Genomic DNA, 130,675 nt, shown 5'->3' with positions numbered 1-130,675 from the left:
ATCATTGAGAATTCCACCACTATCAATCACATAGGCATAATTGAGCTAGTTAGAGTTCTTTTTACTTGTAAACCCAAACAGTGCAGAATTTTGACAAAATAGAACTTAAGTCTAATTTAAGAGTTTATTATCTAAATTTCTGACAGTGGAGTATAAATATTATGAATTAACATAAAGTCTGCTGTGCAGAGCAATTGATACTTAGTAAAAAAGGAGATTATGATAAAAGTAAAACACAACAGTATAGAATAGTAACCCTATTTCAAATGTAAAAGCATTTTAATACACTTGTTACTATATATAGTAACAAAATTGCCCATGATTTCAACTGATTATGAGTGTCACGTGATTTATTATGAGTTTGCGGCCCAGGGCCGAGAACTAGATATCAGCCCGCAGAACTAATGCACGTGCACAAACTGAAACAATGACGTAAGATTTTACGTCATCAAACAGTTAACTGTAAAAGTGAAAGTAGGTTTTTAGCATGAATCGTTTGATTTTATGATGAGAGCTTTTAAAAAGCGTATTTCGTACAAACACATTTTTTAACTATTGAAATTTAAATAAATAATACGACAAATTCATTCCGAACAAAAAAATAAAGTAATATTTGCTTCTAGATTCTAGTGTACTTTGTACACATAAAAAGTAAACAACTCTGTAGAAGTAACTGAACAGTAGAAGTACAGACAGGAATTTCAACGAAAGAAATATCAAAGAATTTGTTTTAGAATAATGCTACTATTAAAGATCTACCAAGTGTATTAAAGACATTAATACACGTCTTAGTTGTGCCAGAAGGTGATAATCGGCCCTGAAATGAATAATGCCCTTGGGGTCATTATTTATTTTGCGGGCCGATTATCACCTTCCGGCCCTACTCTGCCGTGTATTAATCTCTTAATGATTTGAGAAAGATTGGCCAAATAGCCTGCTAGAATGCCTGTAGATAAAATTGCATCATAAGTATACATGTATGAGATATCCCAATGGGATTGTGACGTAGTATGTTGACCTAGATTGGCAGTAAAAATAGTAAGATAACAGACAGCGACTGTCAAATTATTTTAAGCAACAATATCAATCAAATAGAGGAAAGTATTGATTAACTTGAAATTGCATCAGGTAAAACACAATTTTCTCCATGTCATATACAATATCAATCTGTACCAGCCATATCTCCAGCGTTAACTCAGAAAATAAATAGACCATGGGACATAAACATGATTGACCTTTACCTCTGAAACCTCGTGTGAATGACAAAAAACAAAACATCGCCGAATTTAGGAGAACTCCGAATTTGGGTCACAGTAGGATACATTATTATATTCCATTTCATAATCAATTACTCTCCTCCAATACCATGAAGTCCCAGATAAATTCTCCCATCATATGCACCCTGAGACATAGCCTAAATCAACCACATGTCATATCAGACTTTATGGACTATGCTTTACTTCTTTCTGCTGCCAGAGATGTTATCTATGGGTAGACAGACGTTTCACTATTGAGACGGTTCACACCAAGACGGTTCACACCAAGACGTTTCACTCCCAAATGGGAGTGAAACGTCTTGAAGACGTCTTGAAGACGTCTCACTCCCTTTTTATACCAAAATTATTTTGATACTTATGATATGCTAAAATAGACATAAAATATTGAATTGAACTAAAATAGACCCTTAAATTTAATCAATTAAAAATGGGGATTTCACTTTTTTTCAATGGCTTAAAACTCATTACCTTAAGTTCTATCATTTCAGTTATTTTATCTTCTTTATTGTTGTAATGAAATAAGGTGTTTTTCTATTCTTTGATCCATATGTGCAATTATCACATTATTTCACTTAAGGAAAAAATATTTTTGATTAAAATAACACTTTAATATAACTAATTATTTGATCTTTTGTAAAAATGGACTTAATAGGCAATTTTAATTGAAAGCATAACAATGTCGTGACAACAATTAACTTTGAGTAACGTGTGTTTTTGTTGTTAATTTTAAACATGATGATGGGATAAAAAATGTTAAATTATTTAATGCTTGTATACTATACAGTAGTGCTTTTGCGATATACATTTATGTAAAAAAATTTAATGTCCATTGAAATCAGAAATATCTTTAAATTAAATTAGAAGCATTGGGACTTTTTCATATTTGTCATGTATAATCATTTTTTGTGACTAAAATTCATTTATTTATATAAACAAAACTTATGGAGAAGTTTCTGTGTTTAAATTGGCTGTTGTCAAAAAATAGTTTAATGGTCCAATAAACCACTGATTAGTAAACTGTTGATGCTTAAGTGCAGTGTTTATACAACTGATTTAAACGTGGTGTCAAACTGTAAGTTGATTGTCTCAGTGTTTATACAACTAATTAGGCGATGAGATAACACCAAAATGACTTAAGTTTGTAAAGAACAGAACAGAGAACTGTTCTGTTCTGTTCATAAGTTAGTTTATTGGCTACTGTTTAATAAATTAATGAAGAAAATAATTAAAAAAACATAATATATTTTATACACATGTTTCGCATATCATTGTTTAAGACTTACAAAAAAAAATCAAAGTGATATTGAAGAAATTTGTCTTTCATTTACACCTCTTATCACTCAACCCATAATTAAATGAGTAATCTTCTAATAATTTGTATTAACAATACCATTGAAATCAACAAAATGAAACATTAAATTGAATTTCCTTTTTACAATGTTTGATATTAATGAAATTAAAATTTGTCAACTTTCCTAGTAAACATCTAAAAATTGGGAGTGAAACGTCCATACAATTGACAAAATGGGAGTGAAACGTCTAGGTGTGAACCGTCTTGGGAGTGAAACGTCTCAATAGTGAAACGTCTTGGGAGTGAAACGTCTGACATTCCTATCTATGTCTCTGGATGAACCAATAATAATAAAAATATTGGCAATATTTTGAGCTTTTTGTTTCCAATATATTGCTGCATTTAGACATACATTCAAATCCCAAATAACCCCATCTATAACCCCTCCCTGTAAATTTTCAATTATAAATTTTGGGGAAAAATAAGAATTTCCCCCACAAATGATTTTTACAAAAGAGACATGGTAAAATGTTAGGTTTTAACCCTTTTTATAAAAAAAAAAAATTGAAAAGGGATCTATCAATTATTTTTTTGCCTGACAAAAAACCGATAACCAATTGACCACATAAATTGAATTTTCTGTTTATCGCGAAAACTAACAAATTTTAATTTTCCCAAATATAAAAACAAGGGAAATTTTTAAAGTTAATCGATAAAAAGGATAAAAATCTAAAAATTTTAATTGTCAAAAGGTTTAACTTATAAATATAAAGTTAAAATTTAAAAAAGTTCCCGCAAATTTTCTAGTCTTTTCTTGTTTACGAAAACTGTCAACTTCCTTTTCTGCGCGCGCGCGAGATTTAAAAGGACCTGTTATGGAACGCCGCAACTGGATGATTTTTCCTAGTTCATAAGTGGTAGAATCTATAATAATTTTGAAATTATATTAATCTATTTTGTGCGTTAGCAGGTAGAGAGGCTGTAGAAAGGAATGGAATGGAATGGAATAGATTGAGTAGAGCAGAGCAGAGCAGAGCAGAGCAGAGCAGAGCAGAGCAGAACATAATGGAAAATCTAATATTTATATAGATCTATTAAGTTATTTTAAATAAGTGAATAAGGGAGATAAAGTAAATGAAAACCACGTAACTGGTAAGCAAAAGAGTCCTTTACCTAGCTAGTTTAAAGAAAACAAAAATTCAGATATAATAAAAAAGAGGTCATAAAAATGATATCTCAATATAAACTTTTCTGGTCAGGGACCATCAACCGGACACTTTTTGAACATTTTTCTTTACAGATTTCATAATTTCAAACCTAGAGACCTGAAAATTTGACACAGTACAGCTATGTTCTTCTTCTAACTAACAAACTAGTTTGTTTATTTCTGATTATATTGACACTTAAGTCTAAGGCCTATGAAGGAGGGTATCAAAATTACCTTAATTGTCCACACTACATTACCATGTGTCCGGACGGATTTGTACTTGCCGTGATTTAATTCAGATATAATAAAAAAGAGGTCATAAAAATGATATCTCAATATAAACTTTACTGGTCAGGGACCATCAACCGACACTTTTTGAACATTTTTTTTACAGTTTCATAATTTCAAAACTAGAGACCTGAAAATTTGACACAGTACAGCTATCCTGTTCTTCTTCTAACTAACAAACTAGTTTGTTTATTTCTGATTATATTGACACTTAAGTCTAAGGCATATGAAGGAGGGTATCAAAATTACCTTAATTGTCCACACTACATTACCATGTGTCCGGACGGATTTGTACTTGCCGTGATTTAATTCAGATAAAAGCTTGGGTGTTTTAATTTTTTATTTTTAACATGATGAAAAATATATCATCAGCAAATGAATGAATTTTGGTATATTCTTTTGTTAACTCTGGCAATGATTATAGGTGGTATATGAGGTCAGGGTATTTGCACTCCTGATACCCCAATTTTCAGCGTATGGACAATAAAATATTACCGTTTACGGAATTGAAATAAATTTTAATTAAAACATAGAAAGAAACATGCATGTTGATAATAAAAGACTGATAGATTGAAAACCACTGAACAATAAAAACTAAGTTAAGCTTTTTTCGGTGCCGTCCGGGTTTTTGATGGTTTGCCCGGATTTTGGTGGTCTCCAACCAGTATATGTTCTCAAGTTTCCTATAATTTGTAATGGGCAGATTATTTCAATGCATGTAGGGGATACATTTCGGAACACCGGATAGGTGAAGCCACTAATTATATACGATTAAACAATAGGTCTTTAAGGATCAGGAAGATTTTGGACTTGCGAGAGGCTAAAATTGGCCTTAGGTCGACCAGAATTAAGGCACTTTGAAATCAGTTTTGATGGAAAAAAATCAACGCAAAATATTGATTTTTGGCAATTAAGATGCCCTGATGTCCCTCGGATGCCATGGTAAACAGGAAATTAAGATTGAGCATGCAGTTTACAAAGGATATGGGTCCAGTCAAACTTTGTGCAAGTTTTGATAAAATATTTATGAAAACAGGAGGCCCTTTTTCAATGAAAATAGCCAAATTTTTACCAAAATGCTCGATGCACTAATGGGTAAGATCACTATCCGTGGTTAGATCTAAGTTAAGTTTTCTAGTTTAATGAAGATAAGTTGGTTTAGCATATAATTTTAAGCCTACTGAAATATTTTGTTGACTGAGTAATAATATTTACAGATAATGGGTAACTCTATCAGGTTCTGGCTAACACCCGTACTGTCACTGAAACGGGTAACACTGAAGTCTTTTACCTTATTGATCTCCCCCCAGTTTTACCAAACATATCATTTGCAGAGATTTTGTAAACACCAAGATATACTTAATTTAGAGTTTTATATGCAGTTTATTGCCACAATACATTTTTTATAAGAGTTTTCAATAATATACAAAACACGAGTTAATTCATATAAAATAGTGTAGTGTAATGGGTTTAACAGCATCATCAAATGTGCACACACACACGCACGCACGCGCGGCACCCCTCACCCCCCCCCCCCCCCTACATTCACACACTTTATAAGTTCGTCAGACCGTCGGTGTATCTTTGTACCGCTGCACAGTGACAAAGGACACATCGGTATAAGGGCAAATGGCTCTAGCTGGGCTCCCGAAATCATTGAAGAAGAGAAACTGAGTGATAATACATTGTATCTGCTTGTAATCCGGCCGGGAAAAAAACATGTCCACCAGACGGCACTTGCTTCCTTAACCGGTCCGCTATCTGCTGAGACCGGTTTTCTCTAGACGCCGTCAAGAAGGTTTTACAAGACACGCCGTACAAGGTCATTCGGTAATTGAACTCAAGCCGGAAAGTGCCAAAGATTTTTCGTAGTAAACCGAGGACAAAATAACATTTTCTGGAACAAATTTTCAGCCTTACCTGTTACGACATAGGGCTAAACCAGAAGAAAAAAGTTGCGGATCCTCCTTGATGTTGCTGGGTAGTTTGGGCCGAGATAACCATTAAAGACGTCAATCGGTCACAAAGGGTAACGTCAATCAAGTCTTGTAAGTTATCGTGCTTTATCTAAAAGAGAATTAAAACAATGTTCTTAGTTAAAAGCAAAATCCTTACCGTTACGAACATGTATGCGTATACGCAGCCGACCTGTTCAATTATTCTCGTATAAGAAAGCGCGAGGGGAACTTGGCAACAGACGGCATGTATTAAAAGAAAGACAAGTCCAGCATTTAAAATATAAGGCCGCGTCATTGACAAAACCAACTAATGGGTTTGCCCGGACCAGCATGGATCCAGACCAGCTGCGCAATCAGGTCCATGGCGTGTTCACTATCAGTTTCTCTACTTGTAATTAGGGTTGGTAAGCGAAAAACAAATCATGGGATTCCTGATCAGGGACTGGCGCGGATGCACAGGCTGGTCTGGATCCATGCTGGTCGCAAACCCATTATGTTGGTTTTTCACGACCTTTCCTTGTTGATCTTGTTTATCATATTTGTCATGGCACGGCTCAATTATATATCTTATTTGATGCTATCACGATATAAATTTCAAATTCTTTTTCTTAAATATGTTCCACTAAAACGATCTGTTTAGTTAATAGATACATGTACCAACATAAGGGATACAACAAAGTGCTCACTCTCTATATATGTCATCAAGGTTGCTTCCCTTGACTTGAAATTGGCGTCAGAGCTTGGTATTAGTAACCCCGGACACGAGCAGCTCGGTTTCGGGACTCGGTGCAAAAAATAAGAAGGTACCGCGTGCATGAGTGATGATACACCTAAGTGCATGTATTTGGGTCGAGAAAAAAGACAACCACAAAATAAAAAGAAAAAAAAACACAAAAGAAACAAGCAAAGAAACCAACGAAAAAGTGTCCTTCAGACGGTTCATGTTTCCTTGAGCCGCACAGTGCCAATGCAGTGATTTACTGATCGTTTATTCATATTTAACGACAAATTTTCGAATCTAATTTACTTCTATCAATAATTAACTAGGTATTTTGGGTCTCATAATAGCGTTTCAATCAGGAAGGTAACAAGCTTTACACTTTATCATATGTCGGGGACAAGACTTTAGTATGCACAAGTTTTAAACATTTTGATTTTCAAGTTATCTTCAATCGTACCTGATATTCAATCAGTTTAAAGTATATATTAAGTTACCTTAAGATAAGTCAAATTTATTTATTATTAAAATGATAAATGCTTTTCTTTTTTAATGATTTTCATACATGTATATACTTAATAGAACATCTTCAAGGCGTTTTTCTTTCTTTTGTTTTTCGGAAATATTATTCTACAAATTAAAATATTTTGTTTGTGTCTGTGTTAATCAAAGCACATATTTATTTGTGTCTATGCTAATCAAAGTAGATATTTATTTGTGACTATGTTAATCAAAGCAATTATTTATTTGTGACTGTGTTAATCAAAGCAAATATTTGTTTGTGCTGTGCTAATCAAAGTAAGTATTTATTTGTGACTATGTTAATCAAAGCAATTATTTATTTGTGCTGTGTTAATCAAAGTAAGTATTTATTTGTGACTGTGTTAATCAAAGCAATTATTTATTTGTGACTGTGTTAATCAAAGCAAATATTTATTTGTGACTGTGTTAATCAAAGCAATTATTTATTTGTGACTGTGTTAATCAAAGCAAATATTTATTTGTGACTGAGTTAATCAAAGCAAATATTTGTTTGTGCTGTGTTAATCAAAGTAATTATTTAATTGTGACTGTGCTAATCAAAGCAATTATTTATTTTCCTGTGTTAATCAAAGCTAGTATTTATCTGTGGCTGTATAAATCAAAGCAATTATTTATTTGTGACTGTGTTAATCAAAGCAAGTATTTATCTGTGACTGTGTTAATCAAAGCAAGTATTTATCTGTGACTGTGTTAATCAAAGCAAGTATTTATCTGTGACTGTGTTAATCAAAGCAAGTATTTATCTGTGACTGTATTAATCAAAGCAAGCATTTATCTGCGGCTGTGTTAATCAAATCAAGTATTTACTAGAATGATAAACGTTGTTAGAACACATTTCTTTATGTCGTTCTTATACCCATGACATAACAATGTTATAAGAGTGTATCTGTTTGAAATTCTCAACAGCTAAATGACCAAACGACCTATATAACCAGTTAACTTCTACTACATTATGTATGATTTCCGCGTAAGAAATTCTACATTACGACGGAAGTTTGTGTGTGCGAAAAGCATGCGTGCATGTTACATATTTTGCACTAAAGGTTTGTTGATTCTCAACGGTTGAGTCGTCAATTGAACTTTTTTTGTAAAAATTTGTGAAATATTGAAATCGTACAGAACAAACAATGTAATACAAAGCTGTTTATTAAGAAATAAATATAGTTTTAATAGCAAAAAGACAATAGTCTTAAAATAACAGTATCGAAATAGATGTTCACAAAAACATGTTCACAAAAACAAAAGTCGTTAAATGCTTAGGCTGTCTTTGCAGGTTACTTTTTAGCTTTATATTCCCCCTGATCCCACATTCTACATTTATCAAATTTTTATGACCCTTGGGTAAGTATAATTTCCATTTTCATTCAGAACCATTGAAAGCTCTGAATAATACCCCCTTTCCTTATTAAGGAAGCCATATTTGAGGGGTGCGCTAGGACCAAGTGTTCTGTAAAATCTGAAAATTATTCGGATTTCCGGTTTTTTTGCAAAAATTGGTCCAATAGTTATAGATCATTGAATCTGAAAAAGGAACTCATTTTGCGGGAAATACCCCCATGGTTCTTTTCGTGCAGAATTGAAAAACAAACGGAAAGGTTCTACACCATGGCATTACCTTGCCCCTATAACCAAATGATTGAGGTGATTCCAAACTGATGGCATTGAAATATTGTTATTGAACACGTATGTGTATACAGGTGCAAACCGTGAAATAGAACGGGCAACAGTTCTGGCTGGACAATAGAACACAAAGTCTGTAGTGAGTTCAGTCAATGTTGATCTTGCATCAGACTTCAGCTCTGGTTTGTACATTTTATAAACCTCAGTTGACTGCTTTGGCCTGACACCAAATAGAAGAAGTCGATACTCCAATGCTGACATTGGTTTGCCAAACCCGAGATATATGTACATTTGACCTTCCTCTGATGTGCTACCAAGTATTGCTGGTTTAGGGGCATACGCCCCATTTATGAAAGCTTCCATTACACCTTGTTTGATTATTGTTCCATCAATATGTGGAGTCCATGGCAAAAACTTTCGGAGATAGCTGTCAGAAAACAATGCTTGTTGGAAATATTTGCCCTGTGCAGACGCTATTTGATTTGCAGATTTTGACATAAGGCATGAAACGTTTCCCGCAGTGCAGTTTAAGAGACTTCCGAATTCGTTGCCCTGGGTAATAGCGATATCTAATGGCTTCAGTGGAATAGTAAATGGTGAACTTTCAATTATAACTCGGCTGAACAAAGGTGCAACATTGGGTGACGTCATGTGAATAGCCGTCGACAGAGCCCCTGCACTTTGACCAAACAACGTTATCTAAAATAAAAAGTATATATAAAGTAATATTTATAGTCAGTGCTGGTACAAAGTTTACTGTTTTAGTACTTTGTCTCATTGTTAACATATGTAATATTATGTTCAAATTTATATTCATTTCAGATAGAGACTATATGACAACTTTGTTGTTGTTGTAGATAAAACTTCTATGGATAAATTCAAGAATACATTTCAAACACAAACTAATAGCTGCATAAAACCACTAAGCTTTTTAAACTAAAGGGACAGGGTGTTAACATTAAAAATGTCGAATCCAAACGAAAGAGTTAAAATCTCAGTGAATTTAACCAGTTTTTCAGTAAAAAAAACGACAACAAATAACTTCTAATATTGAAATGAAATAGGCAACTAAAATACCCTGTTATTATCGCCCCCAAACACTCCAATGTTTTCGTGCACCCAATTCAGCGCCTGGATCTGGTCTAATATACCAAAGTTACCATTTATATCATCGCTGCCAACTCCAGTCACTAGAAATCCAAACGCTCCTGTAAATTTTTAAAAACGATTTTACACTTTAAACAAAAAATCAAAGTAATGAGAGTAAGTAATACGTATTTTAAACGGTCATATACTCGTATGCATCTCGTATAAATGAAAAAAGAAGACATTTCGTATTGTTCAATATACCATTTGTATATCAATGTCAAAAAAGCTGAAAATTTTACAAAGCTGTTTTGGAATAAAACGGTACTGCAATGCTATATCCTGGTTCAGCATTATAGGATACAAGATCATAAATGTTATTAAAAATGCATTCACTTATACCGATGTAACGTGTTTAAGATAGAACTGCTCAAATGCTGACTGATTCAGTCAAAAACAACATCACTTAAAAGGGGAAAAGAAATCTTCGAAACTTTTGGGAAAAATAGAAAAGGCTTTAGGGGGATTGTGAAAAAAAAAGGCCAAAGGTTTTCCCAAATTTTTTTTAGACAAATGCAAGGGGTGCAAAGAACGTTTTATTTTATCATTTTAAACTATTTTAAAAAACAAAATTCCCGTCTATAGTTTTTTCGGGAAAAACGATGACCCTCTCCTTTACTGTTAAAGCCTCGGCCCCTTATAAAAATCAGCACCGCCCACCCGAAAACCCCGAAACCCGCCCCCGTAATAAAAACATAAAGGGCCTTTTTTTGGGCCCAAATTTTGGGGGTCTGTGGGGCATAAAATATTCAAATACAAACCCAAACTTCTGACCCCCTAAAAACAGGGGTAAATTTTGGAAAACATTTTTAAACGTTGCAAATAGGGGGACAAAATTTACAACATGTAAGAAATAGGCAGAAAGCTATGAAAACTTCAAAAATTGCTCTTTCCCTATAAAACTTTTGTACATAGATAAACCATGGCGTTGAGTAATAAGAAATCTATATGGATCAATACTTTAGGCAAATTGATGGTTAGTAAAGAATGAAATATTTTCAAATAGAATATTTCATTATAATTTTCATAAAGGAAATAAAAAGTTCACAATTAAACCTATTAATTGCTGCAGTAATTGTTGCGCCACCATGCCAGTTTGCCCGCTCTTGTATCCTCCTTTATATTCGTTTACCTGCTTGGTGCCTTACCGCCTTAGATGGACCTGTGTGCTCTGTGTATTATAGGGGTTGCGTTTTAATGTCTCTCTGCTTCGTTATTTCAAATTCCTTCCATACTTTTGAATAGTCATGATAATAATTTTACTTGTTGTTTTTTTCAGCTTGAATGGCAATTTATTCATTACTGTCTTATTAGGCAATGCGTTCTATGCAACTTTATTACAATTACTTCTAAAGCACTTCGACTTTAAAAACAAACATTTTTACGCTTTTTCCACTAAATTTGCATTAATTAAAAAAAAACCTCGGAAAGACAAATTTTCCAGGATTCTTTTAACGCAGTTTCGGTTTTGGAACACATTTTTTAACCTTGTGCTTTAAAGAGTTTTTTCCCGGGGACGGTGATCTGGGGTGCCTCCATCTACATTTTAGAAATAAGTGGTATGTACAGTTTATTATCTAAATTTATTTATTTATTTATTTATTTATTTATTTATTTATTTATTTATTTATTTATTTATTTAAAGGAACTCCACTGAGGTCCAAATAAGGAAACCAGTTAACTTTTGATTTCTTACAAAGATCAACTGTGGCATTTAAAATAAAAGGATCTGCAAAGAATAACTTAGAAATATACTAAGAAATAAATCGAATGTCGTATGTTTGTGCTATTCTTCGCGCTATTTAAGTAAGAAGCGTTTTAACGCTTTTCTAATTTGGGTCATTTTCACAATTAGAATAATTATTCTGGAAAACTGAACGAGCAAATGATCTGAACTTTTGCACACAAGTTATTAGTCTTGACCTACATCAAATGGAACATTACATTAATCTCTCGAAACATTAATTAAATGACACAAACACATATCATTTTATGTTTAAATGTTTGAATGTAAAGCAAATAAACGTTATACGATACTTATAAAAAAAATCTAATTATACAGAATGGTGACTTTATTCAATGTACAAGAAAGTAAACATATTGGATAAAAATGATTAAATAGATAATATGTTTATTACATGTATTATCAGTCATCATGAATATTTTAAAAGAGCTTATAGGTTTGTATATGAGTACAGTAAAAACTCTGAAAACCGGACCCTCTGAAAACCGGAATCTTCTGAAAACCGTACCTTTATAAAAGTCCCGTATTTTCTCCTTATAAGTTCATTGAAAAAAAATCCTCTGAATACCGGAACCACTGAATTCCGAAAACCGGACAATTTTCTATGGTTTCTAATGCTAAACAGGCATAAAAAATCCTCTGAAAACCGGACAGCAATTTTAAGTGTCAATTAGTTTTAGATTTATCAGAAAGACATAAAACAATTGCATATACAACAAACATTAACAAATGTGCGTATAATTTCTTACTTTGATGTAACAATTCGTCCGTGGTGATTTCAAATTTATAATAAATATATTAATATTCTTTTTCTTTTATCCATCTTACCTTTTAGATGGAGCTGAGTAAGGTATACCAAGAAATGTCTGGGAAGAAAAACTTTTAAATCCACGTATTTGTCCAAATTTTGTTCCGCGGATTACATCATTACTTGTAAATGCATTACTTAATGAAATCGTCGAAATTACAATTATATGTATTAGCACATGAAAGTGTTTAATAGTCACATTCATATTTTTCTAAGATTAAAGAGAATTATATGTATTTAGCAGTGTTACAAGAATGGGAAACTTGAATTAGATATTAGTTAAATTTATCAAGTTTTTCTTGAGGCGTTTTACAACAAGGAAGATACGCCAGCTGACTATGAGCTGTCAATGAAAAACCTGCGTCAAGATGTCAATCATAAACTTATTACTTATTTAGTTGTACATGTATTTACCTTATTTAAACAGCATATAATGTAATGCTAATTCATTTATATCAACTGAGGTAATTGGAAGTTTGATTCATAATTAAAATTTTATTATTTTAGTTCATTAGTTATAAAATGGGGAAATCTAAATTACTAGTATATATTTTTATTTTAAATGATGGTTCAATATCGGGGCAAATTATAACATGGACAATTACATATGAATATTTCACATAATAAACATAGCCAAAATATGCAGTTTTTCTTTAAATCGAACAATTGTATAAAAAGTTCAATATCGGCATTTAATTTTTCAAGGAATGACTTTTGCATATTTTAGATAAGAAAACATTTAATTATTTTCAATATGAAAATAACATGAATATGATAACGAGAAAAATATTAAAACTCTAAAATTTAGATATAGATTTTGTAGCAATAACATCGGATAAGTGTTTTTATCTGTGACGTTTATTGGCAATAAAAAATGTATACATACATCAAACACAACATCAAAGGCAAAGTAGTACCATGAACAAAAATAGTTAAAGCCAATAAATCTCTAATACAAATCGATTTAATGTTATGTTAACATACTGTCTGATCACTGTGAAATTGAATTCTCTTTTATATTTAAAAAGCCAGATAATTTAAATTTTACAAATAATGTAAATAAGAATGAGAATATAAATTATAAATATACATGGTATAATGAGAAAGCCGGAGAATATATAGAGCGGCTGTCTGCACACGATACTAAATCGAAATTTGATGTTTTTATGCAGAATATTGACAATTGTATGTGTAACAATGATATTGATTCTTGTTTAAATGAATTCACCAATATTGTTGATGATGTTGTCACCCCTTTATTTAAATGTAGAACAGAACGTATAGTCTCTGTTAATAGTGTTGACTCAGGCCAGTCTTGGTACTCTGTAGAATGTGACGAGAAACGCAGATTGTTTTATGCGGCCTTAAATTTGTATAGAAATGATCAATCAGACGTAAATAGGCAGAGTATGGTTAAAGCCAGGTCTGAGTATAAATCTTGTTTGAGAAATGCTAGATATAGATATGATAAATATGAAACTGAAAAGCTAGTCAATGCAAAATACACAAATGCAAAACTTTATTGGAAAATGTTAAAAAAAATGTGCTGGTGTTAGTGACACAAATATTTCACTTGATATTTTTGAACAATATTTTAAATCGGTAAATAAATCCCGATGATCGTTTTTTTTAGTCCAGATGAAGATATTTTGCATTTTATAAACAGATATGAAACAGATGAGTTTAATGTTATGTTTAATGAGTTAAACATACCATTTTCGACAGACAGTTTATTGCAAGCTATTAATCAATTAAGTCCAAATAAGGCCGGCGGCCCGGATTTATATATCAATGAATTATTTATGCATGGTAAACATATATTAGTCCCTATCTTGTTGAAGTTATTTAACAGAATATTTGAAATAGGTTATTTTCCAGAAAATTGGTCAGAAGGATTTGTTGTTCCATTACATAAAAAAGGTAGTATTAATGATGAAAACAATTACAGAGGTATAACCCTTTTAAGTACATTAGGTAAACTTTTCACACGTTTGTTAAATAATCGGTTAAAAAACTGGGCAGAAAACTACGGTGTGTATATAGAGGCTCAAGCGGGTTTTAGGTCAAAATTAGGCACGGTTGATAATATTTTTGTTTTACATGGTCTTATTAATCATATTATTAATAGTGGTAAGCAATTATATTGTGCTTTTATAGATTTTAGTAAAGCATTTGATTATGTTAATCGAGATAATCTATGGGCAAAATTGATACAACTTGGAATAAGAGGAAATATTTTAAATATTATTAGATCGATGTACTCGAGTGTTAAATCAAGAGTTAAGTGTTTTAATGAGTTAAGTAATAGTTTTGAATGTGTTTTAGGCGTTAGACAGGGTGAATGTCTTTCACCTTTTCTATTTTCCATGTTTATAAATGATATAGAAGATATGTTTATTAAAAAGGGTCTAGAAGGTATTGATGTTAATATGTTTAAAATGTTTTTGATACTGTATGCTGATGATATTGTTATATTTGCAAATAATAGTTTAGAATTACAAAATGGTTTAGATCTATTACTAGATTACTGTAAGAAATGGAAAATGATAGTTAATACTGCCAAAACCAAAGTAATGGTGTTTAGAAAAGGCGGACGTTTACCCGCAAATGTCACTTTTTATTATAATGGTAATATGGTTGAAATTGTTAGTAAATTTGTTTATCTTGGTATTGTTTTCACTACAGGTGGTTCCTTTTCTGAAGCACAAAATACAATTGCTGGGCAAGCACTAAAGGGCATTTTCAAAATGGATAAATATTTATATAAATTCACAGATATATCTGTAAGGCATAAATTGGATCTTTTCGATAAAATGATATTACCTATTTTAAATTATGGAAGTGAAGTATGGGGTTTTAATCAAGGCAAGGCCGTAGAACGTTTACATATGCAATTTTGCAAAAGACTATTAGGTGTAAAGAAAAACACACAAAACGACTTTATTTATGGTGAATTAGGAAGAATGCCTTTGCAAAATATGAGATATTATAACATTATAAAATTTTGGCTACAGATGAAAACAAATATATTAAGAAGGTGTATTTAATGTTAAAACAAGATATTATTGAAAATCCAAACAGAATAAATTGGTGTTCATTATTGAAAGATTTATTTTGTACTCTTGGTTTTTATGAAGTATGGTTATTTCAGACTGTTGGAGACTCTGAACTGTTTTTATATAATGTGAAACAAAGATTAAAGGATCACTTTTTACGAAACTGGTCTGGTAGACTAAATAACTCAAGTATAGCTCTGTTTGATAAATACATTTTAAACCACAGATTTCAACCATATCTTGATTTGGTAAACGTTAAAAAATTCCGTGTTTGTTTATCACGATTACGCGTATCATCACATAGACTTTTTATTGAAAGTGGCCGATGGACTAGACCTGTTAGCACTCCAGTAAATGAACGGAAATGTACTTTTTGCGATAAATTAGAAGACGAATATCATTTTGTTTTAGAATGTGTTTTATATAATGATTTGAGAAGACAATTTTTACCAGCCTATTATTACAGACGACCAAATATGCAAAAATTTGTTGAATTAATTACTACAGAATGTAAGCGTGTCATAAGAAATTTAAGTACATATGTAGAAAAAGCATTTACATTAAGAACAAACGAACTTTACAGAGTTAACTATTCTTAAACTGATTTTTCAATATGTAATGATGTGAATTTTGTTAGTATGACTCTTATATGCCTTCATTGTTTGTCACTTAGCTTTGAAAAATGTAATCTCATTATGTAAAATTATAGTAAATCCATATGTCAATCAACTTGCTAGTTTCGCTTTTGTGCAAGTTTTGACTGGAAATAGAATAAGAATTCGTATTTATTTTATGTCCGATTGATATTGTACATTTATGTTTTAAAATTTTTGAAATAAAATCCATATTGGTCACCAACTTTCCACTTTCGTTTTCGAGCAAGTTGTGACTAGATATGGAATCATTTTTCTTACTACTACTTACTTTACTGCACTATGCTGTATATGCACATACAAGTGTATTGAATATTAAAATGTTTATTCTGTCTATTATGTTACAAAAAAATGTTGGAGCATATCAATGTTATTAAAAAAACGGGTTGCATGTAGCAGTGCTTATACATATGCGAAAATATATGTGTATACATATGTGTAGATGGTATATATGCAAATTTATGAGCGTTCATGTACTTATATATATATATATATTATATGTGTGTAATGTGTGTATGTATGCATGTTTGAATATGTAATTATTATTATTAAATGTTAAATTGCTGTAGCCATATATAGTATGTAAATGTTGGCCACATGGGTCTATGACCTTCTGGTGTTTTGAAAATAAAATCTTGAATCTTATGTTAAATAATGATAAAAGAAAGAAAAATAACGCTACCAACATTTATGACAACGATGCAACAAGTTCAAACTAGTTATTTTCTATATTGATATTAATTATTTATATTTTGAGGTTTACCGTTTCTAATCAGGATGTTTATTATTTTAAACATGTTAATTTTGTGGTCACAATGTCATGTTAATTTGTTTTGTCCAATGACAGTGTAAAGAGATAAAAGGTCTTTACACAATGCACCAGGAATGCATATATGTATTTATATATTTTTCTTTCTATATATTTGCATTGTACATATTGTAAAAAATTGAAAGGAATAAAATATGTTTAAACTAAACCAGGAATGCATCATTTTATCAATGTATCTTTCTTTTTACAACAAGCTGCATTCTTAATGTTGTCTAACAGTTTTCTCATATCTTTATGAAGTAGTGATGAGTCTATAAAGACTATTGCAGAAAAGATCACTACCAATATCCCAACACCGACATATCCAATGCTTACAGCAGATACACGTTTGTCCTCGGCACTTGTCAGCTTCCGAATTCTTGAAGAAAGATTTGAAACATTTACTGTTAGATTGCGTCTTATTTCGTCTATCCTGTCCTTTGAAATGAAGAATGAATATCAATGAAAGAGAAATTTGCATTTCCTAATCAAGAAAGGACAATTGAAAATCTTCCGAACAGGCACAACTTAGGGCCTGATACAAAGTTTGATAATTTTGTTATTTTTTTACATGCATTTTATCAAATATTTAAATGTTTAATCTTGCGTTTGAAAATAGCAAATCATGACAGGATAAAAAAACTCTAAAATATCGAAATACTTTAATGAATAGCTCTTTAATGAATATTCTAGAACATATTTTACAATCAAGTCAAAGTATAAATACTTAAACCTTTAACTGTTCCTCTGTCAGTGTTATTCCAGAGGCAGTACAATGACAATAACACAACAACGGAGAATTGTTTTCGGTGCTGATGAGGCTTGTCGCAGTTGTCGATTCCGTGGTTGACGACATTGTGTTTGCCGCAGATGTGCTTGTGCTGGTTGTTGTTGTTGGTGTTGTTGTTGTTGTTGTTGTTGTTGAAGATGTAGGAGTACTAGACGTTGGTCCTAATGTTAAAGAATGTATAATTATGTACCATTTATACACAGTTTTTTCTGTAAATGCTCAAGTGCATATTTTCACTTCAATGCAATGTATAAATAAATATCTTTTATTTGTAGTTCATTTGTGTTTGAGAAATTGTATTTCAAATGAAGAAATTGGAACTATTTTCAATTAGTGTGATCACATTTCAATGTGTTTCACAAGTATTTATCACACGATAAAATTAATTATTTTATACAAGTTTATGATCAAAGTGGCTTATCGAATCAAGTTATATGATTTCTCCTTTTTTTGGCTTCGTGAAAATTGTCATACAACCTCTTGAAGAAGAAAAAGAAGAAAACATCAAAATCTAATATGAAACATAAAAACAACAAAACAAATAACTACTAACTACTGAACAGTAAAACAATTTACATTCATTGTCAATTTAAACATATTTGAGCCGCGCCATGACAAAACCAACATAATGGGTTTGCGACCAGCATGGATCCAGACCAGCCTGCGCATCCGCGCAGTCTGATTAGGATCCATGCTGTTCGCTTACAAACCCTATAACAAGTAGAGAAACTGATAGCGAACAGCATGGATGCTGATCAGACTGCGCGGATGCGCAGGCTGGTCTGGATCCATGCTGGTCGCAAACCCATTATGTTGGTTTTGTCATGACGCGGCTTATTTTATCCTCAACGCCCTCACAAAAGTAGTGTCATAAAGTAAATCACAAGTTTAGTTTATAACATTTTTCTCTTCAATAACAACAGCATAACAGCATCAGCAACAACATCAATAACAACAAAACAATAACAACCCCACCACCAACAACAACATTAGCAGCTGCAGTAGCAGCAGCAACAACAACAACAACAATCAACAGCAGCGACAACAAGAACACCCCACAACCCCCCCCCCAGAAAAAAAACAAAAAAAAAAATAACAACAGTAATAATAATAATTATGATGATGTTGATAATTATGATGATGTTGATGATGATGATGATGATAAAAGTAATTATTATTTATAATTATAACGACGATAACACTAATAAAACAATAAATCAATGGCAAAAAAAAGATAACAGAAACGCATCTTTTATAAAGTTTATTAAAAGATAAACGATAGACATTCGATTTTATGAAAAGATTTACACTTAATACACTTCATACCGATAGGCTGTATCGCTGCATTAAATGACTTTATTTCATCGAACCCACAATGTCCAACACACAATTATCAAAATATCGTTTATACCGTAAAACTAATGAAAGCCATTATGTTCTAATTTTAATATCTTTCATATATAAACTCCTTACAGAAACCCCTTAATGATTATGTTACTGTGAGAAATTTATTTGTTTTATTGCTTGATAAGATTCTACTGTGTACACCTTTAACAAATACTACTAAGTGTTATCTTGTGTGTAAAGCATTGATAGATGAGAAAAATGCGATTACAAATATTAACACAATCTTTTAACTTGTCCTTGTTTGTTAAGTTATTAAATCATATTTAAACGAACTAAAAGAATATTTTCTTAACAAATCAAAAAGAAAAAAAAAGAAAAAAAATGTGAAAATGACGTAAGTGCAAAACTTCCATTGATAAAATTTATGAAGAAAACTGTGCAACAATAAAATATTTTTATATATTTTGTTTTTATTTTGCCAAGATTATGCATTTAAAAATGATACACTATTTATTATTCACTTATTGAAGTATCGAACTGTATCAGAAGCATATATTTATAGTTGAGTTAAACGGAGACTCCTTCACAGAATATATTCCTTATTGCTTAATCTTATCTTCCAATAAATTGAAGAAAATGCTTCATGGTGTGAAATGTACCAAAGTATAACATAACAGTTTCATATTCTAAAATTGACCGAATTAACTTCTTACTTTTAAATAAGTTTACTTGCCTTATATATTCATGTTGATAAATTATTTTTCTATATAAATCAAAGAAGCACAGTCTTATATTTCATAAATTTAACTTTTATCAAATAAAATAAATAAAGTGATAAAATATAGCATAAGATATTTGATATACTTAAATGCCAAAATATTGAAGATATAGCTAAAATTGTATTAGTAACATGGTAGAAATAAGGAACTTTATATGCAAAGAGTCACACGAATTGTACACTTTTAAAGTGATATACATTTCTTCACTTTGATATTGTAAGGACCTACCCCCCTAGGGTAGTTACCAAATCCTTATTAATCAGGATACCGGCCACTGTATTAACTAGTAAGTGTATGGCAATACTTCTACCCCATATTACATACACTTACAAGTAGCTGTTGTTTTAAACATCAGACATAGCTTCAACACATCTTAGTCATCTGTGTAGTACATCATAAGAGGTAGGCTCAGATCATAATAGAGACATCATAGTTTCATCAAGGGATCCTTTGTAAGTATCTGGTCATCTTGTCAGGATATTTATATAACCAGGATTTATACAACCTATTACTTAGGATAGAGTGTACAAATATAGGTAAGTCCTACATTGGTAACACAGGAGACTGGTACAAGACATCAGTAACTCGATTAACATGTAAACGTCATTTAATAATGTGACATCATATATAACAAGTGCATCTCAATAAATAAGTATATGATACTAGGATCTATTCTGTGACGTAGATCTATCGATATAAACGAATAAGTATCGGCATTAACAATTCTTCGATGGAATATATACCGGCATTGACAATACTCGACAATAGAGGACCTAGGCTTATGCAATGGGATCTTCTTCGGTTATGAACATTTAGTTACAAATAAATGTAAAGTATGACAGGATGTTGGAAATTTCTAAGACCAATACATCTTTTAGAGTCTGCCATAACGTGATAATTCATATTAGGTTCAGCATCAAATGAATTTGTAATAGACTTCTGTAAGTAAACTGTTGTTGTTTACGATAGTACTGGATAGCTTTAACGACCAGCAAATTAAGGTAAGTTATTATTTATCTAATATATAGTAGATACCTTATAAGTAAGCAAGTAAATGGTTGCAGGATATATATATATAGATATAATCAGACGTAATACGACTTAAGGCTCAAAAAATTTAAGCTTTGTTGCTTTGGTACTTCTCAAGTTTTTTACGGTTGAGAAGAAGATGCCAAATGACGACAGTCACCCCTATTTATAAACTTTTGGGACGCTACAAAGAGTGCTCCAGCCAATGAAAATCCCGGCTCAAGACTAGGTCCAGTGATCAGTCTTTAACAATATTTAACAATATAGCAATAACAATAAAAGTTCTAACAGACATAAGTAGCACATATATGGCTTAATTGAAAAGCCACATAAACATATCTGAAATAACATTTAAAAATACATATTAACAAAAGCCGGTCCAAAATACTCGAGCGTAGTAATATATGCAGACGTTATTCTATTACGCAGATAAAATACAGTTCTCACTTAATAAAATATGATAAAGACAGAAAATCATCCGGCTCAAATCAGGCTTACAATTATTTTTACATAAATAAGAAATCCTGAAAGTTTAAATGTAAACAAATATACATTCATAAAAAGCCAGACCGAAATACAAATAAGTAGTTCCAAAGTTCTGTGTCCGCCATTTTTAAACATGGAAAATGACAGAAGAAAGCGCCGTCTGAATCTTCCAATAATGTCTGTAGATATTCACTTGTGATATATTATAGTAACTGTAAATGTTCCAAATTATTTAGATTATTCATCCGGAAATAAATTAGGGTCATCTGACCATTTTTGTGCGAGAGTTATCTATCCTAATGTGATACTCTTCTTAAAAGGAACTGTAACAATGCTGATATTCAAGTTTTACGTTGTGTTGTTTCGTGGATAAGTCCATTTGTTAAAAAGGTAGCACTATTTGATCATTGTTAATAATTTTAAAGTAAGAACAGTTTCATGATTTATGAATTATATATGCACATGTTGATTCTGTTGAAGTAATAACGTAAAATTGTCATGTCATTTGAAATGTCCAAAATTTTGTAAGGGAGGTATTCCAATTACACGCTCCCCACCGTTAAAGAATTAGATTACTTCCTGTATCTGTTACACATATATTTTAAATTTTAAAGTCCATGATATTGTCCCTAAATGTTGTGATTACTTTTATTAATTATATTACACTTTATTTCCAGGTCCGATGTGTTGAGGTTCAAGATCCTGATTGAATATGGTTTTTACTTGGAGGAAATCTGTAAGTCCTGTTGTGCTGCGAAGACATATTTTGGATCCAAGTTCTAGATGGAGTAGTTTGTCGGTACACAACAGGTTTTTCTGAGGCATTTACCGGACAATGGTGGAGTTTTGTGGGGAGACGAGGCCTAGCTGAAGAATTTCAAATCTCTGGTTCCTGGGAGGGCCAACTGGAAAGCATCCAAATGTATGTATGTCTAGGGCAAGGACCCCAGTGAATAGCCAGTGACAGTGGCAACTGTCGTCCAGAAGAGTTTATTGTTGGGACTTAACGTTCTCAGTCTTTGTGGCAAGTGGTGTAATGGACCTGGAAGTGGAATGTTAGGAATACTTTTGCCAGTCACGCCTTGTGGAGGTAAAGTGATCTCCGATCAAAAGTAAGTTGCTATATCTTCATTTTGAATATGGTTTATTCTCAGATTCAGGTTCGTTGAATAGTTGGAGGTGCTTTCAATTGTGACGTCGGAAGGATAGTTGTGAACTGTCAGTTGAGATACATTCCTGTTTTGATTTTTCTTCTGCTTGATGGTAGAAATAGTGTTGGCAGGAGTGGATGATTTTAAATGGATACACAGTTGAAGGCAAGACACGAAGTCAGGCAGAGATGATAATGATGATGATAATGTAGTGATGAGAGGACAGAGTCTTATTGGCAGTAGCAGATAACATATGTCCAGCATAGTATGGTTGTGATTAGAAAAGTTATGGACGTAGCTGACAGTTAGTTGAAGTTTAGTTATAGAGGAGACCGGAGAAAGAGGTGTTGGTGGCTCTGGTTTATTTCATTAAAAAATCAAGGTCTGGTTCATGTAATGGTGAAAGAAAGGAGGATTGACAATAGGGGAGAGCGAGAATGGGGTTTGATCTCGCTTGCTGGTGGCTATTGGCTTCAACGTGTTCATGATATCTTAACTTGACCAGTTACCATCCAGCAACTGCTTTTTTAATTCTGACATCTGAGATAACTTACAGTTCCCATGTTTTGTATGATGAATGGAGCTTTCCTTTGGATGGCGGCCTGGTTCTGAACACGTTTTCGAACTTTGTAACACTTACAGAGCAGTCGGTGTGCTCGCCTTTTCCCCACACAACACTTTGAAACTTAGAGCCATTTCTCGAACGATTCAGCGTCAAATTGTGGTCTCGTGGGATTCGACCTGTCCACGGTTCAATGATCCTACGTACGAAGCAGAGGGCCGTGCCTGTCCCACATGTTGGCACTTGATAGATTGAATGGAGGGCTTAACGTAGTCTTCTTTGTGTATGCTGGAACTTCAGCAGGTGTCCCATTACGCATGTCCGGTATGCCTTGGCCGTCATGCAAGCAAGAAGCTTACTTTCGGTGAAGTTGCCCATATTCTTTGGCTAGCGATTGTTTGCTGTTGTTGAGACGTAAGTCTTTGTTCATTCTGAACGGTGAAAGACACCAGGCACACATAACCTCCAGAAAATCTGTTGTGGTTTTATTCATGTAGTGAAGTACGGTAGTTTGATCCTTGGTCTCAAAAACCTTTGAACACAGGCCAGCATGTGTGAAACCATACTGAAAAATATAGGTATACAACATCTTGTTAAGTTTTAGGCATGACCATTTTATACATGAGATTCCCTTGCATAAGCCAGCCATTCTCTTGATTACATGTTCTCGATTTATTACGGAGGGATTGAAACGGTACAGAATTTGATACGTCTAGGGTATATTTTGCTTCGAACGCGTTTTATGATTTGACGGAAAAGTTACGATACGCTTACTGTTTAACGTTATGTATATTTCTGTTGCTATAACGAATGATGTTAAGGCTTGTATATATAGTCCAAGATTGATGGTTACCTCATCTACCCACCTATTACAACCGTTGAGGTAAGTTAACAGTCTAACCTGTGCACAAGGCTTAGAAAACCATGTATATACCACTTTATACATAAAGAACACAGAGCCCCCCTTGGGTCTTAATCATATTTCCCAATATATTGAACGGAAGGGCCGAATCCCAAACATCATCCTTCGTACTTCAAACCACTCCTTAGTGATGAACAATAGGTGAGTTTAAACTTTTATTGCAAATGTAATACAAGTTGAAAATAAAGAAACAAAGCTTGCAACGTATTCATTTATTCTTCGGTTAATAGTTCTTGAACACTTCGGTGTTTGAACTCAGTAGGAAGAGACGATCATATGCAACCAATTTTGACATCTTCGGAATGCTGGATCAGGTAAGTAAATCATTCAGCTGCTTCAAACAGTATGACCATACCCATTATTAATTACGTGATTGCACACCTTTTCATTGTTGTATCATGTTAACCACATGGTTTGATTTATTTTCAAGTTTCTGGTTTGCTTTTGAATCATAGTATTTCTTTCATATTTTTGCTTGTTTCTTCAGTTCTTCTCGGGCATTCTGTGGATCGCGAGATTATCTTGCAAGATCCCGCAATTTTTCACGTCTTTTCGTCCTTGTTCTGTTAGGTCTTCAATACGCTTGGACTAGGTTAGGTTTATTTGCGCCTAGAACCTTCATTGGGCGGAAATTTTGTGTGGATGTCTGTAGCCCTGTAAGCCATATTTACGGGTATGGTAACGTCCAAGTTTTCTATTTGATTGAGGTAGCTGAGCATCTTCGTCGATTTGTTCTTCTTTCAACGTTCCGTTGGATTGCGGCCTTACTTGTTGTTTTGTCTTGTGTATGCACGGCCACATTTCTTTTACAGTTACGGAACTCAGTTCTTCGTTGGTCTGTGTGTATCTGCAGGGTGTACAAATCTGCAAAATGAAATTATTGAACAAAAGCATCAGCGTATAGTAGAGGCTCTTGATACAGGAAGAGCTATAGCTTCAGTCCACTTTGTTGAACTCATCACATATAGTTAACATTTATTTTACCCTTTAAAGACATTGATAAAACGGGCCCAGATATATCCATCGATACCTTTTCCATAGGACCACCAATTAAACGGTTGACGAGGGGAGCTTTGTTAGATTTACGATTCGGTTTTACGAGCACTACATATGTCAAACCTATTCACAGTAATTTTTGAATATCAGTTTTCATTTCTGGCCAAAAGAAATCTTTGTTGTATCCTTTTCAGTGTAGGTTTCTGACCTAACATGAGCTGCTGTTGGGATGTCATGATTAAGTCTCACAACTTCGTCTCTGTACTTTTTAGGGAAATAGTCAGCTGAGTTGACCGCTTCTTGGCAGTTTCCATGTTACAGGTATAACATACAGAGTGAATGGACAGTCTGTCCCATTGTGCCCATAATATTTTTGAATGTGGTGATGCTTTCTGATATTTTCGCGCCATGTTGGTTTTGCTTGTTCCTTCTCGATAAGGTTATTAATTATTCTGATGTCTTCATCATTCTTTTGTTCTTCTTTTATTGTTTCTGAATCCCATCCTTCTAACAGTTCGGCCATATGTTTTATTTTTCTGTTTGTGATCTCGTTATCACTCTGACATTGTTATTGGATATTTACTCTGTAATTTGCAATCAAGATTGCATTGTTCAAGCTCTTCTATTCACCAATATCTTCAGGTTTATCTGCATACCTTCGGCACACTTTGCATGGTACTTCTTGATAGGGCATCAGACATTAGTGTGTTTCCTTCCTTTTCGATGAACAAACTGATAAGATCATAACGCCTAGCTCTTGAATCCATCTAGCCATCTGTCCGGTTGGTTTGGGTCTTTAATTCTTCATCCAACTTACAGCTGAGTTGTCTGTTCGCAGCAATACTTTCTGGCCATACAGATAAGTATGAAACTTTTTAAGTGCGACAATAACGGCCAATAATTCTTTTCTTGTCACGCAATATGTTCTTTCGTGAGAGTTTAGGCTTTACTCATGTACGCGATCACTCGCTCCGTACAGTCATAGTCTTGCGAAAGAATAGCACCTGAAGCAAAATCACTAGAGTCTGTGTCTAAAATAAATGGTTGACCTAATTTTGGATAGGCTAGAAACAGGAGAGGTTGTAAGTGCGGTTTTAAGAATGTTAAAAGCATTTTCAGCTTCATCTGACCATTGAAACTTCACAGCTTTTTCGCAAAGTCTGTGTAAAGGTCTGGCAATGGATGCGAATTCATGAACAAAACGTCTGTAATAGGAGAAGACCAGAACTTTGACCTGCTTCTTACTTTTAATGGTCGGACTTCCATCCTTGACACTTTACTTTCGTTCTGTTTCGACACCATTTCGGAACGACGATGACCAACAGGAATTAACACTCTTTTATGAAAAGTAGCATATAGTGGGACATTCGCTTCAAATTGCTTTTTCAGTCTTTGAAACATGTTTCAAGTCTTTTCCACTCTTTTCCCAAACAGTAAATGCCGGGTCAATGTTCGTTCTGTAGCTAGCATTTTACCATGAAGACCCTAGACAGTTCTCCATTAGGACGCTCAATGTGGACGGGGAATTTGCAACCCAGAACGGGCATACGGTGAATATATAAACCCAAGGAGTGGGAAACGCTGTTTTATGAATATCTTCAGGGTTCACTAAAAAAAAAAAAAGCAATCCACTTATTTTAATCATAGTAACCACTTGGACACTGAATGAGAGCCTATTCGTAGCGAGTGGATACTGCATCCTTCACAAAAAGGTATATCCTACATCATTGGGGGGTTCTGTATCACACATCTTGATTGAATCATACCTCTTTGTGACCAACGTATCGGGGAACGTAACGTGTACTATCGAGGCTCCACGTCCCGATACCTTTACTTAATTTTTATTATACTTCTGTTTTCTATATCTCTTTTGGCAGGGATTGCGTCTGTGTTGAGTTTGGTCGTCTGGACCAGTCATTATTTTGTCTAGTATGATTTTATACCTGTATTGATATTTAGCATATGTATGGTATTGTATTTAGTAATTTTAGATCGTTGTCGACTTGCTATCGTTAGATTCAGTTTACGCCTATCAAAAGTTGCTAGAAGTATAGTAGTATTTCAGTATTTCATCTTTCTGTGATGGCATCTATTGGTTTTGTTCTATTGCCATTATAGGTGTTTCTCACTTCTAGTATGATTCGCATACTCCACAGGATAATTCTTTGTGGTATTACTTATGTTCGAGCACGGTTATTTACCAATGAATATATGGTTCTGGTTCTTCAGTTGAGGCTCTAAACTCACCCCACCTTCGACAGTTACTGTAGACTTTCCGAGATATACTAGTGATTAGATGTGTTAATGATTGCGAGTTAAGGCTAATGAACCACTTTTTATTTCAAGTTTTTTGTACTAGTGAGCAGGTATCGTCACTTCACGGTATGTCTGCTATACATCTCGGGCTCAGTTGGCCACCAATCCAACAGATATAGGTGTTTTATCGTGCTATATGATAGTTTCGTATATCTATAATTTTGACGATTACAGGAGAAGTCGTTGACAAGATGCATCTGGATACACAAACAAATGATAGATACATCAAAGTTGCCTTTAACTGAGTTTGTAATTACCATGTCGAATTTCTATACCAATGACGTTTGCACATTGCATTGTTATTATCCGATTGCTAAAGTTGGCTGATTTCAGACTCTATTGAAAATAATTTCTTTGAAAGTGTGTAGAGATGACCATTATCTCTAACATGTGATTTGTTTACAAAATCTGTACAACAAGTATAAAGACCATGTTCCAACTACCAGGATTAAGTATGAAAAACTCTCTTTTCATTTTCTTTATAACCAATTTATAAATGTCATACTGGACAAACTACACGCTAGCGATTTGAGCCAATTAAAACTAGCGGTTTGTAGTTTTCGACTTTGACCCCGCTTTGGAACAGTCCTTCGCTATGTGGTCCATTCCGCTAATAAGAACACCCGTAAATTTTTCGGTCATATCTACCACTTCTTTTTTCTGTCATCGTTTTCAGCTAAGCTTTGCCTTTTCTCAATTTTTGTTTCCATTTTTTCAAAGTCTGTTTAAGATGTTGTGCATTTGACTCATTAGTTCACTTTCAACTAAAGTCTTGTTGTTTGCGGCTACATTTCTTGTTTCGCTGCTTGCTATATTGCGTACAGTTGATCGCTTTCTATCGTCTGGTCCCAATATTGATACGCATCTTTTCTACATCTCCACGGCTTCTTCTATTGTGCTACAAATTTCTATCCATACATCTATACTTTAAGTCTAGACTGATATTTTTATAAAGTTGGTGAAGTGCAAGTGATTCTTTGAGCTTCTGTTCCAAGATCAGGATACGCCCTTCGAGCTAGTAGTCTTAGATCATCACCATAGGATGCTACCGCTTCACCTATGTTACGTTTTCTAGTTTCAAATTTCGTTAAATACCTAGTCTGTTGCCTACTACTTCCAAATCTTTCGGACAATTTTTGCTCCAGTATTGCATAAACTCTTTGCTCCTTTGGACGCAAACCTAAATAAAATGTTCTTGCTGAACCTTTCAGACAAGAAGCTAAAGTAAGTGCCTTCTCTTCATTAGACCAACTACCCAGATCTGCACAATTAGAAAAATGAGAAAAATAACTTTCCCAGTCTTCGGTACCATCATAAATTGTTGGTTTTAATTACAGGAAGATTTGGTTTGTTTCTTTTATTACTTATATTGCTTTGATTATCATTTGTGTCAAGCTCATAATTTTCGGTTAGATTATTTCCTCGGTGTTGTAACGCTCTCTTCTACTATCGCGGTTTACTTTAATTCGTCTACGATGTACCCGTCTTTCGTCAATGTCGTCTTCATCGGAATCAGAATATTGTTCAATATTCTCAGGTTTACGGATATATCTTCGCCTTCCTCGTCTATTGTTCAGTGCCATGGTATTGGTTTTCGTCATCACCAATTTCCTCATTAAAATTGACTCTTCGTCCAGATCTCCTAGTACTGTTTCTGGTTTCATTCGGTTTGTCTTCAGGATTATCTCCCTGCCCAGAGCTGCTATTTACATTATTATCATTCCGCATAGGAGTATTACAACGTTGTTGACTGTCCTTCGGTTCTTCGTCATCTTCGTCAGTGTCAGATGCTGATGGTAAAGTATAATATGCTGTTTGTTCTGCCTCATTTCCACTGTCATCATTATGTGCTGCCTCTATTGTTTCATCACAGCTATTCATTGTATTAAATTGTATTTCAGGATCAGAATCTGCCATGTTTGATCTTAAAAAAATAAAGAATAACATATATACATTAGTTGAGTTGTCCATGACAAGGTCCTTTGCCAAAGACAAAAAAATAATACCACTACATACGCCTTCTATTGTCCAGTTACTGTCTCAGCAAGTGATGTCACAATCATCTGAATATCTAAAAGTTTAAGTAAACGATATAGTTAGTATAATACGTGTCTGGAACCCGCCACTCTATCATCCCAAGATTCTACCATCTGACTAAGCTATGTCTGCCAAGTGTGAATTCGTCTCTGGATACCCTGTAAGAAAAGGATATCCCACTTCTGACACCAAGTTGTAAGGACCTACCCCCCTAGGGTAGTTACCAAATCCTTATTAATCAGGATACCGGCCACTGTATTAACTAGTAAGTGTATGGCAATACTTCTACCCCATATTACATACACTTACAAGTAGCTGTTGTTTTAAACATCAGACATAGCTTCAACACATCTTAGTCATCTGTGTAGTACATCATAAGAGGTAGGCTCAGATCATAATAGAGACATCATAGTTTCATCAAGGGATCCTTTGTAAGTATCTGGTCATCTTGTCAGGATATTTATATAACCAGGATTTATACAACCTATTACTTAGGATAGAGTGTACAAATATAGGTAAGTCCTACATTGGTAACACAGGAGGACTGGTACAAGACATCAGTAACTCGATTAACATGTAAACGTCATTTAATAATGTGACATCATATATAACAAGTGCATCTCAATAAATAAGTATATGATACTAGGATCTATTCTGTGACGTAGATCTATCGATATAAACGAATAAGTATCGGCATTAACAATTCTTCGATGGAATATATACCGGCATTGACAATACTCGACAATAGAGGACCTAGGCTTATGCAATGGGATCTTCTTCGGTTATGAACATTTAGTTACAAATAAATGTAAAGTATGACAGGATGTTGGAAATTTCTAAGACCAATACATCTTTTAGGGTCTGCCATAAACGTGATAATTCATATTAGGTTCAGCATCAAATGAATTTGTAATAGACTTCTGTAAGTAAACTGTTGTTGTTTACGATAGTACTGGATAGCTTAACGACCAGCAAATTAAGGTAAGTTATTATTTATCTAATATATAGTAGATACCTTATAAGTAAGCAAGTAAATGGTTGCAGGATATATATATAGATATATCAGACGTAATACGACTTAAGGCTCAAAGAATTTAAGCTTTGTTGCTTTGGTACTTCTCAAGTTTTTACGGTTGAGAAGAAGATGCCAAATGACGACAGTCACCCCTATTTATAAACTTTTGGGACGCTACAAAGAGTGCTCCAGCCAATGAAAATCCCGGCTCAAGACTAGGTCCAGTGATCAGTCTTTAACAATATTTAACAATATAGCAATAACAATAAAAGTTCTAACAGACATAAGTAGCACATATATGGCTTAATTGAAAAGCCACATAAACATATCTGAAATAACATTTAAAAAATACATATTAACAAAAAGCCGGTCCAAAATACTCGAGCGTAGTAATATATGCAGACGTATTCTATTACGCAGATAAAATACAGTTCTCACTTAATAAAATATGATAAAGACAGAAAATCATCCGGCTCAAATCAGGCTTACAATTATTTTTACATAAATAAGAAATCCTGAAAGTTTAAATGTAAACAAATATACATTCATAAAAAGCCAGACCGAAATACAAATAAGTAGTTCCAAAGTTCTGTGTCCGCCATTTTTAAACATGGAAAATGACAGAAGAAAGCGCCGTCTGAATCTTCCAATAATGTCTGTAGATATTCACTTTGTGATATATTATAGTAACTGTAAATGTTCCAAATTATTAGATATTCATCAGGAAATAAATTAGGGTCATCTGACCATTTTGTGGCGAGAGTTATCTATCCTAATGTGATACTCTTCTTAAAAGAGAACTGTCAACAATGCTGATATTCAAGTTTTTACGTTGTGTTTCGTGGAATAAAGTCCATTTGTTAAAAAGGTAGCACTATTTGATCATTGTTAATACATTTTAAGTAAGAACAGTTCATGATTTATAGAATTATATATGCACATGTTGATTTCTGTTGAAAGTATAACGTAAATTGTCATGTCATTTGAAATGTCCAAAATTTGTAAGGGAGGTATTCCATTACAATATATTGACAAAATAATTAATAATTTAGAAGCCTGACAAGTTATTGATATAAATCAAATAAATCTTGAAAAAAAACCTTTTCACTCTGTAGTGTTAATTTCATGGCAATATTTGAGGAATTTATTTGTTTAAGATATTAATGTAACCAGGAAGTACTTAAACTTATGAAGCTTTGCACAAAAAACAATTTAATAGATTGTGAAATTACGTTTTAATACCATTTACGGATATAACAGCTTATTAATATAACATAAATACATCAGATAAAAATGAAGGTGACAATTCTTTTATGGACATTGTTACTGGGAGAAAGTACAGGTACGATTTTTATCTTATTCCAGCTTTTAAATTAAAATTGATTATTTCCTCAGTCTCTGCATATATAGAAAAAGAAAAGTAAGGCAATTGAAAACAAAATGCTAAAATGAACGTTTACCGTATGACGCAAACAAGTTCGCGAAAATGTTTTGAAATGTTTATTTTTTTTTGTAGGAGAATTGCTGATTTCACTTAATTGGACGAAACTTTATGCAAATGATTCTGCTGATATTTTTGGAGATCATCACATGCTCATTTGTAGTCCTGCTTTTAATTCAAGTTCATTCAAATGGAGCAGGGACACAAGAGAATGTTTATCACAATGCATGAGTATGTCAACAATGTCATCAATATCATCCGACGACGACTTTAACAAGACCGATTCGACTCTCCGTGAGGGACCAACATCACCAGATGCAGACAATTGTCCGCCAATGAAATCATCAGGTGAATGTGACATTATTCAACATGCCACACTTATAGGTCTAGCTGCGGCTACAATATCTGGCTGGATTGTTTCTTTTCTAACTCTTGTATATTTCATATGTTGCAATAGGAGGAGCAGCTCGAAAACAGTGGATGCTGAAAATGGAACTCAATTAGCAAAAAAAGAAGACCAAACTCCTTATATTGATTCTTCGGGATCTTCTTTTCTTTCGGTTGGGGGAATAGAACCCGTATACGATCAGCTGAGCATTCACATATGAGATTAGTTGAGCATCGGTTGGAAGATCGAATATAAGCGAAAGTTTTCCATAGGCATGAACTACAATACAAGGATAGGGGGTTCATACATAAAAAAATGCGTTTTTTGTCATTTATTGGATGTTCTGCTTAAGTTTTGAATGGTTCCAATGATAAATCGGATTGAATATAACTATTATTATCAGTGACATGTGTTTTAAAACATCATTTTTAGAAATGTCTATGCAATATCTTTATTGTTTTTTACAGTTACATTAACGTGTTTCTTTTCAGTTTCAAAAATGACAGACAATTGTCTCAATTCTCATACCTTGAACACATTTACGCTTGCTTTATATACTGACTTTAGATTTTTGTGCGATTTTATGTATTTAGCTTTTTTTTATTACATATATGTTTATCCTTATAAATTATTATTACTGAAATGTTCCACCTAGATTGATAAGCTGTTTAAAGGGAAATAGTTTTTCCTTTCACATGTGAATAAAACAAACAATTGTAAAGACAATGTACAACTTACCAATACAAGCCTAAAATTCAAAGAGTTGCACTGCCTTCTTTCATTAAAGAACAATATACATTTGCCTTTTATCATTATATCGCATTGAGTATTGTCGCTATCATTTTCGTCACAAACAATTCTAAGGCATAAATAGTCGATTAAATGTCAATTGATATTATAAATATTATGAGTGTTGTCTAAATGTCCGTTACAAATACAGTACATTATATATAAATCATTATATTATCTATGTTCTTGTTTTATGTTACATAACAACAAGTCACTTATCATATTTTTACTATAATTCCATTTGAATTATCTATACTTTAGATATGGATCTAAATTTCTAGGCGCGAGTAAATAAGTTGCAGTTGTTATGTATTAGTTAGAATGAATTACGTGTTTTCCAAATATCTAATGTCGTGTCTGTAAAATGTCATCTTGTCTTCTTCAGCTGACAGGTTAACTTGATCTCAGATAAATTTTGTTAAATAAAACAAGAAGCGAATGGCAAACGTACAAATGGAAACATCTGATAGAAAAATAGGAAATATTTGTTGACGAAATCAAAAGAACGTTTGGCGCAATGGACAATTATCCGGTTTTTGCTATTTGTTGACCAAATCAAAAGAACGTTTGGCGCAATGGACAATTATCCAGGAATAAACATACAATTCTACTTCAAGTTTAGTAATGAAATTAATGGCAATAATATAGATGCGTTTACATTAACCTCGAGATGCTTTTACATTTACCACGAGATGCGTTTACATTTACCACGAGATGCTTTTACATTTACCACGAGATGCGTTTACATTTACCACGAGATGCGTTTACATTAACCTCGCGATGCTTTTACATTTACCACGAGATGCTTTTACATTTACCACGAGATGCGTTTACATTTACCACGAGATGTGTTTACATTTACCACGAGATGCGTTTACATTTACCACGAGATGCTTTTACATTTACCACGAGATGCGTTTACATTTACCTCGAGATGCGTTTACATTTACCACGAGATGCTTTTACATTTACCACGAGATGCTTTTACATTTACCACGAGATGCGTTTACATTTACCTCGAGATGCGTTTACATTTACCACGAGATGCGTTTACATTAACCTCGAGATGCTTTTACATTTACCACGAGATGCTTTTACATTTACCACGAGATGCTTTTACATTTACCACGAGATGCGTTTACATTTACCACGAGATGCGTTTACATTTACCACGAGATGCGTTTACATTTACCACGAGATGCGTTTACATTAACCTCGAGATGCTTTTACATTTACCACGAGATGCTTTTACATTTACCTCGAGATGCTTTTACATTTACCTCGAGATGCGTTTACATTTACCACGAGATGCGTTTACATTAACCTCGAGATGCTTTTACATTAACCTCGAGATGCTTTTACATTTACCACGAGATGCGTTTACATTTACCTCGAGATGCGTTTACATTTACCACGAGATGCGTTTACATTAACCTCGAGATGCTTTTACATTTACCACGAGATGCTTTTACATTTACCACGAGATGCGTTTACATTTACCACGAGATGCGTTTACATTTACCACGAGATGCGTTTACATTTACCACGAGATGCGTTTACATTTACCACGAGATGCGTTTACATTAACCTCGAGATGCTTTTACATTTACCACGAGATGCGTTTACATTAACCTCGAGATGCTTTTACATTTACCACGAGATGCTTTTACATTTACCACGAGATGCGTTTACATTTACCTCGAGATGCGTTTTACATTTACCACGAGATGCGTTTACATTAACCTCGAGATGCTTTTACATTTTACCACGAGATGCTTTTACATTTACCACGAGATGCGTTTACATTTACCACGAGATGCGTTTACATTTACCACGAGATGCGTTTACATTTACCACGAGATGCGTTTACATTTACCACGAGATGCGTTTACATTAACCTCGAGATGCTTTTACATTTACCACGAGATGCTTTTACATTTACCACGAGATGCTTTTACATTTACCACGAGATGCGTTTACATTTACCACGAGATGCGTTTACATTTACCACGAGATGCGTTTACATTAACCTCGAGATGCTTTTACATTTACCACGAGATGCTTTTACATTTACCACGAGATGCGTTTACATTTACCACGAGATGCGTTTACATTTACCACGAGATGCGTTTACATTTACCACGCAAAATATTTTAAACGTAGTTAGATCTCTCAATCTGTACAATGCTATAAATGATATAAGGAAAATTTCAAAATATGTACCAACTGACTTGCAAAACAGTGAGGACTAGGGTCCGACGGCGCTGATCTTATTCTGCACTAACAGCATGGGTAGTAGCAATTGCTGCAAGCAGACTAAAATTAATGTTATTTGCAGGAACGTAAAGCAAAAGCGAAGTGACGTCGGGCACAAAATAAGTTTTTCACAAATACATGTAGTCTGATGCTTAACAAAACTATTTATAAAATATAATTGAGTCAAACTTATTATATTTGATATACCACTGGCATGATTCAACAAATGACTTTCTAACGTAACCGCTTATGCTTTTACTCATTAAAATATTTTACAATTTGTAACAGTGAAAAGTGGTATTTAAAAAACCCCAACCTAATATTACTAGTCTGGTGCTTTAGATATATTTATGTTAATACTGATTAGACAAGATGCCCTTAAAATGAGTATATTGTCGAATTGTGCTCTAATATGATTTAGTGGTTCATAAGATAAGAGTGCAAATACTCGTATTTCAAATAACAAAATTTAGTGCCTACCTTTAATCTTTTATAAATGTAAACAATATTATTAGATACCATGTTTTCACTGTCAAGCTTTAGATTGAGACCACTTACGTCACCAATGCGTTTATTTGGTACATCATTTCACGTGCAAAATAAAATTGCAAACAGTTCTTGTGTAAAATTTAGAGAATGAAAAAAAACTCTTTAATTACTGGTCTATCTGAGATAGACTCAACTTCCATACTCTAAGAATTCAATACATATAAAACAATTATATCATAAAATCTAATGAATGGTTTAGCTGTCTAAATATATCTAAAAAAACAACCTGCGCTTACTTATGACAAAGCATATTCGCTTCTAGCTATGTGTCATCAACACGACTAAATCATCCACGATTAATTGATATATTGATTTTTTATTTCAAAGAATTCTCTGTAACATTTGCCTGATGAATTAAATATATATAAGCATATGTACAACACAATATCACGGCGTTGAGACGCCGTGAAATGATTGTACAGTGAAGTCCGGCTCATTGTCCTTTTCTTTCTTTGCCGCATTATAATTTTGTCTGTACCATTCAATTATATTCTAAAAGAAATCATAAAAAATATTTTCTAGACTTTATTTACTATATAAAGCTAGTATTCATCAAATTTAACCTTGCAACATGCAATTTTCACGTACTTGGAATTTAACATAGTCACGTATAATTCAGAATCAATCTCTTCGAAAGAATCGTCACCTGTTTGTGTCTCGAATAAATTAATGTAAAAATATAAAGTAAAATATAAGGACGTTAATACATACCTATTACAGATTTTCCTTTAATGACCAGTGCGGAAGCTTCAATATGTTGAGACGACACTAGAATGAATAACAAGTACTGACAAAATAAAAATATAGCAATGTAAAACATGTTATTTTAGTCTAAATAAAGCAAAAAATGAAATACGTAATGCATTTTCAAACGCTCAACATTTGATTCTACGGAATATAGATAAACGTGTCACATACAAGGTTGAAATAGTAATTATCCTATCCATCTCGACCCCTATCCACTCTCCCAAATACATCAATCCCCAAGATACTTAGTACTCTCTGTAGAGTAATATTCAACTATTAAGAACATTTTATTTTATTTGACTTCTGCATTATGCATTTGACCATAGATTCCATTCTATATGATAACTAAACCGACAGACCAAATGTATCCAAGTCCATGTTTAATTAATTTATATAAGCAATAGTTAATTAAACTTAAGAATCTTCTATTCCCCGCTCTAATGTATTTTTCAATTTAAGAAAGGTCACACAAAGTGAATTTTTCCTAACAAGGTAATCATTTTCAAAATATAAAAAACGAGACAACTTTTGTGTTTGTTTTACTCTGCTTTGGCAGGTTTCAGAACCAGATTACATATTAGGGATGGAATGGGAAATATTTGTTATTTTCAGTTACAAATAAAGTAGCAAACACTTCCCTGAAAGGAGTACATATCACTTTGTTTAATTTAACGAATCAAAGTTTAAAACAAAAAATCACCTTCGGGACCCCAAAGCTGTACACGAACGACTGATGGAACTACAGTGGCAAGTTGTATTACTAAACATCGAAGTGTCAGTATATCAACACTTTCAATTCTGCCATCACCTTTAAACATCTGAAGTATTAAAGTGATTAAAAAATTGTATGTTACTTTATAGCTAAAGAACTGTATTTTACTGGTAAAGAATTCATTTTTGTTGTATTTCGCTGGCACAGAAATGTATTTTGCTGGTAAAAGCATTATATTTTGCTGGTTAAGAATTGTAATTTGCCGGTAAAGAATTGTATTTTGCTGGTTAAGAATTGTATACTAGTATTACTGGAAAATTGCTAAAGAAAGCACACTTCCATATTTACTATATGCGAGCTTTATTGATATGTAAATGTTTACAAAACCACATTTTGTACAATTGATAATAATAACTTAACAATTGAGATACATTGATAGGAGTTTTGTAAAGTCCATTAGAATCATGGAAGAAAAAAATACATTTGAGCAGTCAAAATATTAAAGCTTTAGAATTACCACGGTTTAATTGAGAATGTTATAGCCTGCTTTTTGTATTTTCTGATCGCAAGATCAGTAAATACATAGCTAACATCCACGGTCTAACACAAAATTTCCTAACAGACCTAACAACGCAAAGTAGTTCTTACTCAAAACTGCTTAAAAACCAGCAATTTAAAAGACAGAATAATTTTTAATGTAGGCATTTAACAAATTACAGTGCATTGAAAGTTCAGATTATTCAATAGAAATATGAGGTTACAATCACAAATTTCGCGGATGAATAACATTCAATCAATGAAAATGCTATTTTTAGCTATGTCGATTACTGAATACTCCAGGGCGTAGTATACAAATAAATCTGACTGCCGAGTAGTGGAATATATACATGTCGAGAAGATTTTCGCTAAATTATTTTTATCAGTGTTACGAAATTGATAAGGATTACAAACACGAAATGGAAATTCTCAATTTAGAATTACAATGTATTTGTTTTTATTCAGGCTACATATTACGTATTACTTCACCGTGGTGCAGGGGTATCGCGCTCGTATCGCGCTCGTTTAGGGTGTGAGAGGCCTTAGGTTCAAATCCTAGTTGAGGCAACTTTTTTTTTTGAAGTGTCTTTTATAAGGAAGTAGCCACGATAGTGTGGCTGTCATAAAAAATGATTTTTGATGCAATTCTAGTCATGCAAAATTCCATATGTATCAATCTCAAACTGTTATAGAAAAAAATCTTAACGCAGTCGCTGCGTAAGATGAATTATAGTATATAGAATAAACTTATATAGGAAAATACATACAGATAGTCAGTATGTCAGAAAATACCACAGAGCTTGCAGCCCTTTGATTATTTTTATTGAGCTAAATCAAGTACGGCAGTGGTCAATTCATGCTACCGTAACACCGGAATAATTCAATATTGAATTAATCATTGAATATATCATCTGGTATAATACGAACAAGTAGAAACAACCGAAAATTAGTTCATTTGGCGTGGTTTTAGAAACAATATGTCACTAAATTAAATACAAGTAAATTGTTGAAAAGAAGAACATGTGTATAGATTGTTGTTGTAGTCAACACCTATTACAAACCTTTGTCGTTACAGCATCAAATGATAAATCTTTCATATTTCCACCTTGGTCCGAGCAGTTACTTGTTGAATACTGAACTGAATATTGATCTAGTGGGAAAGCTGTCACCGAAATATTGGATATAAAAGCGGGCGAAACCTGACTGGCAACAGATATTTCAGAAACATCGATCTGCATTAAAAACAACAACAAATAAAAATATGCAGCAAATGATATTTTACAATAAAGCCGAAATTTGTTAAGCAATTCTAGATGTGTATTTTAAAGGAATTGTATTTTTTAACAGGAATAAAATGTGTATTGCATTTGTTGATTATCTTATTTTGTTTCTGGTGCAGATGTTGGTATTGTTGTTATTGATTATGATGATGATGATAATTAATGATTAATGCCATCTGTTCGACCTCCCGCACTGCTTCTTTCATTAAGTCGCAGTTTTAATTTGAAGACAGCTTTTCAGCGTCCTATTAAATCCTCGAATATTTACAATGATAGTTACATGGTGTGCATAAAATATGCATGCGAGAAGAAAAAATGAATTATTGTTTAATTCAAGTCATAATTAGTATCAGTGAGTATGTTGGAAGTTTTCCCAAGCATTAGTGAATGTACTCGCCGTTCTGTATTGGCGTGAAGCGTCTTCAAGTTTATGATAGTCCTTGGTAAGACTGTAAAGCTACCTACTATCATGTTAGTTAGACAGCAATTAAAATCAAATGGTAAGGACATATCGGAAATATCGAAAGATCGGTATGGACAGTTTAACTTTATATAATCATCAATTCAATTTCACGAATTCACAATTACACCTTCATGAATTTAAAGTCATGACTTTACTTTTTCAATTTTATAATATTCACAATTTTAACTTCACGAATTCACAATTTGAACGAAGGACCAGAACATGAGAATATGAAAGAAAATAATTCTGAACCAACTGCTTTTTTGGCAGCTAAATATATTTGATACTAAACGATACAAGGAATATAATATTCAATAAACATTTTATGGTAAAATATCAATACGAAAAAAAGTGTTTGAAGTAAAACCAGAAAAAAATACGTGAATTGTATTTATTGTTTATATGTTACATGGTCTAAAAGAATTGTTGATATTGATTATAAGATCCTTGAAAGTATAAGAGTTGTTTGATACGTTATAATTCTTTGTAGTATTTTTGAATGGTGCAAGATTTAAAATGTCCCTATTGGGTTACATTAATTGATTGATATACATTGTACTTTGTTCTAGTCAAGTCTGAGATTTATTGATTGAGTAATCATTTTATTCAAGACAACATTTTATCATTGAAATATTGCATGATATCAATATTCCATTAAATCACGGTATGTCGGTACAATAGTGATTAAAACTTTGTACAATAAGTTTTGATTTTTAGTTAGGTTATGCACTTGTTTGAATACTTAGAAGACATGTTTACATGACAAACATTGGGAGATGAAAAGAGTATTATTGATTATGAAATGAATTATTCTCGTAACGCAAGGTTGCTACATACCTCCATTGTGGTTAAACCAGTAGTGTATGATTTGTAAAATAGAGAGGTTGTATTGATGTATCCTGGCAAATACCAGCCTGTATCAAGAAAAAAGAACTTAAAAGAATTTCGTCTAAGAAAATGTTAATCTATAATTTTATTATTATTATTGTTGTTGTTTTTGTTGTTGTCCTGTTTCTAAGTAGTCAATATGTTCATTGGATGGAAATATATCTTATGGAAAAAATACAAAACAATCTCAGAAACAATAATGAGAACACTGCTATTCATCTTAGACGTGCCTACGACGTGATCACCTTGGAGAAGTATCCGTTTTAAATAACTGAAACTGAACACAGAAGCTTTAACACTTTTTGCACAAAATGAAAGATAAATACCTTAGTAGTAGGATATCTTTTACATTTATCCTCTTTCACAATTTTAAATGTTTACCTTGTGCGTTCATATGACATTGTCAACAAATGTTAACAATTCAAATAAAATTATTATTTTCAAAATGAAGAAAGTATTACAAGAATATCTACTTCATCATAAAAATTGATATAAATCTACCTTGTACATGGTAAGCACTACCATAATTGTCAGTAAAACCACCACAGTTCTGTTGTGTTGATGTGCATAAAAGGTTACATTTACTGTTGTCATTATTTGGCGGATTAGCCGGATCCACGTCAGAGCAAAAACAGTTTAACTTCACCTTTTTTAATATAAAGTAAGGTAATATTTGCTACCAAATTTGCGTAAAAATTATCACTGTAAATTATAAGTTACACAAGTTGCTGACGGAATAAACTGGAGAATATAGCCTAAATGAGATATTATGACCCGAGGCGCTAGCAGAAGGTATAATTTATGTCAGGAGGGCTATATTTCCCCGTTTATTCCGTCAACAACTTGTATTAAGAATTTATAATAATGGAAATTCTTATTGACAAGTTCTATAAAAAAACAGCTTTCAAAGAACCGCGTTCAAAAGGGCACATTATCAACGACTAAGCTAACGCAGCACAATAAAAAGTAATTAAAGTATGAAGTGATCATTGCTGTGTAACTTTTTACTATTTTTTGAGGTAATGACATTTTATCCAAGAAATATACTATAAAGAACAGAACGCAATAAAATGTTATGTGTTATTAAATTGTGTGCGTGATTCGCTCCATCGCAACATTTACGTCATAGTATACAAAGTGTTTAAGCCAATCAAAATACGAGAAATGTATTTGCATTATTATAATGATCTAGATAAAATTTTGTTGTTGTTTTTTTTTCCATTATTGTATATGTATATAATTGTACCAATTTTATGAAGGAGATTTAACTTTTGTGTTTAAGAACTGTAGTAAGTTTTTTACATTTTAGTTTCTTATATTTATTCTAAAAATGTTTGTATGATTGTTTTAACTCTAAATTTAATTGTTTTATATATGTTTCCATGTAGAATGAGACTTTAATAAGGTTAACTTATCTCATACTTTCTTATCAAAATATCAATGAAACATATCATAATAGATATTCATAAAAATTATTCGTGTATAAGAATACACCTATCTACTCACAGTTATAATTGCAATACTTGCATTGCCAACACACGCAGCAATACAGTCAGTTGGGGTTATGGTGTCATTAGAAAACATCAGATGTACATTGATAAGTGTGTCTTTGTTCCAACATCCGAGATTTCCTGATAAATATATTGCATAAGTATTATCAAAACATTAGTTGAAGAAAAATGATTCTCTTACAAATTTGGTTAAAAGGCGATTTAGTTTATTAAGGCCCATCATTTAATGTCATAGAAAATAGCATATACCAGTAACTATGAATAACTAAGTTTATAAAATTGTGTGTACGGAGCTTAGGTTACAATGTATTCAGTATACTGAACAGACAAAAAATAACAAAAAACAAACGTTTAACATATATTAAGTCTATAAAAATGACCTAACTGCACTAAAACATAAATAATGAATACAATTTCTCGTTACCATCAATAAAGACTGGTAGACCGAAAGGAACGTCTGGTGAACGTGGAACAAACATCTGAGGTAGTGGGCCGAATGACAAGCCAGCATTGGACACAGCGAACCACGATGTATCTGTACTACCCGATGGACCAATACGGAACCTATAGTTCTGATCGCTGCAAAATAATATAGACGTTAATAATTTTTAATTTGAAAGTTGTTATCTAGAATTGCTTATTTATTGTAATTATATAAATGGAAAATTTCGTTTTTAAAGCGATAGGTCTCCAAAACAGTAAAGTCAGTTTCTAAAAAAAGTCGAATATTACGTAAAAACATAATAATCATATAAGAAATGTGCAACTATTCGCAATACAGATGAAACTGAATAGTTTAAGGAAAATCTGACAGAATTTATTATTTCTATCACATAAATTCTACAATTCACTAACGGGATAAGAGACATTTCTGAAAATTTTGACAAGTTATAGGCAAACTCTGTGACGTGCCTTTTATTTATAAGAATAATGTTTATGTTTAAATTAACATTAAGATACACCTGAGATAATGCTGTTTTTCTTTGATAATCAAATTATTTCTCAAATCATCTGCATAACTAATCAATTTCAGGCATTCATTTTTTAACCAAAAATAGATTTGATTTTTTTATGAAATAATATTTTGAAAAAAATGTATTGCCACCCTCTATGTTTTATATTGATCAAATAAAAAGGTTTCGCAGGTAATTGTTATCATATCTAACTTGAGTTGAACTTTAATCTGCAACAATTCAAAGTGGCATTATGCTTAACCAGGTGTAAATGGTGAGTGCACATTTCTTAAAATGTATTAATGATTCATAAAAATTCACCTCATATTGACAGCGAAAAAAATAGTATAATATCACTTAAATGAATAGGAAATAAAGGTATCTTTTACGGATCTAGAACTTCATATAATTAAAACCAATCGAGTATGTTATAATTAATAGTGCCTGAATGTTGTTTCCTGTGAGCCGGATAACAAAGATGTTGAATTTATTATATTTTCGCCAACAAGCCAAGAGGAAAACTGCCATGACTTTCCCGTTACATCAAACTCAGTTTCCCAGAGAATGTCTCCAAACTTGTTTGTTCCTTGAACATACATCTAGAATACATAGAGAATGAAGTAAATTGATAAAATAATTGTTTTGTGTGTGTGTGTTTGAGCGTGCGTTGGTGGGTGCGTGCGTGCGTGTGTGTTCGTGTGTGTGCGCGTGCGTGTGCGCGCGAGTGTGTGTGTGTGTTATTTTATTTCGCACGTCATTCGGAGTTTTAGCATGCCAAACCTTCAAACTTTTAAATATTCCTTAAAAATCATTTCTTCTTTGTATGCAATCAATTAATTTGATGGAAAATGTTACGTTACTTTGTCGCCAACCCTATGCCATAATGAGAGTGATGATTTGTGTGTATTTTCTTACATATAGCAAAATCATATTTATAACGAATTGATAAAAGTCTGCATTTTCAAGATGAACAAGTTTTGAATTTGGACACTCGTCGCCCAAAGTCAATATAAAATATACAATCATATATAAAGATTTATAGAATTTTACTTTTGGTTAAAGTTTTTTTAAGTAGGGGTTATTTCTAGGTTAATGAAGCGAGCATTTGAAATTCCGTTTATCTATAATTACAGAAAATGAACATGAATACGCATAAAACATAAACAATAGATAACGAACTCCCTATAATGACGTTTGTAGCATTTCGAGGCATGTTTTCTGTTGAAAGCTTCCTGATAAAGTCATGTTGCCAAAGAATGACATGCAATAACTAATTAAATACCATGACGATGGCAATAATTACCTAGTGCACTCTTCGGAAATGCTGATATGATATGACAATTATCAATCATACATTTCAAATCAGAATATATCTTCTACAAAAAAGAACAATAAAAAGAACGATAATGTTGCGCTTTGAAGCTTATTTCCGTTGGTTGGAAATTTCGTGATAAAGTCATATTGTAATAACATGACATGTAAAAGCATATTATGTAGTTTCACGATATCAATAATTACATATTTCTAGGACAAGTTTATTTTTTAAACAAGATATGACAACTTAAAGAAGAAAGAACAACCTATATTCTTTAAACAACAACCGTACATCATAAACTAGAAATGAGATTATAATATCAAAACTTAATGGCACATTTCATCAAAAACGTTTTAGCAATTATGAGCTCCATCATGCAAGACATACCAATAATATTCACGAGTTTAGTAAAACATTCAACTACTTTATTAGATATAATAATTCTTAGTGCAAACTTTTCTTTTCAAATTGAAAACCTTGAAATAAATTCGGTAAATACGAGTGTGTGTTGGCTTTTTATTTAATATAAAGAAACAATTGACTTACACTTCTGAAGGACTGATTGGCCCAGTAATCAATAAGAGCACTTCTAAAATTACCATCAAGTATTGCGAATGCAAGATCAACTTCGTGTTTATTTCCCGTCGGATCGTTTACTGCACCCACAGTAGTCCAAAGGTTTTCCATATCTAGCTCACTCTTTGACAGTAAAACCATCAGTGTTGAAAACACTGGGGACATTAATTTTGAAATATAAAAAAGCTTATATCATTGAAAACAAATGTGCAAATAATTTACATGTATGATAAAAATGAAATACATTTGCATTCATGAGCCAGTTATTTGCCTCTAAGAGCAAATGATAACAATATTTCTCACTCAAAAATTCTAGGCAGTAAAACATGTCTCACTTGGTTTTATATCAAAGTATTTTTGCTGCATTTTTGCAACAAGTGTCACTAACATAAATAATCATTACAATTAAAAGGGCTGAAATACGAATGTACTGTTAAATTATTACTTTATTGTTTTTCGAAATTCTTTTAAAATATATACGCCTGTGATTTTTCTGATTAGAACAGTAATTAGTTTCAACAATATGTGTTTAAAAATGCAATCACTAAATGCCAGATGAACAATTGGTATTAAAATGGTAAAAGTAATTAGCAATACAATAAAGACATACATTGAAAGTGTGAAACAAACACCAATTACAATATTCATCCAGAAACATGTGGACAGATCGTACATAGAACTTTTTTCTGAGTAAAGTACAATCGTTATATATTATTGTGTAAAATGAAATTAAAAACAAAATTTTGAATCATTACTGTTTACTATTCAAGTTCTTGTGTCAATTAAACGGATGTTCGATATTGAAATACAATTTATTTTTGTCCATAAATGATATCAAAACGTCTAAATAATTCAACAAAATCCAGTAATCCATAATATTTGAAAGTCATCAAGAGATAGGCAAATCACACAATATAACTTTTTTATTGTTATCATAAGAATTCTTACTGATAACAAACACTATTGAATGAGTGGCATGTGTCATTTTACACCTTTGCACTAGTTAACAAGTTTACCATATTTGGAATATACTCACGTGTTTCATTAATCGTTTTCCATTGAAATCAATTACAAAATATATTATTTATAAATAAGAAGATACCGCACATTTTATGATATCTATATGAAAACTACATACCTACACTAACCGACATTTTGCTTCCTCAATTTAAGTTTAATTTCTAAATGTATCTTATCGTTAAAATATGTTATAATTTGAATTTCAGTTCCTAAAGTGAAATATGTAAACGCTGATAAATAGTTTTTAAATAAACAGATAAAGAATGTTTCTTTGAAAACAATCTATAAAATCTACTACAGAAACGCAATTGAAATATGGCCTTCAATTTAGTAGTTAAAATTGCTTTTCAAAAACAAAACAAGTGTAATGTCAATTTATATGTGAAGATGGTCTTACATTTTAAGTGCATGTTCATTTAAAGTAAACGGTATGGTCAACTAATTTGTGCAAAAGAATATGTCAATCAATCACATAATTTGCAAACATTTAAGTTTTATTACAAGTTATACAATAGTAACATTTATCTTCTGCAAATTGAAAAGTTTATAAGAATATCTGGTCATCATATGTCTGTTAGTTCATCTTCAATGCTGCATTTCTTGCTTGGACGCCCTTTGATGCTTTGCATCAATGCTTTTCTTGTTTTCCTTTGAAATACTTTATATTTATAATGTATATGATGATATTTATATGAAAACTACATACCTACACTGCCTGCCATTTTGTTTCCTCGATTTATTTTTGCAGCTTCTTAATAGTTATTTTATTGTTTGAATGTCATTTCAATAATATTCTCTTAGCCACATTAGTTCCGTGTTCCCAAATTAAAATATATTAACGGTTATAGGTAAACTATTAAAGGATATCGTTCTGAAAACCACCTATAGAATCTACTGAAGGAACGCTGTTACATATCTTAGCAGAAATACCTTCCGGAAAAAAAACAACGAGCCTCATGTCACATTATTCTAACAGGCCCTAACATTTTAAGTACATTTTCATTAAGTGCAATAAACGGTAAAATCAATAAATTCATGCGTAAGAAAATGTCGATCAATCACAAATTCAGTAAACATTCAAGTTTTATTACAAAGCCATAACAATAAAAACATATGTCTTCTACAAATTCAACGAGCTAATATCCGCCCTGAAAAGTGTCCGTCCGTAATCGTGTCTTCGTCGACCTTTTATTACCAGTGCAATACCTGCTTTACAGACGACAACGTGCTTTGCAGACGGAACATATAAATGCATGTATTTTGTGCAACAAATTAGGTTATATCAAAAGGGACGATTGATCTTTACAGCATATGGATAACCTCCGACTCTCAAAGTCAGGAATAGAGATTCGATTCTGGTTTGACATTTAAAAGCATAGAAGATGATTTTCAATTTACCAAAACCTTTTTGGACCCTTTTGAACAGAGTCGATCAAACGAGTCTGCGATTTTCATGTAATTTCGTTGTTTTCTTTACTTTCGAGGGATCAGCCCTTTTCCAGATTCTAATTTGATGTTTCATGGCCGTCCATGAACACGCTGAATATACCTGAGCTTGAAACTTTTCTAATTTTTCGTCGTTTTTAGTGTGTTTTTTAGGGATCCACTTTCTCTATTTCATTGTCACATCAAAAATCAAATCATATAAACCATATCAAGATCTATTTATTGTCGGTATGCATATAAGCATTTCACAAACATAAGCTATGTAAAATGCATGCATGTAAAAATAAATTCATAAAAGAAGCACATAATCTAACATTATAAAAATCTTTGAAAGACATTACAGGTTAAACTAATTGCAATACTACAGTGTCGGGTATATACACTAAAGCTTTATAATAAGATGATATTGACATGATGGAGATAACATTCAATTAACTGTATTATTAGTAAATATATATAAATAAAACTGACTGTTCACATTAAACTCATATAAAAATAAATCAAAAGTTGTGTGGAGTCTGTTGATCTTTTCATAAGTGGCTCAAGGGACTGGGCTCAAGGTTTCACTCCCAGAGGAGGTGTCGGCCCAGTCTCGGCAGCTTATCATTATATTGAGAGCATAAACAAAAAATTAAACTAAATGGGAAAAGGTAGGAAAGCAAACGAAAGAAAGCAAACAAAAAACAAACCTAGAGATAGAACTAAACGTTCCATGTAGTAACTAAGCTTTAAAACTGATCATCATTCACCTTCTGCCTGAGGTGTTGGGGAAGTGAATTCCAAAGTTTTGGTGCATAGGAACGAAATGAGTTCCTGTTCTTAGTCGAGGAATGGTGGCTACATTTTTGTGCCCCCACTTTAGTGGCGGGCATTTAGATTTACCCTTGTCCGTCCGTCCGTCTGTCCGCACAAACATTTTAGGTATATGAGCTAACTAACGGTACACTGGAACAAAAGAGAACAAAGGACTTCATTCCGTAAATAATAGTTAGCTCATAAGGAAACAATAGTTAGCCCACAAGGAAACAAAAGAAAAGAACAATAGAAATAGCTCATAAACCTGAAAAATTGGTACGTCCGTCCGTCCTTCCGTCCGTTCACTTTTGTGTCGCAAGTAACTCAAAAAGCATTTGACCTAGATTCATGAAACTTTACAGGAATGTCGATCAGCATGTGTAGTTGTGCACCTGTGTATTTTCGTCTGGATATTTTTAGTATTTTCAGAGTTATTGCCCTTGACTTAGTAAAATTTTGCAATTTTCAACTTGTATCGCATGTAACTCAAAACGTATTTGACCTACAGTCATTAAACTTTACATGAATGTTGATCAGCATGTGTAGTTGTGCACCTGGGTATTTTCGTCTGGATCATTTTAGTGTTTTCAGAGTTATTGCCCTTGACTTAGTAACATTTTGCAATTTTCAACTTGTGTCGCATGTAACTCAAAAAGTATTGACCTAGAGTCATGAAACTTTACAGGAATGTTGATCAGCATGTGTAGTTGTGCACCTGGGTATTTTTGTCTGGATATTTTTAATATTTTCAGAGTTATATTGCCTTGACTTTGTAAAATTTTGCAATTTTAAACTTGTGTCGCATGTAACTCAAAAAGTATTTGACCTAGAGTCATGAAACTGTACAGGAATGTTGATCAGCATGTTTTGTTGTGCACCTGGGTATTGTCGTCTGGATACTTTTAGTATTTTTAGAGTTATTGCCCTTGACTTAGAAAAATTTTGCAATTTTCAACTTGTGTCGCATGTAACTCAAAAAGTATTTGACCTAGAGTCATGAAACTTTACAGGAATGTTGATAAGCATGTATAGTTGTGCACCTGGGTATTGTCGTCTGGATACTTTTAGTATTTTTAGAGTTATTGCCCTTGACTTAGTAAAGTTTTGCAATTTTCAACTTTTGTCGCATGTAACTCAAAAAGTATTTGACCTAGAGTCATGAAACTTCACAGAAATATTGATCAGCATGTGCAGTTGAGCACCAGGTATTTTCGTCTGGATTTATTCAGTATTTTTAGAGTTATTGCCCTTGACTTAGAATTTTTTTTTGCAATTTTCAACTTGTGCCGCAAGTTTCTCAAAAAAGATTTGATATAGAGTCATTAAACCTTTTTGGCAGGTTGCTCAGCATATTTAGATTTGCACCTGGGGTTTTTGCTTGTGGATTTATCCAGTATTTGTAGAGTTATTTCCCGTGACTTAGTAAAAAGATTGACAGAACAGTGGCGCGGTGGGGGCACCCGTGTCCTATGGACACATTTCTAGTTATACCTAAAATTGAAAAAACGAGTTTTTATATTTTAAAGGGGCAACATTCGAGTATTTGTGGGTGTGACTAATCAGTGATGTAAAACTGTCTGTTATAAACCCTGAACTATAAATAGCATGCAGTGTTAACCTGCAGAGAGAATGTAAACAAAAACAGCTGATTTTACACAGGAAAGGTTTAATGGATGTTTAATATAACTCAAGATTACTTAAAGACATTATCAAGTCATCTTGTCCAGATATTATTTTTGAAGTCAGTTTTTTTTCACTGGAATGCTGTATGTGTCCTTTATCAAGTCAGACAATTATATCAAACTCCAAAAGATGTGCCTTACATGGGGCATTTCTTTTAGGAACAACCTGCTAAAAATGTTCTTGACAGAAATCTAAAATATTTTTAAACTGTTAATGTATAAAAATTGTATGCATATGCAACATTTAGTTTGATTAACATTTGTGAAATGTAATTTTTGACTACAAGATATTTACAACAAAATATAGTGGAAATGAAATATACCTGGAAGTTACTTTTACTGTTTTCATGAAGTTTAAACCATTCAAATAAAAGTTAAAGATCCTGTATGTTTTGTGATTGATTTTGTTACTGTGTGTATCATACACTTGCAAAATATTATATATGTATATAATTATGCAAATAAAACAATTTTCAAACATCCAAGAATATGTAAAATGTGTACTGCAAATATTTGTGCACATTATATTTAATCAATAAGTTACATGCATTCATTTCTTATTGGAAAATTTGACTTGGAATTTATAGAAAATAAATTTCTAATTACCTCCCTTTATTTACGCAAAATGTTAAATTGGGTAATATCTTTATAGATAATGCTTATTTGAACTTACAAGATTGACAAATCTTAATTTGAGCGTCATATTTATGAAATTAAACCATGAAAACAATGTGTTACAGGATCTTTAAATCAGTACTTTGAAATTTAAAAACAAATAATAAATTAATGGATTATTGTAAATTTGTTGGATTTGATAAAGCAAGTCAGTAAAATTTATTGTTTTATTCAGCATTCCAATGTGTCGTCTGCTGAAAATCTCCCTCCCTGAAATATACATCGTCTGCTACAAATCTCTCTCCCTAAACACTGCCATGTGCTTCTGTTTACTACTGAAGGTTCATGACCTGTAATGATCACATGGCTCCTCCCAGGGAAATTCAAATTTCAAATTTGACAGCCAGTATTTTTTTCCAGAAATACACTTAACAAAGTTATATTTTGAATAATTTTGGTCAATCTTTATCAAAAATATCTATGCCTACAAACATGCCAAGTATTGTTTTAATGCATTTGGTAATTAATCTTAAATCTTTGAAAAAGGGTCCCTGAAGTGAAGCATGCATAAAATTAATAAGAAACCTGCCCTAGCGCCATCTGCTGGCTTTTATAGTCCAGTTGGGCCTTTAATTTTTTAGTTTTTATAAGTGCCAGGTGAGAGGGCAGTAATTAAAGTTTGATGAACAGGCTCAATCAAACAGAGCCTGCAACATTTTCAATTTTGTTGTGTTGGACTTTCTTCAGGGATTCTGTTTATCTCGATTATATTTGATAGTATAAATAAGTAATATATGTGTAATTTCCTTAATTTACATAAATTTTTACCTATTCTCTTTAGCACGTTGCGTTGTTTTTATGCTTTTTTTTACAAATGTCAGAAATATGTTTATCAAATTTGAGTTTAAAATCAAAGGTTCAAACAGATTCACCACAAGGTACTACCATTTAAATTGAAACTTATATTTTGATCCCTTGTTTTTACTGATAGCAATGGTCTGGAATTTGTCGGGATTTGCTGTCCGAAATCCATTTTATAAGTGACTGACTGTCACACTATAAATATTTAACAATATTGTCAATATTTGTATCACTGCATGATGTCATCTAAATGATTATAAAGATCACAGTTGTCTACAAAATAAAAAATGTCATTGTTTAATAAAACAGGGCCTAAGATAGAACCTTGAGAAACCCCTTTATAAATATCTCTAAAAGAACTTACATTAAAAACCAAGTTTGTCAAATTGTTTCACATTTGTTAAATAGTTAATAAATTTAGGGCGTGATCAGAGACCCCATAACATTTAAGATTTATGAGAAGGAGGCTATGGGGTAGGTAGGCAGTCAAAGGCGGCTTTTGATAAATCCATTAGAATAGCTGCCACATATTTATTATCACCCATTTATAGATCTTTTCTAGTCTTCAGTAATTTTAAGTAGAGTGCTTTGACAGCCACAACCTTGACTAAAAGCAGATAAGTAAGTATTAAAATGGTCATTGAAAAAAATCCGTAAGCTTAGTATTATTAGACCTTTTGAAGATTTAAGACATAATTGGAAAGATACTAACTGATATAACATTACCCTTATCAAAAGTAATATTTTTCTTTTGGACCGAAACTACGTGAGCTGTTTTAAGACTATCGGGAAAAACTGATAACTGGAAACTCAGATTAACCATACCTGTAATATGTTCCACGACTCAAGGTACACCATATCTTAAAAGTTTAGCAGATATGCCATCTTGACCGTTTACTTTTTAAGATGATGACGTTAATTCATCAGTCTGTTTACTAATGAAGGAGTTATTAACATGTCGAAAATTGAGGTTTTTTAATCAGATTGGAGATTCTTACTTATAGATTTTAGGCTAGGATGATTGTCGTTAATTGGTATCGAGTCAGCACCAATGTCCTTAGCAACATGTACAAAACATCATGAAAATGTCAAACACCTGGCATCATTGATCACTTACTAGAGTAGCATTTTCACATAGAATTGTATCCTTTTTACAATAGTAACTTTATTTGTTAAGAAAGGTTTAGGTTAAAGTTTGGTGCACGATTAAGCGGTGTAAACGCCCCAGCAGTACTTATGCTGCTGACCGTTCCAAGGTGGCACCATCTTTGTTCCTCAGATGTATGTCTTTGTTGTTTCATAGTGTTTTGGTGACAATTTTGTGTGTGTCCCTTGTTGATTTCTCGTCTACGGTTAGAATCTTCCCCTTTGCCCCTAGTTTTATTTCTTTATTAACCCTCCTTCTGCGAATCTTCTATCCCCTTCCCCTGTGCCCTTTGACTGTGTGGGCCTATTATTCAATCATTTATTTGTTTTCTTTCCTCATCAGTTACAAATTATTTATCATTTTATGATTAGCCTGTCCGTGCTCTGCCTTGTGCCTTATTCCCTGCGGTCTGGAGACCGCAGGGTATTGGTACGCGTTTAACTTTTGAGGCATGGAGGAGCACGTGACCTGTTTTCGGTACATGGAGGAGCATGTGATCTGTAAACCGTACATGATTGGTTAATTGACTTTTTCGATAACCTGGCTGAATACCGTTTGCAGGTACGTTACGTATAATCCTCTAGGGAATTAGTCAGAATTACACCTAATTAAGAACAAAAAACTATTACGTGATATTTCTAATTTCTATAATTATGTTACCGTTTAAGGTGGAAAAACTTGAATGATGTGTTTGAAAATTATCTATGTTTCTTTATTATGTCTCCAAAATTTTACAAACAATAAATTGTTTATACTGAAAATCTACAAGATTAAAATATTCGTAGTGACATCTGCCATAATAAATAGAGATATTTTCTGCGTAAACTTGTGTGTTTACTTTATTTTTTTTATTTATTTATTTTGCTCGGAATCATTCATAAAATGGTAGGCCTATTTAATAATTTTCTTAAAAAAGAAATAATTGTTTTACGTTCGACCTTCTCCGGTCATCAACGGTCACCAGTTTCCGAAGACCTTCTCCTATATTGATCTATATTCCTGATACAAACGATTATTTATCCCCCCCCCCCCCCACAAAAAAAAAAAAATGTTGAAATAGTTAAATGAAATATCTTAATATCATTAAAAATGTTCCCCGCAGGAAACCATTTTACTTGTCCTATTTTTGTTTGGGGTTCTCCTTGCTCCTTGGCGCTGCTTTTTGTTGCTGGGTCATGTGGGGGTTGCGTTCATTGAACGCCGCCATTCCATGTTGATCTTTTTTACAATATTTTAACAGAAGGCCAATATGATTAATTTTGACATCCACTCACACATCTTTCTAAAATAATATTTATTATCGATTTTCTTTTAAGGCTTGTAACTTGTTTTCTTTGTTTACAGTATTTTTCCCAGTTTTTAAAAATTTTGTATCTATAACATGTATTTTGTGACATGCGTTTCTTATATATGGATTGTTTTAAGGTTTCATTCATATATAGTTTTGACAGATCCATTGGACGTTTTTTTGCAATTTAAAGGAGCTTGTTTGTGACTTCCATAATTTTTTTGCTAAAGTTTGTGTATGCTACACTTAAGTTTAATAAATGCCTGTAAGTCCTCATTAAACTTTTCCGGGTCAATATTTTTAAAAGACCTTTGGTTAATCTAGTTTGTCTTTTTACTTTCAGCCTCATGTTTAGCTGAAATACAATCAAATTGTGCACATCACTCAGTCCCCAAGTTAAATTACATATTTTTCCAAAAGATGAATGGCTGTTAGTTAGAATTACATCCGGAAGAGACGGTAAACCATTTTTAGTAAAACAAGTGGCATTCTTTATTAGACTAGACAAAACAATATTAATGGTATCGTTTAAAGGAGAACATTTGGTTGGATCAAGTTAATCAAAATTTAGATCTCCTAGCAAGACATAGTCATCATACTAAGAACTAAATTTATCTAGAGTTGTCATACAGTTTTGTTCAAAACTTTCATAGACATTGAGGATGGTTGATACGCCCCCATCAAACACCATTTCTTTTTGTTTAAGATTACCTCTATACATATGATTCTATATCTGTAAATTCTAGATCTGATTTTCTGTCTCCAGCTATGTCTGACCTTAAATACAATGCAGCCCCATCACCGTTGTCAGTTCTCTCCGCACGCCATAAATAATAACAGTTCACCTCCTGTCATTGTGCATCCGGAAAAGAGCTATCTAGTATTGTTTCTGCAATAAATAAGATATCAACAATATCTTAATAAGAATTTCTCTTAAAAAAACTAATGTGTTTCTTTTCCTGTTAATGTTCATAAATACACATGAATTTATTTGGATTTCCAATTTTAATTTTTGTAAGTATATATAGCCGGAATATCGTTGTCTTCATAGTCCGATTGAAATGAAGAGTCTATGCTGATGTTTGGTTCGAAGTATGTGTGTGTTACATTTGCCGCACAGCCAGGGATTTCATCCTTACTAAGTTTGGCGTATTTGCTCTCTGAAATAGTAGCACATTTGATATGCCACCACCAATAGCATGCCTCGCAGGACACTACACGGGTGCTACACGGTGGTTCGAAGCTACAGGCGTGTAGCAGCCGCCACAAGGAAATTTAATGGGTCCCGGATTAAGGGCAATGTTTCCAGAAAGCTGTATAATCAAGAGCTTTAAACAAAAACGAAAGTTAATTTGTATCGATATATTCTTCCTTTTTTGCTGGGTGTGGTAGAATATTTGGTGTAGAACGTTTATTTGAGATTCCTGAAATCCAAGAGAAGATGAATATAAGTTGCTCATCTCCAGTACAGGAACAATCTAAACTATTTTTGTTATAATCGAGTTGTTTTTCAATTAATGAACTAGTATTATAAATTCTGCTGATAAAACCGAACGTAATTGTTCCTTATATGTTTGTATCCTCACGTTGTATCCACAAATTTCATTCTATTTTTAAGCCTTCTTCTTTGTTAATTAATTCATTTTGTTTAGACATGTTTGACACGTCAAGAAAGGTAACGAAAAGCATTTATTTGTGTCTTGTTGAAGCCGTAACATGTCGCTAGATGTTTGATTAACAGAACGGCATTATTGTTGTGTTTAGGGCATTTAAGGTCATTCTATTTAAACTGTTATCTTATTGTGTAGTTCCAGTATTCCTTCTTTAATACCATGTAATCTCCATCAGGATATGTTGCCTGCTGAACTTGTCTTTTGAAATAGAGAAAATAAGAATCCCTAGAGAAAGCCCAACACGGCAAAACTGAAAATGTTGCAGGCTCGGTTTGATTGAGCCTGTTCATGGACGGTACTCCGCAAACTACCGTCCACGCCCCCTAGCACCGGCTTAAGCAGAATTCAACATTTAACATGAATTAGTACAATTTTGAAACATCCGCAGATGTGTTCATATGGCGGATATCATGGAACCTTTAATGTGACACGTAAGTGCCATTCCATAAAAAGCGGCATGGTCCCCAAGTAAAAAAAATGCGTGTGCCCTAAACGAGAAAACAATGGTCGGAACTAAATAAAATGGAATTTTGAAAGGGGATCAGAGGTTATGAAGCCTGCAAGTCTTATCTATGATAAGCAGGGTGGTTCATAATCTCTGTTTCCATTTCAATTTCTATTTTATTTAGTAACATCCTTAGTTTTCTTTTTATCATCTGAACTATACGCCGCTGTTTATGGAATGACACGAACATGTTACATTGGTCACAGCCGAATGAACACAGCTGTAGATGTCTCCGAATTCAAAAAAATCACAATTACCCTGACAGTGTTAAAATGTTGAATACTGCTTAAGTTGGTGATAATGTGCTTGAATGGGGCTCGTACTTACCAGCAGGCTCAATCAAACCTAGTCTGCAACATTTTCAAGTTTTGCCGTTTTTTTCTACTTTTCTAAGAAGGTTGTCATTATGTTTTGTTTTTTTCTGAAATAAAACATAATTTATTTGTGCATTGGTAATTGATTCACTGAATTCCTTCAAGAGAGTTATTTCATTTCTCAAATGAAGGAAGTTTGCTGTATTGTAAATTCGTTGCAAACATTCTTGACAATTTATATGGCTATATATAATCGGTTATTTGCCATATAAACCCATGTTATACAAACAAAGGGTAATATAACCTGTCCAAAATCTTTATAACTAATGATAAACTCTTTCATTTAAAGTAACAAACAGATAGAGATATGTTCAATCAATAAAACATAAAGAGGAAAATTGGCCAACTTCTTTTTACTAAGAACAAAACAAAAACTGATCAATGTTCCAGTTAACTTCTTTCAAGATGGAAAAAATATAGAAAATAAGAATCCCTAAAGATAGCCCAAAGAATCCCTAAAGAAAGCCCAATATAAAAATGTTGCAGACTCGGGTTGATTGAGCCTGTTCATGGACGGTACTGTCAAGTGCAATCTACCGTCCACGCTCCCTAGCACTGGCTTAAACAGAATTAAACACTTTACATGAACTGGTACAATTTGGAATTTAAACACGTAAGTGTCATTCTATGAAAAGCCCCCAAGTAAACAAATGCGTGTGCCCTAAACGAAAAAAAAATGTGTGTAACTAAATAAAATGGATTTTTGAAAGGGAGAGTTTATAAACATAACATAGATTAAATTCTCGTATCTTTAGTTTAAATCTAAATAAGTATTTCACTCCACATAGGTTTATAAAAATTTCAAATTCTAAATTAGATCAAATGATGCACTATAGGAAAATATGTAATAATGTATACAAAAGATAATGAAGAGGTATGCACACCTTCACAATGGCAATCGAATTTTGCGATTCTTGACCTGATTTGGGTCATTTTGTACAATAACTTTTATTACTCGGGAATAATGGAGTGAGCAAATGATCTGAAATCTTGCGTCTAGATCTTCATCAAATGGTACACAATTCTTTAAAAAAATCCATTTTATTTTTTATTTAAATATCATATTCCTTCAAATCTTCCGTTATAACATGCTATTTTACGTTATTATTAACTATGACAGCGATTTACATAAATGAATTTCATGACCATGCTATGTTAGCGATTTGCTCGTTATTCGACCGATCATCGTTGGTGCCGTTTGAAAATATCAAAGACACATGTTGTGTGATTGATTTGAAAATATATTATTTGACGACAATGCGGTTCCGATTCCATTGTATGTGATTTATTTCAATTGGTACAGGGAATATAATTTTCATAACATGTTTTCTTGCATATCAGACTGGCGTTTCCGTGAGTTTTACCCATGCCGAAAATTTCATCTGACATGGGGGGTTCCAGATGAGTCGCGTGCTGTACAATGTCACGGTTAGGATGACGTCATTTGTAATTCATACGCTGTTGTAAGAAAGTAGTTACGGTTGTTATGATATAAATTTTCATTGAAAATAAAGATAAAGAATTGAATTTAAAATACAATGGAATATGGTAGAATATGCAAGAAAAAACATCTGACATATGTTTGCGGTTCGGATCGGAATATCCGTCCCTCGGTCACCCGCCCATGGGCGGTAACTCGGCAAGCCTCGTTACCGCCCAATGGGCGGGCCACCTCGGGACGGATATTCCGATCCGAACCGCAAAATATGACAGATATTATTAGTAAAATCTGTTAAAGAGTTGAATGATTTACTGCAAAACATTTATGGAACTATATAGAAAACTAGTGATACAAACGTCTGGAAAAAGGGTGACCCCTCGAAAACATTAATCACAACAAAATAGCACGACCCCTAGCACCGTATTAAGCGGTAGGCAATTTTCAAAACTTAAAGTGCTCGAATCAATGATCCTGAAGGTCCAAAAATATGTATATGCAGTAACACTAACAAAATGAAATATAATAAACAAGATCAACAAGGAAAGGCGGCGTTCAAAGCGTTTCTGGAGATCAATTCAATGTAGAACGGATTTATATTTATCAATCGATAATTGTTTAAATTTAGCACAAGGACTAAGATTGCGACATTGGGACGTTACAAAACAAACACCGCGTGAAATTCATATAAAATGAATAAATACATTACTAAAACAACGCGTATTCAATTACAATTACCAATCAGAGAATGAATTACGCATGTATGTAGTTAGAATGTAATGTATTGATATTCAAAAATAGGAGATATTGAATAATGCGTCATGTAGTTTCTTTATTAGATAAAATACAAGCTAAGTTACTAAGTTGCAAAACATTAAGTACATGCTGATGATGACTGAAACTAAGTCTTTAATATAAACCTGAAAACCTTTAAAAGAACAATGGATATCAAACCATTATTCTTGCAGACGTTGATGCTTAATCTCTTAAATATAATGAGAAAATTTATGGACAACAAACAAAATGATATAAGTCATTTTATTAATTCATCTTGTACACAGATATACTATACGTAAGACTCTTCTTCATTCTCACTAAAGTATTTAATTTAAAAGTCCTTAACATTTCCCTTGCAATTCATCTTGAAATGAACATGTTATGGCTGTTACAGCATTATTTAGGATTTCAGTTATAATTTGTGATATCGACCTTTAATAAAATATATCTCAACCACGCAATCTATCAGAATATAATGACCTCATTTTCTCTTAGAACCGTTTATGTAGAAAATTACAGAAAATTCGAAGCCATGAAGACAATATGGAAAGCAATAAAAAATTTCCTTTGAAGTATGGAGAGAAACATCCGTCAAGCAGATATTATGTTACAATAGATCAAAATGTCACTGTAAAATTGTAAGACTATACATTAAATATCAAACAATTTACATTTACAGTTGCCATCATTTACATTTTTGTACTTGATATCAAACTACATATTTCTGTAATCGCTCAATCTACGTTAACTACATTCGAGAAATAGATTGTTAAAATATTCTAACTATAACATATGTATTGAACGAATATAAATCTATATTTAATTTTTGCAATAATGTTATCAATAGTTATACACGTAAAATTTTGAAATATGTACTGACTGACAAATGCAAATAATGCAGACTATGGACAGAAGGCATATGCCAGGACATAATAACAAAAAGTACACGCACTAAAAACACAAACAACAACCAAACAAACAAAACAATTATTCTTTGTTTCTACACAGATGATGAATTAGTTGTTATTACATATTTTACGACATAGATGTTCCATGTGCCATTCCATCTCTAGAGTAAAAAGTAAAAGAATGCCTTTTGAATCACGTGCATATGTTCAACAGTCAATTTCTAGACATCGTCGTTGCCTACTTATACTTTCATTGTCATACTAGCGTGTGATTGATAATACAGTATTTTTAATGTCAAACTTGTAACCTCATTCTAAATGTAACCTTATTCTAAATTGTATTGTAATCTCATTCAAAAAGTCAAATTTCTAACTTCATTCCAAATGTCAAACTTGTAACTTCATTCTAAATGTCAAATTTGAAACTTCATTGTAAATGTCAAACTTGTGAATTTATTCTTAATCTCAAATTTGTAACATTATTATAAGTTACTTGTAACCTCATTCTAAGTGTCAAATTTGTAACCTCATTCTAAATGTCAAACTTTAACCTCATTCTAAATGTCAATCTTGTAACCTCATTCTAAATTTCAAACAGCTCAACAATTTCATTCCCGTTGGCTACGAAAGACACCTCTTCGGACTATTTTTATTTTACAATTGTTTCTTAAAACAAACAAACATTGCAAGCTACTGATATGTTTTATATTGAAAATCTACCACTATGCTAATGTTTCTGTTTTATTTTGCAACAAATTCCATTCTTAATGTTGTCCACAAATTTCTTAATGTCTTTGTACAGCAATGATGAGTCTATAAAGACTATTGCAGAAAAGATCACTACCAATATACCAACACCGACATATCCAATGCTTACAGCAGATACACGTTTGTCCTCGGCACTTGTTAGCTTTCGAATTCTTGAAGAAAGATTTGAAACATTCATGGTGAGATTGCGTTTTATTTCGTCTAGTTTGTCCTTTGAAATGCAAAATAAATGCTACAAGTTAAAAGAGTTAAAAGTGACATTATGCCTATCCAAGAGTATCTTTCATGAGTGAACAGGTAAAAGTCAAACCATCTTGATATTTTGCCCTAATTCTGCCTGAACTTTATGTTTTAATTCGCATGAATGATAACTCAAGTGAGCCATGGAAATTTCTATATAATAAATATTTATTTTTGGAAATTACTTATAACGTTCAATTTATTAAGAGTGGGGCAGTCCTTTTATATTTTAGGCAGATTTATATTTCATCCTCCAACATTATCCAATATTTATTGTCGTACGTCAATCACGATTTTATCAGTCATTTTTTTAGAATATACAGTCAATGCAGCTCAACTTGACAATGAAAAAATAACTGAGAAATGTGCAAATTTATCATTTATGAGATACCCCTTCACAGTTTTATGTAAGAATCAGGAAAGCATCAGTTTAACAAAAACATAAGCTTTATATTTATTCCTAACCTACAGTTCCCATTTCAGGTTCTTGTTGTAAATAATATGAGATGCGTATTGTGTTTGAATATTGTACCTTTTGACAGAAATCTTTTTACTAACAAAGCATAATTATATCTACATTCAGACTGTGTTTACCTGTAACTGTTCGTCTGTCAGTGTTAAATCTGAACTGTTACACGGACAATAACAGACCGAATTACTTGTATTCGTTGATGCTGTCGTAGTTGACACAGTTGTTGTTGTCGCTGCTGCTGGTGCTGATGTTGTTGTTGTTGTCGGTGCTGTTGTTGTTAAAGATGTAGTGGAACTAGACGTTGTTACTGATGTAAAAATAAAAACCACTTGATATATTGAGAATTTAAAATGGATAATTGAATTTGAAAAGGGTAAAATGTTCTGTCTCTTGTCATTTGCCAAGATATTAAGAAATACAAGGCAGATGAAATACAAAACGCTCAAAAATTGACCTTAAATAATTACATTTTGGAAAATGTTTTGTATGTGTCATAAAATCATATTATATAATAGTTTTTTTTTGTAGGTTCATACCTCTTTGTGTGTTTGTATATGTACTAATTTCGTTTTGCTACCAGGTTTTGATCGACGAGGATAGGGGAGCAGGATTGGGTGATATTTTCAGAGAATGTCATGTGTGCGACATTGCTTTACACTATATATTTAAGAGATTTGCACAGATATAGTAATACTTGCGTCATTTTCAAACAAACGTTTTCAGTTTAAATATCTGTATAAAACTTGACCTACATAACCGAACATACAAGAAGATAACAAAGCCTACCTGCCTCTGATGTTCCTCTTATCACTAGTGCAGACGCTATTATATGTTCAGATGACACTAAAAAAGTGTAACAATGTTTGACTGATTATTTAAAGGCATGTGACTTGTATAAAAACAATAATATCAAACATTAAAAACATTGAAACATCTAAAATTATATAAACAGTATCATTATATAGTGTAGAATTTCAAGGAATATAAAATAATAAAAGTATATGAAAAAAATGAAACATTTGAAACAAATCAAGCGATAATAGATACTGATAACTACCGAACTGGAAACCGAACTTGCCAGAACTTCTTAATCATAATCAAAATGTATTGCACTATGAAACAAATTCACTCTTTTCAAAGTATTTCTAATGATTAACATATCCTGAGTATTTCACAATTTAAGATACATTTATTAAGTTTGAAGTATTACCGTCTGGACCCCAAAGTTGAACGTGAACAATATTTGGAATTATAGTAACAAATTGAATTTGTAAGCATCGAATCATGAGAATATCAACACTTGTAACGCTTCCGTCGCCCTCAAATATCTGAAATTTAATTATATCTAATATTAAGTTACTTTTGCCTAAAATACCCGTATATACATGTATGTAACAAATTATTGGCATAGTTGAAGTTCTAATTGTGTTTGTCAAGAATATGTTCTATGTTCGATATAAATAAGGTATTATACAACGTGTACAATACTATCTGTACAAATTAAAAATATGTTGTTTTTTGTTTGTTTTTGTTGTTGTTTTTTTTGTTTTTTTGGGAGGGGGGGGCAAAATACACTATAGACAGAGAAATGAATTGCGTTATTTTTTATATCAATCATTCTAAGTTATCACAATTTATACAAAAAAAAATTTATTTCATATTCTTTATTTTAATTTCATTTCAATTATTTTTTCAACATGAATTTCGTAAAAACATTAAAAACATAAGCGAAAGAAAACAAAAATAAAGCAAAAAAGGATAATAGTTAAACAAACTGTTGAAATAAACCATTCTTATCTAATATTTTCATTCAGGAAAACATTTTATATTTGTACAAATAATCAGACAAATATAATTATGTACAAGATCAGTAGACTTTTATAATATCAAGTGTACTTGTACGAAAATATAAAGCATTATTTTTTTATCCCCCGCCGAAAAGGCGGCGGGGGATATAGTAATAGTCTCCGTCCGTCCGTCCTTCCGTACGTCCGTCCTTCCGTCCGACATTTTTGTCCGGAGCATATCTCAAAAAATATTTGAGTTATCAACTTTATAGGTGGATAGACCTCATTGAGGAGGAGTGCAGTGCACAAGAATGATAACTCTACCCTGCATAATTTTTGAGTTATTGCCCTGTGTTATTTTTCAAAATTAATTTTTGTCCAGAGCATAACTCAAAAAAGCCTATGAGATATCAACATGAAACTTCATAGGTGCATAGATCTCACTCAGGAGGTGTGCAGTGCACAAGAATGATAACTCTACCTTTCATAATTTTTGAGTTATTGCCCTTTGTTATTTTTCATACTTAATTTTTCACCTGAGTGGAGCATAACTCAAAAAATGTTTAAGATATCAACATGAAATGTCATAGGTGGATAGATCTTATTGAGGAGGAATGCTGTGCGCAAGAATGATAACTCTTCCCTATACAGTTTTTGAGTTATTGCCCTTTGTTCTTTTTCATGCTATTTTGTCCGGAGCTTATCTCAAAAAGTATTTGAGGTATCAACTTGAAACTTCATAGATGGATGGATCCCATTGAGGAGGAGTGCAGTGCACAAAAATGACAACTCTACCCTGCATATTTTTTGAATAATTGCCCTTTGTTATTTTTCAAAATTAATTTTTGTCCAGAGCATAACTCGAAACGCCTTTGAGATATCAACATGAAACTTTATAGGTGCATAGATCTCACTCAGAAGGTGTGCAATGCACAAGATCGATAACTCTACCTTTTATAATTTTTGAGTTATTGCCCTTTGTTATTTTTCATACTTAATTTTTCACCCGAGTGGAGCATAACTCAAAAGTGTTTGAGATGTCAACATGAAATGTCATAGGTGGATAGATCTCATTGAGGAGGAATGCTGTGCACAAGAATGATACTCTTCTCTATACAATTTTTGAGTTATTGCCCTTTGTTCTTTTTCATACTATTTTGTCCGGAGCATATCTCAAAAAGTATTTGAGGTATCAACTTGAAACTTCATAGCTGGATGGATCTCATTGAGGAGGAATGCAATGCACAAGAACAATAACTCTATCCTGCATAATTGTTTAGTTATTGCCCTTTGTTATTTTTCAAAATTAATTTTGTCCAGAGCATAACTCAAAAGGCCTTTGAGATATCAACATGAAACTTCATAGGTGCATAGGTTTCAAATCTGTAATCACTATAGCCATCAGTTTTCATTACCAAAATACCTCTTAAAATGGAATTATTCTGCTCTACTTCATATACATTCTTCCAATGAGCAAACACATTCGGCGGGGGATGGCCATGTTGACATGGCTCATCTTTAATTTTATGGTTTGCTATTCTTTGAAGACATTTATTGTATCTGCCTGTTTCAGATCTAAGAGGACGAAAGGTAAATCGTATTAAGTCAGAGCCTTTCTTGTATATAATCATAACTGGATTCAAAATTACAATCACTTTCCAGTTTTGGAAGAGCTGAAATACTGTTTAGCAAGATTGGATTAATCGCCCTAATTAGATTAATTCGCATTTATATGAAAACAATCTTGTATCAGTTTATCCTAAATATTCAAATATAGAATTCATTATTTTTGCCCAAAATATAGTAATATTGTAACATTAATCTTTATACAAATGAAATATAGACGAATCATTGTTAGCCAAAAATTACTGATTGCAATCGATCTTCACAAATACCCGACAAAGAAAACTAGCCGATAACTGTTTATTTTTTACTTCTTCTACAGAAAAAGTTCTGTCTAAATATTGAATATTTATATATGTATTATCATTCGATAGCAACACTGATAATAATTGTCTGTTCAGGTAAACTACCATGTGAAAATGTGGGAAAAACAATATCATACTCTATCTAGAAAAAAATAATATTGTATAATGATAACTATTTTACAAAATAAAAGTATTCTAGCCTATTAAGAATAACGCGAATCAGACAAATGATATTTATGAAATGATAAGAAGTTGAAGATACATGAATGATTTAAAAATAAAATGAAAATGAGTTGAAATATTTTCAGGCTCAGGAAACACTTGCTTACATACCTTTGTCGTTACAGCATCAAATGATAAATCTTTCATATTTCCACCTGGGTGCGAGCAGTTACTTGTTGAATACTGAACTGAATATTGATCAAGTGGAATAGCTTTCACCGAGATATTTGATATAAAAGCAGGAGAAATCTGATTGCCTACAGATATTTCAGAAACATCGATCTGCCGTAAAAAATATAAACAAAACGTTACAGTAAAGAGTTTTTGACATTATGTGACAAAGACCTTTTTTTTTAACTAATTATAGTAATGATTCAATACAATGCAAAGTATTAAATCATGCCTTTATACATCGAATACCCTCTTTAAGTATGGAAGGTAAATAATAAGACATATCTATCTAATGATGTAAATAAATTATTGTTAAAGATAGTCAAAAGATAGTCACAGAGTGTAATGTCATGACATGCAAATATCTTGATTGATTGGTCCTTTCTCCGAATAAAAATCGTAATTGGTAATTAAGCTCACACTATTTAGAAATTGAAACAGGCCGTTATAGTGGCATAGTTAGAGAAAACCGATTGTGTAAAATGTGCAACCAAAATGTAATTGAAAATGAATATCATTTAATGTTTTGTTGTAGTAAATATAGAAATCTTAGAATTAAATATCATTGTAATGTATCTTGGCCTAGTAAGAATATTTATAATAGTTATATGTCAACTAAGAACAAGAAAAAAATATGTAATATTGCTAAATACATAAGTTGAGAAACAATACCCTGGAAAATATTACTGTTTCTTAAATGTTTGAAATATTAATTTTTGTAATACTTTATATGATGTTTGTATGCTTTTGTATATATTATACAATATGTCTGTCTTTGCCATATATGTTAATTGTAAATATGGCCAAAGACATTTTACATGTCGATAGCCAATAAATTTTGAAACCTTTGGTAATTTTTGGCGATACGGTCTTTGATAAGTGTTGAGCTGAGCTATCGTGCTGCACGATTTAATTCTGTTAAAATTTGGCCGACTAGTGCATTTTTATGTTGTTATAATGTGTTGTAAAGTCAAAATTCATTTACCACCACTAGATTAAAAGATGTTTAAGTGTTGGATATAATATGCAATAAGGTTTTGATTTTTATCAGCTGAAGTAAACCAACGAATGTTTAGAATCCGACTTAATTGATTTCATACCTTGGTATAATTGTTATAATACCTCTATGAAAAGACAGCAGTTGTTTAATGTGCAACACATGTTGCTTCACACTTGAATTCATTGTTTGCTTTTCAATGGCGCACTTCTTTACACAATTATTTTGAAGAATTTATTACAGAACAATAATTCAAGCATAATATATATATATATATGATCTCTCGACAAGCAATTTTACATATAGTAATTAAAAGTCTATAATGCAAGTTGGTCGGTTAGGTAATGCACCCTTTTTGATACGTATAATCATTTTATCATGCAACGTTTATATTTAATGTAAACTATCAAAGGACTTTAAATAAAGCGTAAGAAAAATCGTTTATTATTAAAAGGACTCTACTGAGATTTTTTTAAATGACGAGACCAAAAATTTTTTTTTTTTTTTTTTTTGATTTTCATATTATATGATAAAAATCGATACATTTTGTACCAAAAATTTGCGATTTCAGATCATTTGCTCACTCCTTTTTCCAGAATAATTATACTTATTTACTGCAAAATGACATAAAATTGAAAAGCGTTGTAACGCTTTTAAAACAAATATATTTGAGAATCGCACTCAATATTGGTTTTCAATTGAATTCAGTGTATATTTATTATCCTTTTCATATTTTTTCTGTTGATCTCTGTAATATTTTCAAATTTTATGTTTTTATGCTTTTGGACCTCAGTGGAGCTCCTTTAAAAGAAATTATGGCCGCATTTACTTGACTACATACCTCAATCGTGTTTGAACTTATTTCGTATGAACTCATGAACAATAAGCTAATGTTGATATATCCTGGTAGATAATGGCCTGAATAGAGAAAAGAACAAGACAAATTTTTCATAAATCCTTGTCATTCAATTACATATTCTTTTTGCCTAAAAAGACGCTTATCAATTAGTTTATAGCAATTAGATGTTTTTGTTTTTTTCTTCTTCATAAATAAAGTACTGTATTATATGTGATTGTATTATATGTGAAAAGGAAATGGAAAATATCTGGTGAAGTCGGACATTTTTCTTAATATTATTACTCACATCAGAGAAGACCACACATATTAAAATACATTTTGTATTTATCAATTTCATATTGCAAATTTATTATATCAAGAATATCACACATATCATACATTTATTACCTTGTATATGATACGCATTACCAAAATTGTCGCTGAATCCACCACATAGTTGTATGGTTGATGAGCAGAAAATGTAGCAATTACTGGCATTATTTATTGGTGGATTTAATGGGTCCAGGTCTGCGCAAAAGCAGTTTTGCCCCACCTGAATCAATTCAGGATTCATGTCATAAAAAACCTGTGCATTTAAAATCGCAATAACATGCCAATGTTTCATTTAAAGGCAAATTCGTTATTGAAAATCGCAGTCAGTTCATGAGCAATAAAGAAAATAGAAACTACAGCATCCCCTAGAGCCTTCTTTAAACAGAGCTTTATTTTTAACAATAAAAGAATTGGAATCAATAAAACAATCATGTAACTGTCTCTTCATTTATAAAACAAATACCGTATCAATGTCATACCTTGTATAAAAACATCATACAATTATTCAAAAGGTACAAAACAGGTTAAATATTCATACACATGCACTTGAATACACCTATCTACTCACAGTTATAATTGCAGTACTTGCATTGCCAACACATGCAGCAATACAGTCAGTTGGGGTCATGGTGTCATTAGAAAACATCAGATGTACATTGAGCAACATATCTTTGTTCCAACATCCGAGATTTCCTTAAAAAAAAAACTTTGGTAATTATTCAAAAATATCATCAAAACGTTCGAAATATAATATTTTCTTTTCCTTTTTAAAAGAATAAAAACGATCTGGATCAATAGGAATGAAAAGAAAAATCAATGATTGAAAGTTGGGTCTCAGCTGATGTAACGTGAAACATCTATATTACCGGCTTAAGCGGTTTTCTGTGCTCAAAAGTATAATCAAAAGTATTGGAATCAAAGATCTAGAGAAATATAACTAGATTGAGATGAGCTATGGAGTACTTTTTTACAGCTGCCACATAGCTTTTTAAAATTCTAGAATGGGAAAATTGCAAGAGGGTGGCGAAAACAAAGACACCTAGATAAAATACGACGATTTAACTTTATTTTGTAAAGGGTATAAAGATATATCTAATGAAATAGTTTTATAATAAGTTACATTATTAAGCTGTTTTCATACTCCTATAATAGATTCTTAAACGAGGTGTGAGAAAGAATGCCTTTCTTTCTTTTTTAAGGTTTAACACTGTACAGGTGTGCCCACAGCGGTGAGGGGCAAGTGGTTTGAAGACAACGATCATAACCACTCAGCCACGGACTCTGTTATTTAGTACACATGAATTTTGTTCATGAACAGAATCAAAAGTTTCAGAAAAAAATATAAGTGCATGTATACACACAGGAAGAAGACAAATTGACATAATGCCAAATAACGTAACTATGACGTTGAGCGTGGGGCGCATTGCGATACCACGAAGTTTTGTAATTTGTTCTGTGTAATCAAATATATAATACCCCGCTAGTTTTTGGTATGTTCATTAACAATAGCGTATGAAATATCAGGAAAAAAATAGAAGCACGTTGAGAGGTATGTATTTAAACGTGGTTGTTCATGAATTATTTGGACAGCCCTCGTATCATCATGACATTTTATATTCAACACTTATAACTGACATTGCCAAATTAAAAAGGTTGACATATAATTAAAGAATTAAATTATACCATCAATAAAGGCTGGTAAGCTGAAAGGAACGTCTGGTGAACGTGGAACAAAAATCCGTGGTAATGGTCCATATGATAACCCAGTGAAAGTCACAGCAAACCATGATGTATCTGCACTACCCGACGGACTTATACGGAACCGATAATTCTGATTACTGTAAAACGAAATGAAAAGAAACAAGAAGTATCTTTAAGAAATGATATTCGGCCGAAGTAAAACTGGTTAACTTGCATATGTTAGTTCGCATATGTTAGTTCTTAGTTTTCCATAAGAAAAAAAATTCTTGTAGGGTTTTTAATCTTGTAAAATGTAACACTTTAAGATGTATGTGTTCCTAAACAAATCTGTCGTGTTCCGCGAAGTGAATGCAATTTCGTTCACCAACATCTACGCAGTCGGTAAGGCAATTTTTTTATAATACTTGCTTAATATGCAATTATATAAAAAAAACAATATAAAAATCATATCAATTGAACACATCAATAATCAATCCAGTGCTGAAATTCTTAAATCACTCCATTGGCTTCCAATTCGAGCAAGAATCATGTACAAAGTTATTGTGACTGTATTTCGTGTTGCAAATGGCACCGCTCCATTGTATCTTCGTAAATTGTTCACTAAATGCCAGAGTCAGTACAGGAAAAGACTGAGATCCTCATCATCTAGCCACATTCGGTTTGATATACCATCAACAAATTCAAAACTTGCTGATAGATCCTTGGCTATTGTGGGACCTAAATGGTGGAATTCATTGTCAGACTATCTGAAGGACATTACCAATGAAAATCAGTTTAAGGCCAAACTTAAAACATACTTGTTTGGACTGTTTTTCAACTAGAGTTGTAGATTGGCTGTGCCATCGAGAGACTGGGTTTGGGAGTGTCTTGATCAAGCATATGTGTATATAGTCTTAATAATGTACAGCGCAATCGAATATTTAATACATTTTTGCGCTATATAAATGTCTTGTATTTGTATATTATATGAAACACTTATTGAGCATCATAAACTAAGGGTACTTTACAGGTTCTGACATAATTCTCGTTATTATGGACCAAATTAAAAAGTCAGATCTTGTGTAAAATAAACTCAGTAAATTCTTACGTAAAATAAACTGTTCACTAGATAAGGTAATGAGATCTGAAATATCTGATTAAATCCAATTTAATTAGAAAGTTAAAGAACTATCTTGTACATTTTATTTTAGAACTATTCTTGACATTTATAAGTATTCTCCTTATATTTTTGTTTAGAACTATCTTAGAATGAAGGAAATCAAACTGAAAACAGACCAGCCTTCGGCCGAAAATACATATAAATGACATTTAATGTTATCTTTGTCTTTTGTAAAACAAAAATGAAAAAAAAATGATAAAAAAGGCAAGGCGACGTTCACAGAACGCAACCCCCTACACAACCCAGTCACACTTGCATGGCGCCCAGAATCGAAGCACCGAACCAAACGTAGGAGATGGCATAAGGGCGGAAAAAAGGGAAAGGACATGCCAAAAACTGTTACAATTAATAATTATGAAAATTCTAAGGAGCTGGTATGTTAAGGGGGACATTGATGACATGTAAGAAAAAAAGGGAAGTTTTCTTTCGTTTTATTTAAATATGCCTCACCTACATCTTATAAATCATCATCATGATTATGACTATTTCAGGTTGTCTATTGCTGTATTGTTTATTACAGTTAAATTAATGTTTTATAAATGAAATAAACAAGGCTCTAATTGCCACGTCACCTAATGTTTCTGTATTTTGTAAATAATTGTTTAATGATATTGAATCCAAATAAATGGTTCCAACTTTTATTGGATGAAATAGGATTACAATTATGTTTCTTAAGTGTACCCAAATGTTGTGTCCTGTGTGCCAGGTAATAAAGATGATGTTGTTAGGATGTTTCCATTAGAAAGCCAAGAATCCAACGTCCATGATTTCCCTGTGACGTCAAACTCTGTTTCCCATAAGATGTCTCCAAACTTGTTTGTTCCTTGAATATATATCTACAATTTTTTATAAAACAAGATTGTAGTTTAAGGTTAATTCTTCGTCATCAGATTTAATGGTGCTATTTTTTTCTCGATAAATGTTAAAATTTGATAATAAGTGTGTTATTGCATGAAACAATGACAAATGCTACTTTTGAAATATTTTTCGCAAAGAAAAATCTAAGAAAGGGAACATATACAGCGTTGCAAACCAATTTTCGTGGCTAGAAATATTCGTTATCTGAATTAAGATTAGTTGGCATCAGCATTTCATATATAGATTATCTGTTTTTGTAGTTATTGAAAAAGTTCACGTTATGGTATTTTTCATGGTTTTTCGAAGCATGTTTCATGATGGAAGATTCTGAATTTAATCATCTTGTAGCACGACATGCAATAAATCGTTGTTAATTTTGAGAAAAGCAATATTTAAACATTTTAAAAACAAGATTCATTAATGTCGGTATGATACTTTACCTAAATAACACGTTCAATAAAATCAAATACTAATTATTTGTGTTAAAATAACAACCAACATTTTTTTTAAAGAATGCAGTAAATTTAGTTTGTTTTGCAATTTTTGTTGACCTCTGTTTTCATAGTTTGTATTCTTATCTTAAAAATAAATTGACTTACATTTGTGAATGACTGATTTACCCAGTCATCAATTAAAGCACTTCTAAAATTACCATCATGTACGGCTAACGCAAGATCAACTTCGTGTTTATTCCCCATTGGATCATTTAATGGACCTAATGTATTCCAAAGGTTTTCCATATCCCGCTCACTGTTGGACAGTAAAACAATCAACGTCGAAATTGCTAGAAATTGAAAATTTAAAACGTAATGTTTATGTTTTAAAAGGGGCAAAAGTAAATTGTTTTGTGAAGATTTTAACGTCTAAAACAGTCAAATAGTCAAAAAAATTAAGTTGACACAGCTATTAATTTTTTAGTACATATACAGTCAAAAATTTTAATTTCTTTTAATGGCATCAAAGTAATATTAAATCACTCACAATGCAATTTATCGATAGATTGATTTCATACAAAAACAATATTGTTAAATAAATAAATTTACATAAAATATATTTTACTGATCATATTTTACGATTGTTCAAAGCAATTTAAAATGATATTTTTTTAATTTTTTATTAAATCATGAAAGAAAATATTAAAAATGACTAAAAGGATGAAATTATGTATTGATATAAAAATGCATGTTTATGTCATAGAAACACTTTTTGAACCATTGCAATCATGAAGAGGTACATTAATTCATATTGGAAAATGACAAAATATTATATTATCGTTCGTTTACCTGACATAGCAATTTATCAATGTAAAATGTCAAAAAAGTGAACCATAAGAATACATACCCACAGTGCCTGCCATTTGTAAGAAATTTAATCAAGTTATTTATTCAGCATTCAATCAACTTTGAAATCCTGAATGCCAATCAGCTAATATTTCCTTAGTATAATGAATGTTTTCTCTTTCTTCTTTATATTAATATGCAAATACTATTGCAATAAAAACCAATATATCATGTTGTGATTGGTTTTAACTATTTCACGATAACTAATATAGTTCAAATACATATATTTTTATAAGGTCCTTCTTCACACTTTAATAACCATCTGAATGAATGCTGCTGAGATATAAGTTAGTAGCATTCCATCCGATAAACATGCAAGACCCCTATCATGTTCTTGCTTCATTTAGAACTGTGAATGGCTTTGGTAATGAATTTATTTGTTACACTATTTCCATCACAATCATATATTCAGTTATTGTTTTAATAAGTGACAATGCATTAACAAGGATTGCATTTGTCGTACACAATTCCACCGTGATATGTCCGTTTAAAATAAGTCATGTAATTGTGTCCCGGGGTGCCGTGCCATTCATAACATTTCATCACATATCGATAATTGTGAAACACGTTCAAGCAATTAATGCTGTGTTTAATGTAAAGTGGTTGGCAGAAAGATTTAATAACTTCGTGTTTTAATACAATAGGTTCTTCCTGTTAAGGTAACCTTCACATTGTCAACCCCAAGGCCACTTCAAGTTTCTATATAGCATTGATTACAGATTATATTAATCAGCTCTTTACCATACATAAACTGTAGGAGACGTTTCCCTGTTATTTTATCTAATGAACAAACTCTTTCAAGGCAGGTATATATCATGAATGTGCTCAAAGTCAAGTCTATAACTTTCACCTTCTTTATTTTCATTGCACTTAAATGATCAGCCGGTTTATGTTAGCGCTGCTATAATTTTCTTTTTCTTCAGAATCGTTATATTGTTATTGTCATCGTTTACGTGGTCAACTTTAGGTGGAAGTTGAGGGAATTGGTTTCTGAGGCATAATGTGCTTTTAATATGACATGTCTTTAGAAATTGATATTGAGAAATATAGTTATCGGTAAATTATTCATTTTGTGCTCAATATGAAGTCTGTATCCAAAATTCACTTACTTTCATTGAATTGATATCAATATTGCCCATTGAATTGATATAAGGAATGGACAACTTTCTTTTTTAGAATATTATAAAATTATGTTATAGTTTGAATACTACAAATTTGTAAGAAATTATTTCTTCTTAAGCGAAGAAAGTCATATAACTACTGCATGTTGTTTACAAGGAAAAAAGTTTGAATTTTGAAAAATTATAATTCTAAAATACCTGTTTAATAGAAATATGATTGTATACTTCTTTGAAAAATGAATGGTGCATGCAAAACTTTGTTGCTAAACGGTTAACATCAGCGTTAATATTTTTGTCCGGAACATTTTGTTCTGTTTACCGATAATGTCCATGTGCGTTTTATAACAGAAACATTTTATTTTACACAGGAATCTACAAAAGATTATGAAACACCATATAGCGTTTAAAAATTCTATAAAATATTTTATTAGAACCCTAAAGTATTTATGTCATGTTATCTTTTACTAAATACTGTTTCAAAATGTATGTGTATTGTCTGTCAAAGTGTATTCTGCTAATTATGTTAAACTCGTAGTAATGACGGATGCTTTATTCTTTGCATATCAGTTTAAATTAAAAGATGCGTTGCAAATTTGAGTGTTTTATGTATTTGTGGATATATGTGTTTATGTACATATGTGGGTGGGTGTTAATATGCTTATGCACATCTAAGTATATATATTTGAATATGTTATTATGATACTTTAATGCTAAGTATTCATTATAAAACGTATTTTTCAATATAAAAATTGCTGTAGACATATATATATAGTATGTAAATGTCGGTCACATGTGTCTGTGATCTTCTGGTGTTCTTGGAATATTGTCTTGTAACAAGGTCATAAATGTATAATGATCTATAAGTCATTAACATTCTTACCGTTTTTTTATTGGCATTTCCTGTCTTTTATAAATTCAATAAATCGATTTTTTATAAGAGCCATTAATATGTATTTTTTTATGAGATAATCAACGACCGTAAACAGTCTGAAGGATTTCCGGCTATAACAACGATCAAAGACATTTTCGTTACCATTCTGTTAAATATTAGCTATAAGAAATTAAATGAAATCAGATTTAACCCTCACTCCCTTTAATATCTTATATAGACCTGTCCATATTTCATTTCATCATTATATGTAAAGACAAAATATCATTGTATCACAGTCACAAACTTAAACATATGGCAACATACCAAGACGCAACTATAAAAAGTAGGAATGAGAATTTTAATCAAAGGGCTGCAACCTCTGTGGTATTTTCTGATCTTTGCAATCTAAATCATACTGACTATCTGTATGTATTTTCCTGTATAAGTTTATTTTTATATACGATAATTAATCTTACGCAGCGATTGCGTCTATAACAGTTTGAGATTGATACATATGGAATTTTGCATGACGATGTGCATCAAAAAATCATTTTTTATGACAGCCACACTTTATCCTTGCATATCGTGGCTACTTCCTTAAAAACTTCCTTAAAAAAGACACTTCAAAAAAAAAAGTTGCCTTGACTAGAATTTGAACCTTAGGCCTCTCACACCCTAAACGAGTGCACCACGGTGAAGTAATACATATGTAGCTTGAATAAAATCAAATACATTGTAATTCTAATTTGAGAATTTCCATTTCGTGTTTGTAATTTTTACTAATTTCGAGATATTTTGTTCACGATAAACCTGTTGTTTAACACTGATGAAAATAATTTAGCGAAAATCTTCTCGACAAAACAGTACGACATGTATATATTCCACTACTCGACAGTCATATTTATTTGTGTACTACGCTCTGGAGTATTCGGTAATCGACATAGCTAAAAATAGCATTTTCATTGATTAAGCTTTACGGAAATAGCCGAACATTTTTCATTGGGTAAAAAAGATATTCATCCGCGAATTTTGTGATTGTAAACTCATATTTCTATTGACTACTCTAAACTTTTAATGCACTGTAATTCGTTAAATGCCTACATTAAAAATTATTCTTTCTTTTAAATTGCTGGGTTTTAAGCAGTTCTGAGTGAGAACTACTTTGCGTTGTTAGGTCTGTTAGGAAATTTTGTGTTAGACCGTGGATGTTAGCTTTGATCTTGCGATCAGAAAATACAAAAAGTAGTACTAAAAGAAATGCATCATTGCATATGAAATGTGTTAAAGGATGAACGATATGAGATAAAGTCACTCTTATACCGAAACAACATGATGTCAATTTAAAAACTCATACAAAAGGCATTGAACAATTTTACCTGTTTATTAAGTATTTCTTACGGAAACGTATAGCGACTACCCCTATATGTTATTTAAAACAGATTTTTTGACAATTTATTTAATACATATTATATACCTAACCAATTTTTACAAACTTACTTGATCTGAAATATTTATCTAGTAATATCTACAGCCCCTGCATGTTGGTAAAAACAGAATTTAAGACAATTTATTTAACACACGATATATATTTAACCGATATTTACATTGTTATCTGATCTTGGATATATATCATTTACTCAATCTGCTGTTAATATTGCTATATTCAAATTTAAGTGACATTTTTCTGTTCATTTATATGTAAAAGTTATATATATATTGAGGTTTTTATTCGCATACCTCTATCATTATAAAATATAATATAACATATTTTACAATTTATATCTGATAATGAGGACAGACAAATCTCGCACAATAGAAAGCTTTTTTTAAAGATTATATATGGCATATGAATGAGGCTTTTTATATTCCAAAGATAAAGGAATGTTTAAATAATTGTGCTTCAGAAAGTGTTACAAGATAAAGATTATATAAAAAAGATAAACTCCATTAGTTGTTAATAAGCATAAAATAAGCTAGTGAAGTAGTAAATTAGTAAATTAGTAATGTAAATTAGTTATCATAGAAACCATTATATTTCTGTAAGATATATAATATATAGAGCTTAAAACGATAACTTCCGACAAATTAACCATTTTAAATGTATATACAGAGGATGGTACATGATAAATATTATATAAAACGGCATATTCGACCAGTTGATGCTAATATAGGAACAGAGATCCCAAAGCTTAAGCAATATTTCGTCTTATATGATGTGTGACACGAGAGAGTCAAGACATTTGTATTTGATAAAGGAAGCAATTAAATCAAGTCATGTTGTAAATCATATATAATACGTATTTTTTGTAATCTATCGTACGTTTTATATATCTTATAATACAAGATAAACTACTTTTAACTTTTTGACAAAATGAAAAAATAAAACACATCTTTTTAAATATGTAATTCTTTCATCAAATCATATTTGCATATAACACACATACTATAAAACTGTAAAAAAAGTCATTTGATATGTATCATGTAGGGGTGGTCGCTATACGTTTCCGTAATTTCTTAACAGTTACTTTGAAAGAAGGTAACCTGATAACGCTAGATAATTCGGCTGGCAAACTATTCCACAACGAACAACCCACAAAGCAGAAAGACTTGTAACCAAAACCTTTGACCTTTGGAATGGCAAATGCACCCTAGTTACCTAACCTGGTCTTGTAAGAATAAAAAATGACCTGTGGGATGAAATATTCTTCCATGTAATCTGGGGCGACCAGACCATTTTTTAATTTTAAAACATCACAAAGAATGGTCTGATATACACGTTTATTGACTTGTAACAAGTTGAGTGACCAATATGTGACCTGGTGTCAAGACAAAGACAAACCTAAACAGCTTATTCTGAGTTACTTGGGTTTATTTTTAAGGAACTGGGACAGTCTTGGATACCACATTTTCACTATTAGTAAAATTTAAAAAAACTGTTGGAGATTCATTAGCCTTGCATAAAAAGAGTTTAAAAATGACTTATCATACATATTTTACCTAGCCTGTAGTTTTTTTAACAAACATAGAAGCAAACTTTGTATAAAATGTGCTTAAAGATTCACCACATTGTTTCGATTTAGCAATATACTCTTTATCAAAACATATATCACCACAAAAATTGGGACAAACTGTAAATTTGTATTAGAAGAAGACATAGCTTTCTTAGATAGTAAGCCAAGATTATTAAGAATTCTCCAAAGTGACTTAGAATCATTTCTGTTCTCTTTAAGAGATTCATAGATGAAGAAAAAATGTTGTATTAATGAGATATTGAGCTTTATTCTGAAGAGATTGAAAAAAAATTTATTGAATTTTAATCACTTTTATTAATTCTGTAGTTATAAAATTATTTAATTAAATTTAAAACCTCTGCACAAATTTAAGGTCCAGTGTCTTTGTTTAATTCTTAATTTCTTTACAGGAGAAATATTATCTACAACTAGTATAAAAAAACCTCTTTAAACTTTCTCAGGGTTCAGAAGCAATATTACATAAAATACTGGAGTTCAATCAGTTGTTGAAACTTTAAGAACGTATTGTAATATTGTTGTGACTACCAACAAATGTCTTGTTTACCTTACGCGTACAAAAAATCATACAATGATCGCTGAAAGACGTATCAATAACACCAGATTGAGAAATTCTGTCAGAATCTGACACTTAAATAAGCTGGTTAAATTTGACCAAAATTTTATACAATCGGTTAACCAAAGTTTAACCCAAAAGTTAACCTAACCTCGGACCCAGTGGTTAAAGTTAACCAACGTTTATACAATTGGGTGCTATAGTAGTTGATGTTGTATCATAAATTCTTACAGAGTTTGTATCAATTGACTTACATTAAAGTTGTTAAGGAAATTAAATTCAGAAATAAGTGTGTTCTACTTTACATTTGTAGATACACCAGTCACCTATTACAATAGTCTATATTGTTTAGGTGGTCTATAGATCACTCCACTCATAATATGTTTAGATTTGGATTGTAATAATTCCAGCCAAGAAGCTTCCAGTACATTCCAAATCGTTATGTTCTAACTCATGACGAGAGTTGAATACAAAATCACTGCAAATAAATATAAGTACTCCCTCACATGGCGATTTCTATCTTTAAGTCAGACTTTCGTATTGTTACATGGTCAGCAATTGGGAAAACTTTATTAGATACGTATAAAGGTAATGTGTAAAGTATAAATACTATTTTAGAAACTTTCTGAAAGAAAAAATTAAGTATTTCATAAGCCTGTAGGATGATTTTTTACTCTGATATTTACATTTTAACAAAAGTATATGTCAGTCCTGCGATCAGCCGTGAATTTCAGTTAACGGGAGGTCGATTGATGTAAACTTCTTCGAAAAAATGGTTGGCTACCCCTATATAACGAGATGTGTTTTATGTGTCAGACATTTCATTCTCACAAAAAAGACAAATCTCAATGATGAAAACTCAATTTTTATGTATGTTTAAGGGTTATTTTCTTAAACATGTAATGTAATGTATAATTCAATTCATCATAAATTTGGGCCATGCGTTCGTATTTAAGAACATATTGGTACTTCCTTTGTACTGATCAGGGGAAGTAACCACTGAAAAGTAACGGTGACTTCCCCTGATCAGTACATATATGTATTTAGGGTTAATGAGAAAACTATTCACAGCTCCTTTTACCTAAAGCATACCTTGGCAATGTAACATTATTGGTTTCAACGTGCGAGGATAAATTAATTTATTAATGGGCATAGATTGATATATATATTCACAGTTTCACACCATATGGAGCATATGGTCGTTAAAAACACAATGTTAAACGAATATTTCTTAAAACCATGACTAGCTTTAGATATTCTAATAAATTTCAACAGTTGATTATACTAGTTCGTAAAATAACCATTATCATGGGACAAACGAAAACTTAGTTTGAAAAGTTGTTCCTATCTGGAAGTCTCGATGGGCATGTCGGACTCCGACCACAAAGACCCATCCTTTGCAAATATTTCTCTTAAATTTTCGTAAAACATACATGTCTAACACACAGATTATCATGCCTTTCTCGCCAAAGTTCTTAGTATGGGGCCAGTCTTGTCCATGTTATGCTTGTGAAATATTTTTATTTTCAGAGATTCTTTTTCTCTACTGTAAACAGATGTTTAGCTAAAATTAACTAACCATTATATATGGCCTGCATTTAATCAACATTTAACGATTGATCATTCTCAAAGACTTCAATGACATCAAAATGTTAATGTTTTGGTAGAGTCAATTCTCAACATTGAAAAATGGCACATTGGGTCAATTTTTAACAAGGTTAAAATTTAATATGGTTAAATGTCGTAATTAGAATTGCATGAAACGATATATTTTATGTTGCAAAACAACATAACTGCACAATATTGTCAGCATAATTTAAGATCTTTTGACCGAATACTATAATTATATCCAAATCAACGTATATGTTGAAGGGCCTCCAATCAGTGAGATCCTGATGTGTAAGTCAATTTATTTAATTCAATGAGATTTAACAAAGCATTTATTTCGCCGAATCTTTCCTCGTTATGCTTGAAGTTTTTGTCTAGGTATCTTTTGTAAAACATTTGTCTTTTTGACAAAAATTCGCCTAGAAAAAAAAAACTTTAAGCATTTTGAGAAAAGTGAATAAGAATGACAAAAACGGTCTTGTCTGTGAATAGAATGAATTGGTTTGTGTTAAAGCATCTGATAAAATCGACCAACACCTTTTAACGTTTTCGTACATATCGTCTTTGGAATTTTTTTTTTCTTTTTTTTTTTTTACAAAAATTCTATACAAAAAACTGTAAGCATTCTGAGAAAAATGACAAAATGGCAAAAAAATGTTCTAGCCTTTGTGAATAAAATAAATTGATTTGTGTTAAAACATCATATCAAACCGAATAAAAATCAGTCGACAAATCCTGCTAATAGGAGAACGTTACCGTTTTCGTAGATAACAGATAAATTAAGCCATTTATCAATTAGTTCTACAACTATTATATTGTGATAAATCAAACAATGCTTTATTAAAATTGTTGTTGTTCATTTTATTCAATAACTGTGAAATAAATACAAAAATATTATCTTCAAAAACAAACTGACAAAAAACCCTCGACTGTACATATTACGAATAAGCTGTCAATAAACATTTATTTCCATCAACAATATTAAAAATCCGATGTGATATTTTATTTAACATCATACATCAAATGAATATGACAAAACACACATTCAATGGTTAAGGTAACGAAAGTCCTGAAACGCCTGATATACGTTAAATTCAGGTGCCGTCCAGAAATGTAATTCAGCCGGGTTATTGTGAGTACTCCTAATATCACAGTTTGAAAATATCATATACAACAAATAATGATGTTTGTCCCTCTCCTTTCACAGCCCTTATGTCCACTCCAGGTTTTGGTTTGGTGCCTTCTGGGTGCCATACTTGGGTGTGTCGGGGGCTGCGTCCTGTGAACGTTACCTTTGCCTTGTTGATCTTTATTCTTGTCTTTTGTTATAGAATAACATATCAAATATAGTATGAATACAGTCGTCTAACAATCAGCAGTGCTATATTCTACTTATAAAAGTCAGTTTCATGACATAGATAAAGGAATTACTGCATAGAGCTGCAAGGTACAGCAGACTTTCGAAGTTTGTGTGAGGGAAAACAGCTTTAAACATTGAAAATGTTAAGTCGCCCTATTGTCTTAACACAGTGTCATTTTATGAACAGCTTGAAATAAGCAGCATATTTCAAATGTTATTAATTGGTTTATTTTTTGTCTTTAAGTATATACCTCTAAAACCGATAGTCTAAAATCAATTTGTTTTTCAATTATTTGTGATTGTTAAAACACATACTCGCTTCATTATTGTCATCAGGTGGATCAGCACAGTGTATATATTAGATATGAATAATGGTTGAAGGGAAACCACTCTTGAAATAAACACTTTCATTTGTGTGAAAAAGTAATGTCCAAATTTAAATGAAAACGTCTTTCTGCCAGGAAACGTATTGTATTGACATGTTCACATTTACTTCATTTACTTGTCGAGACTGAAACTTTGTGTCTGTTATAAACAATAGTATTCTTTTACTCTATTTTTCAAAATGCTAGCTGACTGGAGAATTCTCCACAGTTTTAGGACACAACCCATCCCTAATGTTGTGTAATAATTTCTTTAGGTCTCTGAGCAACCTTGCAGAGTCTATAAACACTATTGATGCAAGAATACAAACCAGGATACCAACACCAACATATCCGATGCTCACTGCAGATACTCGCGAATCTTCTGCGCTTGTTAACTTCCGTATCGTTGATGATAGCGTTGACACATTTACAGCAAGACGGCGCTGTATTTCTAGAATTTTCTCCTTATAATATAACAATAACATATACTAGTTTAACGATATAATGAATTAATGTTCTTGACTTCAAACAACTTGCCCCTCACCACTGTGGGTTCGAGTCCCGAAAGGGATTTCAGATTTTTTTTTCATGTGAGGAAGCTATCCACCTAGCTTACGAAACGTCTGTTGTTTTACTCGGGTGCCTGTTTGTGCCTGAAATCATGTATGGATGGTCACTTGAGGTATCCCTCCACCACTCCACCAATATAACAATCACAAGAATTGATATTTTTGAATAATTAAATTTTAATATATATTTCATATACTTATATGTTGATACTTTAAGTTTAATACAAATTCTGCCTAATAAAATCAAATTTTAAAGAAAATAAAGCAGAACAGATGTTTTTACATTTCATATATGATTAGCTATGTGTATAAGGGGTCCGTGGTCGAGTTCTTAAGGTCTTTGACTTCTTACCACGTGCCCCTTAAAGCCTTGAATTTTAATTCCGCCATGATTCTTACATGTGAGGAAACTATCCAGCTAGCTAAAGGGACGTCGGAGGTTCATATCAGGTGTCTGCTCATGCCTGAAATCATGCACGGAGGCAACAGAAGTCTTCTTCCACAAGTGAAGCTGGAATATCACCATATGATATTTGCAGTTTTGGTGTTATTTAAAACCCGTGCGATTTGAAACCCAATCTAGTTATTTGCCATTGGTGAAATGAACATCAGAAATAAATTACAATGTTACGTCTTAGGTAAATATATATTCAGATAATAGCTATAATACCTGTAATTTCTCCGTGGTCATATTTAATTGAGGAAATGATGAATTACACGGACATGTGCATTTGGGTACAGCTGTTGTTGATGATGTTGATGCCGATGAAATTGTAGCTGGTGTACCCGCAGTAGTAGTTGTTGATGCTGGCATGGACGTTGTAGTCGTAGTCGTAGAGGTTGAAGATGTTTGTGCAACAGTCGTTGAAGTAGTTGGCGAGTTTGTTGATGAAGTAGTAGTGGGTGCAGCAGTTGTTGTTGAAGTAGTAGTAGGTGCAGCAGTTGTTGTTGAAGTAGTAGTGGGTGCAGCAGTTGTTGTTGAAGTAGTAGTGGGTGCAGCAGTTGTTGTTGAAGTAGTAGTGGGTGCAGCAGTTGTTGTTGAAGTAGTAGTGGGTGCAGCAGTTGTTGTTGAAGTTGATGTAGTAGATGTAGTTGTAGGTTGCTGGGTTGTGGACGTAGTTGTTGGAGGGGAAGTTGTGGTAGTGGTAGGACTAGTAGATGTAGTAGCTGGTGTAACAGTTAAAGAAATTAAAGTAATTAATAACCATAAATATATAGAGGATATTTGTTTAGTTCAGTGTAAGATCGGAATATATTTCACCGAGTGAGCACCAAAAGGTATATTTCACGAGTGGCGCAGCCACGAGTGAAATATGAACTTTTGGTGTTCACAAGGTGAAATATATTTCAATCTTACACTAAACTAAACAAATTTTCTTTTTATTACATGCAAAGAAACGTTTTAAAAAGACATTAAACCTAATACTGAATGAAATGCGTGGCAAATAATAATACAACGTGACGTCGTAAATGACGTCACGTCATTAAGTTGGTACCCAGTACTGTGCACGCTGATATTTCACTGAAACAACGTAAGGGGCTTAAATTCAAAACAGTGAAATTATCAAAGTGGTAATTTCACTGTTTCAAACAGTGAAATTACCAGTTTTATATCACTGATATATTTCTATAAACCACCGAAAAGCATGTAATAAGTGTATATACCAGTGCATGTAAGAACATTTACCAAAACAGGGGTATTACTTTATAATGTACAAACTGACATTTATCTCTCTGATTGTTATATTTTATTGAATTTATTTTATAATCTGAAATATGAAAGATCCTTTGAAAACTTAGAACAGTACGAAAAAACTTTCAAACTTGTATTAAAAAACCCTCCAGACTTGAATTAGTCTAAATTTGTCCTTAGGGGAGACAAGGAAAATGTGTTTAAAATATAATTGTTTCCATTTCGTAGCAGTATATACAGATTTCAGTATAACTCTTTGTTATACAAACCTGTAATATATTTCTTTCCTCTAACAACTAAAGCAGATGCTGTAACATGGTCAAAACTATCTGCAATAGAAAGTAAACTTAGTATAGATCATTTTATACAAATGAATTAACACTGGCATGATAAAAAAGTAACTTGTTAGAAAAATTTTATTCCGTGTGCTTGAGATTATTGAATCCCTTTAGAAAGCAACAAGTGAAATAAAACATAACAAAAATCTGGAAAAAGTATGATCCCTATAAAGCATTAATCACAACAAAATTGCATGAAAATTGCAGGTTTGATTGAGTCTGTACATGAGGGATAATGAAAATGTGCACCATACCTCACGCCCACTAGCAACGACTAAAGTGCTGGAATCAATGATCCCGAAGAACCAGAGAATATAACCACACTCAATTATGTTTGTGAAGTTTGGTGCTATGGTACTTTTTATAATATTGAGGATGTTGAAAATTTATTAGACAACTATAGTTTTTTCACATGTGCTTCACAATCCAGATTGTAGAAACCTAAAAACATTTCATCTGTTGTTTAAAGAACGGGTTCTTGATATTTCTAAACAATCTTGGTCTAACAAAATTGCATTGAGCGACTCTATGTTTTTAAAGAACTGTTCTATCTCGATAACGCCTTTCAACTCATCAGCTCAATATTGAAGTTGGTCGACATGGCAGAAACAGATTTGATAGAAACCAGCGTTTGTATTTATTATGCGATATAAATGATGTAAAAGACGAATACTATTTTGTACAATTTATTTACATTTTAGTTAACATTTCATTTAATCGTTTTGTTTATTTTTCAAAAAGACCAAGTGTTCATAAGTTCTCGAATTGATGCAATTTTTAATAGGCATACACTGCTAAATCTTTGAAAATTCGACTATGAACCTAATGTCTTGCATGTTTACTGAAGTAGTAGTATATTTTTCAACATTATCTTATTGTCGTGTTTGCATTTCGGTATTTACTAGCATTATTAAAACAATTTAATGTTATAAATAAATTGAAGCGCTGACTTATTAAAATCTATGATAATATTGCAATTCTTTGTGTACCCTATAACGGATAAAACTAATATAATTATACTTTGTGCGATGACACCAGCATTTCTGTATTGTTTCATTATTTTATGTTTTATAGTTTTACACTTCTATTTTCACATATATGTCAATGAAATATGTATGATGATGATCTGTAACTGGTCAAATCAATAACATGTATTGTTGTTACTTTTGTTCTTATAAATTGCTAATAGATGTTTAATACAGCCCCTTTCTACACATTGTTGTATTATTCTGCATAAAAATATGGGCTTGGGCAGAAGCTATAAAGCTCTCATTTAATTTACTTAATGTGTTATAAAGTGAGTAGGTTAGTTTTGATAGAATTATAAACAAGTAATATTATTTGAATAGCTCAAGTTTTGAAATCATTATAAACGTGATATTTGTGTGAATATGGAATAGTACACGTGTTATTGTCAAACGCCACCATAGGCAATAAAACTTGTCGAAAGAGTTTTGCTAAAAACCTAAGCCGATAATTAAAAATTACTGTTTTTTTTAGCGTTTTGCTTCATTTCTTTCTTTCATTTATTTATTTTTCATCTGTTTTTATCATTTGTTGTGGGTTTAATTTGTTATTCTTACTTGCTTTTTTATATCAACTAGATTGAATCTGTTATTTAAAATTATCAATATATGTATGTGAATGTGACATATATTTCAATATTTCAGAATTCGATTCTAAGATCTTTTAAAAAGAAATTAGAAAGAAATAGTTGTGTATAGAAGGGTTGAGGCTAAATTATGCTGTAGTTTCATATTTCAAGATAATTGCTATACAGTCTCTTAATAAATATTGATATAAACCTGTTTCAGTTTATACAGAATAGATTTGTTTAACATGGTGCCAAAAATAGTCAATTTTACATAATCTGTCATCAAAGTGAATGCAGCTTCCCACACACAGTGTGTGAATTCGTTTGGTCAAATTATACATTTTCAGTAATAATTTCCTTGCTTTCAATTTTATATTTGCAATTTGAATTTTATTCAAAGATTAGCATAGTATATCTTTACATGAATACTTACGTGCCATTGTTTTTGTTGTTGTTTTTATACATTTATGGCCGTGGGAGATATAGTGATGAGTTGTTTTTTGTTTGCTTTTTTTTTTCAGTGGGAAAGTATAAAATCTAGTCAGATACAAAACAAAAAGATTTCATAAGAGTAAATTTTAATAATTTAATGTTAAGTGTAGCATTTAAGATAAAGAATGAGTTCGTAAAGGAGCGTGTATTTCTTAAAATGATGTCATTTTAAATATTTTATTTTATTTTTCAACATCAAATATGCGATAAATTTTGATATTTAAAATTATACGCAGTCTTTAACAAAAACGACTGTCATTCAAGATGTAAAATTAAAATTACAAGGCACATCTACAAAACATTCAATATGAAAAGTGCAATTATGCAAACATGAGAACCTACTGCACTTTAAATTAGTCAATTATCAATTAATTGATTAAAATGTGATTTTTTTTTTGCAGTGGCAATTTAAAAGAACATGTTTGGATTCACATTATACATAACTAGTTAGAATCACTAATTTCATTTTAATGATGTTTTTTGCGTCATGCAGAGATACTAATTAATTTTGAATTATAACTTTGTACACATAATATCCCTTAGCTTAATTGCACTTCCCACATATTTTAGAAAAATATACTAATAAACTGAAAATCAACAACATTATTTGTCATCAATACTTGTCAATATCCACAAACGTAAATAATTATTTTGTATTGCAAGAACAAGTTTACACAAACACCAGTTTACAAGGTTAACAAGTATGGCGTCAAAATGACTTCATTATATAAAACCGCCTGATAAGTATTGCTAGAAAATCATTTAGTGCAGAAGAAGATAAACGAGTCTTTTCAGGACGTAGACAATTTCAACATGATTTATATAACAAGTAGCAGGCCAAATGTGTCAGCTTGCTATTTTTTCTTCCAGGTGATGGGTTACTTTCAACCAAAGTGCATGTTCGATATAAATTTTGTAATTGTAAAATGCGACAACATATTGCAACAAGCCTCATATTTATAAATCTTTTGTAAAGGTTCTTCCAAATCATTCCTGTGATAATTGCTCTAAATCTACATTGTATTTTACAATGAGATGGAAAATAATTGTGGATAAGGAAAGACGGGCCACGCTTATCATGCTATCACAAAATCTTACATATGAAAAGAAAATTTATGGTGCTCGGTGAGCTAAATGATTCGACAAATGAGAATTGATTTAATTGCCTTCTTCTGTTGCTTCTGTCATATTTGTATCTTGATTTAATAAAAAGTTTACTTACAGGTTAACAGAACATTTGAATGTATTAGTTGTTACATACTGATATTCAATACAATAATAAACGTTTCTACACAAGTCGACTATTTTTTTAAAGTTATAGATATTTTACCATCAGGGCCCCAGAGTTCTATCGTAACTGATACGAGAGGCTGATCAAAGGTAAATTCGACACAACGTGCTTTTAGCATATCAACACTGGCTTTGGTTCCATTTCCATAAAATATCTGAAGGGAGACAAAAAATAAGATCGTTTTTAAGATCAGCTTTATTATCATTAATTAACTATTTATGCTTTAAAAAGTTTTGAAAAGTATATCTGAAGAAACATGAGTGACATGATAAATTTGCTTCTTGTGATTTTACCTTGTAGCATAGACATTTTATGTTTGAAATAGGAAAAACAAATCCTGACATTTAGAGTATTAATGTTATCTTATGGATAGATTGGTAAAAGAAAATGAATAAGAAATATTGTATAATGCAGAAAGGTTTACAAAAATGTGAATTGAGCCGTGCCATGACAAAACCAACATAATGCGTTTGCGACCAGCATGGACCCAGAACAGCATGCGCATCCGCGCAGTCTGATCAGGATCCATGCTGTTCGCTTACAAACCGTATAACAAGTAGAGGAACTGATAGCGAACAGGCTGGTCTGGAGACATGCTGGTCGCAAACCCATTATGTTGGTTTTGTTATGACGCGGCTCAATTATCTTTTGTAAAGCATTTTTACCTGGTCCGTTAAACCATCAAAAGAAACCACTTTCATCAGTCCAGATGAAGAAGAACAGTTGTTCTTGCTGTAGTGAATTGTATATAAAATATCTGTTGACCCAGTAGCTGTTAAATTGACGTGTGATATAAACATATACATTGTAGGTATCGCCGCATACACATCAGACGATGATATCTGAAAATATTCATTTTAATCTTGGTAAAAAGAAAAACATCCTTTAAAACATTTACAGCAAAACTAATTTGGCAAGGTTTGCTGTTATACTAGATGATTCAAATGTGAGATAATAATGTTTGAGGGAACAACACATCTAGAAAAATACAAAAGTATATTAAGAAATGAAGTAACGAATTATAAGTACTGTTTGTGATTTGCCGCCTTAATATAATGATATTTTATATTTCTATTATTTTATATAATTTATCAATATAATTATGATTATACCTGAACGACAGAATTTACATTTGCCAGGGTATCTGTATACAGCAGTAAAATTGGGAGCTCGCCTGGTAACGCATTTCCTGTCAAAAAATCATAGTATTATTACACCAGTATTTATACAATCCAATAGACAAGGTCAAGTTCTGGCCAAGATTGAATCACTTAATTAAATAAAAAAATGAACTTGAGTTGGACTTAATAAAATGATAACGACACTTACATATATTTTTGTGCTAAAAGTACAATACTTCCAAGAGGACCGCCCAAAATAAAGCAATATATATGTTTAAACAAAATCAATACAGGTTATTAACGCTTACACTCATGGGACTTGAAGTAATAAGACTTTGCATAGCTTTGCAGTTTGACAATTATCTATATTGTTTGCTGAGTCCCTTCAAATTTTCATTTTGATATTTTTAAAATTGAATATGTACAGTTGAAAATTTAGGAAAAAGAGCAGGTTACGGGTTTATTTAATATTACCTTGAGCATGATAAGCGTTTCCGTATGTGGCAGAAAAACCCCCGCAATAGTCCGTCGATCCTGGACATTGCCTATAGCAATTAGCCGGTGCATCTGTTGGTGGGACATTAGGGTCGACATCTGCACAATAGCACTTGCTTTCTTCCTGTTTCAAATTGTATATATAACCTATTAATCGACTTTATTGAAGATATTGAATAATTATGCTGACAATAAGGAAATCTGGAATGTGGATTTAGTTATTGTTAAAGAGATTAACCTTGCCTGCTTTAGAATAGTAAGGCCATTGCCTACTGGGTTCAAGATGGCACTATAGTCTTACGTCAATTTAGATTTTGCTGCCGCAGCTTGTGGAAGGTCAATAAGTTACACTATCATGTCTGATATAATGAATGAGGCATTTGTGAGATCTTGGAGACTTTCTACAACAGATAGATTCGGAACTATTGCTATGATATTTACTGTGATAGTTACAAAAAATTTCTTAGAGAATCTTTAGAAAATGGGCTTGAAAATACCGCGAGAACTGCCACTGTTTTCCCGTTCATTTCACATTGTTGAATACAGATTGTAGGCGTCATGGACACTGTGTCCTGCATAATGAACACATTATTGATGAGAATATTTGTATCCCAACATCCAAGTGGACCTGAATTAAACATTATGATATGAAAATAACAAAATAAAACTAAGAAAAGAGATATATAATATACATGCATAAAACTAGCATTTTGATTTTTATGTCTTATTTCAAACAATTTCACGAAAGAAAATCAAAGTGGTATGTGCACCCAAACAATGCCAGTTATCCCAGTATTGAAAAGCATCTCAAAAAGCATGTGATCCTGATAACATAATTCCAATCATTCATAACACAATTTTCAAATCGCAGATGTTATCATTGATGAAGACTCTCCCCCATCCTAATGGTAAACTGCAGTTGTGACTCTCTTCTTCAAAAATTTAATATGCCAACTGGAGGCGCATTCTATTAACACGTGTTTTATGTAATGACACGGAACACATTGCAATTTCATTTCTATTGTTAACATTAAAAAAATAACTAAAGTAGACTTCATGATTAATTTAAAAAGAATTTCAAGGACTGTTATCGTGCTGCCTTTTATTGTTTGACATTAATATATTATGACGCGAGCATTAAAAATAATAACAATTTCTTAATTTAGTAAGTATCACCGTTAAAATAGCATAAGAACAAATAACCCGACTCAGTTATTCCGACATAATGGAAAGGGCAATGCTTTTAGAAACTACATCAATACCTTAAGTCTTGAAAAAACTTGATATGCAAACAAGGACATGCAAACGATGATTTCTGTCATTTCTTTAAAAAAGTTCACATTAAATTTAAAAAAAAACATTGTTCAAATTGTAGTTTTGTTAGTTTACGATTTTGTTGTGGTGTAACGCATCATCGTTGTTATGCATTAAATGTTGAAAGAACTCATTCTATCTAACGAATTCCTAGCGGTTTAGAGTAAGATTTTATCTTACCGCACCAATATGGTTTTCTTTTGTAAAACATTGCTGCAGAAATATCGGGTCGATGAATTAAAAGGAATATTTATTGTAAACACTGGAACTATCTTAGCCAATATCAGATAATCCGCACATCAAACTGTCGCAAAATCAGTTAAGGTAATTGAAACCATTCATTTACTGCATGCTTATTTTTGCACCTGTATATACATGTATAAATAAGTCGATAAAGCAAATCTACTTTCAAATGTTAACTTTATGTTTATAGGCATCTAAAATTTGACGATAGCTTTTAAAGATTACCGCTCGTGTCTGAGATAATTCATAAGGGGAACCCGAGGCCTTTCTTAACCAGTCTGAGATAATTCATGAGGGGAACCCGAGGCCTTTCTTAACCAGTCTAAGATAATTCCTAAGGGGAACACGAGGCCTTTCTTAACCAGTCTAAAACTGGAAAGTCGCTCTGTGACTGTAATGGCGTTGTACCTTAAACCCCAAGCAAAGAATAATAGAAACTGGTTAAATGAATTAGGACAATCACCATTTAACCATATTGTACATAATGTGAGAACTTCTACAATTAAGTCATAGTTTATATGTAATTTTTATAAACCATAACGATACATATATCCTATATTACTGATATTTTAATACAAGCAACGTTCAAACGAAAGTCATGGGCTCGCCTTTTTATCTCTGGGCCCAAAGGTAGGTCTGACAGGAAGTGCTCATTAGGTCGCTTGTACCTGTAAAGTTTGGAGTCAACAGATTCATGGGCTACAATTAATGGTCAAATGTATTTATGACAAACAAACTAACACACATACAGGTCAAAAACAATATGCTGTACTCATCTGTCTTTCAATTTTCCAGGGACATAAAAGAATTATTCTTATTCATCTGCCACTGCGTATAAAATATCAATTTCAAAAGTCTGTTTTCTTGATTTTTTTCTATTTACAGTAATGAAAAATAATTCTAGACTTATGAAGCTGGTGTCAATACATTGTTGGCAGTGACTAATGGTCATAATGGTCAAATATTTAGTCCAAGGAGTAGAATAGTTAAGTTTATAAGTGTTACCAACATTTGTATCATATGTGCATTACGTAGTTAATGAGTCATACTGTTTGTAATTGACCTCTTGAATTAACTATCCTTTACTCTTTGCAAGTTCTTAATATCAGATGTTTATTTAGTTTTGAATAAGCATAACAATATTTGATATATATAAAAAATACAGGAAACAGAAATATGGAATCATATAATACCAGTATGACCAAAGGAAGGCCAAATACATTAAGTAAACTTTACAAGGTAATGTTCCAATACAGAGAGCATACGATTAATAATTGACCGAGTAATACATTCGCTGTACCATATAAGATAAAAAAATTTATGGACAACATTACTTTATCTTATTTTTCTATTTAGATACGTTTTGACTTTTCTTTGTAAAACTAAATGTTAATTAATTAGTTTGAATAATTCATGTTATCTGTCACATCAAAGTGATATCTACCAGTATTTCAATGATAAATGTTCAAATATTCTCAATAGTAAAATATATATCTCTTATTTGCCATTACCATCGTTAATGTCCGGAAAGGATTTTGTTTTCGTGAAATACTGAGAACATAAAAACCGATAACTTTTCAGGAGCACGAACAATCCCATCAAAATAGAATTTTTTTTTTTTTTTTTTTTTTTTTTTTGGATTTCCTAAAAACTTTCACTCAATACAAACACAAACAATTTATTTTCTAAACTTTGTAATGGCTATAATAAATGTGGTGTAATTCTCTTTTTTTTAAGATATTCATAACTCTAAATTTCAGATGATAATTTCAGTGATATAGTCACGAATTAAACTTCTTAAATGTGAAATTCATTCGCAAACCAATATAATTGTAAATCATATTCAAATTTCTTTGCTCAACAAAAGCATGGTTGTAAAACACAAAAAAAACTATAATATCTGGCCTTTTGAACACTAAAGTGATTAGACTGGCAATATTTATAAAGCAACGACTTTTTTATTTTGTACTGAGCCAAATTCAAAATCAAACAATTTCATTCAAAATGAGCAGAATACGATTTAAAACTAATATGTGCCATCAAAAATGTTTATTTATATTTTTACACCTGTATGATTTGAAAATTAGCAGTCATTTGGCGTTTTCTATATTAATAATGTGCTTACTTGATTAAGTATACTCTACTAGTATTAAACAAGGATAATATTGGAAGGAAGTAATGTTACACTCCAAATAGCAATAACTGATGCTCTGATTGAATAAGAATCGCATCAAACTGTACATCAACACTAATTGGCCTGTTTAAAGGAAAATTAAATCACATATTTGTTCATTCATACTATTAAAAATCATTTAGCAAATTGATTGTCATTTTCAGAGAACATATCACGTCGTTGCACGGATAGAACGATTGAACGATAGTGACAAAACTTGTGATATCTTAGATTTGACTCCGTTATTCAGTCATCAACTACATGCATACTATGTTCAACGGAGATATTTTTCGATAAATGAACGCGCTATTTTATTACACCTAGCACTGTTGATATAGATTTTTTATGAACTAACCACTGACATGGAATAATTCTATAATTCTTGTTCAGAACCCATGCGAGCAGCTGCTGTACTAAAAATATTCAGTTAACAATCTATTAATTTCATTTTTTTCTTATAATGGGCCATATCAAAGGTATATAACTAAAAGATTGGCCTGAAAAACTTCATTTTTACTTTTATGTTTGCCTTTATGAAAACTCTTGCATAGCGACAAAATAAAAAGTCATAATGATGTGTCTAGAGACTTGTTGATTTATTATTATTATTGTGCTCTGCGAGCAAAAGTTAACGTGTAATGATAATAAAAGTTTTTGTTAGGACATTTTTTTCAGAGGCAACAAAACATTCTTTCACAACTTTCCAATGAAAACATTATTATTTAAAATGAAAAAACAGATGATCACTTCAGGTTAAGAGATATCAAAATAATAAAAGGGCAACATTTGTTTTGGAATGTACTCGGCACTGACATGTTCTTTATTAATAAACATAGAAAAATAGAAGTTTTGAATACAAAAACTTATTGTGTACTTCAAACATACAATATTATGTCCGAATTTAAAAAGAAACAATGTTATAATCATGTTTGTTCATTACATGTTTTATCACAAAACTTCAGAAGTCTAGAGAAAATACTACAAGACATACAAGGACATAAAAACAACGATTTTTTTTCTTGTTTATTCAATTAATCGGGATATGTGACTTGTCGGTCACACACTAAATGATATTTCATAAAAATAGACCAAGTAATATCCCGTACAATAACCAGTCTTGATGTAATAATGACTTGATGTACTAATGATCTCCTGTTGAAAACAACAACACAGGTTGCATTAACTTACTTTTCAACATTTTTCATGATTTCTTTTATATGAAATAATACTTTGCGTACAACATGTTATCGCACTCAATTTGCAATATAAAAAATGACAACTAAGACCCGGTGTTATGATTGTTGCAATAAAGCCATAGCATGACATAATCAGTAGTAGATAATTGAATCCGCTCCTACAATTATTCTTCTCCAGATATTTTAATAAGTAAGCCAAAGAAGCGTTATCTATTCAAATGATGCATCAAGCTTTCTTTGTATCATAGTTTGGGGACCTTTCTGTTGAAAATGTGTCAGAGTTAAATCGTATACATATACATGCACAGTGCGTTAACTGGAGTGCAGGTATTAGTTACCCGCACTCCAGAGCATGCCCATTGATTGGCTCATTTTTGCTAGGGTTTACTTATTGTGACGGAAGAGAAAGGGAAAGCGACAGAAATATCATATTCAGATGCTCGTTCATTGGTTACTTTTTCCCGGGGTTTCATATTGTGACAACAGGGAACGTGTTTTTATGTTTGACTATGATACAAAAGAGAAAGAACATCAAAACACTCGGCAATCTGATTAATAGTCGGAGGCTACGCCCCCTCGTACAAATCAGATAGCCTCGTGTTTCGGTGCTCTTTCTATTACAAAGACTATCTCATTCTTATATTTAGAGCCAAGTTTTCGGATCTTATCGTTTTGAGAATATTTATTTATGCAGTAACAGAATAATTTTACTCTCAGAACTATTTTGGCACGTCTAAAACATGTAAACATTGTCAAACTGAATAAGACATATTTCTGAAGAGCTTTTAAAGGCTTTAAATTTATTGTTTTATCTTATTTCTTATCATTATTTGCTCCAACCTTCTGATTCTAAAATCATATCGGTTAACTAGAAGCGAACAAAAATGTTTTACCAGACCAGTTTTCAATATGTATGAAACACAATACTTCTCTAATTGTATAATATGAGCCGTGTCATGACAAAACCAACATAATGGGTTTGCGACCAGCATGGGTCCAGACCAGCCTGCGCAAACCCATTATGTTGGTTTTGTCGCAACGCGGCTCATATTCTTTACTGGAGAATCATCCGTAGGCAAAGGAAACAAAAACTAGTAGTTACGAAATTGCAGATATTTAAATTAAGCTTGTTCTCGAGTGATAATAAGATAATAAAAAGTATGACAACGCTCAAAACCATTATCACCTGCTTAAACGAACACTTGATGTATTGGAATCACTGACCCAAACGACAAGAAAAATATAACAACACATTAAGCCAAATAGAAAAATGCCACATATTACAGTTAAATATTAATTTCGCTCAAAACATTGAAACGCATTCTAAATAATCGATGACATGTTCATACGTTACCGCAAAATCTGATGTAAGTGTAGCATCGATTAAGTAAGTATATGGCCTATTGGACCATTGTTTACAAAGGCTTATAAAAAGATCAAGTAGAATAATGTATTTGTTTCTGTTAACAATTGACGCATCATATCTTGCAATTGGGCATCAATTTGTTTACTTTTTATCCGAACTATTTATTCGTGCACTCCTTTTATTCTTCAAATGCTTAATGTGTCTTATCACAATAAATCAACTTAAATCATAGACACTCATCACTTAACTCAAGTGAATAAGTCTACAATAGGCACATTTTCAAATATTGATGACAACAATAAAAACTATCATTTGGATATTCGGATAACATTTGGATATTCGGCTAAAATATTGTTTGAAAAAAATGTTTATAAAGTTCTAAGTAATTAAGAATGGACATTTATATGAAACATAATTATGTTTTGTCCTAGATTCTTGCCAACAACATCCATATTTTTTGTACTTTGTTATAATGTTTGGAACTAAATACAATCAACGTACAATTATTATATTATTATCGACAGAACTTTTATAAAAGAATATGAATATCAATAAATATCAATAAGTAAACTGACTATATACAAACAAGTTTAGTAAAGATAGCGAACTTTGTTCCCTATGTGTATTATCTATAGCAAGTCCTGAATAATCTCATATTTTCGTGGCAAGATTTAACCCTTTGCAATTTTTTTACTGTATATTTATAATTCAAATACATGTATAGGGAACCTAGGTTGCTTGTATTTTTTTGTGTAATTAAACCTTTAGAAAGTTGCTTAAATGAAAGCTTCTTTTGTTATCAAGTTATGCAATATATTCACCAATTTATAACAACTAACATGATGCAATATAAAAAATGGAACACTTGTGAGGAAGCTTACTTGGCATTTCAATTATAAATCATTTGAATAGACATACATATCAATCATCTCTATAGGTATGAGATATCCTACCGCTGTAATAACTTAAGTGATCAATACCTTACCATACCAACACGGTTTCCTGGTGAAAGATCGAACTCTGTTGCAATGAATCTGTTGACGATATTGTAAGAGATGGTGCTAACTTAGATATAATTAAATGATCAACAGATCAATTTGCAACAAAATAAGTTACAGATAAATGAATCAATTTATCTACTGCATCTAAAAATTGCAGCCAATATATAAATAAGTAATCTGACATTCTATTCAAATGTTATAGTGTCGTATCTGTAGATTGTTTGATTCATTGATCCAGAGCCATGTTCATTAAAACAAATCGTTTAAAATGTGAGGGAAATTGTGAGGAGAAATAACATGATATTGCTCTTATTTCTGCAATTTAATAAAACATACCCATGTATTATATAGCTTTCCGTGACTTGTAAATAAACGATAGAAATACTTTTAATGTGTGTGTTTTGTTCTTCAACTGCTGCTTTGTATATTCTTTAACTTTCAAGTGTTGTATACTTTTCAAAACTTATCCAATGATATATATTTAACGTTTGCATGTATAAATACGTGATAATGTAAGCCAATATTGGCCCTATCATGCTGGAATTTTCAATAAATACAACAAGAGACATGGTATGATAGTCCATTTATTTAATTCTATAACAAACACTAATCTAATGAACATTCCCAATAAATGAGATGTTGCGTAAATAAAGTTTACCATTTATGACCTCATCTCTATTATAAACCAACGTCAAGGTTGACACCTTGACATTAATATCAACATGGCAGTTTGTTTTATCTTTGTACATTTAAATTTGAGGTAGATTTTAGTTTAGGAAATATTGGCTCGTTACTGGGCGATTGTCTGTTGCACTCCACAGGTAAGTTCAGGAAGACTGTTGTCACAAACAATTTGTTCTTTAATTGTAACGTCAGCGCGGAGCATAACCAAAATGATGAGCTTCAAACTTTGGTTTTATCAATATTAACATATGATTGCAGTTTCTATAGGATGTCTTACAAGCACATGTCCAGGGCGCCAACAATATTTTTAAACATTTATATCTCTGGACTGAAATGTGATAGAAGCTATATTGGGTGAAATGAACATGTTCAGTGCCATAAACCGTCGCCTACGAATATGTGAATAAACTAGTTATTTTAGATATAATAGATTCTATATATTACTCAAAATGTGTGCACAACAAAGTAAAGCATCTAACGTATTTTATTCTATAAGGTAATTGTTAATATTGATTTCTTTATCCACTTTTAGGATTTCAATAAGCGTTTAAAATCATTGTTATGCCAAAAAAAAACCTGTACCAATTTAATTTTCATTTTTATTTTGATAGAAACAAATGTATCTATGCAGGGTATATGCATACCACATTTTTCATTTACTACAAAAGAGAGCTAAATTATTCAAGAGTTTTTCGCATACTAATGTGCTAATGCAATGTGCAACCATACGGATATTTTTGAATGTATGTATTTTTCAAATTAATTTAGTGTCTATGAAATCCAATATTTCTAAAATAAATGCATTTCAATATGAATAATTCTCTTTTGTGTTTTTTCTTCTATCAGCTGAAGATCATTATAAAGTTTAATATGTTTAAAATGTCCAACTTTTCAAACTCTCAGAGACGTATTTACTTTCTTTGTTAATGTTTGAATATTTAATTGATCTTGTCACATCAAAGGAATAACTACCAGTCATTCAATAATAAGTGTTCCATAGAATGAAGGATATACACAGTAGTTGCTATTCGCTAGTACAGTCATTTATTTAAGTTCTGACAGACTTTTAGTGTTTTGTTTAATATTGAGAACAAAACAATCAATAACATACCGGAAGTGCTTTGATTTTACAAAATGAAGATTACAGACAATAGTTTCAATTATCTGATGTTTTTTATTTTCTGAATATTACGTAATTAAGTATGACGTAACTTCAGATGATCATTTTCAAGTAAACTATCTTTCAAGTGCCTTGTTCTAAAAATGTAAAATATTTATACATTTAAATTCTGAAAAAGTACGTAAATATGAAATCATAGTGAAATTTATTCTAAACCAAACGAGCAAAGCTTGTAAAATAAAAAGTTGCCAATCACCAGCTGGTATCAAAAATAATTAACCTTTCAAGTCAGGATAGAGTCCTACCAGGTGACACATGCGTGAATAATGAGAAGGGTCCTCAATTAATCAATTACTATTTGAAAGACCCTGATAAGCTAATTAAACAAAATTATGTGTAGAACAATTACTGAGTATTATAAAGACAGATAATCATAAATCTAAGCCGGGGCAGCATCATTTGTTATTGATCATAGCATTAACATTCATTTTCCGTTTTGTCTCGTTCACTGTGAGAAGGGTTAATCAAATTCTTTCATTAATGTGTAAGCTATTCTTTGAAAAAGCATCAATGATAACCGTTAAGGCAGACAATAAAAAACCTAAGTGATACCGAGTTATGATTCTTTGACACAGCACTTCCTCTCAACAATTTTTATACATCTTTGAAGTTTCATTGATCCAACATTTATAGTTATGAATTATTCTCCAGGCATTATGATTAAGGTATGCATAAGGTTCAAAGATGGTTCTATCTATGTCTGAAGTTTTTATCAAAATCTTTGGAAAAAGTTCTTTTCCAGTCATAAATACTGAAGCATGGAAGGACGGACAAATTAAGTAGCCACGATGTTCCTCTTTCGGGATGCATAATAATCAGTAGGTCAAAGGGTAGTTTATAAAGCGTTGGAAAACATTTTATATCTGTATAATCTGAAAATCGTTAATTAAATTTAGTGTGCTAATAGACCTAACGACTATGACTATATCTTGTCAGTGAGAAAAAAATCACTCGACATGGCGTTAATTGATATACATGTACATGTACTTAATAAAGTATATGATCTGCACAAAGTTCTGCACAAAAACTAATGCACCAGTTTCATAGTAATACGAGTTAACATTGCTTTAAACTATTAAAAACGCATTAAGCAAATTGCTAGTAATTTGTGTGGGAATATTAGATGAAGGATTAATCTGCGAGAGATCACGTTGTTGTACGGATTGTATGATAGTGACATAACTGGTGCTATCTTAGATTTAAACTTTATGATTCGCTCATCAACTACAGGTATATCTTATTCAAAGGAAAAAACTTGGCACTTTCTACTGACTGCACGCTGTATTATATTACACCAGAGAGAATATTAACATTATCTTGTCAAACACACTAGATAAAGTGTCAAGAGACTTGTGTTAAAAGACTGTGTAGTATAGATCATAACGATAACAGAAGCAAAGCCTGTAAGCGAGTGCTGTAAACTTTAATGTGCAAACACTTTTTACCAAGGCTGCTTTTAAAGCGCTTAAACGTAATAATGTTATTTTAGGGACACCACTGAAGGTTTTAACATGACAGGACTGGAAATATCTTTCCGAGATTTGAAAACATTTTGATGTCTTGACTTTTGTGCAAATTTTCAGATCATTATCTTATCTTGTTTTTCCAGAAAATATTTATATTGTGCAAAATGACCAAAAATGAAAAACGTTGCATCTCTTTTTACTCAAACAGGACAAAAAAATCGGACAAAAATCAATATTCAACTTCATTCTCCGTATATTTTATAATCCATTTTCCAATTTTTTCCATTTTAAGTACTTCACTTGACTTTTTTGACCTCAGCACTTGAAGCTGTTTAAATAGCATTTGCGTGATTATGTTTTGCGTTTACTTGTCACTTTGGGACTTTTTACATAACAATGTCAATCCATTTATGTCACAAAAAGCCTTCTGTGTATAAACAATGACACGCTATGTACAACAAGGGCCATCAGTGATGACATGTGTCGCCTCATGATAGCCAATTGCATATTGCAGTTACTGTGTAGCAGCCTAGCAGGAGAACCAAAAATCATTAATAGGGCAAAACATTTTTTATTCAAGGGCAATAACTTAGCTGAAAATCATGGTACTGGCCATTCCTGTATAGCTTGAATGAAATTGCAACAGAAGTTTATGTGGAGCGGTCCGGACAAGTTTTGTGACAGACGGACAGACAGACGACGGAGAAACGATCCATATATGTCGCCACTTCTTAGTAGAGGCGACACAAAAATCAGATTATAACTATCACATGATATAACCTTGATCTAGCTGTTTAAAAGAAGGCCAACTAAATCATTAGTTCCTCACACGTAAATAAATTGTCCGATAAGAGGGATATTTATTGACTAAGGTTCGAAATCATTGGAATTTAAAAGAACAGATTCCATAAATATGTATTATTGTCCATATTGATCTATATCTAATGTTTCATTTGACAGGACGCTCTTATTATTACGACGCATAATTTAAGATATTCCGACATATACATACTCTCTCTAAATGGCATAATTAATATTGAGTATCTTTGGGTACTCTCCCATTCAGATAATGCACTGGCGAGCTTGCAAAATGAAAATAAAACATTAGATTTTATGATTGCTAGAAATGGTAACTTATAAAAAAAAGTGAAAGCAGTTTAATGTGGCCAAAAGTCAAAAGTACCAGATATTGTTTTCAGTACAGAGAGTTCTCATGCGCTTCAAATGAATCATCATGATTCCTTAATTTTTTGACAAGTCTAGAAAAGAATCTCAGCATACCCAAACATTTTCAACAAACGCATAAGAAGTCATTATTTAAAAAGGGAAAATGAATGAAAGAATCACAGGAAAGAAAAATGACTATCAAGAGTTAAGATACAGACATGACATAGAAGTAAATTAAACGCAATACTTATACAAACAATACAGTCAACTACTTATTGTCGTCACATAAGCTCTTTTGATCGAATAATTTGTGTTAAGTTTTATAGAATAGTAAAAACAAAACTATCGGTGATGATATCGATCATAAATGCGTTGGATAAAATCAAATTGTTAAATTTTTAATTTCAATTTTTATAATTATGATTGAATTCAGAGCAAAAATACAGTCTATAGAACATAATTTTTACAAAATATTAAGCTCCGCCTTTTTATGTAGGCAAGTCTCTAACATTATTGAAAATAAAAATACTAGAATCTAGTTAAAGTAATGTCTGTTTAGTTATCTACATCACTAGAACTCTTTCAAGGCACAGGAACAAAGAAACCTTCCGTCCAAGACTTACGGATAAATATAAGATTAATATCCAATTTTGCATTGAAAAACAAGAATGTAGGTTGCATGAAATTGTTGATTATTTCTAGGAAAAACTTTATAGTATGGAATAATGATATTAATGAAAAAAACGGTGATATCTTAGACGTGATGATATGATTTGTGCATTGAAATTTGTGCGTTACATGACATTATTAGATAATTTAATCCCTTCTTGAACAGAGCAATTATGTTTTCTTTACCAGATATTTTGATAAATAACACAAAAAAACATTATTTATTAAAAGGTTGAATCAAATTTGTGAAAATTGACCGTATCATTGATTTAAATTCTTGTTTATCAGATCTTATTGTTTAGAATATTTCTTTAGGCAGTGACAAAATAATTGTGTCCTTATTTCTGCATGTCAAATGGTTGCATGTTTAATTTACAAAACGCACGTATCACAGCGTCTATCACTACTCAAAATCTTTAAATTTACAGTGAGATTTTTTTTCTGTACCAATCCTTATTTTTTAAAAATTATCATTGATTCACACATAATCAAAAAAGCAAAATCAAATATAAGCCAAAAAGGTATTGATCAAATTTCAATAAGATACAATTTTATATTAGGTACTATTTGCTTACGGAGAAAGTGTCTATAAAAGCTTTTCAAACTTCCTACTCAATCCGTGCAATTTATTACTTGTCAATTATCATGTAAATGAAATGTTTATAAATAGAATATTTTTAAACTATTTCTTTAATATTCAATTGTTAATATTAAATGTTAGTCTGTTTCCCTCACTGGAAGTCTCAATTTCAGACGAATTTTATATACACGTAGACTAGAGCTAAAAGATTTCAAAATTCAACGTTAGATGGCGATGATATTTTTCATATAAAACAAATTTTTGCTTAAATAAATAAAACAAACAATGCTAGAAGATGCCGAGTTTTTATCCGTGAATTTGGGCGGAAGTACATCTATCTATCTATGCTATCCGAAGCAACAGATTTTCCGCCATTTTTAAAGTTGTGTGTTTGACACGAGGAAAGAGTGAAATATGTTGGAAAAAAAGGGATTGGATTTGGATTTGATAAATATTACAAGAAGTGATGAGGAATTTGGAATAGAGAGAAACAGAATCACTGAAGAAAGTCCAGAACGACAAAACGTTGAATTATTTGGAAGGCTGTTTTTTATAAGTTATTAATCAATTTCAGCTTTGTTTTGCTCTTAACAGGCTTGATATTGTCAAAATTGTAAGCGAACACAAAGTGAAGCACCACATGGGGAAACTTTTCATTAAAGTAGCCTCTTCATTGAAAAGTCTAAAATTATATTTTGATCACTTTCAATATGAAATAATCAAATTTAATTTTCAGGGATAAATCAGTTATACACTTTAAAAGCATACTAAAATAAAAAATTTAAAGTAATTTATACCGCTTAATTTAAATGATTATTGAACACCTATAATGTTTGACATTCTGTGTTTGGCCGGAAGTGGTCATTTATAATAACTAAATTTTACAAGTATATCATGTTATGAACTACTTGACAGACTTAAAGAACAAAACAAACAGTTTATTCAAGACATGTACAATAAAAACATTATCATTGTAGATGTACATAGATAGTACACAAAATAAAAGTCACAATGGAAAAATAAGCAAATCACAATAAGTTCTTACTTTTAGAGGATGAACTGAAGTGTTTTGCCATGATAACAGATTTTTTCAAGATTTCTGTATAATTGGATAATTATTCAAATTGACTCAAAATGAAGCGTTGCGACGCTTTTCACATAATCGGCCAAAATATCGCATAAAAATCTATAGTACACTAGTGGATTTATGAAAGAATTTCAAATTTTATTATTTTAAGCAATTGGACCTCAGTGGAGTTCTTTTAAAGTTAAGAAATAAAAGTAGTTCTTTGAGAAAGTACAAGTTTAATATAACAAGCTAGTTTGTGTGTTTTGTTGTTGTTGTTTTTGTTGTTGTTTTTGTTGTTGTCTTTTGGAAAGGTGTTGTTGTTTTTGCTTTTTTTCCAGACTATTGTCATTTTAATCTAACTATCTTCATAAATCAATGGTAACATGAAATAAACGTCAACAACAAAAGAAAGAGTAAATATTCATTTTGCAATAATGCACGAGGAACTTTAAATGGAATATAATGTGACCTGAGATTATTTTCATCTTCTTCCAAGTTAAAATTGATGGAATAGCTTTTAAGATCACTTGAAATTCAAGTCATCTTTGTTTTACAAAGAGCAATAGAAGTATCGGATCGTGAAATTGTCGGAAGTGAAAAGACATAATTCAATTGGAACATTTTAAAGTCTCAAATATATTCAATACTAAGTATGCTAGAAGAAGTCAGTGGTACCGATTTATTTCTAGTTAAATGTCAACTTCTTACAGTTCATTAAATAAGTGGGATAAGGTACAAAGCGATTGTAACAGATTGTTTCTTTTTCTCACGAATTTCTTTTTGAAAAAACAATTACCATCTCTTTTTATATTGTTAGCTACAGAAAACATTTTCATTTTATTTCTTATTCACATAGTACTTGGCTACTTCGGTATGCTATTTACAAGGAACACGCAAAATTTTAATTAAAACACAAACGAATGTATAGCAACTAAAATTAACTATGCACAGTGATGGAAGAGAATCATTTACAATGATGATTTAAAACTTATTTGGCATTAAATTTGCGGTATATCTAGTTGTGACGATGAGGTTCACATTCCGTATGACATGTTGCCAACAACAAGATCCAAAACATATGAAACTGTCGCAGATTTTGATATAAACTAGGCATCATTATCCTAATAAATCAGAATGAATATATGCATAAATAAACTACGTTTTCTTACCGTCTAAAAATATAGGCTCATCAAATGGAATGTGCGGTGATCTTGGAACAAAAATAAGCGGCAATGGTCCATATGACAAATTGTTTGTTGATAAAGCAAACCAGGACTTTCCGGTTGATGGTGACAAGCGTAACTCGTAGTTCTCTGTGCTGAAAAAATAACGAAAACATAAATATTTTGAAAGAAAAGATGAAGTAAAAATCTTTGAAATGTTTCGTACCGTGCAGCATTGTTATAATACAATACACTTTTACAATGAAAATAGCGATAGTTTTGTTCTCAGCCTTTAATCCATTCTGCCAAATATTCAGCTGAAGGAATTTATAAAAGAATAATTGTAAAAGAATATTTTTCGCAATAGTATCACGAAAACTGTATTTCACATGAACAAAAATTAATGCAAGCACTACTAGTATTAACATGTATTTGTTTTTGCCAATAAAAATTTTTGACTTTGACTTGAATTAACATCACAAAAAATACACCATCTAAAATTCTATCACTTTTTCATTATTTCAGAATGATTACCTTGGCTTCATGCAATATGAATCTTTAGAAAAGAAATATAATAAATTAATATGTAATATATTTTTGATTTGTTTTCATTATTATTTTGCTGCAAAACCTATTTAATAAATCATGAATTATCTCAAATAGATTGGACTAGGATGAGAGTTTTATTCATTACTATGAATTATAATAGTATATTGATAATACCCGGATTCAAAAAACGGCACTTTTATAAAATAACAAGAGATAAAATTGATATTTTTCTGAAAGACTTCAATATTTTATATAAAGATCTTTTTATAAAACAACAAAACTACGAAAACTCACGGGCTGAGCTGGGATTTTTTTTTCTTGCGAAGCAGGCTCATTGACATTCGTTTGATAATGGACGAAATGTTATAATGTACATTCATAATATATCAACTGTAACTTATTTGTGAGCTTTTTTGTATGTTTATCATGGTAATTAAAGAGAATCTGTATCAAATCTCGAGTACGTGAGTGCTATTTGGGAATATTCGTGTTTTGATAACTTCAATTGTTATCATGGGCAAACAAACATCGTTATTGAAATTAAGAAATTTTTAATGACGACAATCTAATACAATTTTTAATATAAGAGATTTAATGATGAATGATACCCTGAATATCAGAACAAAATATAAACATGCTATAAATATAAGTCTGGTCGTTCATAGCATTTGTCTGTTCGGAAACAATGATACATTTCTTTAAGAAAAATTACGATACGGTTTCTAAATAATTGCAATAGAATCGCGATAGTAGCTCGAAAGAAGACATACACTATGGCTAAAAGCGCAAGACGTGAACAATGCAACACCTTGTCAATAACTTTGATCATTTAATCATTATACGTCCCTCGATGCAAGGAAACGTGTTGGTAGTCATTCTCATTTATCTGTCGCAAGAAATCATACAGCATTGTTTCACGCAATCATAAGACATGGTGCACCACCTTGTCCAGAATGTTAATAAGTTTGCTATTACATGGCATGCTTGCAATACATTTACAATATATTTATGTGAAACATTTTACATTATGCCGAAAGAGCCTGTTTTTTATTATTATTTCATATTTATTTGTAAATATAAAATGCAATTTGACATCGGCAATCGGTTTTAGGCGTTACTTCATTTTAAGAGAATTATGCTATACCGGGAGTAAAAAAGACATCAAAAATGTGGGAAATTTCCGTAAACTATAAATAGTCAGCAGATCAATATTTAACAAGTTGTCATTCATATCTTTAGCAGAATGAAACATAATTACTTACACCACACCACGCTTCCTGATTTAAAATTAACTAGCAACATCCGAATGAGATACAGTTCTTTTACCTATCATGAGCTTGATAGAACGTTTATTGTTCGCAAAAAGCTAATTTACTAACTTCTGTTTCTATCAATAGGTCATTTGTATTGGTAATCAACAAACATTGATTATTTGTATATATAGTCAATACATGTAATTAATATAACAAATACAAAATACAAGTCATAGAAAGGTAAAACTGAGATCAAAGTCCATCTTGTTGCAAGTACAATACAACAAAAAGGACACCAAGACACAAATTTTACAGACACACATGACATTTATCAAGAGAATATTGAGATCATTCGAAATTAACGAAATTATAACAATAATTATAATGATTGTCGTGCAAAATCACTTACTTGAAAATAACACTTTGAGTACAACCAATCGCTGATGTGCAGTTTATAATCTGACCAGATACGAGCCATGAGGACAATGGTGGCAATTTGTTTGTAATATTAAACTCAGTTTCCCAAAGTGCATCTCCGAAAATGTTCATCCCATATACAGAAACCTTCAAATATTTGAGAATAAATGCTGTTGTTAAACGAAAAAAATATGTGACTTAATCAAAATGATTTATATTAGCAAGTTGGTAATTATTTTTTAAAGAAAATCTAAGAATTTTAATCTGCTATGTATGACAATAAATAAATGTATTTAATCTCGATACAAACATTTCTTACATTATTATTTAAGTTATTCTTTCATAGATATCATTTCATTAACGACTAGAGATGTAGGTCTGTCATTTTCTATCATATAAATAAACTGGCTATATAGATGTAACAGTTTAGTTGGTTTTTTTATTGAAAACATTTAACGTTAAGCCTGTCAATAATTTTTAACATTCTAATTTCATGTTCATGTTTTACTTGACATGATCTCATTGGTACATACATTTCAGTATTAACGATCAATCTAAAAATCTAATAAACAACATAATCTGTTATGTCAACACACAAGAAAGTATGTCTTATTAAGTCTAGTTGAGCCAATTTTGCATTGGCCTCATGCATCAATAATAATAGGATCAAAATATGCATGTAACTCACAGAATCAAATTCTTGTAACTCCCAATTATCTACTATTGCGCTTTTGAAGTTCCCATCATGAATGACTCCCTGTATGTGTTTTGTGTGTTTATTACCAAGAACATCGTTTACTCCGCCCGTCATGCTCCATAGTGTATTAAAGTCTTGATTCTGTTTTGCTATTAGTACCATTAATGTAGAAAAAACTGAAATGAGATTGACAATCTTAGGATTTAGTAATACATGCTTGTAAAAAAAATCAAACGATTGAAGCAGCTAAAATGAGGATATGGGTCGATTTGATGTTGTTTACCCAATAATCATTTTATTTTCTTTTGCTCTTCGTTTTTTTACTTTTCATACACACTATTTATATATTATTGTATATGGCATATGTACATATATGTGGATGGGTTGTTGGCCTAAAATACAATTCATATTGAATTGATATTTTTAATCTTTTCATTTTTTGTGATTTTTTTCAATGTGTTTAGAGCCAGTTGGTCAGAACTTAATAATTAACTAATGGAAATACATGTACATAACAATCGTCTATCAGCTCTAACACGAGCTGATAGCACAATAAAGGCAGTGAACAACTCGCATTTGGAGTGTGCCGTGCAGAGGGCTCGAACAAGCAACTTCAATGGCGGTTTAACATAGTGCTATTCATTTTAACAAATTGCATGGGTATTATATATTGTTAAAAGTAAAACAAATGACAGAGAAGCACATTGTTACAATTTTCAGCACAATGAGAGGATGAAAAAACTTGATTATCTTTCGTTTTGTCACCTTCGTATAGCATCCTATTAGTTATTCAGTCCAATCGTTTATATATTGAAACAGGTAACAAATACTTTAACACAAAACTAAATGACACAAAAATGGTGTTATTTTTCTTTAAACAATTTTAGGACATGTTTCATGTTTGAAATGTGAAGACAATTTTTACAATATATATTTTAATATTTATATTAAAACAATTCATATTAAATCCATGTTGAACCATGGACTTTAACTGACATTGTACTTAAAGTCCGTATTTTAACTATCATAGAATTCTATTCAAAGTAAACAATAAATGTTAAATGCAAATTAGAAATAAAATGAAGAAAACGTGGTCTTTAACTGAAAAAAATATTTATTTATACAAACTTACCAACAGTAACGGCCATGTCTGATCTTTTATATTAGAATTTTCGTCCACTATTTCATCTGTTCACACCGTTTCACATTTCTCATACTTGCGTTCTTGCATCATTAGTTTGAATAAGCCGTTTTTTCTCTCATTCCTGTTTGTCAAATATGTAGTTTAAACACATTATTATCATATCAAAATTTCATTAAAAGTGTTTAAATAACCACTTTACCACATGCATATTTAAAAACACAGGAGATAATTATATCATATCACATGAGAGCAGTGGAGTATACCCGCTTCCTTTGGCAATCACGCATTCAAAACAATGCAAACATTAAAGATATCCTACTTTAATAAGGTAATATTAATACCAGTCATCATTCAAGTGTAATATTTCAAAAATGAAGCCTCACATCAAATTGTTTTGTTTATTATTTCACTTATCGACCAAAATTCATTATCCTGTTGGGCAATTTCTATCCATTTTCTCGTTTTAGCATCCAGGGAGTCTGGTATTATATATTCATTGCCTATCAATACCTCGCAATCAGCACCATGGAACGCCAATAATTTACGCGGTAAAAATAATTAAATGTGGTGAATTAATAAAAGGTTGATTGGTCGCTGCTTGAAATGAAGTAAAAATGAAAAATAGCAACAAGAAAAGTTGTATGTTTTTACATGGCCATGTGAGCGTGGCGAATAATAGACATCGTGATAAATCCATAGAGATACAATAACATAGGCGCAGTAATTCTCATTTCATTAATTCCTGCTGTGTCTTTATTCCCATGAACTTGATGTAGGCCATAAATTCTTCGTCTTTTCTCTGATCTGCAGTAAAATGAGCATGCGTATATGCCTATACAAAATACTCAATCACATTGGATTTCTTTTAATTAATCATCAAGCAGTCGGTGTGCAACTTTTATCGGATATAAGTTGTTGCTGCTCAAAATACGAAGCTGTACTGGTACTTTTTATCATATCAAGAGCTTATAATAACAACTTTTTTAATCCAAATATCAAAGCTAAAAAAGTTACCTTTTTACTTGCTTAATAGGTTCTATTATTGTTATATTTTTGGTACTGCGGGATTGATCGCATTACTTCTGGTGTAGCAAATTGAAAAATATAAAGCCGTTAGGTACATGTACGAATATTGCTATAATATAAATAAATAGAGCTTAAAATAGCGTAAATTTGGGAGAGTTTCAAGTTATCCTTGCATCAATTAATATGCATGTCTTTATTTAATGGGGGGAAAATATCGAGACAATTAAAACTTGCTTTCAGTCTTTTGACCATCAGGTCGCATCCGCGCTGTTTTCAATGTGGAACCCGTGAAAAGTTGCCCTGTACATACAATAAGAGATGTTGTTTTTTCGATTCTTTATATGCTTTAGTTCGTTCGGTTTTAACTTTTTCTTATTGGGTAGTTTTAGCATTCCTAATTGAATTCCATTTAATCACGCTTTTTCAATTTGGGGTAGGTGGACGTTTGTGATATGCAAGTTTCATAACCTCTGATTCTCTTTTAAAAATCATTTAATTTATTTTCGCCCATTTTTCTAATTAGACTTTATCGAAAATAAATTCTAATTATCTCCCATTATTTACATAATATGTAAATTCGGTACTATCTTTACAAATAATGCTTTTTGAAACTGACAATATTGATAAATCTTCATTTGAGCATCATATTTATGATATAAAAATTTGAGTTATAGGTTCTTTAAGCCGGCACAAGGGGGGGCGTGTGGATGGTAGCTTGCATTTACCACTAGTTCATTTGAATAGTCTCATCCCGGATTTGGTTTTGAGCCTTCTGTGTGCCCTACTGTGGTAGCTTGGGTGTTTCGGGGGCTGCGTCCTTTGCTCGTTGATCTTTATTTTCGGAACATGCAACATTTTCACATTTTTACATTAAATACGTCAGAACGTGTTATTTCTTATTAAATACCAATAGATAACGTTTAACATTGCTTTCATGTATGCCAATTATAACATTAATAAAAAAAAATTTCTTTAAAAAGGCAATGAATATGATTTATGTTATCACAATAAAAACCAAACAGCGTATGGATGTTGTTGGCATAGGATGCAATATATCCTATCTTGTATGTAATTTGTCATTTCTGTGGATTTATTTATAAAGCAATTATGGTGCTGAACATCAAAATATTGACTGGCTAGAAATACGTTGTTTGATAACTACAAATCGACAACATTTTTTTTCAAATAATTATGAAATATTGTGAAAATATGCCTATTCTAAATGAGACTGACACTAAAGTAACGGTAACGGTCATTCATTTTGTAAGTGAGGTGCCCATTACTTTACTTCAACATAACATGTGTGGCCACCTTAACAAAGAAAGTGCTCAGTTCTGAAATACATACGCATATGATCTGAAATTTAGAACTTTTCTTATTCATCCCTTTGGGGTAGAATCGCCTTATCATTTAAGTTGCTTTGAAAGTTTACGGATTTCAACTTTAGGTTTTGAATGTGCTTACAGCAGCAAAATTCAAGACAATGGGAAATTTAAATCAATAGTGTTTTCCTGTTTAACTACATACAAAAACATATTTTAAGCTATTTAAAGAAATGAGTCATAACTCTTCTTTTATAATCCCAACTGATACAATTGATACACATTGATACACAGTATATAACATTTTGAATGTCATGCCAAATAATAAAAAAATTAATGACTTGTACCGTACAATCGGAACTAATTAAAATGAAGTTAGAAATCGATTGTTAGATTTTTCGTTGCTGATTTAGTTCAAGCAACAATAAGGAACACTCACTTTGTAATATAACTCCAACAAAGGCATGTCATTGCTCTGTTGTCATCGTGAAATATGCAAACATAGAAATCCGATCTAACATGCATATAAAACAAATAAATAACCATTTTATGCCTTGTTGTATTTTAACAGGATACCGATATGAATGATTAATTAAATTGACTCTGTTGTTGTTCATAACTGTGTTATTCCTTCTGAACATCGGAAATTTAGTTATAGCATAGTATTCAGTGTATTTTCCATCTTCATAGATAAAAATGTATTTGACAGGCTTGGAAGCATAAAACTTAATTGTAGATTATGAGTTGCATAACATTAAAACATCAAAAATTGTTTAAGTTTTCAAAAATGTGTATATATTGTTTTGATAATCAGTAGGCGGATTGTGAAAACCTTAAATGCTAAACGTTCTGGAACCAAAGCGATAACCTTTTCAATCTGTATAGAGCAAGACCAGTCTGTGCATCCATAAAGTATTGGCAGTCGTCTTCTATATTGTTTCTAGCTTGATGATGTTATTAAGGTTTTTTTGTTTTGTTTCTTGAACTTTTCTTTTTTTTCAATATTGAAGTCCCTTCAACTTTAAATACATTTTTCCATATTCGAAGCTGACTAAATCCATATTGCAAATTCTAGAGATGATTAATGTTAATCCAGATTTTGCCTATGTAATAAGGTAGGTGAACGTGACAAGAGGGATGATATGATTTTCTCATATATCAGAACGTAAATGTCGCCGTAGGGCATTTACATATTGTTGGTAATAGCATAATTTATTGATCTAAAACGTTTATATGCAAAAAAGTATAAACGCAAGATGAAATATAGCCAGACTCGTTTGGCCAGAAACAATGTTTTTAGATTTACAAAACAAAATTATCATATCAAATCACATTCGTTCGATCATAGAAAAATTGAACAACATTTCTTGCTAAAACAAGGTAATCGATATTTTGATTCATTGCCTGTTTTTTTTTCCTACACTTTAGAGTATTTTATGAATTACTAAAGTCCATTACATGCTTTACTCATTCACTTTTGTCTTTGAAAACGAAGCAAACGTAGCAAACTAAACCAACCTTTTTTATAAAACAAAACATTACCTGCTCCAATTCAGTTTTAATGACTATTTAATGCATTAGAATTTGAATTGATATCAATAGTATATTGTTATACATTAAAAAATTTTTTTTTATAAAAATGTCGTTTAATCTTCTGAAGTTCTGTATGTCTCGACATATAAGTAATTGAGTTTTCAAGTCGTTTCTTATTCGGGTTTGAATTGACTATTTTTCAGTCATAAATATAATTCAAGAAAAAAATAATTGGTTATATACCAACACTCCAAATAATATATATACCAACACTCTAAATAATATATGTCAATACAGTTGTTTAGTCAAGAACAACATTATTATATTTTGAATATTTGAATATTCTATTCTGCCTGCGCATAAAATTGTTCGGAAAATAATTTGAAAGCATTAAAATTAATGGCACACTAGCAGAAGTGTGTACAAAAACTATATCCATTAGAAAGGTCAGAATACATTACCAATTTTAATAAAGCATGAATAACTAGAAAGCCGCAGAAAGTGTGTTAGAATTAAAACCTGAACACAACTTAAGCCGGTGATGGGATGGTAAGATGTTGCAGTTTTACATTATCTATCATAAACAGAATCATTAAAACCCAGTCTGCAATTTTTTACAATAGTTTTTTTTTTTTTTTGGCTTCCGAAGAATCAACCATTTTCACGATTTTATACTTCGCAACATCACATTTCAAATGTTGTATGGTAGCTATAAATGTTGCCCCGTTGCACTTTTACATTATCTATCGTGATAAGAGCCTGCAATTTTCGTAGGCCCTCAAAAAATAAACCCTTTTCCTGATTCCATAAAGGTTTGAAATAGACTTTTCTCACATGAAGACGACGCATCTTATTAGAGAAGTGATTTTGAAACAAATTGCTAATATATGCCAACACGATGCTCAAAAATTCGTATAATTATTGTTCAGTAAAAAAGAATTCGTTTCAATGGCTTTTAATTAAAAGTAAAACTTTTTTTCTTGAATGATAAATTATATCGATTCTATTATTGTTTCTAACTTTGTTATTCCTTCTGAACATGTTATAGTGATGTTACTCTTTTGTGATGAATGTATGGAAATTTTGTTAAAATATTGTATTCAGCATATTTTCCATGTCGTATCTTTACAGATGGAAATGTTTTTAGCTGATGTGGCCGCATAAAAGTTAAATTGTAGATGATAAACTTCATGAATTTTTCAGACTTTTCAAATTGTTAATTTCCAAAATTTGTATACACAGTTATGATATCCATTGGGCAGCTTGTGATAACCCTAAATGTTTAACCTGTTGAAACCGAAACGATAACCTTTCCCTAACCAGTATAGCATAAGACCAACCTGCACATCCCTGCAGTATTGCAAGACTCTATATTTTTTCAAGCTTATATTGTGTTTTGTTTTAAAATTTCCCTGCAACATTAAATAACGGTTTCCTAATTTGAAGAAGAGAGGCTGACTTAATCAAAAAGGAGATTCTACAGGTAAAGGAATAGATTGATCCCGATTTCCAAGTGACATATATGTCCATAAAGTCGGGTGATTATGCCCGTTAATTTTTTTTCATCCATCAAATCGTAAATGTCGCAGTAGGACATTTACATATTGTTGATTATACTTAACATCTAGAAATAGAATAATTCATTTATCTGAAAGTCTTAATGCAAATAAATATGAATTCATGTTAAAGTATAGTATAACTCATTCTGCTATAAACAATGTTTTTCTAATTACAACACAAAATAAACATATCAAATCATGTTCATTCGATCATAAAAAAACTAAACAACATTGCTAGAGGTAATCGATATTTTGATTCATTGCCTTGTTTATTTTAACAGCATTTAAGAGTATTTTATGAATTACTTAAGCCCAGTACATGCTTTACTCATTAACTTTTGTCATTGAAAACAATGCAAATGTAGCAAACTAAACTAACCTGCATGTAAATCAAATCAAATACCTGCTCAAACTCAATATGAATGATTATCTAATGTATTAGAATTGATAACAAATGTATATTATTATACATTTACATAACTATTTCTCATATATCGTTTTTATCAGTCAAAGTTCTGTATGTCTCAAATTGTAAGCAATTGAGTTTACAAGTTGTTTCAAATTTGGGTTTGAAATTTACTATTTTTCCGTCACAAATAAATTTAAAGAATACAATATTGGTTATATCATAACTCCAAATCAAATGTGACACTACAGTTTTTTAGTCAATAACAAAATCATAATATTTTGAACATTAAATTAATCTATTCTGCCCGCGTTAACAATTGTTCAAATGATAATGTGGAATCATTAAAATTAACGGCACACCAGCAGTACTCTGTCTCAAACTTTTGCACAAAAACTATATCCATTAGAAAGGTCAGAAAACATTACAAATTTTAATAAAACATGAATAATTAGGAAGCCGCAGGAAACGCGTTCGTATTGATGACCGAATGACCGAACACAACTTAAGCCGGTGCTGGGGGGTAAGAGCTGCTGCAGTTTATATTATCTATCATAAACAGACTCATTTAAACACAGTTTGCAATTTATGTACAATATTTTTATTTTCATTGATTCCGAAGTAATCAGCTGTGAAATGTTGCCCCGTTCCACTTTAACATTATCTATCGCGAAAAGACTAAATCAAATTGAACCTACAATTTGCGTATGCTTCCAAAGAAATCGCCCCTTTTCCGGATTTCTTAAAGGAATGAAATAAACTTTTCTAACGTGGTTATGACTAATCTTTTTAGGAGCAGTAACTGTGAAACACATTACTGATATATGCTAAAGCGATGCTCAAAAAACTCGTACTCAAACGCAAAATGATATTGTTAATCAAAAGAGTCCATTACAATAACTTTTCTTTATCACTCTTCCATCATGTTTTATAAACATACCATAAATTGCCCTTCTATGATCCTGACCATGTTTCTGCATATGACGCAAGTAGTGACTAGTTAAAAATCTTATAAAAAAATACATTGCGTATGGCTTTAAACGCCAGGAGATCATATAAAGCACTTATCTTAATACATATTAATACACAGTTAATAACATTTTAAATTTCATGCCAAATAACAAAAATTAATGGCTTGCGCATTTAGCCATTGAGTGCAATCGGAACTAATTAAAATGGTGTCAGAAATTCGTAATTGATTATTACATAACGAGATACTCTCTTTGTAATATAACAAGCAAAACGTGGAAACCCGATATAACGTGCATATAATATTTTATAACAAATTAATAACCATTTTAATGCATACATTGTTTTATTTTAACCGGATATCGATATGATTGATAAATTATATTGATTCTATTATTGTTTAAACTTTGTTATTCCTTCTAAACATGTTAAAGTAATGTGACTCTTTTGTTATGAATGCATGGACATTTAGTTAAATGCATTGTATTCAGTGTATTTTCAATGCCATATCTTCATAGATAGAAATGTCTTTGACAGGCTTTGAAAGTTTAATTATTGATTATGAGCTGCATACCATTTAAGACAGAATTTCAGAATATTTTAGCTTTTCAAAATGTGTTTACATTGTTATGATAACCTGCGGGCGGCTTGTGAAAGCCTTAAATGCTTAATCTTCCGGAACCGAAACGATAATCTTTTTTTAAAAACAGTATAAAGCACGACCAAATTGTACATCACTGCATTATTGTAAGTCTCTATATTTTTTCAAGCTTATATTTTGTGAGTTTTTTGTAATATTAAAGTCCCTTCAAAGTTGCACAAACTTTTCCTAATTTGAAGAAGCTGACTAAATCCAAAACGAGCATTCTACAGGTAAAGGATTCAGACTGACCCCGAATTCCAAGTGACATACATGTCCAATAAGTTGGGTGATTGCGCCTCGCCAATTATTTTTCTCATTCATCAAATCGTAAATGTCGCCGTAGTACATTACCATATTGTTGGTAATAGAATAACGTTACTAACATATTCAGAAGAAATATCAAAGTTTTAACAATAACGTAATCTATATAATTTAACGTTCATATCGGTATCCGGTTAAAAATGCGACACGGTATGCATTTCGTTATTTATTTGTTTTATATGCACGTAAGATCGGATTTCTATGTTTGCTTGTTTTACGACGACAACAGAGCAATGATATGCCTTTGTTGGAGTTATATTACAAAGAGAGTATCTTTTTTGTTGCTTTAATTAAATCAGCAACGAAAACGGTTTTAATCGATTACGAATTTTTGACTTTATTTTAATAAGCTTCGATTGCACTAAATGGCTAAGTACGCAAGTCATTATTTTTTTCGTTATTTGGCATGTCAATTAAAATGTTATTTATTGTGTACTATTATGTATAACCATGGTACATCAATAATGACTTTTATGATTTTTCTGGAGTTTATAGCCATATGCGATGTATTGGTTTAAACATTTATTTATAATAATTTTAGAACAACTCTCGGGTCCGTTTCATTGAAGTTATCACTCCTTGTGTCATATGAAGAAACATGGTCGTGACCGTACAGGGCAATTCATTGAATGTTTATAAAACATTTAAGTGCGATGATATAAATAGCTTACTTTTAATTAGAAGTCGTTGTAACAAATTCTTTTTGCTTAAAAATAATCATTTTGCGATTGAGTGCGAGTTTTTATGCCTCGTTTTAGCATATATATATATATACCTAGAAAACGAGTCATCCCCACGTGAGTAAAGTTTATTTTAGTCCTTAAGAAATCCGGAAAAGGGGTGATTTGGAAGCATACGAAAATTGCAGGTTCAATTTTATTGAGTCTTTTCACGACAGACAACGTAAAAGTGAAACGGGACAACATTTTGCAGCTGTCATACAGCATTTGACATCTGCTGTTGTTAAGCATAAAACCTTGAAAATGGTTGATTACTCGTAAGCAACGAAAATGAAAATATTGTACAACAATTGTAGACTGGGTTTGGGTCTGTTTATGATAGAAAATGCAACAGCTCTCATACCGCCTCTCACCGGCCTTTGTGGTACTCAATCTTCAACACTTCTGGCGGCTTCATAATTATTCCTGTTTTACGAGTATTTAAAATTGCTAATGTGTTCTGACTTTCCTAATGGATTTTTATACATAAATTTGAGACATCCTACTGTTTAAGTGCCATTAATTTTAATGCTTTCACATTATTATTCGAAAAATTGTATGAATATTCAAAAAATAATAATTTTGTTATTGTCTAAACAACTGTAAGGACACATATGATTTGGGGTTTATTCTTTAACTGTATTTATGACTGAAAAATAGTTAATTTCAAACCCGATTAAGAAACAGCTTGTTAACACAATTACTGACATGTTGAGACATACAGAATTTCGGTAAATAAAAACAATATATACGACTCAAAAATAGATAGGGATCACTTATTCGATTGTATATATTTTTATTGGTATACAGCAATGAGTTACTTAAAAGTTTCTTTGATAATTTTGATATTAAAGTGCAATAATTTGTTGTTTTTGTTATGTTCTGATTTATCACCGAAGCTTGAAAACTTTGTTATCTAGATGAGGGCGCTTTTTATGTTTTGTGCATGGGTGATACAAGTGGAATAAATTTGAAGTGAGTCAAAAGTGTAAAAATGTTGTCAGTGTCGAATGTTGTGCCTATTTGCGTTGATAACGGCCTGACACTGTCTCCTCATGCTGTCAATAAGTCCGCATATGGCTTCTTGTAGGATTCGCACCCACTCCTCTAAGAGGTCCTGTCTAAGCTCTTGTATGGTGGTTGGCAAAATCGCTCTCTGAAGAATGACAGAAGGCTACCTCGAATACAGACGACTTTGTTATTGTGCTTCAAGCAAGATGCCACCCTTTATGGACACCAAAACCCTCCAAAATGACGTCCAGAATGCAACAGGTGTTCGGGTTCCAACTCAAACCATTAGGAACGACTCCATGATATGACATTAGGGCTAGACGACCTGCCAACCGCGTTCCAATGACGCACAATCACAGCCAGGCACGTCTACATTGGACCAGAGATCATATAACATGAACTGGAAACGTGTGGACTCCAGTACTTCTTACTGATGAGTCAATGTTCTGTATTGACTTTACAGACAGGTGTGCCCGGGTGTTGAGAACGATCAACAAACGGTTTGCAATTGCATGCATAGTTAATCATGATCGGTATGTTAGGGGCTGGGCAAGGGTCAGCATGCAGAGGGAGACCGATCAGCACATCGTAGACAACGGCGTCAATGAGGTATTGTATGTATACGTGCGTCCATGCACTGGTGCAGTTGGTATCAGTTTCGTTTAATAGACGAAAATGTCAGACCTCACTGAGTCAGAGTGATAACTGAGTATCGTGAAAATAAAACGATTGCCAGGATGGGGCGATTTCAGCTCGTCCTGTTAAGCCAACAACCATCCAGGAACTTAGACTGACCCTCTTTTGCTATGTTTGCTTTGTTTACAATGACAAAAGTTAATGAGCAAAGCATGTATTGGACATTAGTAATTATAAAATACTCTAAAGTGCTATTAAAAAAACTAGGTAATGAATCAAAATATCGATTACCATGTTCTACATTATTGTTCAATTTTCTGTGGTCGAATGAAACTGATTGATTATTTAAATTTTGTGCTGTAATTCCAATAACATTGTTTATGGCCGAATGAGTTATGCTATATTTCAACAGAAATTAATACTTATTTGCATTCTATTTTTTAACCGACAATATGTAAAAGTCCTAAGGCGACATCATAAAAAATATAATTGGCGAGGCGCAACCACCCAACTTATTGGACATGATTCGAATGTCACTTGGAAATCGGGGATCAGTCTTTAGCTGTAGAATGCTCGTTTTGGATTTAGTCAGATTCTTCAAATAAGAAAAAGATTATGCAAATTTGAAAGGACTTTAATATTGAATTTAAAATAACCCACACAACACAAGTATGAAAGAATAGAGACTTACAATAATGCAGTGATGTACAATTTGATGGTGCGAAAAAAAATAAAGGTTATCGTTTCGGTTCCAAAAGGTTAAGCATTTAAGGCTTTCACAAGCTGCCCACTGGTTATCATAACAATGTAAACAAATTTTGAAAAGTTAAAATTTTCCGAATAGTCTTAAATGGTATAAAGCTCTTAATCAATAATTAAACTTTCAAAGCCTGTCAAAGACATTTCATTTCTGTCTATGAAATATGACATTGGAAATACACTGAATACAATGCTTTTAACTAAATGTCCATGCATTCATCACAAAAGGGTCACATCACTTAAACATGTTCAGAAGGAATAACAAAATTTAAACAATAATAGAATCAATATAATTTATCAATCATATCGGTATCCGGTTAAACATTTAAAAACAAAAAAGGTTTGCATTTAAATGGTTATTTATTTGTTATAAATATAATATGCACGTTATATCTGGTTTCCACATTTGCTTGTTTCACGACGACAAGAGAACAATGATATGGCTTTGTTGGAGTTATATTACAAAGAAAGTATCTCGTTATGTTGCTTTAACTGAATTAGCAACGAAAACTGTAATAATCAATTACGAATTTTGACTGAATTTAATTTTAATTAGCTTCGATTGCACTTAATGGCAAAGTGCGCAAGCCATTAACTTATGTTACTTGGCATTATTTTAAATTGTTACTTATTGTGTATTATTATGCATTACCATGAGAACATGTACAGCCTATTTTAACTTATGTTACTTGGCATTATTTTAAATTGTTACTTATTGTGTATTATTATGCATTACCATGAGAACATGTACAGCCTATTTTATTCATTTAAGGAATCCTGAAAAGGGGCGATTTGTTTAGAAGTATACGAAGCATACGAAAATTGTAAATTTAATTTGATTGAGTTTTTTCATGATAGATAATGTTAAAGTGCAACAGGCTGATTACTTCGGAATCAATGAAATAACAATATTGTACAACAATGGCAGAATGGGTTTTAATGAGTCTGTTTCTGATAGCTAGTGTAAAATGCAACAGCTCTTACTCCCCCGCCTCCAAGAACTGGCTTAAGTTGTATTCGGTCATTAATACGAACGCGATTCCTGCGGCTATCTAATTAGCCCCCTATCGGTTTAACCGTCTACAACTAAGGAGAGAGTTTCTAAAAAAGCTTCTCGCTTTCTACTTTTTTGCATTTTATTGTAATAATATTGTGTATATATATTTAACTGAAATAAAAATATCGGAAATATAACATCTCTGATTGAAGACTATTTGTATTCGTACATATTGTTTTAATCGTCTCAGGTAATTACAAATCACTTTAACCGCATATCCAGTCACATTGTATGCAGTTGGAGCATAGCAAGATGTGGGAAAGCAACAAATACAATATCCAATACAAATTTTCCTTGCGAGTGCAGTGTATGTAGCCATCCAAATAACTTGCAAATAACTAATTCATTCATTCATTCATTTTCATGTTGCAGACCGGATATCAATACTCATACTCTATTTTTTGACTTAATAGTAATTTTGATAACGTTATACTTGCAAACCAATCAGTCATAATGACCTTTAACATGTTCATTGATTTTGCACCAATGCAACAAAAGGTTTTTATTAAACGTATAAAGAGTTCCGTTTTATTTACTTTCGATTTAATAAAGGCTAATTATTTCTCAGAAACGCAATTATTTTCATTTTATAGTTTTCAAAAAAATAACTCATTGGCCAATTACCTGGACAATCTTCTGCTTCTATTGCTTTCTCGCAATTAATACCATTATAGTGATTTACTATTTTGTATGGAATTCAAAATACTACTTCATTTACATTTTGCTACTTTTTTACCATTAATTTCACAATCTTCAGATTATAAGTATCTGAACTGCCATAAAACAATTATTTTGATGTTATTAAACTCACGATTAATTGCCCTTTCTAAAGAAGGAAAAAAATATTATTTCTGAGGCATAATGTGCCTTTTAGAGAATGCTGGTACATTTATTTCACCTAGCTGTACATTTTGAGTTCATATAGATTTATTGCGTTTTTGTTCTGTGTGAAACTTTATTGTAGCATTCATTATCATATATAATCATATAATATTCATTATAAAGCTTGTCTTGAAACATGTATTATATGCCCTGGTCGCCGTTCGCAGGTTATTCTTAATACATTATAAGCTAATTAAGATTCTATTCCCTTATAATCACATAAAAATGTTGGTTCTTTAATGATATTTTTATGCGTGTACTTAAAAATTTATAAAACAGCCTATATCATTTACCTTCTTTGCTTCTTTTTATATTTTGTCAATTATACTTTAATAATGGCTTGAGAAATGGCTGACACTTTTGTTTTAAGGTGCTAAACATTGAACAATAGTCGGGTATAAGAAAATACAATATACATTTACTCGTTGCTGTCTGTAGATTGTAAAATTATTGTTGATATCTTGAATTTTATTTTCTTTATGTAAAAAATCCTTGTATTCTAAATTAAATTGACATTCTTTCTTATAAATCTTTCAAGAAACGACGATTAAGTTATGAAAAAAATATAATTTTAATGTTTTTAAATCATTGTTAAATATTTAATGAAATATATCTTTTTTTTCACTATAAACATACATTTGTTGATTCGTCAATATTATTAATTAATTAAATTGTTAATTGTGAGGGGAAAATGTTTAATAAATAGACAAAATGATAAAGAATGTAGCAAATGTAGATTCAACAGCAAAAATAAATAATATGATTATCTATCAATATTATAATCAACATTTGGTTAATTGGTGCCTTAAATCGAGTTCACACACTTTGTCCTTTCTTGGAAAAAAAAATGGAAGAAAGAGTAATCGATTAATTGGTATTAGCAATATCAAACGGGCAATATATCAATTGTCTTTCAAGTATACGTATTAGTTCAGGCGTAAAATATATTCTATTCATTACATTAATTTTGTTCGTTAATATTAAATTTCAATAAAATACAATATAACGTTATTTGTATTGTACGGAAGCATGGAGATACGGAAGCATGGAGAGGACATAGTCGATTTATTTTAATAATCTGTGGGAACAACTTATTTGTCGAAATATTTTTTATTAATCTGTGGGAACAACATGTTTTGTGAGAAAAATCTTTTTTTATTCTGTGGGAACAACATATTTTGTGAGAAAAATCTTTTTTTATTCTGTGGGAACAACTTAATTTGAGTATAAAAAAATTTTTATTCTGTGGGAACAACATATTTTGTGAGAAAAATCTTTTTTTATTCTGTGGGAACAACATATTTTGTGAGAAAAATCTTTTTTTATTCTGTGGGAACAACATATTTTGTGAGAAAAATCTTTTTTTTATTCTGTGGGAACAACTTAATTTGAGTAAAAAAAAATTTATTCTGTGGGAACAACTTATTTTGTGAGAAAAATCTTTTTTTTACTCTGTGGGAACAAACTATTTTCTGCGATATTTTTTCAATATCTTGTTCCCTCAAGATAATAAGTTGTGCTCGCATCAACCTTCTTAAATGCCTTAGTCCGATACAAATGTTGCGCCTCTCTTCTAACATATTTTGAATATCCTGATACTTCAAACCCATTTCAAAATACTGTTTAATTAAAACATCTCTATCCATTTTTCTGACAACAAGATGCAAGAATTTGATTGGTTGAATTATGTTGTGGGAACAACATAATTAATTTGTTCGCACAACTTATTATCTTGAGGGAACAAGATATTGAAAAAAATATATAGCACAAAATATGTTGTTCCCACAGAATAAAAAAAGATTTTCTCACAAAATATGTTGTTCCCACAGAATAAAAAAAATATTTTTCTCACAAAATATGTTGTTCCCACAGAATAAAAAAGATTTTTCTCACAAAATATGTTGTTCCCACAGAATAAAAAAAGATTTTTCTCACAAAACATGTTGTTCCCACAGATTAATAAAAAATACTTCGACAAATAAGTTGTTCCCACAGATTATTAAAATAAATCGACTATGTCCTCTCCATGCTTCCGTATAAATCAGCAAGAAGAGATCAAAATATGACAAAAGGAATTTGCGTTTAGGCACGCAAGAGGTATATGGTAAAATACTGTAGAGTAAGTCAATATTCGCACACAAAAAATGTTTATTATTTTTATAATCTTGAATCTTTTTTCTCTTCGTAAAATCTTAGAACATATTTCTCAAGTTTGATTTTCTTGAAATATTTGGCTCTTCTACTGTAGGCATATGCAGCTTTAATACATAGGTAAATGTAACAAATAGTTGTTAAACACAACAGAATACGTTCTATTTTCTTTCATTTATACATTCAGTCATTGACCTACGTATTTTCTGATCATCTTTTTAGTAAAAAAAACTGACAAAAAAATATAAAAAATTAAAGTCATTTAGTTTTTTTTATCCCCTTTGTTTTTTTTTTCCCGTTTGGGAGATTTTAAAGCCGAATGCTAACGTTTTGTCGCTTAAAGTTTTTTCAAAACATCAATGTTATGGAATTAGAGGTGCGGGTTGCTCAACCAAAAAGCAAAGAATCAAACAAAGATGTTCCCCTTTTAACTAGAATTAATATAAAAAAATTTAAAAAAAATATTGGAATTTTTTAATTGTTACAAAATGTATTACTTTTAAGCTAATAAATAATTGTTTTTTTACTCGATAAATTCCTCATTCATCAATCATGATCGGATATTAGAAAATGGTATTTTTCATTGATTTCTATTTTTTTCTAATTGTTTTGACGAGCGGGAGTATCCAAAAATGTCTCTTCGTGCCTATATTACAGATAGACTAAGGGGTTGTTTTGGCTCTCGTAGATCGACACCAAACCTTTATTTCTTGATGGAAGATAAAAAATTGTTCCACTGTCCATCAAATAGCACATATTTCTGTTCAATGATGTCCTATATTTTTTGCAATAATGCCATATATTTTGTACAATGAGGTTACATATTTATTATCAATGGTGTCATATGCACGTACTAGTATTACAATGCAATGGTGTCATTTTAACTGTGCAATTATTTCGATTTTGGACGCAATTAACTTATATATTTCTGTGTAATGTTGTCAAATAATTCTGTGAAATGCATTCATAGATTTCTGTGCAATGATGTCATATCTTATTGTGTAATGACGTCATATATTATTGTGCAATAATGTAATATTTTACTGGGTAATGATGTCACATATAACAACGCATGACATAATATGATAGATAATGATAGATTTCTGCATAATCATGTCATTTATTACTACACAATTATGTCATATTTAACTTTGCAATGACATATATGACGTATCATATATTACTATGTTAGAATATTATACCTCTATGTGTAATGATGTCATTACCTAGCAATGACGTTACCGTACATATTACTGTGTAATAATGTTATATATTACTGTGCAATAATGTCATATGATGCAGTGCAAATATGTAAAAATATTACTTCGGTGATGTCATATATAACTGTGCATTGATGTCAAAGTTTTCTTTCTTGCATATCTTTGCAATGACATCATATATTACAATTCAATGCTGTTATATATACATATAGCTGTGTAATGATATAATATTTTGTGTAATGATGTCATACATTACTGCGCAGTGACATTATATGCATATATTACTGGACAATGATGCCATATATTTCTGTGTAATGTTGTTATAAATTTCTGTACAATCATGTCATAGATTACTGTATAATGACGATATCTATGACTGTAAGATGATGTTATATATCACTGAGTAGAAATGTAATATATTAACCGTATTATTTCCTACAAAACTTCTACAATAACAACTAAAACACTCGAATGCAATATGCGAGAACGCTGGTATAGCAATATTCAAGAATGCTTGTATTTAGGGACAGTATACAAGATGACATAATGAATGTGCAAATATAGCATAAAGCAATAAATATTGTAATTGATTAATAAATTTTATCTCTGTCATATAAATGTTTTGCAAATCGTAGTCGATTCGTCTAGGAATAAAACCAAAAAAAAAAAACCTTTTAAATTTTTTGAATTGATTTCAGTGTTATTTAAGGGAAAATATTTTTGGAAACCTGTGCCCATATTTGCCATCACAGGAAAGTGACTGTCAAATACCACCGAATGTTGGGCCTCATCCTTGCAAAACATATTACATTTATACAAAACGATGTAAAATGTCTACACTATGTTTGCGTTAAATTCAAACAATACATTTTATTAAGGCAAAACTTTTAAAATTGTACTTATCACAAAATAATTTTGGCATTGAATTTGAATTTGAAAGAGTGTGTCCCTAAGAGTTGCTCGCTAGAAACTGATTTTCAAATATGAAAAACCCCGATTATACACATCTCGAATCATTCGAGCGAACAATGAATGTACAAAAACCTGTTTTGTACTCTAATCGCTAGTACAAAGGTACTCATCTATACGTTTTAACGATTGAGTACTAAATAACCTCATGTTGTAGATTGGTTAAAATGTATTTGGCCCATTTTTTACAGTTTAGTCAGCGACTCCTCTTGATGGGGTAATTCGATAAAAAAGCTTCACATATACAGAATACTTTGCTATGCACTCTTTTGTATATTTTTTATTTATTTTTTCTTTTGTTTCCGTTGATGGTGTTGTTGGTATTGCTCTGACCTCTTTTATTTAACAGGTTTATCTTAGGTCAATGGTACCGTTTTCATTTAATTGTCGACGTATTTATAGAGCGACTCACTTAATAGTTTATTCATAAAGTCCGTCAATCTTCATTCTGTCATTTTTACAGTATAAAATGATTCAGTTAGCGGAAATGTGCTTTCATCAACCTAACAGCATGCATCAATAGCAAAATAAAAATATACAAACGATAAAAGTTTGGACGGTTGACTATCAAGTAGAAACGGGCAGTGAATACCTGTTGGAGTGTCGCAGGTGAATTGATTTATAATTGATTGATAAGTAATGACTGATCAATTATATGTTTCTAAGGTACAAGAGTACCACGAGATACATGATCATTGCTAGAAAAGGTCACAAAAGGTCACAGTCCTTCAATACAGAAGTCAGAAGATGTCCGCTTGGATATATAAACTAAGTGACCGACGGACGGGACCAATTTTGATCACATGGGAATGATTTTTAAATCTTTCACAGATGACCACAGGGTGAAGCTACATCCTAAATATCTATGCTTTACTCATTGCAGTTTAGTGTTTACTACATGTTTAAGTCTATATAAATAAGTGACACCAGGGTGGGGATATTCTGACCCAAGGGGTATGATTTATGAAACTTTTGTGGAGGTATTCAAGGGAATGCCAAATATCTAATGTCTGGTCATCGTAGTTTCACACAAGAGGACTAGAACGCTATTTTCTAATTTTGACCTACGGGAATGATTAATATATATCTTTGCAGACGAAGGTACTTATGTCAAATATCTATGGTCTTGGCATCGCTGGTTTGGTGGAGCAGATTAATTTTCTCTGTTTGTCTAGATAGATTGAGTGACCCCCAAAAGCGATGCTATTTTGAGCATAGGAGCACGAGCCATATAACTTTTTGTAGAGTTTCATGAATTAAATGGATTACCATCCACCTCTCATGAAGGAAGCGGTTAGTTATAACCCTTTCATAAATTAAGCAGCTTATAAAGATTTCATGAACTAAGTGGATAACTATCAACCTTTCATGAATGTAGAGAATTATGATCAGCATCTTGTAAATGAAGCGAATATTACTATAAACCTTCATGAATTAAGTGGCTTATAATAACTCTTTTGTAAATTAAGCACATAGTAACTAAGCGGATTCTTACTAACGTAGCGTAGTGAATGTAGCAAATGAAACATTTAATTATCCTTTAAATCTCCCTGTGTCACTATTCAATGCAAGCCTAAAATGATCTAATATGCGGTTATGTGCTTTCGCCTACTTAACCCAACTGCAACTAACCATCAAGCACTTATTTGAAAGGAATATCTCGGCATATATATATTTATAGTGCAAAGAAAGCAGTTTCATTAATATCCTTGATTTGTTTGTTTGTCCGCGTGTTTGTATTTTTGTTGCAGTTGTTTATTTGTTTCGCTTGACAATTCTTTCTTTCTCTATTTCTGTCGCGTGTTTCTCTCGCTTATATTTTATTTATATGCGTATTTTTTGTGTCTGTTTTCAGAGAATATTTCGACATTATTTATAGGAACAATAAGCATCTGATAACAATTTAAGAATTTTACTTCTGTTGGCCTTTCAAACCACGATGATAATTGAAGTCACAAGTATATCAAATATTAATTTAATCATTTTTCAATAGCTTTTTATATATTCTTATGATAAATATTCAAGCATAAAGGTCACCCTTCTATGACTAAAATCGTTCTTTGTGTGCAATTAATATTAGAGGAAAATAATGTGAAATAATTAATAACTAATCCAGAAAACAAAACAGCGTTAAAACAGCGGTATGTACTGTGCGTGAACAAAATAAAACATGCCCGTAAAGAGGCTTTACAATTAATTAATGTAAAGCCCCGACTCACAATTTTACAGAATAATTGATTGAAATATTTACGCAGCAGATACAAATGGGTATATACTTGTAAGACATTACAAACGTAGACATGAAAGGACATGATGCATATCCATGTCAAGAGTTGTTAGGTCGTCTTATTTTCGGTTATTTCAGATACAACTCGGTTTCCATAGAAACTAAGCACATTAAATGAAATCATTATATACAATACTGGTGCATCATCACTCTTAGATTGTTGTTCTTTTACTGTTGATATCGTAAGTACATAAATGTCGATCAAAGATTCAGCGATCATCTTATAATTAATTATACGTTTACTTAGGTCACTACCGGAGTCCCATTGAAACTTGAATCTTCGGAGGGTAATGTATTGAGTACATGTACATAGAAGTTAAAGCCGAGAACTTATATATCACACCAATAAACGCGACTATGGTCAATTAATAGTTATATACTAGTTTTAGTGCGCATGCGTGAAAAAAATGGACGCAAAAAACGAATCTGAGAAGTATTTGGATTAAATTTTTGATTTATATGGTGTGACAATAGTTGGATATATATAAAATTATAATCAGAAAGCGAGTTTGTATGCAAGTGAAATGACACTTGACGTAAATGGGTAATAAGAAACGCAAAAAGGATAAAAATTCGCCTCAAGAAAAAGACACTCCAGCTAAGAGGTCAGTTATGGCGCAGAATTATTCTCCGAGTTTCAATTCATCGAACTATTTGCCAATGCAGAATACAGGGCAAGTATACCCTTCATATATTATGAACCAGAATGCTAACCAATTTGGCAACCAGAGCCCGACAAACACTTTACAACAACATTTTCCTCAACCTAATTTTCAAGGGTCACCAGGGACGCCATTACACCAAAACCAGCAGGTAGTGAGCAATGATCAGACAATGTCATTGATATTACAAAAACTAGAATGTATCGATAAAAGATTAGGCCAGCTGGACAGTATACAGGTATCGGTGAACGAAATAACGGTAAAAATGGATACGCTCGATAAAAGGGTAAAGGTCATGGAAATTAAAGTGTCCGAAATTGAGAAGAGAGTAGGGACTTTGATTCAAATAACGCCGACTGCTTAAAAGAAAAACAAAAAGTTATAGAGCAATTAGTGAACAAACTCGAGGCCAGCCAAGAGATGCAGAAAAAGAAGGAAAATGAATTCCAGGCTACGCTGCTGGCAAATGAAAGCAAAAGACTTACAAAACAATCTTATGTTTTACAAAGTGCCCGAAGAAAAAGACGAGACTGCAGACATATGCAAAGATAAAATCTTTAATATCATGCAAGAAAACATGAAAATAGACGAAGCGAAGCATAATATCAAATAGAATCTGCGCTCAGAATTGGAAAATACGGTTTTGGTAAAACAAGACCAATACTGGTTTAAATTCGAATTCCCAAGATGACAGAGAAAAGGTGCGTAAATCAGCGCCCAATTTGAAAGACACCCATTACGGGGTAAAGCCCACAAATACCCTAAAGAAATTCTGGAAAAAAGACGCAAGCTTGTCCCTCTTATGAAAGCAGCAAAAATCAAGAAACCAGAAAGCGTATATTTCGTGGGAAAAATTATATATCGACGGCAAACTACACGAGATTAACTGCCGAAACGCAAGGGCCGACGGGCCGTTGCCGGATGCCGGCGGAAGTATATAGGATGAACGCGAGAATTATATTGATGTTTTATGTTGGAACGTCGAAGGTATGACAAACTAAAAAAGGAAAACAAAGATTTTTTTAAACACTATCGAGGGTATGACATTGTGTGTCTAAGCGAAACCTGGACTACAAAAACTTCAAAAATTGACTTAAAAGGATAATTGCTCCTATTCATTCATACCGTAGATTTCAAAACAGAAGAGCCAAACGATCAAGTGGCGGCTTATCATTTACATTAAAAATAATATCCGAAAAGGAGTGAAACTTATAAAAAATGAAATGTCGATTATATTATCTGGCTTAAGCTCGATAAAAACTTTTTCAATACGGAACAAAGATTGGTACCTAGCGTTTACATATATCGCGCCGGAATCATCTGTAATACAATTTATATATTTGACGTTTTTCAAAAAATACAGAACGAAGTATTAGAATACTCAGAATTAGGCCGAACTATTTTATTTGGCGGACCTTAACAGAGAGTGGGACAAAAGAAGGATTATATTGAGCTTGAAAGCGTGCTAACAACAGGATTTAACGGACGACTTGAATGACTCTCCGCCTCCACGCCGATCTTTTGACCAACGATCAAATCGTTTTTGGAGATAACCTCTTAGATCTTTGTAAAACGGTAAAACATGTGTATTTTGTACGGAAGGATTAAACAATGACCCGGGGAAATTCACGTGTATAAACAGGCAAATGGCGAAAGCGAAATTGACCTTGTGTTAACTAGGTTCTCAAACTTTGAATACCTGAAACATTTTAATGTGAGCGAATATAACGAATTTTCCAATCAACGCTACAGTATCGTTTTCAATTGAAGTAAATAATTTACAAATATGAACCGAAAGTGCGATCTTTTACCTGCTCGAAATGGAATAATGAATACCGGCAAGAATTTCGAGATAGTATGAACGCAAATATAGAATTTTAAACGGTATTATACTGCAAATGGAGAATAATAATGTGTTCAGTGAATTGACACGGTGGACCAATTCAGTGACTTTATTTTGTCGAAAGCCGAAAAGTTTTTCAAAAGAAAGTGTTATATATCCGAGAGTTGTATATTTACTGAAACTGGACAATAAATAGAGTAAATTGTGGTATTAACAATGAATGCCGTGAAAAGAAAACATTGTATCAAAAATGCATTACATAAATTTATATGTGATAGATCCACGGAAAATAGAACGATTTTATTGCAACGAAAAAAAAGACTATAAGTACTGTTTACGGAAAGCAAAGCATTCTTTTAACATCAAAAGGTGTTCCGAAATGAACAGACTGCGAAGCAGTAAACCAAAGGAGTTCTGAAACTATTTAAAAGCAAAAGTTCAGTTCAAAAAGCAACGAAATTCCGCTTGAACAATTCCAGAAATATTTTAAGTCCTTATCATTATCAAATGGATTCGATAATACAGAAAACTCAAAGATTTTATCAGTAGTTTTGACGAAAACACGTTATTA

At 31.7% G+C, this 130,675-nt stretch overlaps 5 protein-coding genes across 5 annotated transcripts; 1 reads left to right on the top strand and 4 right to left on the bottom strand.

The window, feature by feature from the left end:
• Window positions 1–8,893: 8,893 nt before the first annotated feature.
• On the bottom strand, window positions 8,894–11,348 carry LOC132760320 (cAMP-regulated D2 protein-like). The gene is made up of 3 exons (XM_060752270.1): window positions 11,312–11,348; window positions 9,980–10,110; window positions 8,894–9,601 (listed from the first exon to the last, which is right to left on the bottom strand). The coding sequence occupies exons 1-3, from the start codon at window positions 11,346–11,348 to the stop codon at window positions 8,894–8,896; spliced, it is 876 nt and encodes a 291-aa protein (XP_060608253.1).
• A 5,945-nt stretch (window positions 11,349–17,293) lies between these two features.
• On the bottom strand, window positions 17,294–45,117 carry LOC132760371 (uncharacterized). The gene is made up of 11 exons (XM_060752356.1): window positions 44,923–45,117; window positions 43,572–43,660; window positions 42,533–42,687; window positions 42,104–42,228; window positions 41,099–41,243; window positions 40,547–40,623; window positions 39,028–39,198; window positions 37,418–37,535; window positions 36,682–36,738; window positions 17,851–18,068; window positions 17,294–17,555 (listed from the first exon to the last, which is right to left on the bottom strand). The coding sequence occupies exons 1-11, from the start codon at window positions 45,115–45,117 to the stop codon at window positions 17,298–17,300; spliced, it is 1,608 nt and encodes a 535-aa protein (XP_060608339.1). The 3' UTR covers window positions 17,294–17,297.
• LOC132760339 (uncharacterized) lies at window positions 31,595–33,452 on the top strand. Its single transcript, XM_060752305.1, has 2 exons — window positions 31,595–31,889; window positions 32,064–33,452. Exons 1-2 carry the CDS (start codon window positions 31,841–31,843, stop codon window positions 32,594–32,596), a joined length of 582 nt encoding a protein of 193 aa, XP_060608288.1. The 5' UTR covers window positions 31,595–31,840; the 3' UTR covers window positions 32,597–33,452.
• A 13,726-nt stretch (window positions 45,118–58,843) lies between the features above and the next one.
• On the bottom strand, window positions 58,844–72,957 carry LOC132760380 (uncharacterized). Its single transcript, XM_060752367.1, has 12 exons — window positions 72,297–72,957; window positions 71,555–71,739; window positions 70,779–70,933; window positions 68,921–69,075; window positions 67,806–67,930; window positions 67,313–67,457; window positions 66,908–66,984; window positions 65,010–65,180; window positions 62,172–62,289; window positions 61,748–61,804; window positions 61,084–61,268; window positions 58,844–60,460 (listed from the first exon to the last, which is right to left on the bottom strand). The coding sequence occupies exons 1-12, from the start codon at window positions 72,310–72,312 to the stop codon at window positions 60,209–60,211; spliced, it is 1,641 nt and encodes a 546-aa protein (XP_060608350.1). The 5' UTR covers window positions 72,313–72,957; the 3' UTR covers window positions 58,844–60,208.
• A 7,378-nt stretch (window positions 72,958–80,335) lies between these two features.
• Window positions 80,336–108,643, bottom strand: LOC132760379 (mucin-5AC-like). The gene is made up of 12 exons (XM_060752366.1): window positions 108,118–108,643; window positions 106,977–107,161; window positions 106,281–106,435; window positions 104,076–104,224; window positions 89,296–89,426; window positions 88,778–88,922; window positions 88,295–88,371; window positions 87,848–88,024; window positions 87,222–87,336; window positions 83,738–83,796; window positions 82,445–82,951; window positions 80,336–81,669 (listed from the first exon to the last, which is right to left on the bottom strand). Exons 1-12 carry the CDS (start codon window positions 108,131–108,133, stop codon window positions 81,409–81,411), a joined length of 1,977 nt encoding a protein of 658 aa, XP_060608349.1. The 5' UTR covers window positions 108,134–108,643; the 3' UTR covers window positions 80,336–81,408.
• Window positions 108,644–130,675: the final 22,032 nt, after the last annotated feature.

Source organism: Ruditapes philippinarum, unplaced genomic scaffold, assembly GCF_026571515.1.
Source record: "Ruditapes philippinarum isolate M1 unplaced genomic scaffold, ASM2657151v2 ctg32_1_1_1_1, whole genome shotgun sequence".
Lineage (NCBI taxonomy): Eukaryota > Metazoa > Mollusca > Bivalvia > Venerida > Veneridae > Ruditapes > Ruditapes philippinarum.
The sequence above is the reverse complement of the archived record's forward strand: the minus strand, read 5'-3'. Positions and strand labels throughout refer to the sequence as shown.

Excerpts from the sequence above, each read along its gene's own strand:
- LOC132760320 (XM_060752270.1), bottom strand. The coding sequence starts at position 11,348 with ATGAATAAATTGCCATTCAAGCTGAAAAAAACAACAA. Across the intron at positions 10,111-11,311 it reads CAAGCTGAAAAAAACAACAA|GAGCGTTTGGATTTCTAGTG; the intron begins GTAAAATTATTA and ends AAAAATTTACAG. Across the intron at positions 9,602-9,979 it reads TTGGGGGCGATAATAACAGG|ATAACGTTGTTTGGTCAAAG; the intron begins GTATTTTAGTTG and ends TTTTTATTTTAG.
- LOC132760380 (XM_060752367.1), bottom strand. Across the intron at positions 67,931-68,920 it reads CTTACCAGCCTTTATTGATG|GAAATCTCGGATGTTGGAAC; the intron begins GTATAATTTAAT and ends TTTTTTTTTAAG. Across the intron at positions 61,269-61,747 it reads AAGAGGAACATCAGAGGCAG|TAACAACGTCTAGTTCCACT; the intron begins GTAGGCTTTGTT and ends TTTTTACATCAG.
- LOC132760379 (XM_060752366.1), bottom strand. Across the intron at positions 106,436-106,976 it reads AGTTACAAGAATTTGATTCT|GTTTCTGTATATGGGATGAA; the intron begins GTGAGTTACATG and ends AAATATTTGAAG. Across the intron at positions 104,225-106,280 it reads ACTCAAAGTGTTATTTTCAA|CACAGAGAACTACGAGTTAC; the intron begins GTAAGTGATTTT and ends TTATTTTTTCAG.
- LOC132760371 (XM_060752356.1), bottom strand. The coding sequence starts at position 45,117 with ATGTCCCCAGTGTTTTCAACACTGATGGTTTTACTGTCAAAGAGTGAG. Across the intron at positions 42,229-42,532 it reads TCTACCAGTCTTTATTGATG|GAAATCTCGGATGTTGGAAC; the intron begins GTAACGAGAAAT and ends TATATTTATCAG. Across the intron at positions 36,739-37,417 it reads ACAGCTTTGGGGTCCCGAAG|TGTCGTCTCAACATATTGAA; the intron begins GTGATTTTTTGT and ends TATTCATTCTAG.
- LOC132760339 (XM_060752305.1), top strand. The coding sequence starts at position 31,841 with ATGAAGGTGACAATTCTTTTATGGACATTGTTACTGGGAGAAAGTACA. Across the intron at positions 31,890-32,063 it reads GTTACTGGGAGAAAGTACAG|GAGAATTGCTGATTTCACTT; the intron begins GTACGATTTTTA and ends TTTTTTTTGTAG.